Source organism: Lepisosteus platostomus, unplaced genomic scaffold (genome assembly GCF_059453375.1).
Source record: "Lepisosteus platostomus isolate fLepPlt1 unplaced genomic scaffold, fLepPlt1.hap1 Scaffold_61_H1, whole genome shotgun sequence".
NCBI classification, from domain to species: Eukaryota; Metazoa; Chordata; class Actinopteri; order Semionotiformes; family Lepisosteidae; genus Lepisosteus; species Lepisosteus platostomus.
This window is the reverse complement of record NW_028291677.1, coordinates 282,525-424,964: the sequence shown is the minus strand read 5'-3', so window position 1 is coordinate 424,964 and position 142,440 is coordinate 282,525. Positions and strand designations below refer to the sequence as shown.

Below are 142,440 nucleotides of genomic sequence, written 5' to 3'. Positions count from 1 at the left end.
CAGTCACGCGTGTCTGTCTGGTCATATTCATGACCTCGTCCCAAAACCTGACACAGCCTTCTCTTAGAATTGCCACATCCAACTGGCAGTAACGTTTCAACTCTCTCTGTAAGTTAAACACACTTCCCTTGCATTCTTCATACCAAACCAAAAACTCGGCTTTCTCCCTCGGCAGCATGTAGTTAACGCCGTAAAGTTCTGGCGGCGGCATCGGGCTGACATAATTTTGGTTTTCTGAAGTGTTCATCAAGTGTGGAAAATGACCCTTACCCCCGGGGAACCCCATGGCGGCCGACAGTTTGCTTAATTTCATAGGTAGAAAGTTTAAAGAATCGATAAATCTGATGTTCAGAGCTTTTACGGTCATACACATTATCTTACCACCCTGATTAATTAGTTCAACGTCCATCTTTTCATCTTACAACTGTCTGATTACTAGGTAATTGTCATATCCCTTGCCATTGTTCGATATGAATGTATGGTTTTTGAAACGTCTATCGATAAATTTACACACAAAATCCTTTAGACAAGTTTCACCATAAAATTCCCAGCTTCGTTTATTGTTAATATGAAGGGCATGGATGTAATTTGGTATGTGTGTCCCCGTTTCTTGCATGCATTCAAAGTAAAAAAAAATGTACTTGTTTGAAATTTTGGGGTTGTCCAAAGGCAGTATGTAGCACAAATGTGTGTCAGGGGTGTCGATCACGTTGTTACAATGCGAGCACAGTTTCTCTTTACATTTGTGACTAGAGAGGTTATAAACCTCACATTTCTCACAAAAGACCCTGCGCTCACACTTACTAACACCCGTCGCTGCATTCCGAAAGTGTCTCGCCAAACATTGAGAGCTACGACAAAAGACCTTACAGGCCGGGCAATTCTGAATTTCTGCATCAATTTCGCAACACTGGGGATCTAAACAGGTTTTACAAGCTTTAACACAGGCGTGTGCGTTCTTGTGGCTATACGCCGCATGGTAGTTAGTGCAAAAATATGCCGCCCCCACAAAAGCTTTAATATTTAAAACCCCATAAAAATGCTCTTCATGCAGTAGAACAAAAAGTATTTTAGAATTAGGTGGTGTGGGCCCCGTTGTAAAATATTTTCAATCACCCTGGTCGTGGTACAAAATTTTAATGACCACCTTTAAATGTTTTTCAAAAGCGGTAATGTCTGACAAACTCATTTTCTGATTCTCTGAAAAACCCAACTCTTTGTGCATTCGTTTAGCGCCCTGTAACATTTCCCCATTGGTACAACCTTCATTCAACAAACCGTACACACTCCTGGTGAAACACAGATTACCGCCCGTGTAATGTAAGTCGATAAGGTGCGCTTTTTTCTGAGCAATTACCCAGAACGGATTTAAATCTTCGACGGGCACCCCCCTGCATATTCCTAACTATCGTCACCACTAATCGGAGGCTGTCATCGGTGAGAATTTCTGTGTGGCTCTGTAAGAGGTCTGAGATGTGGCTTAAAAAATCAGCAGCATTTAATTCTCCGGGTTGTCTCCTGCGTGAGAACAAGGGTTTGTTAAAACCACCCGCAGTCAAACGCAGCTGTACAAAATCATTCGCCCCGATGTTTGGAGAAAGTTCATCCAATATTCTCTGGACTGCACCATGCACATGTTTAGTCATTTATCCCGGTGGGTCTTCGCCAGTGCACCATGAAATAGCATTATCAGGTAACGAAATCCAGAGGTTAGATCAGCATCTTCTTTAGAAAAAACGTCTAAGAGTCTAGCGGCGTAAACCTGGATCGGTTTTGGAAACACTGAATGTACACTTGCTAAAGCGGCTCTTAGATTCTCTAAACCCCGCTTTTTATCCACCTCATTAGTGCCCACCTTTGATACTAACTGTGCAATATACCGCACTGAGTCTCCCACATCACCAAACACCAAGTCTTTAGGCGTGTTATTATTTCTCTCCGAAGGCTTGACACGTTTGGTTTTGGTCAGTGTCTTAACAGCCGTCTCCGATGCAGTCACCACCTTAGGGTCCGACGTTTCCACCACACTTTTTTCACCGCTCGTCGATACAGCTGCTGTGTGAAAAACGCCACATATGTGGCACATCCTTACACAAAGAGCTGCGGGTGAATGGAACAAGTTACCCGGACATGTTGTTACACCGGTTTCCTTTAAGACTGTGGTGGTGCTACTGGTATGGCGGCATGGTTAACGGCATACAGACCCCTGGCACAGACCACTTGTGTCAGGGGTCTGTATGCCGTTCCCAAAATCCACCTGCTGGATTTTGGCAACTTCAGGACGAGTGGGAATTTTCTCCTATCTGTCAATTCTGTTTTGTTTTGGAGACTCTTGGCTGCCTATGTTGAACAGTGCAGCGTGAAGGAAACATTTTCCAAAACTGTGTCAACTCAAAAGTTGTAAGAAAACCTCTCCAGCTGCTTTAACTCTCTTCATTTTTGTCATTTAATGTGACACTCGATGTATAACTGGAGCCTCACATATGCAAATGGTGAGGCTCCAGATCGACACCCAGTTCGACACCACTTTACAGTATATGACAAAAGCATGGCAGACTGTGCCGGACCGGCAGATAACTTCTGCTTATTTTTACCATATTAAACATTGGAAATCCAACCACTTGCATTTGTGACACTTGATTTTGGCTCCACCTAAGACACTCTTAAATCTTCAAACACTTTTCTCTTCTCCCGCAACACTCTTGTCTGTCGGCACTATGTGGCTGCGTTGCATGACAACCCATCTCACCACGGAAAGGAACCTAACAGCTTTGGTAAGAGAGGAGAAAAGGACCTGGCCTGTACGGGGCTCAAACCCGTGACCTTGGCGTTATTAGCACCACGCTCTAACCAGCTGAGCTAACCGGCCTCACGACATCAATCCTCTCTGTGCTGCAAAAAATCGATCTCAGGGAATTTCTTTTGCCCTCCTTTGAATAGAAAGCCGTGTAATTCAGTGTATGGGCTTTCTCGTGCAGTTTCATGGTTCTTGTAACCCAAATCCTACACTGGCCTGAAGTGCCCCCCCATTTCACAGCATTTTTCAGCTGATTTAAAATGTACCTAAAGGAGAAGCATTATTGAAGACCATCAATTACCAAGAGCTTTTGTCAAAGGTTTTGGTGGTCATTTTTAATGACCACAGAGCGCTGTGACCTCGGTTTTACATCTCATCCAAAAGACAGCGCCCTTTTACAACACAGCATCTCCGTCACTATACTGGGGCATTAGGACCCGCACAGACCTCAGGGTGAGTGCCCCCCCGCCGACACCATTAACACCGCTTCCAGCTGGAAGCTTTGTTTTTCCCTGTAGCTCACCCTCATTCGGGTACTGACCTGGCTCGCACCTACTTAGCTTCAGTGGGTTTGCAGTTGCGAGTTGCAAGGGGATGCAAGTGATGGAGCTGCTCGCTGCAAAAGCCACTGCATTGACCGGGAATCGAACCCGAGCCTCCCACGTGGCAGGCATGAAGTCTACCACTGAACCACCAATGCTCAGTGCCTGAGCCTTCAAAAAAGACGGTTTTTTGGTGCTCTGTGCAAAACGCGTCGACATCTGCTTCCAGCTGCAAAATGTCATTCGCGGACGCTGAAGAACTTATTTCCAAGGCAGCGGGTTTAAGCGATTGGGCGTTTTAAAACCACCAGGAACAGCAAGGAGGCGCGCTTCTTTGCTTGCGCCGGAACACACCGACTGGAGGCGGACAACGTAGTCGGCAGGATTCGAACCTGCGCGGGGAGACCCCAATGGATTTCTAGTCCATCGCCTTAACCACTCGGCCACGACTACAGCAAGCCCCACCGCCGCTGCGTTCTTGCTACAATCTTACCTGGATCGCGAGCCGCCGGCGGAAGCCTATTTCAAAGTCGTTCTCCGTTTCAAAAAAACATTTCCAAAATACAAGCCTTGCAGACAGACACGCCTCAGAGGACTTAAGGGTGGCTTCATGTCGGAATGATAAAGTCTCCCCGTCCGGACATGAAAATGCCACTTTGTTACACACAAAAAAAGAATCAACAACAGAGAAATGCCCGCAAGCATTTGAAAAGCCGCACCACTCCGCACTTGAAATAGCTCTTACATTAGTGGTAGACGCAGGAATCGCCTTTTTATTTACGCTCTTACCAACGCGATGGAAAGCAAAACAAAGCAAAGCAGAGCAAAACAAAACGAACAAACGAAAACCCTCACGTCCCGAACTTGCATATAACGCCGTTACGTGCCCAAGCGGTATTGTACGTCATCCTAGCACTGCACCCCGAGGCGTACGGTATATGGGAACGAGCACACGCCACGAATCGTCTCGAATCGCTCCCTACAGCTGTAAGGCGCCTTAAAGCATGCACCCCCAATATTCTTCTTTGCGCATCTGTGAAAGGTAAACTCTTGAGCAAACTCTGAACCAGCTCTAAGGAAACTAATCCGATTAGACGTTACTTTGACTCATCCTTTAAGGGACCCTTGTTAATTGGAGAAATCAATGATTTCGAATGAATTCTGTATGCGTTAAAAGACAGCTATACACAGAAAACATGCAGGACACTGCTCATGATGTTTCCCGAGCCGAAACACAGTGCGTTTTTCCAAGCCATTTGACAAAGCCCGCCCACTGAAAACTGCAGCAGATCGTGTAAAGGCGTTCAACTTTGTAACTACTGCACGCACAGGAAGCAGAATAAATTCCTCTTTTCAAACTGTCAAAGGTTTGCTGCAGGACATCGCACAATCTCTTTTGAATGGGGACAAACGATTTCTTATGGGGCGCAGTAAGTACAGACGTTTATAAAGCTCCACTCATGCCGACGATGCAGCATGAAGAAGTGCAACCTAACGTTTGACAGACAAAAGCCGGGCGCCGCCACAAGCAATATGAAATCAAACTGACAGCACACGGCGTTTCGCGCTGACTCAAAAGTGATCTCGACAGACGATGTTCTCTGCATAAAGCTGAAAGAGCTAAAGAGCGTTTCTGTTGAGACGTAACCCAGTGGGCAAAAGACGTATAATATACGTCTAATAAACGCATATCTTAGACGTCTAAATGTGGTCTACAATTCGTCTAGAATGAAATTCTAATATACGTCTAAAGTTAAACGTCAATTATACGTCTATATTTAGACGTTCATTATACATAAATGGTTGGAGTTCTATTATACGGATAAATTTAGAGGACTATTATACATATATGGTTGGAGTTCCGGATAACTTTAGAGGTCTATTATACGTATATGGTTAGAGGTCTATTATACGTATAACTTTAGAGGTCTATTATACGTATATGGTTAGAGGTCTATTATACGGATAACATTAGAGGTCTATTATACGTATATGGGTAGAGGTCTATTATACATCAAAGATAGATTTTATAGGTGTAGAAACAAGTAAAACAAGCCAATGATTAGGTTTAGAAATGTATTCTGAAAATACACATTCACACCTGAAACATATGTATTTCAAATTATACATTGTATACAATCAATCAACAATCAACATATGGGCAATAATCATAAAAACACAACTAGTCTTAAACTTCAGCTACAAATTCTGGTAACATGGCAATATACAGTATAGTAATGACAAACACAAAACTAATTACATTAACACACTAACTCAAAACCACATTTTGATTCAAATATACATTTTAAAATGTACAACTTCTATATTTCCAAGAAAAAAAAATATTACAATGGAAGTTAAGACGATTTTTGTCCACTGTTTGCAAACCCTGTCTAATTGTCCTAACAGTTAGAACCAAAAACCTATTATTTTCAGAGTCCAGATCTCCTGGCCCCCTGCCTTGCATATGCATTCTTCAAGTAACACATTGCGTGCTCCTTTATTTCTTTTTCTGTTGATGTAGGGTGGGACTTCAGCACCGCAGCTAGGAGAAAATTATATAATATTACTTCCCAAATAAATGATGATTAATATCTTCTTTAGTATAATCTAAAAAATGAACGGTTTACTAAGCTCAAAGCTGAAATAAATGTATAAAATTTGGCTTGCATCATAGCAGTTGAGCAATAAAGTCTGTCCTAATTAAAGAGTACCCAAAGTTTGAAAGTACAACATAGAATAAGAATAAGAGAAACGGCAAAACGATTTTGTGTCATCTTCCCCATTCACACTATTTTATGTGCCATTTTTTTGCTTATTCACATACTATTTTAATCAAAATAATATTAAGAAAGATCTGTATGTATTCAGATAGTATTATTATTGTTCATACTTACTCGTCAAAAGAGGATATCTGAGATATTTGCGGATATACTTCTACGTTTGAAAAACGTGTCCAAAATGGTGACCAACGAATACTAGCAATGCATTGTGGTATATAACCGGAAAATATGCTGGGTTCGTATAATCAACGTCGAATTGCAACCGTAAAATCGACGACATGAATAAACGCATATATAACGTCGAAAACACATCTAACACAGTGCCTGAGGCTTTTTACTGTATGTATCGTGTGTGCCGCAACTAGGAGTATACGGCACTCTGCACAGTGTACGAAGTAAATTATTTTCGCAGTAATTAATTTATTATATTTACTATATTTATTATACACGTGTAAATTAATTGCTGCGAAAATAATTTACTTCGTACACTGTGCAGAGTGCCGTATACTCCTAGTTGCGGCACACACGATACATACAGTAAAAAGCCTCAGGCACTGTGTTAGATGTGTTTTCGACGTTATATATGCGTTTGTTAATGTCGTCAATTTTACGGTTGCAATTCGACGTTGAGGCGACGTATATATACGTATAGCCGTACGTTCGCCGTAAATATACGTATATTCGACGAATCAATGCCCACTGGGAACAAGCTCGCTTCTTTCTACCATGATGTCACCATGACCAAATCTGTCTTTAAACACCTTGCTCAGTCTCTAACGAGACTGTCAAAAATTGCTTTCGCCGATTGTATTGCAAACCGGCGGAAGCGGGGTATTGGGAAAAGTTTTCAACTAGCAATAATCACGCCTCGGCTAACCCTCACAGGCTACGATACTGCCACTGCGCAAAGCTGACGGTTGCCAGGCAACCGCGGGGATCCTATGGAAATCGTTATCAATCGTCTCATGGCATGTCGTTGCTGTAACGCTTCATATTTGTCGTCTTCTTCTAGCTTGAGGTTTTGAAGAATTTCATGACAGACAAGGGCTCCGTTGGGAACAAAGAAACCCGTTGATTCTTTTCAGCAGCAGAAATACAACCCTTTAAATACAAGATGACAGAACAATGACGAAGGGCATGCCGGGAGGAACTCATGCACTACAGAGGAAAGGGGGCGGGCACGTACAGTTCACATTCAAGCCACAAGTACTCTTCTCGGATGTTGCACAAACAAATCCTAACGTCTTGAAAGCATTGCGGGATGTTTGTGTCCCACTTCCCGTGGCTGCAGGATGACTGACACGAACGGACAAACACAATCTGTGGCGTTTAGCGTGACATAGTCTTGCAGGCATCGTGCTGTCTCACTGCAATACTATACCGCTGGAGGAAACAGTCCATCTGGCCATGAAACTCATTTGAACGTCTAGCTACAGCAACTAACAATATCATGATTTATTCAGGATGTGTGGAATCAGCACGTCCCGGAGACAGCTTCCGAAATCGTGAGCATTCTCTGGTGGTAGGGGCGTTCAAGATGGCGCTCAGGTGGGAGGTAAAGTTTAGTGGTTGAGGATTTTTTTTGAGTTTTTCATGACCTAAATGTTAATTTTTGCTTTTTTTGACTACAGAAAAATAAGGACTTAACACTACTTGTTTAAACTTCAGTTATAATTGAAAGAAAAAAAAACGATTTTTTTTAGGTTTAAGAATTTCGATATGAGTAACACTGGGAAAAGAAAAGAGAGTGCTGGGTCTTCGAAGGAGAAGTCTAAGAAACCTCAATCGTATATGTATAGCACTACAAGAAAATTGATGGCAACTAAAGGGAAAAGTGAAGCAGCTGGAGGGGACGTGGAAAGAGTGCTGGAGATGCGCTCGTACGCGAGCGCTCGCAGCCCAAGTGAGACTCAGCTGCCAGAGGAAGAGCCGGAGTCCCTGCCCAGCACACCTGTGAAAACCCCGGCAGCCAAGAGAGGAAGGGGCGACCTGACGCTGGAGGAGCTCCAGACCAACATCTTCAACATGATGGCACAGAGCATGGGTGAGCTGAAGGAAGTGATTTGATCTAATACAGTCGCAATCGAAAGTCTTAAAAAGTCCATGGACTGTGTGTTTAAAGAGGTTGAAGACTTAAAGTAGGCTGGGCAAACGATTTTTAAATTTTAAAAAAAATAAATAAATAATGAGATATAATGATGTTTTCCTGCTTAACTTAGACATTGCACGACTTTAAAACATATAAAAACAGGTTTCGAGAGTTAAAAACCACTTTTTATGCGCGAAAAATGGGTGATTTTTCTTCCTCGTGATCAGCTCAGAATCTTTGTGTACGCTGTAAGGTTTTTACTTCTTAATTAAACGTTTAAAATACACGAATTTCATAAAGACAACACACGTTTCGAAGAGAAAAAATCCCATTCTTTTCTCTTCCTGGTGTGTGAAACTGATCAGCAGGTCTTTTTTTCCCAATCAGAGGCTCTGAAAATAGCGTACCGCCCACTGCCCTCCGTCAGAGAGGGGCGCGGCACCGAGAGAGGGAGGAGGCGCGGAGCGCAGCAGTACAGAACGAACGTTCTACTGCCTGGAGCGCTTACGGCAGCGATCGCGTCTGCATTTATAACTTAGTTTTTAAAATTAATCAAGCAATATGAACCATCTCTTTTTACTTTTAAGTCACTTAATTATCATTAAACACAGCTTTCTCACCACCTAGACTACTTTTTGATACCATCCTTAGACAAAGCAGAAACGTCTTGTTCTGTCTAATGACATTACAAGTGGAAAGATTACAGATTTTAATCGTCTTTAATTTTGTTACGTTATACATTTTAGAAACGTTTCATCCATACAAACACCACAAAACTATTCTCGATTGTATTTCTGAATGGTATGTTACACTTAGTTCACTGTTTTAAATACATCTAATTAAGAAAGTTAGGTGTTAGCATAAACTATTAGCAATCAATATTAAATTTAGCACTGTAATAATTTGTTGCACTTTCCCCCGCATCTTGTAAAAATATATTTTCATTGTTCAAATATACATTAAATCTGACTATCATATAATAAGTTAAATACAAAACTAAAGAAAAAATAGGGTTAAATATAATTCAAAATATTTTGCTAACAATGTTAACTATTTATAAATAATAAATTGTATTAACTAAAGAGTAGGATGGCACAGTTGTTAGTATGCTTTTTGTTTTGTTTCTTTTTCATAAATACAACAGTAGTACCTGATGTCTCAGTGGCTTTCAAAATTAAATTTTGCATGCAAACCTGTGAACTAGAAAGATAACTAAGATATCCATCCATTTATAATGGTGGCAAAGTGGTTAGCATTGCTATCTTGGAGCACTGGGGTCCCAGGTCCCATCCTGTGTGTGTGGGGTTTGCATGTTCTCTCTGGGTTACATGGTTTTTCTCCATATGTGTGATATGACTCCCTCTTGCACTCCAAAACATACTGGTAAGTTAATTGGTTTATGGGAAAACTGGCCCTGGTGTGTGTGTGTTTGTGTCTGTCTGTCCTGTGATGGACTGGCGCTATGTCCAGGGTGTATTCTGCCTTGTGTCTGTTGCTTACTGGGATAGGCTCCAAATCCTCTGTACTGGATAAAGAGATTAGAAATGGATGGAAGTAAAGGCACTGTGTGGATTGAACTATACACAGTGTTAGAAACCCACTATGAAATGGCAGCATCTCACTGAGAATAAAATATTTTATAGTGCTGGCTTAAGTAAACAGCCTTTCCAACTCTCTTGCACATCAGTATCCATACCTAGTTATTTAAACAAATTGCCTCTAATTATAAACATCTTAATATGCTGGCTCTGTGGATCCGCATCAGCGATGTTTGCCCATTCCTTCAATTCATGTCCATCCAACACACAGTTCAATGCTAGCAACTACACAAAATCTAAAATACAATCCTCATTTCAGTATCTATGTAAACATACAGTCTGTTAACTTCATCATCTTCATCAAAAGTATGCCTAACCCCATTAGGAAGTGTTCTTGTTATCAGTGTATTCCTCAGCTATCCCAAAATTATCTTCTTACCAACATCTCTAGTTTTTTATCCTGCAATAACTCAGCCAACACTTAAATCTCGAAAAGCTGCTTGTGTTCATTTCTTTAAATCACAAATATCATGTGTAAATACTGTCCATATAATAATCTGCATTGTGGAATAATAGTTTATTTTAAAGGGAACTAGAGAAACTAAGAACTAGAGAAATCAAGAAAGGCTTTTTTTTCTAGAATTAATAAATGCACATCCTGTTCACTGGGGAAATTAAATCCACACTGAGCAATCTTCAATATGTTCAGAATATGACAGCGAGAATCCTATCAGGGATGCATTACACCTGTTTTCAAGTCCTTGCATTGGTTACCTATCAGGTTTTGAGTCAACTTCAAAATCCTCATCCTCATTCAGTACCTACAGTATATGGCTTATTATCTGTCTACTCCCCACCTTTGTCCGTCTGACTCTGGTCTTCTAGCTGTCCTCAAGAACATCTACATTCTGTGGGTGACAGGGTCTTCTCTAGCTGCACCCCAGAGCTCTCAATTTGTATTCCCAGTGATATCAGTCACGTACCCTGAGTGCATTTAAATCTAACCTCAGAACCTTTCTTTTCAGAAGACTTAGTGTCTGTATCTGCTTCATTTTCTAATTTTGGTAGCACCTCTAACTGCTTGTCTTTCTTATATGTATTTACTTTGTAATCTGTGGTCCTTTTATCTGTTTTTATATCTACTGTATTGCTTTGAGATGCCACTTTTAAAGGTGATATATAAAATAAAGTTTTTTATTATTGTTATAGAGAAACATGATCAGTTTTCCCTGGTCCAGATACTGTAAAAAGATCTAAAGCATACTAGTTTGTCACTCTTCTCATTCCCTTTGCTAAATAACTTTTCATATTAATCTGATCAATCTAACTGCCTGTTTTCTGTGCTTTCTCTATCCTGCTAGATTTGCAATTATTCTGAACATTTTCTTCTTGAAATAACTCATTTCTAAATACCTTTTTTCACTGTTAACATCTTGCAGCAAAGCTGCGACAAAATATACACTTAGCACAGTTCATCCTGCTACCAACATTGAATAACAAAATCTTAAGATTTCTATATTTATGTCTTTATTTAGTGGTTTCATTAGTGACAAAGGCTAAACTTTCTTGGAAAAATGTCTTTTATGTGTTGCAGAAAAAACTGACTTGCTTTAACAAAGTATGTTTACAAATCCTTTCACCTGGCAATCTACCTGAATGCCCAACTATCTGAGAAGCCCTCCATGAAACCATGGTTGCTATTAATTCATTTAGGGCTTATTGACAGAATTGCTGTTTTTTATGCATGCTAATTTTCTGATTCCTCACTCTGTTTCATGTTTATAGATAAGACTTTATTGATCGTGAAGGGAAATTGATGTACATGATGAACATGTTTGCATGTTCTTTTGTAACATACACCTTTTTGTGATTTTTTTTGTATATCTAAGCAAGTGTTCCTGCATCCCTCTTCTGCACTTTAGTCATGGCTTTTTTTCTGTTTGCTTATTTCAAAGCAACACCTGCTCCATTTCTAAAACTTTTTACTCATGTGCATTTTTGTATTTTTTACACCTCTAGCACTTTAACATCCTGAATTTTCATTTGCCTTAATTTGTAGAATGAACTTGAGTTTTAGCCTAAAGAAGTTTTCATTATCTTTTGTTTCTTGTCCTACAACTGTTATTATTGATCACCGAATTATTGTTCTTGACATGACTTCATTCAGCCTTTCCTGAACGTCTATGACAGGCAGAGAGAGTGCTGTTTCTGGTGCGATCTTTTGGAGCTGACATTTCACTGTTTTAAACGAACAAGAAATTAGATTGCTCATAGATCACTTATCCTATATAAACACAGCGTAATTGCCCTCCGAAAATCCTCTTTTTCTTGTTCGTTTTAGAGACCTTGATCGAAACTGATTTTAGATGTCAGAAAGGATTTCTTTTCTCTGTATTTCCTACATTGCTTTGTCGAGATTTTAACTTTATATTTAGGCTCAGATTTCAACTATAAATCGTACACTAATTAATAGCAGTAAATACTGATGTTTTGCTCCCTCTTACCACAAAAATATATATGTTTTGTAGCTGGGATGAACTTTATTTCGTACGCGTAGCTACTGCGATTTGGACACGAAGCGGTTAAAGATGGCGGCAAATCAGGCACCCAGAGAGGGGGGGGGGGGGGCGTCGTCTCGCCTCCATAACTAAAATGCCAAATAGGAGTGGCTTAAGCGACATACACAGTCGTGTAACTGACAGTTTGAGGTAGCCTATCGTGTAAATTTCGCTTTGTTGCTGAGGTTAAGCTTTCGAAACTCTGCCCCAAAGTCATGTGACTGATTTTTCGCCCTGTTTCGTTGGTTAAACGCAATGATCACAAGCACCACCATGGTAACTGGGATGTGTAGTTTTTAATTCCGTTTGAATTATAACTGTACGTACTGTCTTCGTATTTGGCCAGGGCTTTAAAGAGAGGGCGCGCCAAAAATTTTCGGTGCCGTCGTCTCCGCTTTAAAGGTACCCCCGTCGCGGAAGAATTCGATCTCGGGACGTTTGCCCAGCGTACTTAAAGAGTGAAGTAAAAGTTCTTAAACAAGTAAATACCAAACAAGAAAAGCATATTAAAGAACTTGAATTGAAAGTGAACGATGTAGATAGATACCGTCGATGATGGAATTTAAAATTATTTGGAGTTAAAGAGGAACGTGATAAGGACCTTGTTGCAACAGTGAAGGGTATCTGTAAAAGGACCCTGCCGGACCAGGAGGACGTAATATCGGCCATTGACTTTGTTCACAGGCTCGGGAGAGCGAACATGTCTGGGCAAGTGCGCCCCAGATCGATTATAATACAGTTCACCAAGAGGACGGCGAGGGACATGCTGTGGCGAGCGGCGAGGGGGAATGAGTATTTGAATGGGAACAAACTGAGGTTTGCAGAGGACCTGTCTGCCGCGGACAGGAGTACCAGGAACCAGCTGTGGCCCCAGGTTGAAGCTGCCAGAAGAGAGGGGAGGAGAGCCTACTTTGTGGGAGCGAGGGCCTTTGTGGACGGGAAGGAGATTTGCTCCCAGTGACTGCTCAGTTAATGATTATGTTTGGTTATATTTGTTATACCAGTATATACTAGTGTTTCTTTAGTGTTAGTTTGGAATGGTGTAGTTAAGTGTTAAGGACTGTTATAGTTCTGGTTCTTTGAAAAACTCAATAGTTTAGACAGTCTTAGAGTTAGTTATTTGCTTTTGTGTATGTCTTTTTCATGAATGCCAGAGGTACTCGAAATGTTGTTAAAAGAAAAACTGTGTGCTGAGTTTTATTTTTTACAGGAAACGCATGCATGTTGAAACTAAAGTTTATAAATAATTGAGAAATATTAAAGCAAGGAAAATATGATACGTGTAAAATATACAATTTGATCACATAATTACTTAATTACCTCTGGTAGTTAAATGCTTTTTTCTGCTGCGTTTTTTTTCTCTTGTACATGACTCTGATCCTCTTGTTGTATTTGTATTTGTAAATTCTGTTTAATAAAAAAAAAATTAAAAAAAGCATTCTCTGGTGGTGTCCTGCAGGCTTCCTGTGGGTGTGCGTTGGTGGTATAGTGGTGAGCATAGCTGCCTTCCAAGCAGTTGACCCGGGTTCGATTCCCGGCCAACGCAGTGGCGAATGTTTTCAAATGCTGTCATGAGCCTTGGATTGTGACTAGCAAAGTGAAGCCTTTTGAAAGAGCTAAAGCACTGAAAAACGGAATTGAAGGAGAATCTTACAGGGGATTCTGAGCGGTGTCTGCAAACACGCAGTCCGATACAGGTGCTGAAAGCTTGAGCTACTCTCAATGTCATGCTGCTTTTCCCCGGAGTAAATCTGTTACATTGAAAGAATGCTTCTCGCAGGTTCAAAAAGGGACCCTTGTTAATTGGAGAAATCAATGATTTTGAATGAATTCTGTATGCGTTAAAAGACAGCTATACACAGAAAACATGCAGGACACAGCTCATGATGTTTCCCGAGCTGAAACACAGTGCGTTTTTTCAAGCTATCTGACAAAGCCCGCCCACTGAAAACTGCGGCAGATCGTGTAAAGACGTTCAACTTTGTAACTACTGCACGCACAGGAAGCAGAATAAATTCCTCTTTTCAAACTGTCAAAGGTTTGCTTTACGAACGCCGCAGGACATCGCACAATCTCTTTTGAACAGGGACAAACGATTTCTTATGGGGCGCAGTAAGTACTGTTACTGTCACTGCTCGATACCGACGTTGGCCTACTATACCATGTTCAGCCACTGCTAGAAAATGTACAGCTCTAGCACCGGAGCAAACAACAGGAGGGCCGACGTCGAACAGGCATACGTGTCAGTCATGGAGACCGATGAGAATGGGATTCGAACCCATGCCTGCAGAGCACAATGGATTAGCAGTCCATCACCTTAACCACTCAGCCACCTTGTCGACAAAACTGGGCTGTCCGGACATGGGTTGGCGCGCTCCAGATGATCTTTTTCTTTTTTTCCCCACGTACTCGAGGGTCATTTTCCTGTTCCACATGTGATTTCAACATTTTCCTTGGGAGATGTCAAGCCAGCAAGCCACTGCTGTGGTTCACTGGCCAGTGTGGAGTTCAGTGGCCCTGTTGTACACAGAAAGCACATTGAGCTCCTTGGACATCAAAAGTTCCAGATAAAAGCCATTTGTCATCCTTTCTCTTGGTGTTGATGTTGCTATTGTATGTAAAGGTGGCAACTTGCTCAGCGAGCAGGCGGAGCACACACCGAATGCAGATGTGTCTGAGTGGTGTGTCCAAGTGGCTGCAAAAGGACAGTGCTCCCGGGGCACCGTGGCTTAGTTGGTTAAAGCACCTGCCTAGTAAACAGGAGATCCTGGATTCAAATCCCAGCAGTGCCTTCTTTGTTCTGTCTTCTCAAACAGAACTGGTCCTTCCAGACAACCACCTACGGCTAGACTTGCAAATATTCATTTCCTGTCTTTAACGCGACTTGTTTTTCTTAAAATGGATGCAACTTGCAAAACATGAAATACAAACCTTGCTAATCAGCGCTAGCGGCTGGCAAAAAAAAAAGAAGTCAGCAATGTTTTTTTTCTTTAACCTTAACCCTGCTAATGGAGAAGAGTTAAATGACCGAGTCTATGCAGCTTAAACGGTGCGCAAGTCGGGTTCTTAGCTGAAAGGGTGGTAAATCACGCTCACCCCAGTCCTTAATCTTTTAAAGAGGATACAAAATTGAACCTAGTCGCCACATCACATACATCCTGTTCAATGATAAAAAGGTAACATCTATCCTCGCTCCAGAGTAAATCTCATGTTGAGGGCATCTTTTTTTTTCACTTTACCGTGAGTCGGGCTCGGCTGCACAGAGGAGAGAGCAGAGCAATGAGGTCACGGGGACAGGGGAGTCACACGCTGGCGGTTTGAATACGCGGAAGATCACTGAGGGATCCACAGTATGTGGACCCTCCGTGCGCCATCAGTCCGCACTCCGGACTCTGAATCCTGCCATCCGAGTTACGATCTCGGCGGAACCTGAGGCGCAGTTCCTTCTTAAAACGTAATCTGGTGAGCATTTCTAGAATCGCACTTGTATAGATACAACTATACAAGTACGATTAGTACGAAATCAGTAGGCAACTGCCCTCTTGATTTTGGATTTAATTTCTTTATTACAGGGGCGCTTTTATGAAGACAGAGTCATGTTCAGGTACTTTGCTTGATGGAGGAAGCTCATTTCGGACTCTGTGATCTGCTCACCTGGAAAGGTCTGCTGTACTACTACAAGAGAGAAGTAGAGTCTGGAAGAAGGGACAATTTTATGATGCTTTGGAAGATAATGTTTTTTTTTTCTTATACTGAAAATGAAAAGTAGTTGTTTCTATATGGACTCAGTCTTTGGAATTTGTATATTTATATATTTCAGTGAACCCTCAGCCATTCCTTCTGTATTGTAATTCAATTTCTCTTTTAAAATTCCTTCCCCACTTCTAGGACCTGCAGTTGCTGAACTCCACAATGGCTTCTATTGGAAAGTCTGTGACTGAGACCAAGTAAGTGTTCAATTTTTTATGAAACCATTATTTATTTTGGAGCAATGAGCAATTCTTATATAAATGCAATAAAATCATTATGCTCAAACTATGAGAGAGAATTTTAAGGATAATTTAATAAATCAGTCTTAGCTTGTTTCTATACACAGATGGTATTATTTATTTTCAAAGGAAACCCGCGAGGATTCCCCTGGTGTGCAAGATGTGCCTGAATACTTTTGATCAGCTTCCTGCTCATTTGAAGAGGGCGTTTATGAAGCACGCCACGGCAGAAGAGATCAGGATGGCCTCTCAACAGGCGAGGGAGGACATGATGAATCACCTGAAGAACGGGGTCATCGTGGATTACCACAGAATAGAGATCAAAGGACACTTTGTGGGCTTAAAATACAAAGAAAATCATGTTCTATGGTACAAGATAAATACAAAACTTAAGCTTTTATTTTAATTAGATTTGTTTATAAAGCATAAGCAATAATTTATTACATTAATATATGTGAAAATAACATTTTAGCATCATATTATTACATACAGGTCTCTAGCTTCAACACAGTGATATATATATATATATGCTCAGTGATTTATTGGTACATGCCCAGGTCAATAATCAGAATGAGGATTTATTTCCAGACGGGCTACAGGTAGTGTTGTGAAATACTTCAACACACTGGATCGCAGATTTAGACCCCCTGCACTCTTACTCCTTATAAACCAAAGAAATGAAGATATGTAGCAATCACATTGCAACAGGGCTGACAGTGACTTAATGCTTATACTAGTGGACTTCTGGTACCTTTAGGGTACGGTGTTCCCTGAAGGGCTCTCAAACCCCGCATTTCAGATGCCTAGCTGTTTCGCTGATGTGTTGCACCTCAGAATCACTTTTAAACCTTACCTCTGGTATCTTTAATCCCTATTGCTCAACGCATGGTGAAAGTATTGCATAAATGTGTCTGAAAATGAGCAATGGGCACCTGAGAGACTCATTTGCCTGTTTCACAAATGATCATATTTGACTAGAGATTCTGTTTGGGATCCGGATGTGCATTCTGACAGCAATCTCCTTATCGCGGCTTTGCCCTTCTTGCCTCTTTGGACAATATCTCCATCTTGTGGTCGTTGTTGGTAATGTCTAGACAATATCTCCATCTTGTGGTCGTTGTTGGTAATGTCTAGACAACATCTCCATCTTGTGGTCGTTATTGGTAATGTCTTCTTATGCCCTTTTTTATTTTAATTCTCTATTAGTTGATTCTAGAATCTCTACAATGGAGATGAAAACATCAGTTTTATAGCAGACAATATGACATTATTTATAGTCCAATTAGAAACTTATTACCCTGTTTTTAACATAATAACAAATTAAAATTGATTAAAACTAAGTTTGGAACACCAGGGAACATAACAAATGATTTTTAGGAAAACCATGAGGTTCTCTGTGTCCAATGCCTGCAAGGGGAGAAAGCTAGAATCCTTTGATTTTGAGTTGAACAAGTTCAACTTTTGTCACGTCTGTCCACAGAACATTGTTCCAGGAGTTGCTGTGGAACATCCATGTGGTCTTTAGCAAACTTGAGAGGGGCAGTGGTGGTTTTTTTTGGGGGGAGAGCAGTGGTTTCCTCCGTGGTGACCTCGCATGATCACCACTCCTGTTCAGATTTCTTCTTATGGTGGACTCATGGACACAGACGTAAGACAAAGTCAACCACCTGTTCGCTAGATCCCATACCCACTCAGCTAGTCAAAGATTCCCCCGAAGGACTGGCAGGACCTATAATTAGTATGATGAATGCATCGCTTGCGTCAGGCGTTGTACCTGATCAATTTAAGGTAGCGGTTGTTAGACCGCTCCTTAAGAAGTCAAATTTGGATCCACAAGTTCTTAACAACTACAGGCCTGTCTCAAAGGTCCCATTTCAATCTAAAAGTTTTGAGAGAATAGTTGTTGCCCAACGTCAATCGTATCTGGATTCAAATAATATACTTGAGAAATTTCAGTCTGGTTTCTGAAACAGCATTAACAAGAGCCTTAAATGATATTCTCTTAGCTACTGATGCGCGGAATGCAACAGTGCTAGGTTGCAACAGTGCTAGGAATGCAAACGTTAGGTTGCGCTTCTTCATGCTGCATGGTCGGCAAGAGTGGAGCTTTTTAAACGTCTGTACTTAGTGCGCCTCAAAAGAAATCGTTTGTCCCCGTTCAAAAGAGATTGTGCGATGTCCTGCAGCGTTCGCAAAGCAAACCTTTGACAGTTTGAAAAGAGGAATTTATTCTGCTTCCTGTGCGTGCAGTAGTTACAAAGTTGAACGTCTTTGCACGATCTGCTGCAGTTTTCAGTGGGCGGGCTTTGTCAGATGGCTTGGAAAAACGCACTGTGTTTCGGCTCGGGAAACATCATGAGCAGTTTCCTGCATGTTTTCTGTGTATAGCTGTCTTTTAACGCATACAGAATTCATTCGAAATCATTGATTTCTCCAATTAACAAAGGTCACTTAAAGGATGAGTCAAAGTAACGTCTAATCGGATTAGTTTCCTTAGAGCTGGTTCAGAGTTTGCTCAAGAGTTTACCTTTCACAGATGCGCAAAGAAGAATGTTGGGGGTGCACGCTTCAAGGCGCCTTACAGCTGTAGGGAGTGATTCGAGACGATTCGTGGCGTGTGCTCGTTCCCATATACCGTACGCCCTGGGGTGCAGTGCTAGGATGATGTACAATACCGCTTGGGCACGTAACGGCTTTATATGCAAGTGCGGGACGTGAGGGTTTTCGTTTGTTCATTTTATTTTGCTCTGCTTTGCTTTGTTTTGCTTTCCATCGCGTCGGTAAGAGCGTAAATAAAAAGGCGATTCCTGCGTCTACCACTAATGTAAGAGCTATTTCAAGTGCGCCGTGGTGCGGCTTTTCAAATGCTTAACAGGATGATTTTGCATGCACGCGTGCTTTCATGCAGTCGTGTGTGCAACCATGTCTGCTTACGTGCAAACGGGCGTGGTTTCATGTATGCAAAAAACTTTCCTGGGCTCTTCTGAAGCACATAAAATTATTTGGAGATATACATTTGTCTTATTTTCCTCTTAGGCTCTAGAATTGATAACTTTTTTTTCATTTTTGGCATTTTTCATTTTCCAGAAAGTGGTTGCAAGCCCGATATCATGCGAAGAAACTTCAGGATTCGGGGATCAGTCAATGGATTTTCTTCAAAGTTGGATTTTTGCACTCTGTGGACCAAGAGATGTTGTTCTATAATGTTTTTTTTCAGATTTAAAAATATCATTTTTTCATGGAGCTTTGAAGGGGATGGATTCACCCTCCTTTACCCAGGACAGAGCTCCAGGAGCCTGGGTAGGATTCTAGCTTTCTCCCCTTGCAGGCACCTGGCACAGAAGACATCATTTTTTTCCTTAAAATCTTTTTTTTTTTGTGTTCCTTGTTGTTCCAAACTTAATTTTAATCACTTTTAATTAGAGATTTTATTAAAAATAGTGCAATAAATGACTAATTTCACAAAAAATAATGTAATATAAAACGGATGTTTTCAACTTTATTGTAGTGTTTTAGAAACTACTATGTCTTCAAAAATGGTTATTTTTCACTCCTAGGAATGAAAGCTGTTGTTATATCATGTTTATTTTTTCAAATTTTAAATGATCATTTTTTCATGGAGCTTTGAAGGGGATGGATTCACCCTCCTTTAGCCAGGACAGAGCTCCAGGAGCCTGGGTAGGATTCTAGCTTTCTCCCCTTGCAGGACCTGGCACAGAAGACATCATTTTTTTTCCTTAAAATCTTTTTTTTTTGTGTTCCTTGTTGCTCCAAACTTAATTCTATTCACTTTTAATTAGAGATTATATTAAAAATAGTGCAATAAATGACTAATTTCACTAAAAATACTAAAAGTAATATAAAACGGATGTTTTTAACTTTATTGTAGTGTTTTAGAAACTAATATGTCTTCAAAAATGGTTGTTTTTCACTCCTAGGAATGAAAGCTGTTGTTATATGATGTTTATTTTCAAATTTTGAAAAAGCAAAGGATTCTAGCTTTCTCCCCTTGCAGGCATTGGACACAGAGAACCTCATGGTTTTCCTAAAAATCATTTTTTATGTTCCCTGGTGTTCCAAACTTAGTTTTAATCAATTTTAATTTGTTATGTTACAAACAGGGTAATAAAGTCTTAATTGGACTATAACTAATGTCATATTGTCTGCTACAAAACTGATATTTTCAGCTCTATTGTAGAGATTCTAGAATCAACTAATAAAGAATTGAAATAAAAAAAGGGCATAAGAAGACATTACCAACAACGACCACATGATGGAGATATTGTCTAGACATTACCAACAATGACCACAAGATGGAGATATTGTCCAAAGAGGCAAGAGGGGCAAAGCTGCGATAAGGTAAAATCATTTTTTGAAAGAGATTGTTGTCAGAATGCACATCCGTATCCCAAACAGAATCTCTAGTAAAATATGATCATTTGTGAAACAGGCAAATGAGTGTCCGCTACAATATGATTGCTACATATCTGCATTTGTTGGTATTTAAGGAGTAAGAGTGCAGGTTTAAACCTGCGATCCAGTGTGTTGAAAAATTTCACAACACTACCTCTAGCACATATGGAAATAAATCCTCATAATGATTATTGCCCTGGGCATGTACCAAAAAATCAGTGAGCATATATACAGTGCCTTGCGAAAGTATTCGGCCCCCTTGAACTTTTCAACCTTTTGCCACATTTCAGGCTTCAAACATAAAGATATACATTTTTTATTTTATGTGAAGAATCACCAACAAGTGGGACACAATTGTGAAGTGGAACGAAATCTATTGGATTTTTGAAACTTTTTTAACTAATAAAAAAATGAAAAGTGGGGCGTGCAAAATTATTCGGCCCCCTTGCGTTAATACTTTGTAGAGCCACCTTTTGCTGCGATTACAGCTGCAAGTCGCTTGGGGTATGTCTCTATCAGTTTTGCACATCGAGAGACTGAAATTCTTGCCCATTCTTCCTTGCAAAACAGCTCGAGCTCAGTGAGGTTGGATGGAGAGCGTTTGTGAACAGCAGTTTTCAGCTCTTTCCACAGATTCTCGATTGGATTCAGGTCTGGACTTTGACTTGGCCATTCAAACACCTGGATACGTTTATTTGTGAACCATTCCTTTGTAGATTTTGCTGTATGTTTGGGATCATTGTCTTGTTGGAAGATAAATCTCCGTCCCAGTTTCAGGTCTTTTGCAGACTCCAACAGGTTTTCATCCAGAATGGTCCTGTATTTGGCTGCATCCATCTTCCCCTCAATTTTAACCATCTTCCCTGTCCCTGCTGAAGAAAAGCAGGCCCAAACCATGATGCTGCCACCACCATGTTTGACAGTGGGGATGGTGTGTTGAGGGTGATGAGCTGTGTTGCTTTTACGCCAAACATATCGTTTTGCATTGTGGGCAAAAAGTTCGATTTTGGTTTCATCTGACCAGAGCACCTTCTTCCACATGTTTGGGGTGTCTCCCAGGTGGCTTGTGGCAAACTTTAGACGAGACTTTTTATGGATATCTTTGAGAAATGGCTTTCTTCTTGCCACTCTTCCATAAAGGCCAGATTTGTGCAGTGTAAGACTGATTGTTGTCCTATGGACAGACTCTCCCACCTCAGCTGTAGTTCTCTGCAGTTCATCCAGAGTGATCATGGGCCTCTTGGCTGCATCTCTGATCAGTCTTCTCCTTGTCTGAGCTGAAAGTTTAGAGGGACGGCCAGGTCTTGGTAGATTTGCAGTGGTCTGATACTCCTTCCATTTCAAGATGATCGCTTGCACAGTGCTCCTTGGGATGTTTGAAGCTTGGGAAATCTTTTTGTATCCAAATCCGGCTTTAAACTTCTCCACAACAGTATTACGGACCTGCCTGGTGTGTTCCTTGGTCTTCATGATGCTCTCTGCGCTTTCAACAGAACCTTGAGACTATCACAGAGCAGGTGCATTTATACAGAGACTTGATTACACACAGGTGGATTCTATTTATCACCATCAGTCATTTAGGACAACATTGGATCATTCAGAGATCCTCGCTGAACTTCTGGAGTGAGTTTGCTGCACTGAAAGTAAAGGGGCCGAATAATTTTGCACGCCCCACTTTTCATTTTTTTATTAGTTAAAAAAGTTTCAAAAATCCAATAGATTTCGTTCCACTTCACAATTGTGTCCCACTTGTTGGTGATTCTTCACATAAAATAAAAAATGTATATCTTTATGTTTGAAGCCTGAAATGTGGCAAAAGGTTGAAAAGTTCAAGGGGGCCGAATACTTTCGCAAGGCACTGTATATATATCACTGGGTTGAAGCTAGAAACACAGAATAACTGCAAACACATCCTAAATACAGTGTTCCAGCACCTTTGACCTCATCCAGAACGTATCATTTCTTGAAAGGGATTGCTGTCCGAATGCACATCTGAATCCCAAACAGAATCTCTAGTAAAATACGATCATTTGTGAAACAGGCAAATGACTGTCTCAGGGGCCCATTTCTCATTGTCAGACACATGTATGCAATGCTTTCACTGTGCATTGAGCAATAGGGATCAAAAACACCGCAGGTAAGGTTAGAAGTCATGTTCTATGATCATTTCTTTCAGCATTAGGGACTAAATATACTAAACGTATGATGCTAAAATGTTATTTTTACATATATTAATGTAATAAATGATTGCTTATGCTTTATAAACAAATCTAATTATAATAAAAGCTTAAGTTTTGTATTTATCTTGTACCATAGAACATGATTTTCTTTGTATTTCAAGCCCACAAAGTGTCCAAATGATGCACCTTTGACCTCATCCAGAACGTATCATTTCTTGAAAGGGATTGCTGTCCGAATGCACATCTGAATCCCAAACAGAATCTCTAGTAAAATACGATCATTTGTGAAACAGGCAAATGACTGTCTCAGGGGCCCATTTCTCATTGTCAGACACATGTATGCAATGCTTTCACTGTGCATTGAGCAATAGGGATCAAAAACAGAATGGAAACAGACGAGGATGGGATTTGAACCCATGCGTGCAAAGCACAATGGATTAGCAACCCATCGCCTTAACCACTCGGCCACTTCGTCAACAAAACTGGGCTGTCCCAACTGGGTTGGCGCGCTCCAGATGATCTTTTTCTTTTTTTTCCCTCGTACTCGAGGGTCATTTTCCTGTTCCACATGCGATTTCAACATTTTCCTTGGGAGATGTCAAGCCAGCAAGCCACTGCTGTGGTTCAGTGGCCAGCGTGGAGTTCAGTGGCCCTGTTGTACACAGAAAGCACATTGAGCTCCTTGGACATGAAAAGTTCCAGATAAAAGCCATTTGATATCCTTTCTCTTGGTGTCGATGTTGCTATTGTATGTAAAGGTGGCAACTTGCTTAGCGAGCAGGCGGAGCACACACCGAATGCAGATGTGTCTGAGTGGTGTGTCCAAGTGGCTGCAAAAGGACAGCACTCCCGGGGCGCTGTGGCTTAGTTGGTTAAAGCGCCTGTCTAGTAAACAGGAGACCCTGGGTCTGAATCCCAGTGGATAACCGCCTACGGCTAGACTTAATTAAATGCAAGTATTCATTTCCTGTCTTTAACACGACTTGTTTTTCTTAAAATGGATGCAACTTGCAAAACATGAAATACAAACCTTGCTAATCAGCGCTAGCAGCTGGCAAAAAAAAAAGAAGTCAGCAATGTTTTTTTTCTTTAACCTTAACCCTGCTAATGGAGAAGAGTTAAACGACCGAGTCTATGCAGCTTAAACGGTGCGCACGTCGGGTTCTTAGCTGAAAGGGTGGTAAATCACGCTCACCCCAGTCCTTAATCTTTTAAAGAGGATACAAAATTGAACCTAGTCGCCACATCACATACATCCTGTTCAATGATAAAAAGGTAACATCTATCCTCGCTCCAGAGTAAATCTCACGTTGAGGGGATATTTTTTTTCACTTTACCGTGAATCGGGCTCGGCTGCACAGAGGAGAGAGCAGAGCAATGAGGTCACGGGGACAGGGGAGTCACACGCTGGCTGTTTGAACACGCGGAAGATCACTGAGGGATCCACAGTATATGGACCCTCCGTGAGCAATCAGTCCGCACTCCGGACTCTGAATCCTGCCATCCGAGTTAAGATCTCGGCAGAACCTGAAGCGCAGTTCCTTCTTAAAACGTAATCTGGTGAGCATTTCTAGAATCGTACTTGTATAGATGCAGCCTTTAATGTGTTGCTAGGTTAAAATTGATGACTTCTTGTATTTCAGTAGGCAACTGCCCTCTTGATTTCAGATTGAATTTCTTTATTACAGGGGCGCTTTTATGATGACAGAGTCATGTTCAGGTACTTTGCTTGATGGAGGAAGCTCATTTCGGACTCTGTGATCTGCTCACCTGGAAAGGTCTGCTGTACTACTACAAGAGAGAAGTAGAGTCTGGAAGAAGGGACAATTTTATGATGCTTTGGAAGGTAGTTTTTTTTTCTTTGAAATCGAAATGAATCAGAATATCAAAGCAAAAGACAAACTCTTGGTTTGGTTTAAAGAGATATGGTTTTAAAACAGACAAAATGTAGAAAACAGGTGTTTCTCACTTTTGTAAAAGAATGGACCGGGGGTATTTTACTAGTTGCAGTGCTGAGCTCACCGGGTTGCAGTCCTGCAGTGTTGCACCAGGGTCAGTGGTGCAATGGATAACACATCTGACTACGGATCAGGAGATTGTAGGTTCGACTTCTGCCTGGCTCGGGTCGTTTTTAAACGCATCAGGCTACTCCCTAAGTAGCCTGTGCTACTTACTGTATTGTAATCGTACCCAGTAAGAGATTTCCTTCATGTAAATGAACTGCACCTGACAGCTTTAGAAAAACACCTGGGCTCAGTACGGTGCTGAGAGCTCATCGTTGCTGTTGTTCTAATTAGCACGCACTGCATCGGCTATGAACCCGAACTTTTCAATTATTCCGATCAGTAAGTCAACACGTAGTCCACATGAAAGGTAGAAATATTCTCTTGTCTGTCTCTTGTTTGTATAGAACTGAATGTCCCTGACAATGTACTGTTAGTTTTAATTGAAGAACGGCATTTGTGTTCAAATATACCAGACAAGTTTACGTAACTGCTCATGCGACACTCAGTTGTAATTAGTCAAGAAATAAAGTCGAACAACAGCTGCGGGTTTGATTCTGAACGTATGAGATTGCAGCGCCTTTTACTTCCATTGACAAATGATAGAGATTCGAAGAGAGATCCTTCAGACCAGCAAGCAAACCCACGGCTATTTCGGTTTTCTATCTAGGCAACGTTGGTGTCTGCAATAGCATACATGAAAGCGTGATGCAATTTCTGTGGCTACATTTGTTGCACGTCATGCACAGTAAGAGTGATTCTAACACCAAATAAAAAGTCAACAATTAGCGATCACGCCTTCTCCTCAGTTAACCCACTGAAACCCTTGCTGTTAACAGTTCTTTACTGCGTGCTTTACGAGCACCTACATATCGTGTCGGTTCTTTCAGCTTTATTCATTAGGTTTTCAAAGGCATAAGTAGAGCACCAGAGGTGCGAACGCAGAATGTGTGGTAATCTGAAGAACTGCTTTCCATGGCAGCGGGTCCAAGCGATTTAGCGTTTTTATAGTACCGGGAAAGGAGAAGCGGCACTTTGCCTTTGCCGCGCAGGCACAAGGCGACTTGCGGCAGACGCCGGAGTCGGCAAGTTCCGAACCTGCGCGGGGAGTCCCCAACGCATTTCGAGTCCATCGCCTTAACCACTCGGCCATGACAAAAGCGAGCTCGCTGCCGCCGCATTCCTCCTATAATCTAACACGGAGTGCGAGGTTGCTGCGGAAACCTTTTTAAAGTCGCTCTCCGTTAAAAAAAAAATACCTTACACAAGATTCGTGCCGGCAGACAGACACGCCTCAGAGGGTTTAAGGCTGGCTTCACGTTCAAATGATAAAGTCCCCCAGTCCGGATGTCAAAATGCAACTTTGGCAGACAGAAAAAACATCAACAAACCACAAATGTGGAAAAGGATTTTACAAGCTGCACCACACTGCACTTTCAAAAGCATTTACATTCGTGTTAGACGCAGGAATTGCCTTTGATTTGCGCGCTTACGAACGCCATGGAAAACGAAACAAAACTAAAGCCCTCAGCTCCTGCACTTGATTATAATGCCGTTACGTGTCGAAGCAGGAATTTACGTCATCCTACCACTGCAACACGGGGAATAGAGGGAAATGAGCACAAGCTACGAATTGTCTCTAAACAGTCCCTACAGTTGTAAGACGCCTGGAAGCGTGCACCCCCATCATTAATCTTTGCGCATCTGTGCAAGGTAAACTCTGGAGCAGTCTCTAAAACGGCTCAAAGGAAACACGTGATTGATTCCATGTGCATCTGGGGTTCATTTCTTATTTACATTTAATTCAAGGGAAAGGCTTGGGTCAGTTTCAGACGGCCTCCAACAGCGAGATTCAAGCGCCCCACCTTCAGCCCAATCTGCGCCGCCAGAACGCCAACGGCTCCTCTGGTCTCCGGGGTGCGGTTGTGACTCCGTAACCTAAAGTGTTGGTGGCAGACAAATGGAGACTAACAGGTGATGTCCTAGGACATGACTACGTTGTGACACTCGGTGGGGATGGTGACCATTGCTTGGAAAAGAGTGCGAGGCCCCTTTAGAAAAACATTTTGTTAACAGGCATTCTGCCTCAGCCTAAACACCTATAGCTTGCAAAGCGCATGCTATTAGACAGGCACCTCTGCAAGACCTTAAGAGTCTCTTAAACTAGTGATAGTAAGGTGTTCCCAATGGGCGATGTTTGGCTTTCAAATCATCTGTCTGTGGAAGCGCCGAGATGCAGCTGTTTAAGGCTTAGAAGCAGCTGACTGTTTCACTACCTAGCTGATTACTGTCAGTCAGGGAGCTCAGAGGTGAAAAGCCTGTCTGAGAGACAATTCGCCGTCGATCAGTTCAATATGTTCCGTACCAGCTCGGCGCACCTGAGATCATCTTGGTAGCCGTGTAGCTCAGATGAGTGAGAGCGTGTCTGTGTGTACCACCGTGATTGGATGCCGGTCCTTCTCAGGTCACAGTAAACCTTCTGCTGCCTAACTTTCCTAATTTTGGGGATCCCTTTGAAAAAGCAAAGGAAAAAAAAACTGGCTCTTCATCAGCATGATCGACCCAACCCAGTGTGGCGCAGTGGCCTAATGGATAAGGCACTGGCCTCCTAAGCCAGGGATTGTGGGTTTGAGTCCCATCTGGGGTGCTCCTGTCCCATTTTGAGCGTACAAATGTCCTTTTGATTTGCAAAGCTGCAACCCCACCTTACTCAGTGAGCGTCTCTGCTTTTCTCTCACATACAGTTGGGAGAAAAACTTTTGTAAACAGCCCTTCGGAATGATGTGGATTTCTGCATGAATGGCTCCTAACATGTGATCTTATCTTTATCTAAGTCATAATAATTAATAAAGAGAGTCTGATTTAACAAACAACACACGCCCAACATTTGACATTGCTGTTTCTTTATTGACCAAATGGTTTAAACAATCAAGGTCATTGATGGAAAAAGTACGTGAACCCTTATATTAAGGAGCTAGTGGAACCTCCTTTATGACAAAAACCTCAACCCCCACTTTCTGTAGCGGCTGGTCAGACCTGAGCAGCGGTTAGGAGGTATTTTGGCCTATTCCTCTATGAAAAACTGTTTCAGTTCATGTATATTTTTGGGATGTCTTGCGCTGAACGGCCTGCTTCAGATCACGCCACAGCACTTCAATGGGACTGGGGTCAGGACTCTTACTTGGCCATCCCAAAATACGGAATTTCTTTTGTTTCAGCCACTCTGTTGTTGATGTACTCCTTTGTTTTTGTCATGCTGCATGACCCAGCGTCTTTCGAGTTTTAGATCACAGGCAGACACCCTGACGTTCTGCTGTAGATTTTCCTGATACATCTTGGAATTCATCGGTCCCTCGATGATTGCAAGCATTACAGCCTCCGCCATGCTTCCCAGGTGGGATGAGGTTTTGGAGTTGGTATGCAGTGTTTTGTTATCTCCAAACATAACGCTGTGCACATTTACCAACAAGTTCAACTTTTGTCACGTCTGTCCACAGAACATTGTTCCAGGAGTTGTGGAACATCCATGTGGTCTTTAGCAAACTTGAGAGGGGCAGTGGTGGTTTTTTTGGGGGGGAGAGCAGTGGTTTCCTCCATGGTGACCTCACATGATCACCACTCCTGTTCAGATTTTTTCTTATGGTGGACTCATGAACACAGACGTAAGACAAAGTCAACCACCTGTTCGCTAGATCCCATCCCCACTCAGCTAGTCAAAGATTCCCTCGAAGGACTGGCAGGACCTATAATTAGTATGATGAATGCATCGCTTGCGTCAGGCGTTGTACCTGATCAATTTAAGGTAGCGGTTGTTAGACCGCTCCTTAAGAAGTCAAATTTGGATCCACAAGTTCTTAACAACTACAGGCCTGTCTCAAAGGTCCCATTTCAATCTAAAAGTCTTGGGAGAATAGTTGTTGCCCAACGTCAATCGTATCTGGATTCAAATAATATACTTGAGAAATTTCAGTCTGGTTTCTGAAACTGCATTAACAAGAGTCGTAAATGATATTCTCTTAGCTACTGATGCGGGGAATGCAACAGTGCTTGTGCTTCTAGATCTTAGAGCTGCCTTTGACACGGTTGACCTCTCTGTTTTGTTACACAGGCTTGAGTTTGAGGTTGGCTTATCTGGAACCGTCCTTCAGTGGTTTACTTCACATTTTACTCATCGTTTTCATTATGTTCAAATATCTAATAATTGTACTGCTTCATCAATGTCACCAGTTCAATTTGGGGTACCAGAAGATCAGTGCTGGGACCAATATTGCTCTCTCTCTCTACATGCTGCTGCTAGGTAGGATAATCTGAAAAAATAATATGAACTTTCATTCATATGCTGATGACACTCAAATAAACATTTTGTTTACACCAAACGACAACTCTTCTATTATCAGTTTAGTTAAATGCATTAAGGAAGGAAATACTTGGATGTGTGAAAACTTTTTGTTACTCAACTCTGAGAAAAATGAGGATCTGTTGATCGGAGGCAACAATACTGATAGGACTACTATAACTTCAGCACTTAACTCAGAGGATTTAAACATTTGCCTCAAAGAGACAGCACGTTACCTAGGCGGCATATTAGACACAAGGCTCTTAACAACTTGCATTGTTAAGTGCCTTGGGACAACCTTGTTGTGAAAGGCGCTATATAGAAATACATTGATTTGAATTGAATTGACAATGTAAAATGTTGTGTGTGTTGTTTGTTAAACAAGACTGTCTTTATTTATCAAAAAATAAAAGGAATTTGCTAGGAATGCAAACGTTAGGTTGCGCTTCTTCATGCTGCATCGTCGGCATGAGTGGAGCTTTTTAAACGTCTGTACTTACTGTGCCCCATAAGAAATCGTTTGTCCCCGTTCAAAAGAGATTGTGCGATGTCCTGCAGTGTTCGCAAAGCAAACCTTTGACAGTTTGAAAAGAGGAATTTATTCTGCTTCCTGTGCGTGCAGTAGTTACAAAGTTGAACGTCTTTACACGATTTGCTGCAGTTTTCAGTGGGCGGGCTTTGTCAGATGGCTTGGAAAAACGCACTGTGTTTCGGCTCGGGAAACATCATGAGAAGTGTCCTGCATGTTTTCTGTGTATAGCTGTCTTTTAACGCATACAGAATTCATTCGAAATCATTGATTTCTCCAATTAACAAGGGTCCCTTAAAAGATGAGTCAAAGTAACGTCTAATCAGATTAGTTTCCTTAGAGCTGGTTCAGAGTTTGCTCAAGAGTTTACCTTTCACAGATGCGCAAAGAAGAATGTTGGGGGTGCATGCTTCAAGGTGCCTTACAGCTGTAGGGAGTGATTCGAGATGATTCGTGGCGTGTGCTCGTTCCCATATACCGTACGCCCCGGGGTGCAGTGCTAGGATGACGTAAAATACCGCTTGGGCACGTAACGGCGTTATATGCAAGTGCGGGACGTGAGGGTTTTCGTTTGTTCATTTTGTTTTGCTCTGCTTTGCTTTGTTTCGTGGTCAAGAGGCGTAAGGTAAGTCGTAATCCAGGGAGAACACTGGTGGCAAACAGTCCGAGGTGAGAGGCGAGGTCCAAAGTCGAAAAGGCAGAAGGGGAGTCCAATATCCAGAATAAACGAGGTAATGGAAAAAACGCCAGGTAGAGCTCTCAAGGAGTAGACTCAATACCAGCGGGAAGCAGGTAAAGATGGTAAAAATAGCACTGCGTACCGCACGGTGGAGTGTGTGCAGGTGGGTTAACTCGTGCGGCGGCGTTTGTTAATAATCACCCGCTGCTGGTGCTGTTTAGATTGCTTAAGAGTTGGTCTTAACTGCCTGGCGGTCATGACAAGCTCCTCTTTAAGCTGTGGTTTAGTTTTGCATTCATGTGTTTCTAGAGCAGTTATTTATGGGGGTGGGTGGGTCTTTCACAGAGGCTCAGGACAAATCCCCTGCATGAAAGTCTACTGTGTGCGTTCAAACAGTCACAGGTCAAGAGCCAGGCAGGAGGACAATGGACAGAAGAAGCAACGAACTAAAAATAAAAGAACGAATATGAAAAAGCCACCATCTTTTTCTTTTTGACATTTTCCGACTTTCATGCAAGCCAGGACAAAGTTGCTCGTAGCTACTTGTGGATTCAAATACTCTATCGAGTGCTTTGATGAGTTTTTGCAATTTGATTGTCGTCCTGTCAGCCTGTTTCTGTTTTTTTTTTTCAATCTAGTGATGGAAAGTAAGAGGGAAATGATGGAGCAATCAATAACCGCTCCGGAAAAATGGCAGAAAGAAATGGCCCGTCACTAAGGACATTTGTGAAGCAGAGGAGTGACATCACCACAAAGGCGACTTATTCTGCTGATCGTTTTGGTGAATAATGATTGAGGCGTGTTAAGAGAAAGGTAGCTGCGTCAGCATGCTTAGGCTGCAAAGGATAAAGCAAAGGTTTACTCCATGCTGAAAAGAGAAGAAAAGAAGCACAACGTTTCGGCTGTGGAGCCTTCTGCGCCATCTTCTTTAGCAATGGTGATGATGTTTACATTGGAAAAACTGAGACACGCATACTGGAGGGGCTTGAACCACCAACTTTTCAGCACCACAGAGTCTGACAGTCTTTTGTGCGCCCTACATTTGCAGGTTTATGGTCAAAGAAAACAATCACTTGCGCTTCTTGCAGCCGGCAATCTTTTTCCACTGACAACCAAGAAATGGATTTCATCTTTCACAAGCTGTATGGATTTCTTCAAAAACAAGTTATTCCAGAAAGGAAATGAATTCTTGCATTAAACTGAACCAAGCTGTACATGTTTGTCTGAAATGAGACATGCGGCACAACAAGACACGGAGAGAGGCACCGCTGGTATTCAGACCCAGGATCGCCTGCTTACTAGGCAGGCACTTTAAGCCACTAGGGAACAGCGCCAGCAGAGCACCGTGCTTTTACAGACACTTGGACACATCTGCGTTCGGTGTGCACTTAACCTGCTCTCTGAGCCCGTTGCCTCCGTCCCATTTAATAGCAGAACTGACGCCAAGAGAAATGATGAGAAATGGCATTTATCTGGCACTTCTCATGTCCAAGGAGCTCAATGCCCTTGACACCTCCCCAAGGCGACAGAACTGTGCATTCTTTGGCGACAACATTTTTTCTTTTGTTTTATTTCTATACTTATTGATAGAATAAAAACGATATGTCATGTACTGTAAGGGAAATGTCTGTTTTCATGGGGAAAGCTAGCACCAGCAAATGTTGTGTTTAGAAGAAGTGATTTAACATGACACGTGACCTAATTTACCGGAGCAAAAGCTCACCCAGCAAGCCCTGCTTTACTTCTACAGGAGAGAAGTACTGTAGAGTCTGCAAGATGTTCAGCTGGGTAGCTACGTCAGCATGCCTCGGCTGCAAAGGAACAAGTAATAGGTTTATTGCATGCTGAAAAGAGAAGAACGGAAACACAGCGTTTCGGCCGTGAGGTCTTCTCACACCTGAAGAAGCCTCACACCTGTAAAAGGCTCCATGGTTTTCTTTCTTCTCTTTTCAACATGGAATACACCTATTGTCTGCAAGATGTGACAATTTCACGGTGTTTTGGAAGAAAACCTTTTTTCTTTGAATTCAAAATCAATCAGAATTTCAGCACGACACACCAACACTTTTTCTGTTTTAAGGAGATGATATTTTAAACCTGATAAAAATAGTAGGAAACACAAGTTTCTTGCTGTGAAAATTTAGATGGGGAAGTGTACTACTGGTAGCAGTGTAGAGCTCTCTGTGGTGGAATGCAAACACATGTTCTATGGGCCAGTGGCGTAATGGATTACGCGTCTGACTTTGGATCAGAAGATTGTAGGTTCGAGTCCTGCCTGGTTTGTGAGGCTTTTAAACCTCTCAGGTTCCTCGGTAACAGGTTGCCGTCATGTATATGAACTATAGAAAAGCATCTGCCACAACCCGTAAATTAGCACGCAAGTGCGGGCTAGTTAACACAGAACTGTATGGAGATCATCTCCAGCTCCGAGCTCAATTGCAATGAAAAAACATGCAGAACAGAACTGGAGAGCAGCTGAATTTGTGCTCAGTAGGGTGGGGAGGACTCAGCATTGCTATTGTTCTAATTGGCATGAACTGCAGGGGATCTGAATCAGAACACGTCACTTAGTTCGATCATTGCGTCAATATGTAGGCCACGTTAATATAGAATTATTACTTTGTCTGTCTCGTCTTTGTATATAGGTGAATGTCCCTGACAATTTCATGTTAGTTTTTAAGAACGACATTGGTGCTAATATATACATATATAGCATATAAGGAACACGTAAAAGTTTAGTCCATGCTGAAAAGATAAGAAAACCGCCACAACGTTTCATCTCGGAATAAATCTTTACTTGTTGTTTTGCAGCCTACCCATTCTGACCTAACTCCTCCCTTGAAATTCCCTAACAGATAAGGGTACGTAACGGCTCATGCGATGCTCAGTTGCAATTTGTCCCAAAACAAACAAGAACAGCAGCTGAGGGTTTGAGTTTGAACATGCACTGTATTAAAGCAGCTTTTATTTCCATTGATAAATGCTAGATATTCCTACAGAGATTCTCCAGGTAGTAAGCGATTCCTGTTTCTGTTTCTATTTCTGTTTCATATATATATACAGTATATATACAGTATTGTACTATTATTATATAATTGTTACACTGTGGCTGTGTTGTGTGTGTTAAGCTGCTGTTGCACTGCAATTTCCCTCACGGGATCAATAAAGTATCTATCTATAAGAAGACATTACCAACAACGACCACAAGATGGAGATATTGTCTAGACATTACCAACAACGACCACAAGATGGAGATATTGTCCAAAGAGGCAAGAAGGGCAAAGCCGCGATAAGGTAAAATCATTTTTTGTAAGAGATTGCTGTCAGAATGCACATCCGTATCCCAAACAGAATCTCTAGTAAAATATGATCATTTGTGAAACAGGCAATTGAGTGTCTGCTACAATATGATTGCTACAGATGCAGCCATTCAAAATGCGCGGGCGTACGCTGTACGCAGTCTACCACAAGTTACCGGTAAATACCGCGAGTTACCGGTAAATACCGCTAGCAAAATAATAGTATCCGGAATTTCCGCAAGGTGGCGCTAATAAAGCTCAACTTCTCATGTTTGAGCTGTAGCCATCAAAGTCTTTAATGAAGATATTACTAATAGTATTAATAATAAATGAACTTGGACAAGCTGTAAACTCAAAGTATTGCCCTGGTCCACATTATTTTTTTCATTGACCGTCTTTGTAAAAGTAACACCACAGCATTTCGCAATCACGCATTTTTTTCCAATCATGCAAAGTACAGTAATTTTTGAGAATCGATTCACCATGCCTTTCACATGCTCATAAAAGAGGTTGATTTAGGAACATAAACATATTACCGTATGCAAACTGTACTGTATACAGTTTGTATATGTATATGTATATGTATATGTAATGTCTTAACTGTGCCCGTTTAAGTATTGAATATTTATTTGGAATTTTACCACTGAAGGGAAATCTTAGTGCCTGAGCATAAAAAGAATAGGAGCATACTGCAACACGTGTGAAGGCCATAAACGATATTAATTTTGGAACATAAACATACAGTATATGGCTGGTCTCGGTACTTTAAAGAAAACATACACGAAACATGGTTTCATTATGACCAGAATCGGTCTTGAGATATTTTTAACTTGATTTACAGTATTTGAGAGGTATGTCTTGACACCGATACTACGTAAATACTCCTCACGTATATGTTTCTAGGTTTATATTATGCATTTCATACGGTCAAATTGCTTTTGAGCAACTGATAAGAAGCGCGAAACGGTATGCCCAGGGGGTTTTAGTTTTCGTTTTGTTTTAATGCAGTGCAGTGGATTGATTAGAGATATCAAGTACATACAAGTCATTTTTTAAATGTTGTAGTTCGTCTTGTAAAAATGTTACGAGTACATCATCTGTCAACAATTACACAGGTTCTGTTTCCATATTGCGGTTTTTGGTTACGTAATATTATTTTCTAATTTCACGTTGTGAATATATGATTTGGGCAAACAGAGCCGCAAAGAAGTACATTATGGGTTGTTGTTGTTTTTTTGCAGTTTTATCTAAAATAAGTGATGCTTAAACCTTTGTCTGATTCTTGTGAAACTATCCACACGACAGTTACCTAGGAGTTGACTTCAGTGATGTCACTGATGGGATGTTTCTAAAAATCCATCCTCTGTAAAACATCTTCTCTAGTTGTTCTGCATATGTATTCGCTAATGAAGCTGTGTGTTCTGAGCCTGGTTCTCTACATTTCTGTGTGAACCAGCTTAGAGGGCTAAAGACAGCTTGTGTTTAAATTGAGTGTAAGGTAATTTATGCTTCTAAAGTCATGGTCAGCATTTATTATTGTACTGTGCTGTAAACTTCTTCTGTGCCTAATTACATTATTTTATAGTCGATAATGTTTCTGTAGTGCTTTTTCAGCCCTCAGCATGTGTCTGCGCTGGTGGTGCTGTGGGTTAGGTTCCTGACTCCTATGTCACATGGTCTGTGGTTGAATCTCATGGAACTATGACTTTAATTTTTAACAAACATTTCTTTGAAAAAATGAAACATTTCCCTTGGTCAGAGATTAAATAAAACCTCACTCGCATCAAAACAAATTTATATTTCTAAATATCACAACATGATCGAATTTACGTCTTTTTAATAACAATGAATAGTCACCTATGCGTTACAAAATAAACATTTATATTGATTTGAATCGCGTTTTGATTTAAATCGTAAACGCGTGTTTAAATATATGTGTTTAAAGGCGATATACTGTATAAAAGTGCTGATTCTAATGGAATGTGTTCGGCCGGGGATTCAAAAAAATTATTTTTTTTAATTGCGAATCTAAGGAAAATTGCAGTATAACTTTGTTCATGCACAAACAGTGGCATGTTACATTATAATTTGGGTGTCTCCTCTTGCCAGAAAGCTCTAAATTGCATTTTGAGTGCGGTTTTTGACTTTTTCTAAATTGCAACCCATAAATAAAGCTGATACAGTTTAGACTTACTGTATTCTAAACTGTATTACAACATCACATTGGACAATGCAACGTAAATTGCAAAAATGCACTTGGAATCTGTCCAAGCCCTACTACGAAAATTATTTAAACTGCGACACTTATCATTCATCTTTAAATAAACTTTATTTTATATAGCGTTTTAAGCGAATAGATAATTAGATTGCTCATAAACCTAATCGCTTTTTCTACATAAACACAGCGTGATTGCTCTCTGAAAATGCTTTTTTCTTTATATTTAGGCTCAGATTTCAACTATAGATCGTATTATTATGAACTTTCTTGGAAAAATGTCTTTTATGTAAACCATGTTTGCTATTAATTCATTTAGGGCTAAAATACGTTCATTGTCTTCCAATCGAGTCGAGTTGACATTGGAAGCTTGCCACGCCCGGACTGTTACACCAACGCATTAGCATGTTGAAGCGATTTCATTGAGGAGGCCATCTACTAGTTAACACTGTACTTCCTACTTTGAAAATACCTGTGAAATTGGTTTAATTCGTCACAGCCAGCACTCCGGCAGAGAGGGGGGTTGTACTCGTTAATGTCTGATGACATACAAGTGGAAAGATTACAGATTTTAATCGTTTTTTTTCTGAACCAGGGAAAATCTGATCATGTTTCTCTATAACAATAATAAAAAACTTTATTTTCAATTATTTTACATATCCCGCTTGCACATCGCATGACTTTAATAAATCTATTCTTTATTAATACTAAATAAATAATACTAAAAATACTTCAGCAAAGAGGTCACTTGATTTTTGGAATAATTCCAAATAGCACAATGATCCACTGGCATTCCTGAAGTCTGTTTAGTGCATAATCTTCCAAATACAATCACTAAGCAATTATAAGAATTATACCATCCTATTTCTTTGTGATGTCCTGTAAAAACTAAACCTATTTTTATAAGGCTTTTACTCAAAAGATTTCCAAACACACAAAGCATTTGTGAAGTACTATAGTATTTCTAAAGGTTACTGGTACAACATCAATCATTAAAGCTTAACAATAAAGTTTAGATTGCTGACTATGGACTAACTACATTAACTAACTGCAATGCAACACTATACATTTTACAAGAATATCTGGTTGAATTCTTGCATTTGTAGCCAATTTAATGCGAGAGAAATAAGCCAATTTAATTATTTCACAAAAAATAATGTGATATAAAATGGATGTTTTTAACTTTATTGTAGTGTTTTAGAAACTAATATGTCTTCAAAAATGGTTGTTTTTCACTCCTAGGAATGAAAGCTGTTGTTATATAATGTTTATTTTCAAATTTTGAAAAATCAAAGGATTCTAGCTTTCTCCCCTTGCAGGCATCGGACACAGAGAACCTCATGGTTTTCCTAAAAATCATTTTTTATGTTCCCTGGTGTTCCAAACTTAGTTTTAATCAATTTTAATTTGTTATTATGTTAAAAACAGGGTAATAAATTTCTAATTGGACTATAAATAATGTCATATTGTCTGCTATAAAACTGATGTTTTCAACTCTATTGTAGAGATTCTAGAATCAACTAATAGAGAATTGAAATAAAAAAGGGCATAAGAAAACATTGCCAACAACGACCACAAGATGGAGATATTGTCTAGACATTACCAACAACGACCACAAGATGGAGATATTGTCCAAAGAGGCAAGAAGGGCAAAGCTGCGATAAGGTAAAATCATTTTTTGAAAGAGATTGCTGTCAGAATGCACAACTGAATCCCAAACAGAATCTCTAGTCAAATATGATCATTTGTGAAACAGGCAAATGAGTCTCTCAGGTGCCCATTGCTCATTTTCAGACACATTTATGCAATACTTTCACCATGCGTTGAGCAATAGGGATTAAAGATACCAGAGGTAAGGTTTAAAAGTGATTCTGAGGTGCAACACATCAGCGATACAGCTAGGCATCTGAAATGCGGGGTTTGAGAGCCCTTCAGGGAACACCGTACCCTAAAGGTACCAGAAGTCCACTAGTATAAGCATTAAGTCACTGTCACCCCTGTTACAATGTGATTGCTACATATCTTCATTTCTTTGGTTTTTAAGGAGTAAGAGTGCAGGGGGTCTAAATCTGCGATCCAGTGTGTTGAAGTATTTCACAACACTACCTGTAGCCCGTATGGAAATAAATACTAATTCTGATTATTGCCCTGGGCATGTACCAATAAATCACTGAGCATATATCACTGTGTTGAAGCTAGAGACCTGTATGTAATATTATGGTGCTAAAATGTCATTTTCACATATATTAATGTAATAAATGATTGCTTATGCTTAATAAACAAATCTAATTAAAATAAAAACTTAAGTTTTGTATTTGTTTTGTACCATAGAACATGATTTTCTTTGTATTTCAAGCCCACAAAGTGTCCAAATGATGCACGACATGATATAAGGAAGATTATCACATGAAAAATCGGTATTATCTTTCTCATGAAAATGCATTCCTTTCATTACCTTTTAATTTTTAAAATGAACTCAAGTTGTGTATAATGTAATAATTTAAGTAGAATAGATTCTAATAATATAATGATCCAGTGTGTTGCACTACTTCACTGCTTCACTGTTCTATGCCGTATGGAAATAAATCCTCAGACTGCTTACTGCCCTGGGCTTGTACCAATAAATTACAGGAGCACATCTATATATCACTGCGTTGAAGCAGGAGACAGACAATCACTGCAAACACATCCTAAATACAGTGTTCCAGCACCTTTGACCTCATCCAGAACGTATCATTTCTTGAAAGGGATTGCTGTCTGAATGCACATCTGAATCCCAAACAGAATCTCTAGTAAAATACGATCATTTGTGAAACAGGCAAATGACTGTCTCAGGGGCCCATTACTCATTCTCAAGACACATGTATGCAGTACGTACACCATGCATTGAGCAAAAGGGATCAAAGACACCACAGGTAAGGTTAGAAGTCATTCTGACTATATTCTAAAATATTGGACTCATATTCTTATGATGGCAGACATGATGCTGCGTTTAAAACCGGGGTTAATGGACATTATATGACTGTCAATTCTGTTTTGTTTTGGAGACACTTGGCTGCCTATATGGTACAGTGCAGCGTGAAGGAAACATTTTCCAAAACTGTGTCAGCTCAAAAGTTGTAAGAGAACCTCTCCAGCTGCTTTAACTCTCTTCATTTTTGTCATTTAATTGTCTGTCGGCACGATGTGGCAGCGTTGCATGACAACCCATCTCACCACGGAAAGGAACCTAACAGCTTTGGTAAGAGAGGAGAAAAGGACCTGGCCAGTAAGGGGCTCGAACCCACGACTTTGGCGTTATTAGCACCATGCTCTAACCAACTGAGCTAACCGGCCTCACGACAGTGATCCTCTCTGTGCAGCGCCTTTTACTTCTATTGACAAATGATAGCGATTCGAAGAGAGATCCTTCAGACCAGCAAGCAAACCCACGGCTATTTCGGTTTTCTATCTAGGCAACGTTGGTGTCTGCAATAGCATACATGAAAGCGTGATGCAATTTCTGTGGGTACATTTGTTGCACGTCATGCACAGTAAGAGTGTTTCTAACACCAAATAAAAAGTCAACAATTAACGATCACGCCTTCTCCTCAGTTAACCCACTGAAACCCTTGCTGTTAACAGTTCTTTACTGCGTGCTTTACGAGCACCTACATATCGTGTCGGTTCTTTCAGCTTTATTCATTAGGTTTTCAAAGGCATAAGTAGAGCACCAGAGGTCTGAAGAACTCATTTCCATGGCAGCAGGGCCAAGTGATTTAGCGTATTTATAGTACCAGGAAAGGAGATGCGGCACTTCGCCTTTGCCACAGAGGCACAAGGATACGTGTGGCAAACGCCATAGTCGGCAGGATTCAAACCTGCGCAGGGAGTTCTCAACGGATTTCGAGTCCATCGCCTTAACCACTCGGCCACGACTACAGCGAGCTCACCCCCGCCGCATTCCTCCTATAATCTAACACGGAGTGCGAGGTGGCTGCGGAAACGTTTTCAAAGTCGCTCTCTGTTAAAAAAAAATAAATACCTTTGACAAAATACGTGCCGGCAGACAGACATGCCTCAGAGGGTTTAAGGCTGGCTTCACTTTCAAATGATAAAGTCTCCCCGTCCGGATGTCAAAATGCAACTTTGGCAGACAGAAAAAACATCAACAAACCACAAATGTGGACAAGGATTTTACAAGCTGCACCACACTGCACTTTCCAAAGCATTTACATTCCTGTTAGACGCAGGAATTGCCTTTGATTTGCGCGCTTACGAACGCCATGAAAAACGAAACAAAACTAAAGCCCTCAGCTCCTGCACTTGATTATAATGCCGTTACGTGTCGAAGCAGGAATTTATGTCATCCTACCACTGCAACACGGGGAATAGAGGGAAATGAGCACACGCTACGTACGTCTCAATCACTCCCTAGAGTCGTAAGGCGCATTGAAGGGTGCACCCCCATCATTAATCGTTGCGCCTCTGTGAAAGGAAAGCTCTTGAGCAGTCTTTGAAACAGCTCGGATTAAACACTTGATTGCTTCCATGTGCATCTGGAGCCCATTTCTAATTTTCACTTCACGCCGCCCAAAGCATTTCTAAAACATGAGATTCGCGTTTGGGAATGCGCCCTGCCCTACGAATAAAACAGGTCTACGGGTCAGAAACCTGCTCCACGGAAAACAGTTCTGTTGCGCTTTTGATCAAAGGGAGATTCGCTGTTCTTACTTTTTGATGACATAACACCCAAAGGGGCTTCTTTGGAGCTGGATTCCAACCAGCATCCTAAAGTTTCTTGGCGGTATCCTTTACAGTCCTCTGTTCGGTCGACAAGGGACAGAAGGGGGCAGCTTTCCTCACACACACAGTGCAATGTACTGTAGTGTTCCCGTTCATTGAATTCGCAGTTCTGCATCAGACCTCTAACTCGTTTCCTTAGCTTGGATTTAAGCCACGAAGCAGGCTTCTACTGTATAAGGAATCACAAACTATTTGAGAGGCCATCATCCCAGGGGGAACTGACAAAGTCTATCCCTAAACACCTAGCGCAATCTCTCGAGAGACTGTCAAAAATCGCTTTCTCCATTTCCGTTGCAAGTAAGTGAAAATGCGGTCTCAAACCAGAGCCACTTGGCAGCAGCGGCACGTAAATACTGTTACTGTCACTGCTCGATACTGACGTTAGCCTACTATACCATGTTCAGCCACCGCTAGGAAATGTACGGCTCTAGTACTGGAGCAAACAACAGGAGGGCCAAAGGCACACGGGCACACATGTCAGACATGGAGAGTGACGAGAATGGGACTCAAACCCATGCGTGCAGAGTACAGTGGATTAGCAGTCCATTGCCTTAACCACTCGGCCACCTCATCTAGGAAACTGGGCTGTCCAGACATGGGTTGCCGCGCTCCAGATGATCTTTTTCTTTTTTTTCCCTCGTACTCGAGGGTCATTTTCCTGTTCCACATGCGATTTCAACATTTTCCTTGGGAGATGTCAAGCCAGCAACCCACTACTGTGGTTCAGTGGCCATTGTGGAGTTCAGTGGCCCTGTTGTACACAGAATGCACATTGAGCTCCTTGGACATGAAAAGTTCCAGATAAAAGCCATTTGTCATCCTTTCTCTTGGTGTCGATGTTGCTATTGTATGTAAAGGTGGCAACTTGCTCAGCGAACAGGCGGAGCACACACCGAATGCAGATGTGTCTGAGTGGTGTGTCCAAGTGGCTGCAAAACGACAGCACTCCCAGGGCGCCGTGGCTTAGTTGGTTAAAGCGCCTGTCTAGTAAACAGGAAATCCTGGGTCCGAATCCCAGCGGTGCCTTTTTTGTTCTGTGTTCTTGAACAGAACTGGTCATTATGGACAACCGCCTACAGCTAGACTTAATTAAATGCAAGTATTCATTTCCTGTCTTTAACGCGACTTGTTTTTCTTAAAATGGATGCAACTTGCAAAACATGAAATACAAACCTTGCTAATCAGCGCAATCGGCTGGCAAAAAAAAAGAAGTCAGCAATGTTTTTTTTCTTTAACCTTAACCCTGCTAATGGAGAAGAGTTAAACGACTGAGTCTATGCAGCTTAAACGGTCCGCACGTCGGGTTCTTAGCTGAAAGGGTGGTAAATCCCGCTCACCCCAGTCCTTAATCTTTTAAAAGGATACAAAATTGAACCTAGTCGCCACATCACATACATCCTGTTCAATAATAAAAAGGTAACATCTATCCTCGCTCCAGAGTAAATCTCACGTTGAGGGCACCTTTTTTTTTCACTTTACCGTGAATCGAGCTCGGCTGCACAGAGGAGAGAGCAGAGCAATGAGGTCACGGGGACAGGGGAGTCACACGCTGGCGGTTTGAATACGCGGAAGATCACTGAGGGATCCACAGTATATGGACCCTCCGTGCGCCATCAGTCCGCACTCCGGACTCTGAATCCTGCCATCCGAGTTAAGATCTCGGCGGAACCTGAGGCGCAGTTCCTTCTTAAAACGTAATCTGGTGAGCATTTCTAGAATCGTACTTGTATAGATGCAGCCTTTAATGTGTTGCTAGGTTAAAATTGATGACTTCTTGTATTTCAGTAGGCAACTGCCCTCTTGATTTCAGATTTAATTTCTTTATTACAGGGGCGCTTTTATGAAGACAGAGTCATGTTCAGGTACTTTGCTTGATGGAGGAAGCTCATTTCAGACTCTGTGATCTGCTCACCTGGAAAGGTCTGCTGTACTACTACAAGAGAGAAGTAGAGTCTGGAAGAAGGGACAATTTTATGATTCTTTGGAAGGTAGGTTTTTTTTTCTTTGAAATCGAAATGAATCAGAATATCAGTGCAAAAGACAAACTCTTGGTTTGGTTTAAAGAGATATGGTTTTAAAATAGACAAAATGTAGAAAACAGGTGTTTCTCACTTTTGGAAAAGAATGGACCGGGGGTAATAGTTTACTAGTTGCAGTGCTGAGCTCATCGGGTTGCAGTCCCGCAATGGATAACGCGTTTGACTATGGATCAGGAGATTGTAAGTTTGACTCCTGCCTGGCTCGGGTCGTTTTTAAACGCATCGGGCTACTCCCCTAAGTAGTCTGTGCTACTTACTGCATTGTAATCGTACTCAGTAAGAGATTTCCTTCATGTAAATGAACTGCACCTGACAGCTTTAGAAAATCACCTGGGCTCAGTACGGTGCTGAGAGCTCAGCGTTGCTGTTGTTCTAATTAGCACGCACTGCATCGGCTATGAACCCGAACTTTTCAATTATTCCGATCATTAAGTCAACACGTAGTCCACATGAAAGGTAGAAACATTCTCTTGTCTGTCTCTTGTTTGTATAGAACTGAATGTCCCTGACAATGTACTGTTAGTTTTAATTGAAGAACGGCATTTGTCAAATATATCAGACAAGTTTACGTAACTGCTCATGCGACACTCAGTTGTAATTAGTCAAGAAATAAAGTCGAACAACAGCTGCGGGTTTGATTCTGAACGTATCAGATTGGAGCGCCTTTTACTTCAATTGACAAATGATAGAGATTCGAAGAGAGATCCTTCAGACCAGCAAGCAAACCCACGGCTATTTCGGTTTTCTATCTAGGCAACGTTGGTGTCTGCAATAGCATACATGAAAGCGTGATGCAATTTCTGTGGCTACATTTGTTGCACGTCATGCACAGTAAGAATGTTTCTAACACCAAATACAAAGTCAACAATTAGCGATCACGCCTTCTCCTCAGTTAACCCACTGAAACCCTTGCTGTTAACAGTTCTTTAATGCGTGCTTTACGAGCACCTACATATTGTGTCGGTTCTTTCAGTTTTATTCATTAGGTTTTCAAAGGCATAAGTAGAACACCAGAGGTGCAAACGCAAGATGTGTGGTTATCTGAAGAACTCATTTCCATGGCAGCAGGGCCAAGCGATTTAGCGTTTTTATAGTACCAGGAAAGGAGAAGCGGCACCACGCTTTTGCCGCGCAGGCACAAGGAGACGTGCGGCAGACGCCATAGTCTGCAGGATTCAAACCTACACGGGGAGTCCCCAACGGATTTCGAGTCCATCGCCTTAACCACTCGGCCACGACTACAGCGAGTTCGCCATCGACGCATTCCTCCTTTAATCTAACACGGAGTGCGACGTGGCTGCGGAAACCTTTTCAAAGTCGCTCTCCGTTAAAAAAAAAAAAATACCTTTGACAAAATACGTGCCAGCAGACAGACACGCCTCAGAGGGTTTAAGGCTGGCTTCACGTTCAAATGATAAAGTCTCCCCGTCCGGATGTCAAAATGCAGCTTTGGCAGACAGAACAAACATCAACAAACCACAAATGTGGATAAGGATTTTACAAGCTGCACCACACTGCACTTTCCAAAGCATTTACATTCCTGTTAGACGCAGGAATTGCCTTTGATTTGCGTGCTTACAAACGCCATGGAAAACGAAACAAAACAAAAGCCCTCAGCTCCTGCACTTGATTATAACGCCGTTACGTGTCGAAGCAGAAATTTACGTCATCCTACCACTGCAACACGGGGAATAGAGGGAAATGAGCACACGCTACGAATCGTCTCAATCACTCCCTAGAGTCGTAAGGCGCATTGAAGGGTGCACCCCCATCATTAATCATTGCACCTCTGTGAAAGGAAAGCTCTTGAGCAGTCTTTGAAACAGCTCGGATGAAACACTTGATGGCTTCCATGTGCATCTGGAGCCCATTTCTTATTTTCACTTCACGCCGCCCAAAGCATTTCTAAAACAGGAGATTCGCATTTGGGAATGCGCCCTGCCCTACAAATAAAACAGGTCTACGGGTCTGAAACCTGCTCCACGGAAAACAGTTCTGTTGCGCTTTTGATCAAAGGGAGAGTCGCTGTTCTTACTTTTTGATGACATAACACCCAAAGGGGCTTCTTTGGAGCTGTATTCCAACCAGCATCCTAAAGTTTCTTGGCGGTATCCTTTACAGTCCTCTGTTCGGTCGACAAGGGACAGAAGGGGGCAGCTTTCCTCACACATACAGTCCAATGTACTGTACTGTTCCCGTTCATTGAATTCGCAGTTCTGCATCAGACCTCTAACTCGTTTCCTTAGCTTGGATTTAAGCCACGAAGCAGGCTTCTACTGTATAAACGTCTAGAGGAATCACAAACTATTTGAGAGGCCATCATCCCAGGGGGAACTGACAAAGTCTATCCCTAAACACCTAGTGCAGTCTCTCGAGAGACTGTCAAAAATCGCTTTCTCCGTTTGCGTTGCAAGTAAGTGAAAACGCGGTCTCAACCCAGAGCCACTTGGCAGCAGCGGCATGTAAATACTGTTACTGTGACTGCTCGATACCGACGTTAGCCTACTATAACATGTTCAGCCACCGCTAGAAAATGTACAGCTCTAGTACCGGAGCAAAGAACAGGAGGGCCAACACCGAACGGGCACACGTGTCAGACATGGAGAGCGACAAGGATGGGATTCGACCCCATGCCTTAACCACTCGGCCACCTCGTCAACAAAACTGGGCTGTCCTGACATGGGTTGGCGCACTCCAGTTGATCTTTTTCTTTTTTTTCCCTCATACTCGAGGGTCATTTTCCTGTTCCACATGCGATTTCAACATTTTCCTTGGGAGATGTCAAGCCAGCAAGCCACTGCTGTGGTTCAGTGGCCAGTGTGGAGTTCAGTGGCCCTGCTGTACACAGAAAGCACATTGAGCTCCTTGGACATGAAAAGTCCAATAAAAGCCATTTGTCATCCTTTCTCTTGGTGTCGATGTTGCTATTGTATGTAAAGGTGGCAACTTGCTCAGCGAGCAGGCGGAGCACACACCGAATGCAGATGTGTCTGAGTGGTGTGTCCAAGTGGCTGCAAAAGGACAGCACTTCCGGGGCGCCGTGGCTTAGTTGGTTAAAGCGCCTGTCTAGTAAACAGGAAATCCTGGGTCCGAATCCCAGCGGTGCCTTTTTTTGTTCTGTGTTCTCAAACAGAACTGGTCATTATGGACAACCGCATACGTCTAGACTTAATTAAATGCAAGTATTCATTTCCTGTCTTGAACGACTTGTTTTTCTTAAAATGGATGCAACTTGCAAAACATGAAATACAAACCTCGCTAATCAGCGCTCGCAGCTGGCAAAAAAAAAAGAAGTCAGCAATGTTTTTTTCTTTAACCTTAAGCCTGCTAATGGAGAAGAACCTAGTCGCCATATCACATACATCCGTTTCAACGATAAGAAGGTAACAACTATCCTCACTCCAGAGTAAATCTCACGTTGAGGGCATATTTTTTTCCACTTTACCATGAGTCGGGCTCAGCTGCACAGAGGCGAGAGCAGAGCAATGAGGTCACGGGGACAGGGGAGTCACACGCTGGCGGTTTGAACACGCGGAAGAACACTGAGGGATCCACAGTATGTGGACCCTCCGTGCGCCATCATTCCACACCAGACTCTGAATCCTGCCATCCGAGTTAAGATCTCGGCGGAACCTGAGGCGCAGTTCTTTCTTAAAACGTAATCTGGTGAGCATTTCTAGAATCGTACTTGTATAGATGCAGCCTTTAATGTGTTGCTAGGTTAAAATTTATGACTTCTTGAACTTCAGTAGGCAACTGCCCTCTTGATTTCGGATTTAATTTCTTTATTACAGGGGCGCTTTTATGATGAAAGAGTCATGTTCAGGTACTTTGCTTGATGGAGGAAGCTCATTTTGGACTCTGTGATCTGCTCACCTGGAAAGGTCTGCTGTACTACTACAAGAGAGAAGTAGAGTCTGGAGGAAGGGACAATTTTATGATGCTTTGGAAGGTAATGTTTCTTTTTTCTTTGAAATCGAAATGAATCAGAATATCAGTGCAAAAGACAAACTCTTGGTTTGGTTTAAAGAGATATGGTTTTAAAACAGACAAAATGTAGAAAACAGGTGTTTCTCACTTTTGGAAAAGAATGGACCGGGGGTAATATTTTACTAGTTGCAGTGCTAAGCTCACTGGGTTACAGTCCTGCAGTGTCACACCAGGGCCAGTGGCGCAATGGATAACGCGTCTGACTACGGATCAGGAGATTGCAGGTTCGACTCCTGCTGGCTCGGGTCGTTTTTAAACACATCAGCCTACTCCCTAAGTAGCCTGTGCTACTTACTGCATTGTAATCGTACCCAGTAAGAGATTTCCTTCATGTAAATGAACTGCACCTGACAGCTTTAGAAAAACACCTGGGCTCAGTACGGTGCTGAGAGCTCAAGTTGTGTATAATGTAATAATTTAAGTAGAATAGATTCTAATAATATAATGATCCAGTGTGTTGCACTACTTCACTGCTTCACTGCTCTATGTCGTCTGGAAATAAATCCTCAGACTGCTTACTGCCCTGGGCATGTACCAGTAAATTACAGGAACACATCTATATATCATTGCGTTGAAGCAGGAGACACAATCACTGCAAACACATCCTAAATACAGTGTTCCAGCACCTTTGACCTCATCCAGAACGTATCATTTCTTGAAAGGAATTGCTGTCCGAATGCACATCTGAATCCCAAACAGAATCTCTAGTAAAATACGATCATTTGTGAAACAGGTAAATGTCTCAGGGGCCCATTCCTCATTCTCAAGACACATGTATGCAGTACGTACACCATGCATTGAGCAATAGGTATTAAAGACACCACAGGTAAGGTTAGAAGACATTCTGACTATATTCTAAAATATTGGACTTATATTCTTATGATGGCAGACATGATACTGTGTTTAAAACCGGGGTTAATGGACATTATATGACTGTCAATGCTGTTTTGTTTTGGAGACTCTTGGCTGCCTATGTGGTACAGTGCAGCGTGAAGAAAACATTTTCCAAAACTGTGTCAGCTCAAAAGTTGTAAGAAAACCTCTCCAGCTGCTTTAACTCTCTTCATTTTTGTCATTTAATTGTCTGTCGGCACTATGTGGTAGCGTTGCATCACAACCCATCTCACCACGGAAAGGAACCTAACAGCTTTTGTAAGAGAGGAGAAAAGGACCTGGCCCGTACGGGGCTCGAACCCCAGCCTTGGCGTTATTAGTACCACGCCAAAAAAAAAAAAGCGTCGACATTACCTCTTTCAAAAGGCTTCACTTTCCTAGTCACATTCCATGGCTCATTGAACCCTGGCTGTTTCCTCCAGCGGTATAGTATTGCAGTTAGACAGCACGATGCCTGCAAGACTATGTCGCGCTCTGACGAGACTGTCAAAAATTGCTTTCGCCGATTGTATTGCAAACCGGCGGAAGCGGGGTATTGGGAAAAGTTTTCAACTAGCAATAATCGCGCCTCGGCTAAACCTCACAGGCTACGATACTGCCAATGCGCAAAGCTGACGGTTGCCAGGCAACCGCGGGGATCCTATGGAAATCGTTATCAATCGTCTCATGGCATGTCGTTGCTGTAACGCTTCATATTTGTCGTCTTCTTCTTCTAGCTTGAGGTTTTAAAGAATTTCATGACAGACAAGGGCTCCGTCGGGAACAAAGGGCGTTGTGAGAAAACCGTTGCTTATTTTCAGCAGCAGAAATACAACCCTTTAAATACAAGATGACAGAACAATGACGAAGGGCATGCCGGGAGGAACTCATGCACTACAGAGGAAAGGGGGCGGGCACGTACAGTTCACATTCAAGCCACAAGTACTCTTCTCGGATGTTGCACAAACAAATCCAAACGTCCTGAAAGCATTGCAGCATGTTTGTGTCCCACTTCCCGTGGCTGCAGGACGACTGACACGAAGGGACAAACACAATCTGTGGCGTTTAGCGTGACATAGTCTTGCAGGCATCGTGCTGTCTCACTGCAATACTATACCGCTGGAGGAAACAGCCCGGGTTCGATGAGTCTTGGAATGTGACTAGGAAAGTGAAGCCTTTTGAAAGAGGTAAAGCACTGCACAACGGAATTGAGGGAGAATCTTACAGGGGATTCTGAGCGGTGTCTGCATACACGCAGTCCGATACGGGTGCTGAAAGCTTGAGCTACTCTTAATGTCATGCTGCCTTTCCTCGGAGTAAATCTGTTACATTGAAAGAATGCTTCTCGCAGGTTCAAAAAGGGACCCTTGTTAATTGGAGAAATCAATGATTTCGAATGAATTCTGTATGCGTTAAAAGACAGCTATACACAGAAAACATGCAGGACACTGCTCATGATGTTTCCCGAGCCGAAACACAGTGCGTTTTTCAAAGCCATCTGACAAAGCCCGCCCACTGAAAACTGCAGCAGATCGTGTAAAGACGTTCAACTTTGTAACTACTGCACGCACAGGAAGCAGAATAAATTCCTCTTTTCAAACTGTCAAAGGTTTGCTTTGTGAACGCTGCAGGACATCGCACAATCTCTTTTGAACGGGGACAAACAATTTCTTATGGGGCGCAGTAAGTACAGACGTTTAAAGAGCTCCACTCATGCCGACGATGCAGCATGAAGAAGCGCAACCTAACGTTTGACAGACAAAAGCCGGGCGCCGCTACGAGCAATATGAAATCAAACTGACAGCACACGGCGTTTCGCGCTGACTCAAAAGTGATCTCGACAGACGCTGTTCTCTGCATAACGCTGAAAGAGCTAAAGAGCGTTTCTGTTGAGACGTAACAAGCTTGTTTCTTTCTACCATGATGTTACCATGACAAAATCTGTCTTTAAACACCTTGCTCAAAAATTGCTTTCGCCGATTGTATTGGAAACCGGCGGAAGCGGGGTATTGGGAAAAGTTTTCAACTAGCAATAATCGCGCCTCGGCTAAACCTCACAGGCTACGATACTGCCACTGCGCAAAGCTGACGGTAGCCAGGCAACCGCGGGGATCCTATGGAAATCGTTATCAATCGTCTCATGGCATGTCGTTGCTGTAACGCTTCATATTTGCGGCCGGACACTTCCCGCCCCCCAAAGAAAAGAGCGCCAATCAGACAGGCTGAGACCGAGGACTCGCAGAGCAGAAGGCCACAGTCGCCGTAATAAGAGCGATTGTGAGCGGTTTTGTTTTCTCTCTTTGACCAGCCCAGCTGCGCCCCACCCAAAGGCAGGGAAGCACAAAAATTGTATGGAACTCATTCATGCTCCTCTCCATGGAAATCTTTAGTAAAAGGCAAAAGATTTGTACGAGATGAAGAGAAACCAGAGTGCGTGGCTGGACAGCTGCAGGAGCCCAGGCCGCCTTCAAGTCCTCTGCCCTGCCGGTCGTGGTTGGCAATGCACCTGGCCTTACAAACGAGCCAGTGGGGCCCGTTCAGCTCCGGGCTCATCGCCTGCGGCTCTCTGCTTATCTGGCAGGGGAGATACCTTGATCAGCCTGTAGCTGGAGTAGTTGGATTGTTTTCTTGTTTTGTGGAAGCAGTGTTTGTTTTGCAGTTTGAGATGGCAACCTTTGGATCCCGCAAGAATGCTGTACGTTTTGAGCTTTTGGATGACCTCTTCATGGATCGTATGCAGTTCAGCAGAAAAGTGTTACAGAAGGAACTTGGCTTTGAACCTCGGCACTTGTATTTCATCTTCGCTCTCCCAGGTCAGAAAGCATTTGAGGTTGTTTTTGCTACCTATTCTCTGTTTGAACAATGTGTGGATGTGTTTGAGGCAAAAAGAGGGAAAGTTCCTGCCCTTGAGAAGATCAACTTGCAGCCTCTGACACAGAGAGAGAGGTTGTTATGTTCTCGGAAATGGCAAAGACGGAGGACATTCACACCTGGCTTAAGCAGTACTGCACCATCCACCATGGAACTGAGGTTAGAGATGTTGACGGTATAAAAACAGGAGCAAGGAAATTCGAGGTTCGCTTGCTACCGGACAATGTCAATGGAGGCTTAAGGCACCTGCCCTCTACAATCCAGCTGGGCGCCTGCAATGGCTATGTTTTTTATGTGGGACAACCAAAGGTGTGTCGGCGCTGTGGTGCTGTGGGACACCTGGCATCGTCCTGCACTGTGAAATGCTGCAAGACCTGTGGCAAACAGGGACATTAAGCCTCTGACTGTTCAATGCTGCCAAAGTGCAATTTATGTGGCTCGGAAGGACACGTTTTTAAGAACTGCCCTCACGCCTACGCCTATAAACTCAAAATGAGAAAGGATGAGGCAGTGCTTGTTTCAGCCAAACCGGCCTGAAAAAGCCAAAGCAAACAACAAGTCAAACAAAGAACCCTTGTTGGACAAAGAGTCTCAGCCTCCAGCCAGGATCAGTCCTGCTGTGGCTCCGGGGCCGGTGGAAGAGAAATCCACTACGCCCCCACAACCGCAGACTGCACCAGACAAGCACGAGGGTTTGAAAACCCCAGAGAACAGCGAGGACCCCTCCCCCACTCCTGCTCCTCAGAACGAGGGCCAGTGTGGGGCCCCCCGGTGGAGCGGGTCCAGCGAGGATACCCAGGATTCAGCGGAGCTGCTTTTCTCAGACTCTGCAAGTGCTACAGATGCCCTCCTCTCCTCCATCCAGTCCATCACGGAGGATCTGCAACAGCTGGTGGTTGAGGGGGAAGAGGAGACTGGTGCATCGGCTGCACCCCTTTCCCCTCGGTGCTCCCAGGAGCTGGACTTGAGGAAAAGGAAAAATGACTCTGTTTTCTCCCCGAGCGAGGAGGAAGGAGAGCATGGCGATGGGGACAGCTGGAACCCCTCCACCCCTCCTTCTACCCCCTTCCTTGAAATGGACTCCGTGAACGCTTTTACTGCTGCCACCCTGATGAAGGCTCATTCAGAGGATGGCTGGCAGGAAATTGGTAAGAAGAAAAAGAAAAAGAGAAGGTAACAGGTGAGACCGAAGAGAAATGTGTTTTGTAAAGACTGGTTCCACTTTCTTATGTAATATGGCTCTAAACATAATTTCTCTTAACACCAGAGGTATCAATGACAGAGTTAAATGCCAGTGTGTCTTTGATTACCTCCAGCAGAGAGAGGGAGATGTGTTGATGTTGCAGGAGTGTGCTTTAGCCTATCAAGAGAGGTATAAAAGCTTTGAAGATAGGTGGGATAAAGGGCCTTCTGTTTGGTCAGGGGACAATAACAACAGAGCCTCTGGCGTGGCCATTCTTTTCAAAGGATGGGCTTTCAAATTGAAAAGTATTCAGAGGGTCATAGATGGCAGGTTGCTGTGTGTGGATGTGGAATGGGGGACCGTTAACCTGCCGCTAATCAATGTGTATTGTCCTACTGACGTGGGAGGAAGGGTGGAGCTACTCAAGGCACTCTCTCCCCTATTGTTAAGTAGCACAGACGTGATAGTGGGAGGGGATTTTAATTGTATCTTAGAGCACACAGACAGGCAGTCTAGCTCTCCGATAAAATTGGATTCCAGCTCACTGGCCCTGCAAAACTTAGTTCAAGACTTTAAACTCTCAGACACATATAGATGTATATATCCCACAACAGCAGGATATACATGGTCAGGGAGGAATAGCAGCTCCAGAATTGACTATTGCTTTGTCTCAGAGAGAGTGAAAGTTGTTGGGGTCACTCTTCAGCCTGTCTTCTTCTCAGATCATCAGGCTTTAGGGTGTAGAGTGGAACTCCAGGGCGGGACTGTCTTTGGCCCAGGCCTCTGGAAACTCAACACAAAGCTGCTAGAGAACGAGGGGGTAGTATCCCGCTACAAGGAGAAACTATCACAGTGGCTGTCCTTGCAGTGTCTGTACGGGTCAGTAGGAGAGTGGTGGGAGGAGGTGAAGATGAGGACAAAGGCCTTTTTCATGGCTGAGGGAAGGAAGGCTGCTGCCAGACGGAGAGGAGTGCTAGCCAGGAAACAGAGGCAGCTGCAGCGTCTCTACACGATGCTGCACAGTGGCTTCGATGTGCTCGAGGATATCACCCTTTTAAAAAAGGACATCCGGAGCATAGCCAAGAAAGTAGTCGAGGAGTGCTGTTAAGAAGCAGAGTGCAGTTCTTGGAAGAAAATGAGAAGTGTACTCGCTTCTTTTTCAGGAAAGTGGTAGGCTCCAAGTCTGTCATGGAAAGTGTAGTTGATGAGGAGGGACGAGAGAGAACAGAGCCGAGTGCTATCCTCTCCTGCACCGAGGCCTTCTACTCAAGACTGTACAGCTCTACAGAGGTAAAGGATGAAGAAATTCATTTTTTTACCTCAAAGCTAGAAAACGTTTTGAGTGAAGAAGATAGGGAAGTACTTGAGAGGGATTTGACAGTAGAAGAGCTGAGACAGGCTATGGAGAGCTTACAGAAGGGGAAAACTCCGGGTGCTGACGGGCTCCCTAAAGAATTTTATTGCACCTTTTGGGATCTGCTTCAGGATCCGCTACTGCTCCTATTCGAGGAAAGCTATAAGACAGAATTGCTGCCTGACTCTTTAAGAGAAGGCACTATCTCTCTCTTGTTTAAGAAAGGAGCAAAGAATGACATAAAGAACTGGAGACCCCTCAGCCTGTTAGGCGTGGACACTAAGATCCTGTCCAAAGCCCTTTTCCTGCGCCTACAAAATGTAGTGGCCTCACTGGTAGGGAAAGAACAGACTTGTGGGATAGTAGGACGCCTGATGAGCGACAACCTGGCCTTGTTGAGGGATGTCTGTCTGTACTCAGAGGATCGCTCCCTCCCTCTGTGCGTTTTAGGTGTAGACCTAGAAAAGGCCTTTGACCGCCTAAACCGGCAGTACTTAACATCGGTACTTGAGCACATGAATTTTGGCCCCATCATGAGAAAGTGGATTAACCTGCTGTACACAGGTAGCAACAGCAGAGTAATGGTTAATGGCAATAGATCACACCCCTTTGAAGTCTGTTCAGTAGTGAGGCAGGGCTGCCCATTATCCCCTTTGTTATTCGTTTTGGCTACGGAGCCCTTAGCCTGTGCCTTGCGCCAGGATCAGGCCATTAATGGGATACCAGTGCCTGGAAGTGGGGGAGGAGAGGTAAAGACATCTCTATACATGGATGACGTCACCCTGCTCCTCTCTGACAGTACCTCAATTAGCAGAGCTCTGCAGTGTTGTGAGCGTTTCTCTTTGGCTTCCTCTGCAAAAATTAACAAATCTAAGAATGAGATTTTTTATCAGAACTGGAGGGAGCCAAAAGAAGGACATGATCTCAGGCTGCAAGAGAAGAGAATTAAGGTCCTGGAGAATTAATTCCTGGCTTGGCATCTCCCAAGGAAAATGTTGAAATCGCACGTGGAACAGGAAAATGACCCTCGAGTACGAGGGAAAAAAAAGAAAAAGATCATCTGGAGCGCGCCAACCCATGTCCGGACAGCCCAGATCCCTCGACGAGGTGGCCGAGTGGTTAAGGCGATGGACTGCTAATCCGTTGTGCTCTGCACGCATGGGTTCGAATCCCATCCTCGTCGCGCTCCATGTCTGACACGTGTGCCCGTTCGGCGTTGGCCCTCCTGTCATTTGCTCCGGTTCTAGAGCCGTGCATTTTCTAGCGGTGGCTGAACATGGTATAGTAGGCTAACGTCGGTATCGAGCAGTAACAGTAACGGTATTTACGTGCCGCTGCTGCCAAGTGGCTCTGGGTTGAGACCGCGTTTTCACTTACTTGCAACGCAAACGGAGAAAGCGATTTTTGACGGTCTCTCGAGAGACTGCGCTAGGTGTTTAGGGATAGACTTGTCAGTTCCCCCTGGGATGGTGGCCTCTCAAATAGTTTGTGATTCCTCTAGACGTTTATACAGTAGAAGCCTGCTTCGTGGCTTAAATCCAAGCTAAGGAAACGAGTTAGAGGTTTGATGCAGAACTGCGAATTCAATTAAGGGGAACACTACAGTACATTGCACTGTATGTGTGAGGAAAGCTGCCCCCTTCAGTCCCTTGTCGACCGAACAGAGGACTGTAAAGGATACTGCCAAGAAACTTAAGGATGCTGGTTGGAATCCAGCTCCAAAGAAGCCCCTTTGGGTGTTATGTCATCAAAAAGTAAGAACAGCGAATCTCCCTTTGATCAAAAGCGCAACAGAGCTGTTTTCCGTGGAGCAGGTTTCAGACCCGTAGACCTGTTTTCCCAAACGCGAATCTCCTGTTTTAGAAGTGCTTTGGGCGGTGTAGCGGCGAGGCTTATTAATAAGAAAGAATTAAGTGTTTCTGAGCTTTCCCAAATTAGGCCTCATCTCTCTGTTCATCTCTGTGGTGCAGCCACAGAGAAACTATTCATGCAGGCTGATTTAAGGTTTCCCTTGATAAGGGACAGCTCCCAAAGGGGGATGCACTTAGCTAAGCCTGGCTATCATGATCAATGGTCATCCATTGGCGCCTATCTGTCTAGGGAGTGCCAGATGGACATCTGGACTGCATTCCTAAGTGTCAGGAGTAAGTGACTCATATCTCACCTTGATCAACCAATCAGGGACTGGTAGGGCCGAGTAACCCACGTGGGACTCTGATGCCCATGGAACTTTCAGCCAATCAACGAGCTGAAGTTCCTCCAGGTAAAAACAGGCAACACAGAGAGCCTGAGAGATTCAGTGGGAATTCAGTAGAGATTTCTGTGGAGTTTTCTAAAGGGAATTCAAAGGAGAATTCCAGGGCAGGACAGCCCAGGAGCAGAAGGCTCCCAAGGGCAGGACATTCTCACAGCGCGCCTCCTGACCATCCTGAGACTCAGCCCGGACAACCACGGAACGGCCAGTGTGTCCGAGTGCCAGAACTTTCCTTTGTTCTAAGAGTCTAAAGCGGAGGTTGCCAGAGAGTAACCAGAGGATCCACCCGAGGTTAGCACCAGCAGCAGGCCTCGTGAACAGGTCGGAACTGTGGACAGTTGAATCACTATTCAGAACTAGCTCTTCATCAGGAACGAACCGGTCTTCTTCTTGACTTGCTGGGACCCACAGTCATCTTTTCTCCTGTGCACAAACTTTGCTAGTTAAAGCCAACACTAACTAGCCGGTCAGTGAGCATCAGCAGCGCACCGTCGCAACCCGCACAGCACAGCCTGGCACCTAGACAGAGAGCACGGATTGGACAGCAACAAGCCTGCAACTGTTTCTTTGTGCCCGCAGGAGATCTGAATCCCCAGAGATTGGATGAGTATTCAACTTCACTGCATTACTGCTCGCAAATTCAATTGTTATCCCAACCAGTTGATATCAATTTAATTCCTAAGAGTTATGTACTTGTTTTCAGTATCTAATGTAGAAGTTATTACCAGGTTCATTTATGAAATGGTCTAAATGAATGATATACTGAATGTATGTCCTCTTGATATGTGTAACACTTTGTAACTGACTGAATATATACCTTTTGTATTCTGATAACCCTCTCGATAAGATCTGTTCGTTTTACATGCATATTCTATGTATTGTAACGCCCTCGCCTGGTGGTGAGGAGGAAGCGCCCCTAGGCGCTCGTAGTACTGCTGGGCATGCTAGGAGTGGTAGCCGGAGTGCGGTCTACGCGAGAGAAGCTCGCCCCACACCCAAAGTCCGTCAAGGCCCCCTGCGCCCTGTGGGAGGCCTTGGAGGTAAAGGACGGGGTGCTGCGCCGGGGGTGCCGGGTACCCTCCAGTGGCGAGGTACGGTGGCAGCTGATGGTGCCTTGGTCGCTCCGCGGGGCGGTGCTCCGAGCAGTGCATGGCCAGCCGGGCGTGGGGCACTTTGGCGGTAAAAAAACCCTGTAGCGCCTCCGAGGCCATTTTTATTGGGGTCTTTGCCACCGGGACGTGGAGTGGTACTGCCGAACGTATGCAGTGTGCGTGGCGCAGAAGGGTCCCCCCGAGCGCTCTCGGGCCCCCCTCCAACAACACCAGGTGGGGGCTCCTATGGAGCGGGTGGGGGTGGACGTTTTGGGCCCGTTTCTGCGCACCGAGGCCGGGAACCTCTACGTCTTGGTGGCCATGGATTATTTTATGAAGTGGCCGGAGGCCTACGCCCTCCCGGACCAGAGTGCCCCCACGGTGGCCGATGCACTGCTGGAGGGGATGTTTGCCAGGCTGGGGGTGCCGGAGGAGTTACATAGTGACTAGGGGCGTAACTTCGAGTCCCAGGTCTTCGCCAGAGTGTGCCAGTGCCTGGGGATCACTAAGACGCGGACCACACCTCTGCATCCCCAGAGCAACGGGTTGGTGGCGCGGTTTAATCGTACGCTCACCACCCAGCTGGCCACCCTGGTGTCCCGGCACCAACGGGACTGGGACCGCCACCTCCCCCTTGCACTCTGGGCGTATAGGACCGTGGTCCAGGAATCCACCGGGTGCACCCCAGCCTCACTCATGCTGGGCCGGGAAATGTGAACCCCGGTGGACCTGGTCTTCGGCCCGTCGCCCGGAGACGGGTCGGCACCGCTGGCTGGACCGGACTACGAATGGGACCTGCGGCAGCGGATGCAGCAGGTGCACAGCTTTGCACGGACCCACCTGACACAGGCGGGGGTCCGGCAGAAGCGGCACTACGACCTGCGCTGCAGGGGGCCTGCCTTCCAGCCCGGGGACTCGGTTTGGGTGTACAACCCGCGCCGCCGCAAATGCCTCAGCCCTAAGCTGGCGCCGTCGTGGGAGGGGCCCGCTGAGGTACTCTGGGTGGTGGGCGAGGTCTGCTACCGTGTCCGGTTGCGAACACGGGGGAGAGTGGTGGTCCTGCACCAAGACCGGCTGGCCCCCTACCAGGCCCGGGAGGAGGAGCCGTGTGGGGAGGCTCTAGAGGACCAGCTGGGGCTGGAGCCGGCCGATAGTGGGGCCTCCGTGGGTCGCCAGCCGTCACCGTGGCCAACGGCTTCTCACACAGGGTTCCACAGCAGTTAGCCGAGTACGAGTACAGCCTGAGGGGGGTGTTCGACGTCGGCGAGACGCCAGACGCTTCAGGTTTTTAAGGAGTAAGAGTGCAGGGGGTCTAAACCTGCGATCCAGTGTGTTGAAGTATTTCACAACACTACCCCTAGCACATCTGGAAATAAATCCTCATAATGATTATTGCCCTGGGCATGTACCAAAAAATCACTGAGCATATATATATATATATATCACTGTGTTGAAGCTAGAGACACAGAATAAGTGCAAACACATACAGTGTTCCTGCACCTTTGACCTCATCCAGAATGTATCGTTTTTTGAAAGGGATTGCTGTCAGAATGCACAACTGAATCCCAAACAGAATCTCTAGTCAAATGTGATCATTTGTGAAACAGGCAAATGAGTCTCTCAGGTGCCCATTGCTCATTTTCAGACACAATTATGCAATACTTTCACCATGCGTTGAGCAATAGGGATTAAAGATACCAGAGGTAAGGTTAAAAGTGATTCTGAGGTGCAACACATCAGTGATACAGCTAGGCATCTGAAATGCGGGGTTTGAGAGCCCTTCAGGGAACACCGTACCCTAAAGGTACCAAAAGTCCACTAGTATAAGCATTAAGTCACTGTCACCCCTGTTACAATGTGATTGCTACATATCTTCATTTCTTTGGTTTTTAAGGAGTAAGAGTGCAGGGGGTCTAAATCTGCGATCCAGTGTGTTGAAGTATTTCACAACACTACCTGTAGCCCGTCTGGAAATAAATCCTCATTCTGATTATTGACCTGGGCATGTACCAATAAATCACTGAGCATATATATATATATATCACTGTGTTGAAGCTAGAGACCTTTATGTAATATTATGATGCTAAAATGTCATTTTCACATATATTAATGTAATAATTGATTGCTTATGCTTTATAAACAAATCTAATTAAAATAAAAGCTTACGTTTTGTATTTAACTTGTACCATAGAACATGATTTGCTTTGTATTTCAAGCCCACAAAGTGTCCAACTGACGCACTACATGATATAAGGAAGATTATCACATGCATATCGGTATTATCTTTCTTATGAAAATGCATTCCTTTCATTACCTTTTACTTTTTAAAATGAACTCAAATTGTGTATAATGTAATAATTTAAGTAGAATAGATTCTAATAATATAATGATCCAGTGTGTTGCACTACTTCACTGCTTCACTGCTCTATGCCGTCTGGAAATAAATCCTCAGACTGCTTACTGCCCTGGGCATGTACCAATAAATTACAGGAGCACATCTATATATCACTGCGATGAAGCAGGAGACACACAATCACTGCAAACACATCCTAAATACAGTGTTCCAGCACCTTTGACCTCATCCAGTACGTATCATTTCTTGAAAGGGATTGCTGTCCGAATGCACATCTGAATCCCAAACAGAATCTCTAGTAAAATACGATCATTTGTGAAACAGGTAAATGACGGTCTCAGGGGCCCATTCCTCATTCTCAAGACACATCTATGCAGTACGTACACCATGCATTGAGCAATAGGGATTAAAGACACCACAGGTAAGGTTAGAAGTCATTCCGACTATATTCTAAAATATTGGACTCATATTCTTATGATGGCAGTCACTTATGATAGTGACAGAGACGCTGTGTTGTAAAAGGGCGCTGTCTTTTGGATGAGATGTAAAACAGAGGTCACAGCGAGCTGAAAAACACGTTTTGAAAAGTGTGCTTTTCCTGCCCCAGAAGTTAAATGGGGGTGACCAAAGTTGCCCAAACGTGTTTATTTCTGCTGAAAAACCCGTTTTGACAGCTTCTGCACAGTGGGGTTAAGGGCTGACTCAGTGGGCTCTAATGAGCCAGGCAGCTACATTGGGATTCCAAGGTTTGAAAAAATACGTTTATTTCGAGCTGAAAAACAAGTTTTGAAAAGTGTGCTTTTCCTGCCCCAGAAGTTAAATGGGGGTGACCAAAGTTGCCAAAATATGTTTATTTTTCTGTCACTATGCTGGGGAATTGGGACCCGCACAGACCTCAGGGTGAATGCCCCCCCGCCGGCACCATTAACACCGCTTCCAGCTGGAAGCTTTGTTTTTCCCTGTAGCTCACCCTCATCCGGGTACTGACCTGGCTCACACCTGCTTAGCTTCAGTGGGTTTTCAGTTGCAAGTTGCAAGGGGATGCAAGTGATGGAGCCGCTCGCTGCAAAAGCTACTGCATTGGCCGGGAATCGAACCCGAGCCTCCCGCGTGGCAGGCGAGAATTCTACCACTAAATCACCAATGCTCAGTGCCTGGACCTTCAAAAAAGACGCTTTTTTGGTGCTCTGTGCAAAACGCGTCGACATCTGCTTCCAGCTGCAAAATGCCATTTGCAGACGCTGAAGAATTTATTTCCAAGGCAGCGGGTACAAGCGATTTGGCGTTTTAAAACCACCAGGAACAGCAAAGAGGTGCGCTTCTTTGCTTGCGCCAGAACACAACGACAGGAGGTGGACAACGTAGTCGGCAGGATTCGAACCTGCGCGGGGAGACCCCAATAGATTTCTAGTCCATCGCCTTAAGCACTCGGCCACGACTACAGCAAACCCCGCCACCGCTGCGTTCTTGCTACAATCTTACCTGGATCGCGAGGCGCCGGCGGAAGCCTATTTCAAAGTCGTTCTCCGTTTCAAAAAAACATTTCCAAAATACAAGCCTTGCAGACAGACACGCCTCAGAGGACTTAAGGGTGGCTTCATGTCGGAATGATAAAGTCTCCCCGTCCGGACATGAAAATGCAACTTTGTTACACACAAAAAAAGACTTTCAGAGGCTTCCCGGATGTTTCCACCAGATTAAAATATTCACCGACGCAATGTCCATTCTGGAAGTCTGGTTGAAGCGGTTGAAGCGGTTTAGTCGGGATTTGTTCACCGTCCGTGTAGAGAGCCAGAAAGTTAATGTTGTAGTGTTTAAATTTGAAGGGGTTTTGTGTAAAACTGCCGCTGAATGCCGCTTTGTCCACAAACCCCAAAATTACCACTTTGGGTAACTGTCCGAGAAAGAGGTTTTCTTGGTTACACACATGGCTCCCTGCAGGCAGGCTGAAGACTTTCATCTGTACGCGGTCTATGGGGTATTTAGGTATTTAGTGGTGCGACCGTCAGGAGTGCTTCGGCGTTCACAAACAAAGATGCAGAGAGTACGCTCAGTTTGTGTTCTCCGATGTTGTTCATTAAGCAGAAAGCATCTCTGTTGCGCGTGAGTTTTATTTTCAGGTCTACGCCATTCAGTAGTCCCAGTGGGCAAAAGACGTATAATATACGTCTATTAAACGCATACCTTAGACGTCTAAATGTGGTCTACAATTCGTCTAGAATGAAATTCTAATATACGTCTAAAGTTATACGTCAATTATACGTCTATGTTTAGACGTTCATTATACATAAATGGTTGGAGTTCTATTATACGGATAAATTTAGAGGACTATTATACATATATGGTTGGAGTTCCGGATAACTTTAGAGGTCTATTATACGGATAACTTTAGAGGACTATTATACGTATATGGTTAGAGGTCTATTATACGTATACCTTTAGAGGTCTATTATACGTATAACTTTAGAGGTCTATTATACGTATATGGGTAGAGGTCTGTTATACGGATAACATTAAAGGTCTATTATACGTATATGGGTAGAGGTCTATTATACATCAAAGATAGATTTTATAGGCGTAGAAACAAGTAAACCAAGCCAATGATTAGGTTTAGAAATGTATTCTGAAAATACACATTCACACCTGAAACATATGTATTTCAAATTATACATTGTATACAATCAATCAACAATCAACATATGGGCAATAATCATAAAAAACACAACTAGTCTTAAACTTCAGCTACAAATTCTGGTAACATGGCAATATACAGTATAGTAATGACAAACACAAAACTAATTACATTAACACACTAACTCAAAACCACATTTTGATTCAAATATACATTTTAAAATGTACAACTTCTATATTTCCAAGAAAAAAAATATTACAATGGAAGTTAAGACGATTTTTGTCCACTATTTGCAAACCCTGTCTAATTGTCCTAACAGTTAGAACCAAAAACCTATTATTTTCAGTGTCCAGATCTCCTGGCCCCCCGTCTTTCATATGCATTCTTCAAGTAACACATTGCATGCTCCTTTATTTCTTTTTCTGTTGATGTAGGGTGGGACTTCAGCACCGCAGCTAGGAGAAAATTGTATAATATTACTTCCCAAATAAATGATGATTATCTTCTTTAGTATAATCTAAAAAGTGAACGGTTTACTAAGCTCAAAACTGAAATAAATGTATAAAATTTGGCTTGCATCATAGCAGTTGAGCAATAAAGTCTGTCCTAATTAAAGAGTACCCAAAGTTTGAAAGTACAACATAGAATAAGAATAGAGAAACGGCAAAACAATTTTGTGTCATCTTCCCCATTCACACTATTTTATGTGCCATTTTTTGCTTATTCACGTACTATTTTTATCAAAATAATATTAAGAAAGATCTGTATGTATTCAGATAGTATTATTATTGTTCATACTTACTCGTCAAAAGAGGATTGCTGAGATATTTGCGGATATACTTCTACGTTTGAAAAACGTGTCCAAAATTGTGACCAACGAATACTAGCAATGCATTGTGGTATATAACCGGAAAATATGCTGGGTTCGATATTTTCTCAACGTATGCGTTTATTAATGTTGTCGATATTATGGTTGAAATATAACATTGATAATACATCGCGGCTATGTGCCCCCTGCTATGAGCTGATGTGCAATTTTAACGCATGTAGTTAGTAAGGATCGGTCACTGTTGTATGGTATTATATATAATGACATTATGGAATAGGATGGGGACAGGCCTGGCATCACGGGGGGAGGGGGGAATGTTGCCCCTTCAGTTTTGGGCAAAAAGATTTACCTAACTTAATTTGCGCCCTAAAAAATAGTTGTACTTTGTCAATGGTCAGACAACACTAAATGACACGAACAGTCACTCAGTCTGTTTGATGGGCAGGAGGGCTATCCGTCCAGGAGCTGCACATATCAGTGTCGTTATTGAGTGTCAACATTACGATCCTGTTTGCTCAGGTGGACCGATTCCTTGCAGTAGTTTATCATTATACTTAAAATCGTTATATAACTAGGACTAGTTATAGCAGTCTGTGCTTTCTGTTGGTTTTACAACATTTTTTCTTAACAATTCAGAACGTCCATGTAGCTGCAAAAATGAACGCTTATGGTACTTTTCGCTCCAGGCAATACTCTCCAGTGAGAGTGACGAAAAATGTGAAACTGAACTTCATCGCAAATACCAGATTGCTAGTCGATATCTTCTATCATAAAGCACTAATTAATGGCATAGCTGCGAGATTTCATTTGGGTAGCTGCACCGTACAGCTCCGTTTCAACCGAAATATCACCCCCGCTCAGAATATCAGACGCCCCCCTACAGATTTTTCCCCGGGCACCGCGCACTGATGGGGGACGGGGTTTCCAGGAAATGGTATCAACTTTTCTCAAGAAAATAAAAATAGAAACTCTATAGGCACTCAAACATTTTACTGTTTTTTTTTTCAGGCAGGTGGCAAGACCCCTCCGCAAAACCCTTGTATGCCAAGCTGTGGGCATTGATTCGTCGAATATACGTATATTCACGCCGAAAATACGGCTATACGTATATATACGTCGCCTCGACGTATAATCAACGTCGAATTGCAACCGTAAAATCGACGACATTAATAAATGCATATATAACGTCGAAAACACATCTAACACTAGGAGTATACGGCACTCTGCACAGTGTACGAAGTAAATTATTTTCGCAGTAATTAATTTACACGTGTATAATAAATATAGTAAATATAATTAATTACTGCGAAAATAATTTACTTCGTACACTGTGCAGAGTGCTGTATACTCCTAGTGTTAGATGTGTTTTCGACGTTATATATGCGTTTATTAATGTTTATTTCACAGTGTCGTGCACCTTTTCATTGCTCTCGCTTTCAGAGCCTCCGCACGGCACACGACTCGACATCAGGAAGCACATTGAAGTGAAAGCAGGGAGCGCTGCGACATGCACTGTGCAGATCCCGCCACACTAAGAGGTATATAAGCGTCAAAGGCAAGTCATTCCGAGTTGGTCGTTTGTGTTTTCCGTTCAGACGCGAAATGCTGAAATGATCTCTCGGCTCCTCGGTTGTCATTTCTGCTCCGTAAAGTAATCACAGCACGAGTCGGCTTCCAGCACGGTGGGTCGGGACACAATGCCGGGGGTCGGAGAGCGATGTCTTCCTCGTTAGTACAGGACCTGTCACCTGTCCCCACCTGTCACGCGGGAGACCGGGGTACATCAGGACGCGCATTGAAGTGAAAGCAGGATGCGCTGCGACATGCACTGTGCAGATCCCGCCACACTAAGAGGTGAGTGGGTCTGTTCGATCACAGCACTAGGCGAATCCCCAATCCCCTTTTGTGCGTGGCGACAGAAGAAGTCTGGTCTGTTTCCGCCCGGTTTCGATCCGGGGATCTTTCGCGTGTGAGGCGAACGTGATAACCACTACACTACGGAAACTGTGGTCAGATGTGCCCAGCGGCCCAGCGCTGAGCTTCGCCAATGCGATTCAGCTGCTTCCAGTGCCTTTATTGGGGTGCGCTGATGGACCGTGCTGTCTCTCCAGAGACCAGCACGCCTGTCATGGACGGAGCAGGAAAGATGGCGCCACATTCTACAGCCCTCTCCACGCAATCGACGAAATCGGGCTACTGAAGTGGAGAAAATCGCCTCTCCAGAAAGTGCAAATATCATCTTGGAGAGTATAAATCCTATTGCCGAAGGTCAGCCCTGTCTACCAGAGTGACCCTCCCACCTCCTGCAGCGATGGTCAGCTCGTCTCACACGAGAGAAGTTTCGGCTGGAAACAAGCGCCCCCTCTTCTCGCACGTTTTGCACGTTGAGTAGTTTTAATGCGGCTCCTTCGTACACAGTGCTGATCTTTTGGAAAGCAGGAGGCAAAATTTACACGTTCCCATACCGGGAGTCGAACCCGGGCCGCCTGGGTGAAAACCAGGAATCCTAACCGCTAGACCATATGGGAGTGCACAACCCTTCTGTTCCGGGCATCATGCAAGCAAACTACAGAAATATGAGAAAACACGCAAGAGAGTTGTCACTCAGAGTGTCGAAGGGTCGATGTATACTGGGGCTCAGTTGAAATGCAACGTCAGGACTTTCCCGAATTATGTCACACGAAGAGAGCACAGCCTTTTCCGCCCTGCCACGTGTGTATCGGTAACTCGCCGTGATCGTATAGTGGTCAGTACTTTGTGTTGTGGCCGCAACAACCCCGGTTCGAATCCGGGTCAAGGCAGAATAGGGGTGTCTGCTTTTACTACTTGCACGAATGAAGGCAAAAAAAAGCCAATTGATGTGAACGAACGGCGCTTTACAGAGGAGTACTGCCTGACTGGATCGTTGATGAACGACAGAGACCACTCCGACCTCTTCTCGGGTTTCTTCAATGACTTACTAAGGATCTTCTTCACATTCGCCCATGCAGGGGAAGCCAGTTACACCAAAGCAAACGCAGGAAAGTGCAATTCAAGCAGAGACCAGGAGGGACTTGTTTACACCGAGAGTGGTCGGAGAATGGAACAATGCGCCCAGCCCTGTTGCTGGAGCCGATTCTTGATGAGATCTTGGGCTCACTAAGAAGCCCCCGCTGGATGCTAATCTTTCTGTTGTTGTTGCAGGTCCTGCGCTGCTTTTGAGCCGACAGAGCTCGTCCTGATCTGTCGGCACAGCCCAATTGCAAATGATCGGCTCCGCATACAGAAGGAACGTGCGTTTGGTACAAGAGTGCATGAAGGCACCGGAAATACATTGGGAACAAATGACCGGTCGCTCAATACCTCTGTGAAGTACAGGAGCGTGCAAAACGAGGCTGTTTCCGCCCGGTCTCGAACCGGGGACCTTTCGCGTGTTAGGCGAATGTGATAGCCGCTACACCACGGAAACCTGCAGGGACTGCTGCTGGTGTCTCGCTTGCGTTTCGGGCTGAGAAAGGGACGCGTCACTTTAGGCAGGGGGCGCTGGAGAGAGGAACAAAGGGCGCGATGAAACAAAACACCGAAACCCGGGATCTTTAGATCTTCAGTCTAACGCTCTCCCAGCTGAGCTATTTCGGCGGTGCACAGAGCCCACAGCCACCTGCTCCAGCCTTCCTGTGTTGCGGCATGAGCGCACCAAGAGTAGCGGGAGAGTGTTGCAGGAACGTCACTCAGAAGGAAAGCCACCCAGGTGCGCCCTCTGAGCTCTGTCCAGCGCTTCTTCCTCGCATGGACTCCTGCCTGCGACGGGCAGGAAACAATTAGCAAGAACAGAACAACACCCCATGGGTGTCTCATGACCACACCTTAGGTTGTGACACGTGCAGGTGTGAGGGGTTGCCGGGCTACTTTGGAGCAGAGCTTGGGTGGAGGGAGGGCGGGAAAGCAGACAAAGAGGTGACACCTCAAGGTCTGCACGATCACAGCTCTCCGCCGCCCCAGGCTTCCGCTTGATAAGCTGCTGGACACACCCGCCCCTCCTCACACAGACCGTGGAAAAGCCCCCGAGTCGGAGGGCTCTCTCTTCCTCCCAGGAGCTCTTGGACACGACGCACAGACAGGGTGCGGGGAGCCGCCGCCTGCAAACACGGCTCCAGGCAGGACTCCACTCCGTAGGAGCCGCAGAGCAGAGGAGATGGGGGCAGCTTAGCTCCTGTGCAGAGACCTGAGCTGCTGTTGCTGCAGACGCTGTCTTTTCTGCACTCGGGGTAGGAGTGAATGTTGAGTTGCCCTTAGAAATGAAGCAGAGTACTTCAACGGCACGGGTGTGTGTGTGTGCGTGCGCCCTGGTGATTCTGGGAGACAGATCGAACCTGGGCTAAGAGAGAGGAGGCTTAGCCCTCTTCCATTTGCTACTTCAAAGTTGTACAACCCATTTGTATCTGCTAGGCGGCGCAGTTGTCGTGCACAAAGAACGCTTTGAAAAGCGTCCAAAGCAAGTCATTCCGAGTTGGTCGTTTGTGTTTTCCGTTCAGACGCGAAATGCTGAAATGATCTCTCGGCTCCTCGGTTGTCATTTCTGCTCCGTAAAGGAATCACAGCACGCGTCGCCTTCCAGCACGCTGGGTCGGGACACGATGCCGGGGGTCGGAGCGTGTGATGTCTTCCTCGTTAGTATAGTGGCAAGTATCCCCGCCTGTCACGCGGGAGACCGGGGTTCGATTCCCCGACGGGGAGTAGCTTTTCTTTTACCTCCTTAGAGAAAGGACTGCCTTTCACTTCTCTGTTTTCTAACACAGCGTCGTGCACCTTTTCATTGCTCTCGCTTTCAGAGCCTCCGCACGGCACACGACTCGACATCAGGAAGCATATTGAAGTGAAAGCAGGGAGCGCTGCGACATGCACTGTGCAGATCCCGCCACACTAAGAGGTGAGTGGGTCTGTTCGATGCACAAAGAACGCTTTGATAAGCGTCAAAGGCAAATCATTCCGAGTTGGTCGTTTGTGTTTTCCGTTCAGACGCGAAATGCTGAAATGATCTCTCGGCTCCTCGGTTGTCATTTCTGCCCCGTAAAGGAATCACAGCACGAGTCGGCTTCCAGCACGTTGGGTCGGGACACGATGCCGGGGGTCGGAGAGAGAGATGTCTTCCTCGTTAGTATAGGACCTGTCACGTGGACCTGTCACCTGTCCCCACCTGTCACGCGGGAGACCGGGGTACATCAGGACGCGCATTGAAGTGAAAGCAGGATGCGCTGCGACATGCACTGTGCAGATCCCGCCACACTAAGAGGTGAGTGGGTCTGTTTGATCACAGCGCTAGGCGAATCCCAAATCCCCTTTTGTGCGTGGCGACAGAAGAAGTCTGGTCTGTTTCCGCCCGGTTTCGATCCGGGGACCTTTCGCGTGTGAGGCGAACGTGATAACCACTACACTACGGAAACTGTGGTCAGATGTGCCCAGCGGCCCAGCGCTGAGCTTCGCCAATGCGATTCAGCTGCTTCCAGTGCCTTTATTGGGGAGCGCTGATGGACCGTGCTCTCTCTCCATTGACCAGCACGCCTTATGTTTAGATCCATATTACATAAGAAAGTGGAACCAGTCTTTACAAAACACATTTCTCTTCGGTCTCACCTGTTACCTTCTTCTTTTTCTTTTTCTTCTTACCAATTTCCTGCCAGCCATCCTCTGAATGAGCCTTCATCAGGGTGGCAGCAGTAAAAGCATTCACGGAGTCCATTTCAAGGAAGGGGGTTGTCGTGGAAATTTAACTATCAAGGAAGCCACAAGAGAGAGTTCTCACCTGAGTAAGGTCTTTATTTCAATATTGCAATATTGGGAGCCCTGCTGCCACTTCGCAAAGTGCATCAGAGACTCAATTAGTTACAAGCAGTACAGGGCTTTTATAAGACGTTGCGCTGTAAAAAAAGTTCAGCACTTGGTCCCTTCTAAAACTTCCCCTTTCTCTAAAAGAAAACAAATTACCTCATAGAGCGAGAGAAAAACACTAGATTTGTTATTGAAAGTTTATCAGTTACTTTCAGCTAATTCTAATGACCCAGACAGCATATATTGTTTTGGTACATTGTCTTCTAAACTAACCTAAACAGTGTACTTTGTTGACGAACTGTTTTCTAAAATTCTGCACGTACTGTAGCATAGCAGTTATATCCTTGAAATATTATCTAAAAGCACCAATATATTTTTTTGCAAAGCTCTCTACATTTTTAAGAATCAATTAACTCATTAGATTTCCACTACAATTCCCTCCTTTTTATTCTTGAAAATGATTAAAAGTTAGATTCTTCATATGGACTCCCAGGAGGCTCCCATACTTCAGATTCTTCCGTTTTTATCAGAACATACTGATGCGCAAACATATTCATTATCATATTGCGAAGCATTGGAATAATACAAGTCGAACAGCAACACAAAAACAGGAAGACAAGTATCACAGCTACTATAATTGGTGTTAGTAACTTGAAAAAACACATTCCCCCCGGCCCAAACAGTGATTCTAACCAAGAGAGAAAAGCAGGTGTATCTTTAATGCCTCTTTCTTTGTCCACCTTGTCTCTCAGTTCTTTCAAATGTTGAATAGCAAGCGTAAGATTTCCGTAATCATTTTCATTTGCTGGAATAAATGTGCAACAGGAGTCTCCTATTAAAGCACAGACTCCTCCAGATGCTGCATTTTGTAGATCCAGCACGAACCTGTTCTGAAGTGCCATTAATCTAACTCCCCTTAATTCTTGTTTGATAGCGTCTAAGCCTTCTAACGTGATGTTAATAAACGAGTACATTTCATAGCGAGTAATTTGTAACCAGCGGGCATTAGCTACTGCCTGAATACTCAGTCCTGAGGAAAAAATCATTTCAGCTGCAGTAAATAGTCTATGGTCTTCTGGTACTTTAGAAATATCTGGACCATATCTGTCAGCCCAACTGAGAGCGCGTTTAACCCTTGACTCCCTCTGAAGGGGCTTCATTGAATTTAACAAGTAAGAGTTTACTGGGACAATGAGAATGGAGTGGTGTAGCGTGACTAGAGCACACACTCCTCTCCACTGGGGAGGAAGGCTATCATAAACTTTTGTAGCACATTGCCAATACCAATCCATCAAAACCATAGTTCCATTAGATAAAGTATGGTTAGTAACCGTGGCGCTACAGCCTCCTGTTCTTCCTACTGAGGGGCCACGACCTTTATTCTCATAGCAATAAGAGTGATTAACCTTAGAAGGCAGGTAAACTGCTATTTTAACAGGAGAATCAGTCCAGGTAATGTGATTCTTTAGGTAATCCCACAAAGGAGGACATTCTGCTTTTTTACTGGTAACATTGAAGTGAATAGCAAAATGCACTGCTGGATCACTGGGAGAAACAAAGCCTAATGCTACTGTAGTAGACTTATTTATCTTCAGGCCGGCTGCATATGGATGCCCCTTTGAGTAGGTCAAATACGTTATGGTGAAGGTGGGAAAAGATCTTGGATCTGGCTTTGGAAATCCTGCCACTAGACTTATGCATTCAGAAATGTGACTATCAACTGGTCGGGGGAAAAGTTGCATGGGTGAGGCTGTAGAATGAGGCATTAAAGCACATACATAACAAGATGCATTAAATTTCTTTAACTTAACAGTATAATTTATAAATTTGTACCACAAATTACTCATATCCCCCTCATTATCAGTTTCATTCAGCCAGTTTGTATACAAAGAGGCTTCACGTTTAGATTCTTCCTCTTTCTGGGTGGTGACAGGCTTCCACATAAAAAGGAAAAAGGCTGTGCACATCAGTCCCAAGCAGGTGATCCCCATCTATCCCTGTGGAGACATCACTCCTGCTCTTTGCTCAGTTCGTTTGTGACCTTTTTACAGTGGGAAGCATGAATTCAGGGCACCTGGCACGGCCCCCTCCACCTGAGTGAACACCATTTCTTTTTCCTGTCTTTCACCAGAATCCAGTCTCCTTATTCACGCATTAGTTCTTACAGCACAGGTAAATCCCTGTGGGCTGGAGCCCAGCATTTTTCTTAGGGTTTTTTTTACAAGATTGGTCAACAGCTGGGTAATAACTCTTAGAAAAATCTACACATTGTTCCACTGCCTCAGCTGTGCCGTTTTGCAGAACAATTCTAGCTGAAGTTGTAAAATTTCTCTTTGGTCAGTTCCTGCAAAACATCTTATTAAGAACAAACAAACCATAATAATAATGTGCATCTAGGGGAATCACTCCCAAGGGTAACCCCCCTTAAAACTATATTGTTCTACCCATCAGGTTCTGCCACTAGATAAGAGAACCTTTCCCATGAAATCATTTTTTGACCTTCATGATCCCTTCAGGGCGTACAATTAGCACAGAAGCAGCAGCTTTAGTCCACATGTTTTTCAAGCAGGTTATTAACAGTATGATCATAACGAATAATACCAGACACACAAATATGTATTGAACCAGAGACCCTCTCCAGGTTCCTAGCACAGACTGTAGCCATGCACCAATGCCCCAATTATCTGGATTATAATTATGATATATATTTTTCTTCATCATAGATGTGCTTTGCTAAGTCATTCATTTGCTAATAATTGTCTAGAATACAAGTACTGTTTAGTCTTTGCTCACCTAAACAGCTGTCTATCACCCTAATAGAGAATGGCCTAAAACTGTGATTATAGCGAGGAGCATACAGTTATTTCCATTTTAATATATCTGAGTTACACTCAGACTAAAAGAAGGGCTATTTACCCATGCCAATAAACCTAAATAATCACCTCTATCAAAGGGGATTACTCCCATGAGCATCTTCTATAGCAATACAATCCCAACATGAGCTCTGATTATTATTTGTGGCTGACTGATAAAGTATTGATTCCATATCCCCATTTTATCAAAGTAAAACTCATTACACTTAACAGGTACACTGTCGCCCCCCCTCAGGAAGCTCAACAAACACAGAAACAGTTACAATATAATAATTAATGTTCACTCAGTCTCTGGTGCAGTGGTTCGGTGTCGGCGCAATGCGTAGATCCAGCGATCTCGTCCTGTCACTCAGATGGCAGAGTCGGTAGTCAGTTGCACTTGATATGGTCCTTCCCAGCAGGGTTGCAACATCTGGCAGGGTATATCTTCCTCACCATACCCACTCGCCAGGTATCAGGTCGTGTCTTCCCTCTACTGGAGGTCTCCAAGTGTCCAGCACCTGTTCACCAGCCCCATGCACCACTTCAATTAACAACCTACAATATTACAATAGAGAATTAGCAAATTTAACAATCCATTAGCCAAATTCATCCCTCCAGGAAGTTTTGTTGATTGGCTTGTGATGATATCAAACAGGCTCTATTACACAGTTCTGTTTGATCCAGCCCGCATTCCATGGCGTTCCTTCATTCTGATGTCTAGTCGATCTTTTAGAGTTCTGTTCCTTCATTCCACTGTTCCAGCAGACTGAGGGTGATCTCAGTCCATCTCACCCCGAATAATCCAGCCACAGCCTGTCCCTTGATCATAATACAAGCGGTAGGTCAGTGCCCACTGAGGGCTTATCTCCATCATCAAGTGTTTGGTAGACACAGAGGCAGTGACAGCAACCCACTGGGAAAACAGATGATAAGAGCCAAGGTTTCCCTTTACAATTGTAAATTGTAAACATTTGCTACTGCGTGAAAGGTTTCTCAGGAGCAGGCCTTTTGAGCTGTAGCACCTGCACCTGAACTGTAGTTGAGTTCCTTTGATAAGCATCACATTGAGATACCACATAAGTGGGTACTGCTTCAAACACGGTCCCCACCCAGGTGTCCGACAGAGTGCATTTGTCGAGCTATAAAGGGCATTAGGCTGTGAGGGCATGCAGAGCGTCCAGTGTGCTGGCAGCACCACACTCTTTTCTAACCATGTCCTTTTCTCTGCTTTAGAGGCCTCAGCCTGAATATCCTGTAGCTGTCCCCTTTTCACCAACAGAGGTCTCACAGGGGTCTCAGACTCCTGTTCTACGAGTACTGCTCACCTGACAGCTACATCTGCAAAGTTGTTCCCTCGAGTTACTGGAAACATTTCTTTATTATGTGATTTACACTTTACCACAGCTACTTCAGTCAGCAGCTGCAAAGCTTCTAACAGTTCAGAGACAAACCCAGCATTCTTAACTGGAGTCCCTGCCATGTTGGGGAAATCCCTATTCCTTCACTGCCATCCAAACTTGTGGCATACACCAAATGTATATATACAGTCTATATAAATTGCTACAATTTTCCATTTAGCATATTTACAAGTTTCAATTAAATCTTTTCATTCGGTCTGCTAGTTCTACACCAGATTATTCACAGTTTATACAGCCAGGCAGGTAGCCTGCACAACACATAAACACGGCCCCTTGGCCACCGGGCCACCCACCAGACGATGCCTATCTCCATGCTCCTGCACCAGCACAACAGCTCACGACCCATTTCTTTCACTTACATACAGATTACATACAGATGATCCGTCTGAGGGAATCCAGTCCAGAGCCAGTGCCTGCAAGAAAGCTTGTTTCAAAACATCAAAAACGGTTTCTGCTGCAGGGGTCAAGGCAATTTTGTCTTTAGACTGCACTACCCCCCTTAAACCAGTACGTCACTAGACAAGCTCGTTCTGAGAAGGCATTCACCCTGGCTTTATCATGTAGTTGGTTTTATACTCCTTTTTTTCCTCTCAAGATCCAATACTTGGAGTAGTCCGGCCTTATGGATTCCCTCATTAGGTAAAACAATCACAATATCACATAACTCTATTGAGTTAGTTTACATAAATGCTATTTCATGCAGTTATTCCTTATAAAATGCTGCAGTCTGGGCCTAAAATAGGTCTGGGGTGTCCCCCACCCACATCAGTAGTTGAAACTGTACATCTTTACCCAAGCAGACTGTGACAGCTTATATTTGCTTTAAACACAACCCTTACACTCCTTCTCCTGTAGCCTCCTGTTATCCGTTAGAAAACGTTATATCACATCTTTATGCTGTTTTAGTCTAAAAACAGGACAGCTGTGCTCCTGTGCCCCACAGTTACTGCACACTGTAAGATTATTTCACTTTTATTTAAATCCTGAGATAAATTTAGGAAGGCTACAGAGGGGCTTACTAGATTAAAACTGTTAGTTCACACACGGCTCTCGTTTCAGCTTCTGACAAGTTCTTTAATTGTGAAATCAAGCCTCTTTCTTACAATTTCTCCAAAAAACACATTTTTTTTTTTAGTAACTGCACACCAGCTTATTAGTAGTTCTGTCTTTGAGGTTTTATATCTCGGTATAACATTAAAGTCGCACAATAATTTCGACAAACTGGCGGCTCCCTTTTCTCCTCCTTGGGAGTCTTTTTACCACCCATTTGCAGCGCTCGCAGTTCTGCATGCATGCTTCGCGAGTTATTAAATCACATCTGTCTCTGTTCGTAATATCAGGAAAGCATAGTTGCACATTCTTGGCAACATCAGGTTTTAACCAACTCAAGTAAATTTGTTTTATTACTGTGGAAGTATCTTCATTCACTTCCTTTTCATCGGCTAACCCCGAGTATACTATCCATAAAGCTATAAACCTTTCTGTAAAATCTGAAAACATCCTCACTTCCTTCTGCTGACATGCTGTTAATTTTCTCTAATCAGTTTTCGGTGGGTAATGCTCTTTCAAAAATCTCCACACTAATTCCCACCCTTCTCCCAGATTCTCTCTTAAGGCGTTCTATTTCTTCTTTTGCTTTCTCTTTTTCTACATATACAACTTCGTTTCGTTCAGCCATTGCTTTTAGCTTTTCCATCAGGGATTTTTGCGTCTCATCTATGATATTCTGTTGAATTCTCAAATATTCCTCTAAATATTTTTATCCAAAGGTTCATACACTTTTCTACATTCCTGTTCAGCCTAAATTCCGTCTGACAGTCAATATTTCTTTTAAGTTTCACTTTGGATTAATCAAACTTTTTTTTCCTTCACACCAAACCATTTTCACATCTCCCACGCGCCCCGCGGAATCCCCCAGTCGAGACAAACTGACGAACTATCACAATTCGGGAACACGGACCAGGTTCCAAATCCTGGCTTTAAACACACAGTTGAATCGAGTTACCATTTTCGGCTCTTCCTCGAGTACAGTTCTAGTTGCTACCTTCAGCCGTACTGCAGTCGTGTACCAGGATGCAACACCTGGATTTTTTCGCACGGGCAGGGCGAGATGCTATTCCTTCAGCAATCCCTCCTTTTCTACCCCACCTTCACAAAACAGGCATCTAAAACACATACACCATTAACTCATTTTTCTGTTGTACTCGCTTCAGCTTCAGGAAAACCCTGAACCCACCACAGCAACATGGAGAGGACAAGGGACTTTTTAGAAAAGAGGAGTCCTTACCTCTTTTTAGAAGCGGCCGCCTAACTTTTCCTCCCCATGTCCGTGTGGTTTAATTTAGATGGATACTTCTTCATCATTTGGGTCACGTATCCGCCAATCTGCCTCCTCCTTTTTAGAGGATGTTGAAAACCTTTAGGAACAATATGATCTAGCAACAAGGTTATGTCACTGTAATTAGGCTTAAGACAATCAAGAACAAGGCGCTTGCCTTTCTTCTAAATTCTTTACGATCATCAGGCAATTAAGGAAAAGACTTAACTAATGCAAATAATTCACTAGGAGACCAATGTCAATGTACTGTACATATGGTGGAGTTCTTTCTGGACCTGAAAAAGTGCACATTGGTATTTCACAAACAAGTGGCTCCGGACCGCTTTCTAATTTCGGTGGAGACTTTTTCTTTTTAGTACGCATGGCCATGACTTTAGCTGCAGTTTGCTGTTCTTTAGTTTCAAGACTAGTCTTTTTTTAAGCTTCCCATTATTTCTGTGATTCCTCTTTCCATTAAATAAGTTTTCCAATTCATTTTCTTTCATTTCTTCTCCTTCTCTTCTAAGTTTCCCCTTCTTCAGGAAACTTCTTTTTCCTAATTCAACTTTCCTCTGTCCATTCTGATTCACTTACAAAGATCCTTCATAGTTATGGGCCCCTAATTATCATATATAAATTATGTGCAAGTTCCCTTACACCTATTACCCTAGCTTTACAGTTCATGAACATAATTTTTTTCCCTAACCCAGGCTATAATTGTTTCTCCGAATTTGTCGTACATGTACTTTTGCTGGACTGCTCGGTCCCATTTTCGTCTCTGAATTTTAATTTCCCATTTTTACCGATCGGTGCCTTACTTAGAACCTTATCACATTAACTACTCCGCAGAGCAAAAACCACACGTCTGTGTTAAGATAAGTTCTTTATATGAGTCCCAGACTCATCAAACCCGCGTGAGAACACCCCTGTGGCTCGCTTCTCAAACTATTAATTTTTAAGGATCACTTACTGACGTCAGACAGCTGCCAATTCTCCAGACGCGTCTCTGGAAGGATAAACAGTTTATCCTCCGAGGTTCGTCCAATTTGCTAAAATTGTCCGGGTCCGGATGGAGTTTCAGCAGCCGTTCGCGTTCAGGTTTGTGATCCCGGACGAGCCCCCAAATTGTCATGGAAATTTAACTATCAAGGAAGCCACAAGAGAGAGTTCTCACCTGAGTAAGGTCTTTATTTCAATATTGCAATATTGGGAGCCCTGCTGCCACTTCGCAAAGTGCATCAGAGACTCAATTTGTTACAAGCAGTACAGGGTTTTTATAAGACGTTGCGCTGTAAAAAAGTTCAGCACTTGGTCCCTTCTAAAACTTCCCCTTTCTCTAAGAGAAAACAGATTACATCATAGAGCGAGAGAAGAAAACTAGATTTGTTATTCAAAGCTTATCAGTTACTTTCAGCTAATTCTAATGACCCAGACAGCATATATTATTTTGGTACATTGTCTTCTAAACTAACCTAAACAGTGTACTTTGTTGACGAACTGTTTTCTAAAATTCTGCACGTACTGTAGCATAGCAGTTATATCCTTGAAATATTATCTAAAAGCACCAATATATTTTTTTTAAAGCTCTCTACATTTTTAAGAATCAATTAACTCATTAGATTTCCACTACACTCACATATCCTCATGCTCAACTTTGGCTCAACCACACAAACTATGAAGATAATCATCTGCTTTTGCTCCAAGATTTATGTTACTAGGCTCTCTCCTGGGGATCCTCGTGTTCAAACATTGCCCTTATTGTGGATGATCCATGACAGAATTCAGGGAATTCAGAATTCTGATACCTCAGCTCAGATTCTGACTGGGCAGACTGTCATTGCCTGGTGTGAATGTGTGCATATCTGTTTTTGTGCATGTTCTGTGGCCTGTTGTACAGTACATCACAAATGAAAGGGAAATAGAAAACTAAAATAAGACTCAAGTGTTTTATCTTTCAACAGTGTTTCATTAGTATCTGTGCTAGATCCTGTCATCCACTGCTTACCACAACAGGCTCTAGCACGGGATAGCAGCTAATACATTTAACAATCTCACTGCACAATGTTGTATATTCAAGGGCTGATCTTCTGTACTTTTTCTTTCACTTTTCATTTCCTAGAAACTCAGTCCTGCCAGGAATAATCTGAGAACAAAATCAATCTGAGTGAAAATCGAAGCAGAGGAAGATTGTTTTACAGAGTCAACAAGGTCTAATTCAAGGTCATCAGCACTAACAACATTCTCTCTGGAGACAGGCGATAAGAAAATTGAAAGTGTGTATTGTTACACAACAGCAGAGACTATGAGTTATGCTATCATGAGAGTGGTGATGGATTTTTTTCATTGCTTAGTTTTGCAGGTTCTGTACATTTGAACATTCAAATTGACTAAAGTAAAGGAGTTTTCCCTTTTTACCACATAATTCCCAAAGATCAACACTAATAGAAAGCCTAATTCCAGCCAAGATTCAATTACTGTCTCTCAGGCATCCCAGCAGTGGATTTCATGACTTCAGACAGCCATCTTTATCAGTGGAGAACTCAATGCTCTGAGGTTTACTGGCAGAGTCTCACACTGGGTAATATGTTGGTAAATAATGTCCTATGGAATTCTACTATTGATAAATTCTACTATGGAACTGCGATGTGTCCTGAAAAAATCTTCTATGATAGTGGTACAGTCCATCACACCCCACCTACAGCCTTTAAAAGAGAAAAAAAAAATTCTGATATTATGGTGGAAAAAGAGGGGATTCAGTGGCTGACGAGATTGCTAAACAATATTGCAAAGGAAGAGAGAATTCCAGAAGAATGGACAAAAAGCAGTATGGTTACCATCTACAAGGAGAAAGGAGACCCAATGGAGTGTAAAAACTATAGAGGAATAAAACTTCTGGAACATGGATTGAAAATCCTGGAAAAAATTCTGGACAAGAGACTCAGGAAGATAATCAGGATCCACAACTCACAATTTGGATTCTCAGTGGGGAAAAGCACAACAGATGCCATTTTTGTGATGAGACAGTTACAGGAGAAGACACTAGAGAAAGGGAAAAAGCTGTATGTGGCCTTTCTGGACTTGGAGAAGGCATATGACCGTGTGCCCAGAGAGGTGGTTTATTGGTGCTTGAGGAAGAAAGGAGTACCAGAAAGCATGGTGAAGTTAGTTCAAGCAACCTATAGAGATGCAACTACGAAGATGATAACACAACAGGGAGAGACAAAAGAGTTTGAAATCACAGTTGGAGTACACCAAGGATCAGCACTAAGTCCTTTCCTTTTCATAAACATTATTGACACACTGACAGAGGAGGTAAGAACAGAAGTGCCTTGGGAACTCATCTTTGCTGATGATGTGGCACTGATGGCAGACTCAGAAGTAGAACTACAGGAGAAAGTGTTCAAATGGCAGAGGAGTCTGGAAAAAGGTGGACTGAAAATGAATGCAGAAAAATCTGAAATAATGGTAATGGAGAGAAGAGGAGATACTATGACCAATAATGAGGAGACAAATGGAGGAAAACTGAAACAAGTTGATGACTTTAAATACCTTGGATCAAAACTGGTAAAGGGAGGAGAAACACTGGAGGCAGTAAAACAAAGAGTGAAAGCTGGATGGAACAAGTGGAGAGAGATAACTGGAATAATCTGTGACAGGAAAATTCCCAGAAAGTTAAAGTGCAAAATGTACAAGACTGTGATTAGACCTGTACTACTATATGGAGCTGAATGCTTGGCAGTTGGAAAGAGGGAAGAGAACTTGATGAGAAGAACTGAAATGAGGATGTTGAGATGGATTCTGCAGATTTCAATGAAGGATAAGATCAGAAATGAAGAAATCCGTAGACGATGTAGGGTGGTGAATGTGGTTGAGAAGATGCGAGAGGCGAGGTTACGGTGGTATGGACATATCATGAGGAGGGACGTTGAGGAAGTAACAAAGAGGGTAATGGAATTTGAGGTGGAAGGTAACAGAGGAAGAGGCAGGCCTAGAAAGAGATGGATAGATTGTGTGAGAAAAGATATGGAGGTATGTGAAGTGAGTAAAGAAGATGTGCTCGACAGAGACAAATGGAGAAGAGCAACCAAAGCAGCTGACCCCAGGACAGTCTGGGACTAAGGCTGTGAAAAAGAAGAAGAAGAAGAAGAAAAAGATGGTGGAAAAAGAGCCCTGGAATCTTTGTAGAAGGACAGAAGACGGAAAGAACGGGCAGTGTAACCATGGCGAAGAGAAGGGAAATATTGGAGAGAGCTTTTTTCATACACTTTTTATGACTGTTTTTGTGGCTGTTTTTCCAGCCCAAAAATGATCAACAAATATGGGCAGGCGTCCTGTGCCAAATCCAATCTACCTTTCTTCCAAGCATACAGGAATGTCAGTGAATTAAATATTGACATTTGAAAATACCCAAAAATATGCAATCACACATATGCAGTTTGAGCAAACATAAGACAATACCCAAGTACCACAAACTACCAGGCATCATTAGCAGTTCAGGTGGGGAGCTGTGTCAGCATGCGTAGGCTGCAAAGGAACAAGTAATAGGTCTATTCCATGCTTAAAAGAGAAGAAAGAAAACACAACATTTCAGCTGTGGAGCCCTCACACCTGAAGAAGGCTCCACGGCCGAAACGTTGTGTTTTCTTTCTTCTCTTTTCATCTAGTGTCATTAGCCAGTTCCTGTCAAAATAAAATAGAAATGGATAACATTCTAGAGAGAGTTTGAAATACCAAGGTACAATTTAAACCATATTTCTTCCACTACAACCACAATATTTTGGAGAGATCGCTGAGCCTAACTGTTCTGGCATGCCCGTTAGCCTCCGTCCTGCTTCAGCAATGAATGCAACGGGGCACATTCTGAGGGAGATGCGGTCAATCAGGTTGCAGGAAAACCACGCTATGCTTTTTTTTGAGATCCTGAAAAGGACAGAGGGGCCATGTATATGTGTGCAGCTGGATATGTAATTGCAGGTAGCGTAGCAAATTCTGCTGAAGCCCCACTGCCTGGTGTGGACGGTAGCTGTGCATGTTGCAGCAGAATTGTGCATGTGAGATCAAGGGGGCATGTCATGTGTTTGAGCACTTCACTCCCTTCCGGAAGCACGTGATTCCCTGAGTCCCAAAAATTTGTAAGTTCTTTGGATGACCTGTGGACCGATCTTTCACGATGAAGAATTCCTTAAGAAGAATAGATCTCGGCCCACCATCCCAATGCCTCCATCTCAAAACAGCAACCTCCCACTGCCCTTAGTCTGCAAGGCAGTCCTTTCAAGTGCGATGATGACGCCGGGACCTTCGTTGCCTATTGTACGAGGTGAACTTTTGTGCTCATCAATTCAACGCTCTTTCCATCAACTCATCTTGTCTTTTGACGCTTCGTGTTTTGTGCTCCTTTGACTATCGGCATATCGGGTGACTGCAAACACTGAAGTTCTTGCTTACGGAGTGTGGAACAGTGTTTTCAAGTGATCGCTGTTCTGTCATGTTGACGCCGAGTGAATCTTTCTTTGGCAACATGGGCAGGCTGACAGAAGCGCGAGCTAAAGTAATGGCAAATTTCTTGACTTATTTCTGAATGTGAATGTTCTTTAGAAAAGGGATGCGGCATTGCTTCTCCCCCGTGTAAAGGTCACGCATTCCAGACGTGGTTATGAGCGAACAGTTGCCGCAAGTGTTTGAAAAGAACAAGAGAGGAAGCAGCCCTGCCCCGTGTGAGAATCAAACTCAGGACCTTCAGACGATGAGACTGACGCGCTACCAACTACGCCTACGAGGCCAGCTGCAGTACACAGCCGGAAAGTTTGCCTCATATGGATTTCAGTCGCCCGTTCCCTAATCTTTAGACGCCCTCTGCTGGATGTTGCATTTGCCTTTTGATCTCACCGATACTTTTTTGGTCTGTTTCTGTTGCGAGTCCGTTTTTCAGATCTCACCTAGCACAAGTCTCTCTGGCTGAAGTGGCCTCTCTGCTTCAGCATCGTGCCCTCACTCAGCCATTAAAAACGTCACTCGGACTTCTGACATGCTGACATGAAATGTCAAGAGAGAGTGGCGGAGACGCTTAAGGCAGAGAGAAGATGAAGAGGGGGCGTGGCTGCGAAATGATTGACAGCTGCATGACGCTTTCCATACAAGGCGTGACCACAGGCTAAAGGACACCTTTCGGCACATCAAGCTCTAAGCACACACCTGGAGGACGTGGGAAATGATCCCGCTACCTCTCGCGTGCAAAGCAAGCGCTGTACCATGCAAGCTAACCCCCCTTGCTGGGGTTATGCCTAGTGCCGCTTGTTCCCCTCTTACCAGTTGCAGTTCACTGCCCTTCGTCTGCAAGGCAGTCGTGTAATTGCAGCTTTCTTGACTTATTGATGAAGGTCTGACTGGACGAGCGAATGATGCCTCTCCCCCGTCCTCAAGCTCGTTGACAGAATAAAATGGCAAGTGCCGCCGTGGCTCATTGGTTTAGGGATATGATTCTCGCTTAGGGTGTGGGAGGTCCTGGGTTCAACTCGCGGATGAGCCCTTGTGTGCTCTTTTTGTCCTCGTCCACAAGACTGGGAATTGATATCCACATCACCTTGCAGCATCTGCTTATGGCAAACGATGGAATGTGACTAATGACTGAACGAGCCTGGTGAATACTCATCACGTGGCACAATGAGAGCGTGCAGTCAGCTGTCCAAGGCAGCAACCTCATTGCTCGTTCAAAAGAACACGTAGTGAAAACTCATCACCACTATGTCGTAAATGAGCACCGCGATCGCTTGTTGTCATGCGTCCTTACTTGGGAAATGCAGAAGCAAAAACTGCCCTCTCTCAGCCACCGAAACGTGTGCGGCTCGCCTTGCACTCTCTGCGCCTCGCATATTTATGGAGCTGTCTGCTCTTCTTTCTGTTGAAGTACGCAAGTTACGGGGCGTACTGCACACTATGATGTGCTCAATGACAGCTTTCAAGATTTGAAAACTATGAGCTTGATGGCTCAAGTCGAACGAATGTGGTTGTTACGCAATTGATGATGAAACGCACGTATTCTAACGATTCGTGAGAGTATGTTCTAAAGGTCCCTGGCTCGATCCCGGGTTTCGGTTTTTTGTTTCATCGCGCCCTTTGTTCCTCTCTCCAGCGCCCCCTGCCTAAAGTGACGCTTCCCTTTTTCAGCCCGAAACGCAAGCGATACACCAGCAACAAACCCTACAGGTTTCCGTAGTGTAGTGGTTATCACGTTTGCCTAACATGCGAAAGGTCCCAGGTTCGAGACCGGGTGAAAACAGCCTCTTCTTGCACGCTCCTGCACTTCACAGAGGTCTTGAACCACCAGTCATTTGATCCCAATGTATTTCCGGTGCCTTCATGCACTCTTGTACCAAACGCACATTCCTTCTGTACCTGGAGCCAAACATTTGCAATTGGGCTATCCCGACAGACCAAGACGAGCTCTGTCGGCTCAAAAGCAGCGCAACACCTGCGAGAACAACAGAAAGATTAGTATCCAGCGGGGGCCTCTTAGTAAGCCCAAGATCTAATCAAGAATCGACTCCAGCAACAGGGCTGGGTGCATTGTTCCATATTCCGACCACTCTTGGTGTAAACAGGTCCCTCCTGGTCTCTGCTTGAAATGCACTTTCCTGCGTTTGCTTTGGTGTAACTGGCTTCCCCTGCATGGGCGAATGTGAAGAAGATCCTTAGTAAGTCATTGAAGAAACCCGAGAAGAGGTCGGAGTGGCCTCTGTCGTTCATCAACGATCCAGTCAGGCAGTACTCCTCTGTAAAGCGCCGTTCGTTCACATCAATTGGCTTTTTTTTGCCTTCATTCGTGCAAGTAGTAAAAGCAGACGCCCCTATTCTGCCGTGACCCGGATTCGAACCGGGGTTGTTGCGGCCACAACACAAAGTACTGACCACTATACGATCACGGCGAGTTACCGATACACACGTGGCAGGGCGGAAAAGCCTGTGCTCTCTTCGTGTGACATAATTCGGAAAAGTCCTGACGTTGCATTTCAACTGAGTCCCAGTATACATCGACCCTTCGACACTCTGAGTGACAACTCTCTTGCGTGTTTTCTCATATTTATGTAGTTTGCTTGCATGATGCCCGGAACAGAAGGGTTGTGCACTCCCATATGGTCTAGCGGCTAGGATTCCTGGTTTTCACCCAGGCGGCCCGGGTTCGACTCCCGGTATGGGAACGTGTCAATTTTGCCTCCTGCTTTCCAAAAGATCAGCACTGTGTACGAAGGAGCCGCATTAAAACTACTCAACGTGCAAAACGTGCGAGAAGAGGGGGCGCTTGTTTCCAGCCGAAACTTCTCGCGTGTGAGACGAGCTGACCATCGCTGCAGGAGGTGGGAGGGTTACTCTGGTAGACAGGGCTGACCTTCGGCAATAGGATTTATACTCTCCAAGATGATATTTGCACTTTCTGGAGAGGCGATTTTCTCCACTTCAGTAGCCCGATTTCGTCGATTGAGTGGAGAGGGCTGTAGAATGTGGCGCCGTCTTTCCTGCTCCGTCCATGACAGGCGTGCTGGTCTCTGGAGAGAGAGCATGGTCCATCAGCGCACCCCAATAAAGGCACTGGAAGCAGCTGAGTCGCATTGGCGAAGCTCAGCACTGGGCCGCTGGGCACATCTTACCACCGTTTCCGTAGTGTAGTGGTTATCATGTTTGCCTCACACGCGAAAGGTCCCCGGTTCGAAACCAGGCGGAAACAGACCAGACTTCTTCTGTCGCCACGCACAAGAGGGGATTGGGGATTCGCCTAGCGCTGTGATCGAACAGAACCACTCACCTCTTAGTGTGGCGGGATCTGCACAGTGCATGTCGCAGCGCATCCTGCTTTAACTTCACTGCGCGTCCTGATGTACCCCGGTCTCCCGCGTGACAGGTGGGGACAGGTGGCAGGTCCTATACTACCGAGGAAGACATCGCTCTCTCCGACCCCCGGCATCGTGTCCTGACCCACCGTGCTGGAAGCCGACTCGTGCTGTGATTCCTTTACGGAGCAGAAATGACAACTGAGGAGCCGAGAGATCATTTCAGCATTTCGCGTCTGAACGGAAAACACAAACGACCAACTCGGAATGACTTGCCTTTGACGCTTATCAAAGCGTTCTTTGTGCATCGAACAGACCCACTCACCTCTTAGTGTGGCGGGATCTGCACAGTGCATGTCGCAGCGCTCCCTGCTTTCACTTCAATGTGCTTCCTGATGTCGAGTCGTGTGCCGTGCGGAGGCTCTGAAAGCGAGAGCAATGAAAAGGCGCACGACGCTGTGTTAGAAAACAGAGAAGTGAAAGGCAGTCCTTTCTCTAAGGAGGTAAAAGAAAAGCTACTCCCCGTCGGGGAATCGAACCCCGGTCTCCCGCGTGACAGGCGGGGATACTTGCCACTATACTAACGAGGAAGACATCACACTCTCCGACCCCCGGCATCGTGTCCCGACCCACCGTGCTGGAAGCCGACGCGTGCTGTGATTCCTTTACGGAGCAGAAATGACAACCGAGGAGCCGAGAGATCATTTCAGCATTTCGCGTCTGAACGGAAAACACAAACGACCAACTCGGAATGACTTGCCTTTGACGCTTTTCAAAGCGTTCTTTGTGCACGATGACTGCGCCGCCTAGCAGATACAAATGGGTTGTACAACTTTGAACTAACAAATGGAAGAGGGCTAAGCCCCCTCTCTTTTAGCCCAGGTTCGATCTGTCTCCCAGACTCACCAGGCGCACGCACACACACACACCCGTGCCGTTGAAGTGCTCTGCTTCATTTCTAAGGGCAACTCAACATTCACTCCTACCCCGAGTGCAGAAAAGACAGCGTCTGCAGCAACAGCAGCTCAGGTCTCTGCCCATCTCCTCTTTTCTGCGGCTCCTGCGGAGTGGAGTCCTGCCTGGAGCTGTGTTTGCAGGCGGCAGCTCCCCGCGCCCTGTCTGTGCGTCGTGAAATTAATTAATAACGTTAATAAATTTATAAAGTAAATTTATAAAGTTATAAATTAGAAATTAATAACGATATAATTATATTCATGTACCGCAACACAAGAATAGTACACACTGTACATTGTCTGTCGATAATGTTTCTGTAGTGCTTTTTCAGCACTCAGCACGTGACTGTGCTGTTGGCGCTGTGGGTTAGGTTCCTGACTTCCATATCGCACGGTCTCTGATTGAATCCCATAGAACTATGACTTCATTTTTTAACAAACATTTCTTTGAAAAAATGAAACGTTTCCCTTGGTCAGAGATTAAATAAAACCTCACTTTTTTTGAGGTTTTACTGTGCAGAGTGAGGTTTTAGCTCACTTTTTTTGAGCAGAAGGTTTACTGTGACTTGAGAAGGGCCGGCATCCAATCACGGTGGTACACACACACGCTCTCACTCATATGAGCTACACGGCTACCAAGATGATCTCGGGTGCGCCGAGCTGGTACGGAACATATTGAACTGATCGACGGCGAATTGTCTCTTAGACAGGCTTTTCACCTCTAAGCTCCCTGACTGACAGTGATCAGCTAGGTAGTGAAACAGTCAGCTGCTTCTAAGCCATAAACAGCTGCATCTCGGCGCTTCCACGGAGAGATGATTTGAAAGCCGAACATCGCCCATTGGGAATACCTTACTATCACTAGTTTAAGAGACTCTTAAGATCTTGCAGAGGTGCCTGTCTAATAGCATGCGCTTTGCAAGCTATAGGTGTTTAGGCTGAGGCAGAATGCCTGTTAACAAAATGTTTTTCTAAAGGTGTGTCTAAGTGGCTGCAAAAGGACAACACTCCTGGGGCGCCGTGGCTCAGCTCCTGCACTTGATTATAATGCCGTTACGTGTCGAAGCAGTAATTTACGTCATCCTACCACTGCAACACAGGGAATAGAGAGAAATGAGCACACGCTACGAATCGTCTCAATCACTCCCTACAGTCGTAAGGCGCATTGAAGGGTGCACCCCCATCATTAATCGTTGCGCCTCTGTGAAAGGAAGGCTCTTGGGCAGTCTTTGAAACAGCTCGGATGAAACACTTGATTGCTTCCATGTGCATCTGGAGCCCACTTCTTATTTTCACTTCACGCCGCCCAAAGCATTTCTAAAACAGGAGATTCGCGTTTGGGAATGCGCCCTGCCCTACAAATAAAACAGGTCTACGGGTCTGAAACGTGCTCCACAGAAAACAGCTCTGTTGCGCTTTTGATCAAAGGGAGATTCACTGTTCATACTTTTTGATGACATAACACCCAAAGGGGCTTCTTTGGAGCTGGATTCCAACCAGCATCCTTAAGTTTCTTGGCGGTATCCTTTACAGTCCTCTGTTCGGTCGACAAGGGACAGAAGGGGGCAGCTTTCCTCACAAATACAGTGCAATGTACTGTACTGTTCCCGTTCATTGAATTCGCAGTTCTGCATCAGACCTCTAACTCGTTACATTAGCTTGGATTTAAGCCACGAAGCAGGCTTCTACTGTATAAACTTCTAGAGGAATCACAAACTATTTGAGAGGCCACCATCCCAGGGGGACCTGACAAAGTCTATCCCTAAACACCTAGCGCAGTCTCTCGAGAGACTGTCAAAAATCGCTTTCTCCGTTTGCGTTGCAAGTAAGTGAAAATGCGGTCTCAACCCAGAGCCACTTGGCAGCAGCGGCATGTAAATACTGTTACTGTCACTGCTCGATACCGACGTTAGCCTACTATACCATGTTCAGCCACCGCTAGAAAATGTACGGCTCTAGTACCGGAGCAAAGAACGGGAGGGCCAACACTGAACGGGCACACGTGTCAGACATGGAGAGCAACAAGGATGGGATTTGACCCCATGTGTGCAGAGCACAATGGATTAACAGTCCATCGCCTTAACCACTCGGCCACCTCATCAACAAAACTGGGCTGTCCTGACATGGGTTGGCGCACTCCAGTTGATCTTTTTCTTTTTTTTTCCCTCATACTCGAGGGTCATTTTCCTGTTCCACATGCGATTTCAACATTTTCCTTGGGAGATGTCAAGCCAGCAAGCCACTGCTGTGGTTCAGTGGCCAGTGTGGAGTTCAGTGGCCCTGTTGTACACAGAAAGCACTTTGAGCTCCTTGGACATGAAAAGTTCCAGATAAAAGCCATTTGTCATCCTTTCTCTTGGTGTCGATGTTGCTAATTCAGTGTACGGGCTTTCTCGTGCAGTTTCATGGTTCTTGTAACCCAAATCCTACACTAGCGTGAAGTGACCCCCCATTTCACAGCATTTTTCAGCTGATTTAAATTGTACCTAAAGGAGAAGCATTATTGAAGACCATCAATTACCAAGAGCTTTTGTCAAAAGTTTTGGTGGTAATTTTTAATGACCACAGAGCGCTGTGACCTCGGTTTTACATCTCACCAAAGAGACAGCGCCCTTTTACAACACAGCGTCTCCGTCACTATGCTGGGGCATTGGGACGCGCACAGACCTCAGGGTGAGCGCCCCCCCACCGGCACCATTAACACCGCTTCCAGCTGGAAACTTTGTCTTTCCCTGTAGCTCACCCTCATCCGGGTACTGACCTGGCTAACACCTGCTTTGCTTCAGTGGGTTTTCAGTTGCGAGTTGCAAGGGGATGCAAGTGATGGAGCCGCTCGCTGCAAAAGCTACTGCATTGGCCGGGAATCGAACCCAAGCCTCCCACGTGGCAGGCGAGAATTCTACCACTAAATCACCAATGCTCAGTGCCTGGACCTTCAAAAAAGACGCTTTTTTGGTGCTCTGTGCAAAACGCGTCGACATCTGCTTCCAGCTGCAAAATGCCATTTGCAGACGCTGAAGAATTTATTTCCAAGGCAGCGGGTACAAGCGATTTGGCGTTTTAAAACAACCAGGAACAGCAAAGAGGTGCGCTTCTTTGCTTGCGCCAGAATACAACGACAGGAGGTGCGAGTTGCAAGGGGATGCAAGTGATGGAGCCGCTCGCTGCAAAAGCCACTGCTTTGGCTGGGAATCGAACCAGAGCCTCCCGCGTGGGAAGCGAGAATTCTACCACTGAACCAACAATGCTCAGTACCCCTGCCTTGAAAAAAGACGCTTTTTTGGTGCTCTGTTAAAAAAGCGTCGACATTACCTCTTTCAAAAGGCTTCACTTTCCTAGTAACATTCCAAGGCTCATTGAACCCGGGCTGTTTCCTCTAGCGGTATAGTATTGCAGTTAGACAGCACGATGCCTGCAAGACTATGTCACGCTCTGACGAGACTGTCAAAAATTGCTTTCGCCGATTGTATTGCAAACCGGCGGAAGCGGGGTATTGGGAAAAGTTTTCAACTAGCAATAATCGCGCCTCGGCTAAACCTCACAGGCTACGATACTGCCAATGCGCAAAGCTGACGGTTGCCAGGCAACCGCGGGGATCCTATGGAAATCGTTATCAATCGTCTCATGGCATGTTTTGCTGTAACGCTTCATATTTGTCGTCTTCTTCTTCTAGCTTGAGGTTTTAAAGAATTTCATGACAGACAAGGGCTCCGTCGGGAACAAAGGGCGTTGTGAGAAAACCGTTGCTTATTTTCAGCAGCAGAAATACAACCCTTTAAATACAAGATGACAGAACAATGACGAAGGGCATGCCGGGAGGAACTCATGCACTACAGAGGAAAGGGGGCGGGCACGTACAGTTCACATTCAAGCCACAAGTACTCTTCTCGGATGTTGCACAAACAAATCCAAACGTCCTGAAAGCATTGCAGCATGTTTGTGTCCCACTTCCCGTGGCTGCAGGACGACTGACACGAAGGGACAAACACAATCTGTGGCGTTTAGCGTGACATAGTCTTGCAGGCATCGTGCTGTCTCACTGCAATACTATACCGCTGGAGGAAACAGCCCGGGTTCGATGAGTCTTGGAATGTGACTAGGAAAGTGAAGCCTTTTGAAAGAGGTAAAGCACTGCACAACGGAATTGAGGGAGAATCTTACAGGGGATTCTGAGCGGTGTCTGCATACACGCAGTCCGATACGGGTGCTGAAAGCTTGAGCTACTCTCAATGTCATGCTGCCTTTCCTCGGAGTAAATCTTTTACATTGAAAGAATGCTTCTCGCAGGTTCAAAAAGGGACCCTTGTTAATTGGAGAAATCAATGATTTCGAATGAATTCTGTATGCGTTAAAAGACAGCTATACACAGAAAACATGCAGGACACTGCTCATGATGTTTCCCGAGCCGAAACACAGTGCGTTTTTCAAAGCCATCTGACAAAGCCCGCCCACTGAAAACTGCAGCAGATCGTGTAAAGACGTTCAACTTTGTAACTACTGCACGCACAGGAAGCAGAATAAATTCCTCTTTTCAAACTGTCAAAGGTTTGCTTTGTGAACGCAGCAGGACATCGCACAATCTCTTTTGAACGGGGACAAACAATTTCTTATGGGGCGCAGTAAGTACAGACGTTTAAAGAGCTCCACTCATGCCGACGATGCAGCATGAAGAAGCGCAACCTAACGTTTGACAGACAAAAGCCGGGCGCCGCTACGAGCAATATGAAATCAAACTGACAGCACACGGCGTTTCGCGCTGACTCAAAAGTGATCTCGACAGACGCTGTTCTCTGCATAACGCTGAAAGAGCTAAAGAGCGTTTCTGTTGAGACGTAACAAGCTTGTTTCTTTCTACCATGATGTTACCATGACAAAATCTGTCTTTAAACACCTTGCTCAAAAATTGCTTTCGCCGATTGTATTGGAAACCGGCGGAAGCGGGGTATTGGGAAAAGTTTTCAACTAGCAATAATCGCGCCTCGGCTAAACCTCACAGGCTACGATACTGCCACTGCGCAAAGCTGACGGTAGCCAGGCAACCGCGGGGATCCTATGGAAATCGTTATCAATCGTCTCATGGCATGTCGTTGCTGTAACGCTTCATATTTGCGGCCGGACACTTCCCGCCCCCCAAAGAAAAGAGCGCCAATCAGACAGGCGGAGACCGAGGACTCGCAGAGCAGAAGGCCACAGTCGCCGTAATAAGAGCGATTGTGAGCGGTTTTGTTTTCTCTCTTTGACCAGCCCAGCTGCGCCCCACCCAAAGGCAGGGAAGCACAAAAATTGTATGGAACTCATTCATGCTCCTCTCCATGGAAATCTTTAGTAAAAGGCAAAAGATTTGTACGAGATGAAGAGAAACCAGAGTGCGTGGCTGGACAGCTGCAGGAGCCCAGGCCGCCTTCAAGTCCTCTCCCCTGCCGGTCGTGGTTGGCAATGCACCTGGCCTTACAAACGAGCCAGTGGGGCCCGTTCAGCTCCGGGCTCATCGCCTGCGGCTCTCGGCTTACCTGGCAGGGGAGATACCTTGATCAGCCTGTAGTTGGAGTAGTTGGATTGTTTTCTTGTTTTGTGGAAGCAGTGTTTGTTTTGCAGTTTGAGATGGCAACCTTTGGATCCCGCAAGAATGCTGTACGTTTTGAGCTTTTGGATGACCTCTTCATGGATCGTATGCAGTTCAGCAGAAAAGTGTTACAGAAGGAACTTGGCTTTGAACCTCGGCACTTGTATTTCATCTTCGCTCTCCCAGGTCAGAAAGCATTTGAGGTTGTTTTTGCTACCTATTCTCTGTTTGAACAATGTGTGGATGTGTTTGAGGCAAAAAGAGGGAAAGTTCCTGCCCTTGAGAAGATCAACTTGCAGCCTCTGACACAGAGAGAGAGGTTGTTATGTTCTCGGAAATGGCAAAGACGGAGGACATTCACACCTGGCTTAAGCAGTACTGCACCGTCCACCATGGAACTGAGGTTAGAGATGTTGACGGTATAAAAACAGGAACAAGGAAATTCGAGGTTCGCTTGCTACCGGACAATGTAAATGGAGGCTTAAGGCACCTGCCCTCTACAATCCGGCTGGGCGCCTGCAATGGCTATGTTTTTTATGTGGGACAACCAAAGGTGTGTCGGCGCTGTGGTGCTGTGGGACACCTGGCATCGTCCTGCACTGTGAAATGCTGCAAGACCTGTGGCAAACAGGGACATTAAGCCTCTGACTGTTCAATGCTGCCAAAGTGCAATTTATGTGGCTCGGAAGGACACGTTTTTAAGAACTGCCCTCACGCCTACGCCTATAAACTCAAAATGAGAAAGGATGAGGCAGTGCTTGTTTCAGCCAAACCGGCCTGAAAAAGCCAAAGCAAACAACAAGTCAAACAAAGAACCCTTGTTGGACAAAGAGTCTCAGCCTCCAGCCAGGATCAGTCCTGCTGTGGCTCCGGGGCCGGTGGAAGAGAAATCCACTACGCCCCCACAACCGCAGACTGCACCAGACAAGCACGAGGGTTTGAAAACCCCAGAGAACAGCGAGGACCCCTCCCCCACTCCTGCTCCTCAGAACGAGGGCCAGTGTGGGGCCCCCCGGTGGAGCGGGTCCAGCGAGGATACCCAGGATTCAGCGGAGCTGCTTTTCTCAGACTCTGCAAGTGCTACAGATGCCCTCCTCTCCTCCATCCAGTCCATCACGGAGGATCTGCAACAGCTGGTGGGTGAGGGGGAAGAGGAGACTGGTGCATCGGCTGCACCCCTTTCCCCTCGGTGCTCCCAGGAGCTGGACTTGAGGAAAAGGAAAAATGACTCTGTTTTCTCCCCGAGCGAGGAGGAAGGAGAGCATGGCGATGGGGACAGCTGGAACCCCTCCACCCCTCCTTCTACCCCCTTCCTTGAAATGGACTCCGTGAACGCTTTTACTGCTGCCACCCTGATGAAGGCTCATTCAGAGGATGGCTGGCAGGAAATTGGTAAGAAGAAAAAGAAAAAGAAGAAGGTAACAGTTGAGACCGAAGAGAAATGTGTTTTGTAAAGACTGGTTCCACTTTCTTATGTAATATGGCTCTAAACATAATTTCTCTTAACACCAGAGGTATCAATGACAGAGTTAAATGCCAGTGTGTCTTTGATTACCTCCAGCAGAGAGAGGGAGATGTGTTGATGTTGCAGGAGTGTGCTTTAGCCTATCAAGAGAGGTATAAAAGCTTTGAAGATAGGTGGGATAAAGGGCCTTCTGTTTGGTCAGGGGACAATAACAACAGAGCCTCTGGCGTGGCCATTCTTTTCAAAGGATGGGCTTTCAAATTGAAAAGTATTCAGAGGGTCATAGATGGCAGGTTGCTGTGTGTGGATGTGGAATGGGGGACCGTTAACCTGCGGCTAATCAATGTGTATTGTCCTACTGACGTGGGAGGAAGGGTGGAGCTACTCAAGGCACTCTCTCCCCTATTGTTAAGTAGCACAGATGTGATAGTGGGAGGGGATTTTAATTGTATCTTAGAGCACACAGACAGGCAGTCTAGCTCTCCGATAAAATTGGATTCCAGCTCACTGGCCCTGCAAAACTTAGTTCAAGACTTTAAACTCTCAGACACATATAGATGTATATATCCCACAACAGCAGGATATACATGGTCAGGGAGGAATAGCAGCTCCAGAATTGACTATTGCTTTGTCTCAGAGAGAGTGAAAGTTGTTGGGGTCACTCTTCAGCCTGTCTTCTTCTCAGATCATCAGGCTTTAGGGTGTAGAGTGGAACTCCAGGGCGGGACTGTCTTTGGCCCAGGCCTCTGGAAACTCAACACAAAGCTGCTAGAGAACGAGGGGGTAGTATCCCGCTACAAGGAGAAACTATCACAGTGGCTGTCCTTGCAGTGTCTGTACGGGTCAGTAGGAGAGTGGTGGGAGGAGGTGAAGATGAGGACAAAGGCCTTTTTCATGGCTGAGGGAAGGAAGGCTGCTGCCAGACGGAGAGGAGTGCTAGCCAGGAAACAGAGGCAGCTGCAGCGTCTCTACACGATGCTGCACAGTGGCTTCGATGTGCTCGAGGATATCACCCTTTTAAAAAAGGACATCCGGAGCATAGCCAAGAAAGTAGTCGAGGAGTGCTGTTAAGAAGCAGAGTGCAGTTCTTGGAAGAAAATAAGAAGTGTACTCGCTTCTTTTTCAGGAAAGTGGTAGGCTCCAAGTCTGTCATGGAAAGTGTAGTTGATGAGGAGGGACAAGAGAGAACAGAGCTGAGTGCTATCCTCTCCTGCACCGAGGCCTTCTACTCAAGACTGTACAGCTCTACAGAGGTAAAGGATGAAGAAATTCATTTTTTTACCTCAAAGCTAGAAAACGTTTTGAGTGAAGAAGATAGGGAAGTACTTAAGAGGGATTTGACAGTAGAAGAGCTGAGACAGGCTATGGAGAGCTTACAGAAGGGGAAAACTCCGGGTGCTGACGGGCTCCCTAAAGAATTTTATTGCACCTTTTGGGATCTGCTTCAGGATCCGCTACTGCTCCTATTCGAGGAAAGCTATAAGACAGAATTGCTGCCTGACTCCTTAAGAGAAGGCACTATCTCTCTCTTGTTTAAGAAAGGAGCAAAGAATGACATAAAGAACTGGAGACCCCTCAGCCTGTTAGGCGTGGACACTAAGATCCTGTCCAAAGCCCTTTTCCTGCGCCTACAAAATGTAGTGGCCTCACTGGTAGGGAAAGAACAGACTTGTGGGATAGTAGGACGCCTGATGAGCGACAACCTGGCCTTGTTGAGGGATGTCTGTCTGTACTCAGAGGATCGCTCCCTCCCTCTGTGCGTTTTAGGTGTAGACCTAGAAAAGGCCTTTGACCGCCTAAACCGGCAGTACTTAACATCGGTACTTGAGCACATGAATTTTGGCCCCATCATGAGAAAGTGGATTAACCTGCTGTACACAGGTAGCAACAGCAGAGTAATGGTTAATGGCAATAGATCACACCCCTTTGAAGTCTGTTCAGTAGTGAGGCAGGGCTGCCCATTATCCCCTTTGTTATTCGTTTTGGCTACGGAGCCCTTAGCCTGTGCCTTGAGCCAGGATCAGGCCATTAATGGGATACCAGTGCCTGGAAGTGGGGGAGGAGAGGTAAAGACATCTCTATACATGGATGACGTCACCCTGCTCCTCTCTGACAGTACCTCAATTAGCAGAGCTCTGCAGTGTTGTGAGCGTTTCTCTTTGGCTTCCTCTGCAAAAATTAACAAATCTAAGAATGAGATTTTTTATCAGAACTGGAGGGAGCCAAAAGAAGGACATGATCTCATGCTGCAAGAGAAGAGAATTAAGGTCCTGGAGAATTAATTGCTGGCTTGGCATCTCCCAAGGAAAATGTTGAAATCGCACGTGGAACAGGAAAATGACCCTCGAGTACGAGGGAAAAAAAAGAAAAAGATCATCTGGAGCGCGCCAACCCATGTCCGGACAGCCCAGATCCCTCGACGAGGTGGCCGAGTGGTTAAGGCGATGGACTGCTAATCCGTTGTGCTCTGCACGCATGGGTTCGAATCCCATCCTCGTCGCGCTCCATGTCTGACACGTGTGCCCGTTCGGCGTTGGCCCTCCTGTCATTTGCTCCGGTTCTAGAGCCGTGCATTTTCTAGCGGTGGCTGAACATGGTATAGTAGGCTAACGTCGGTATCGAGCAGTAACAGTAACGGTATTTACGTGCCGCTGCTGCCAAGTGGCTCTGGGTTGAGACCGCGTTTTCACTTACTTGCAACGCAAACGGAGAAAGCGATTTTTGACAGTCTCTCGAGAGACTGCGCTAGGTGTTTAGGGATAGACTTGTCAGTTCCCCCTGGGATGGTGGCCTCTCAAATAGTTTGTGATTCCTCTAGACGTTTATACAGTAGAAGCCTGCTTCGTGGCTTAAATCCAAGCTAAGGAAACGAGTTAGAGGTTTGATGCAGAACTGCGAATTCAATTAAGGGGAACACTACTGTACATTGCACTGTATGTGTGAGGAAAGCTGCCCCCTTCAGTCCCTTGTCGACCGAACAGAGGACTGTAAAGGATACCGCCAAGAAACTTAAGGATGCTGGTTGGAATCCAGCTCCAAAGAAGCCCCTTTGGGTGTTATGTCATCAAAAAGTAAGAACAGCGAATCTCCCTTTGATCAAAAGCGCAACAGAGCTGTTTTCCGTGGAGCAGGTTTCAGACCCGTAGACCTGTTTTCCCAAACGCGAATCTCCTGTTTTAGAAGTGCTTTGGGCGGTGTAGCGGCGAGGCTTATTAATAAGAAAGAATTAAGTGTTTCTGAGCTTTCCCAAATTAGGCCTCATCTCTCTGTTCATCTCTGTGGTGCAGCCACAGAGAAACTATTCATGCAGGCTGATTTAAGGTTTCCCTTGATAAGGGACAGCTCCCAAAGGGGGATGCACTTAGCTAAGCCTGGCTATCATGATCAATGGTCATCCATTGGCGCTTATCTGTCTAGGGAGTGCCAGATGGACATCTGGACTGCATTCCTAAGTGTCAGGAGTAAGTGACTCATATCTCACCTTGATCAACCAATCAGGGACTGGTAGGGCCGAGTAACCCACGTGGGACTCTGATGCCCATGGAACTTTCAGCCAATCAACGAGCTGAAGTTCCTCCAGGTAAAAACAGGCAACACAGAGAGCCTGAGAGATTCAGTGGGAATTCAGTAGAGATTTCTGTGGAGTTTTCTAAAGGGAATTCAAAGGAGAATTCCAGGGCAGGACAGCCCAGGAGCAGAAGGCTCCCAAGGGCAGGACATTCTCACAGCGCGCCTCCTGACCATCCTGAGACTCAGCCCGGACAACCACGGAACGGCCAGTGTGTCCGAGTGCCAGAACTTTCCTTTGTTCTAAGAGTCTAAAGCGGAGGTTGCCAGAGAGTAACCAGAGGATCCACCCGAGGTTAGCACCAGCAGCAGGCCTCGTGAACAGGTCGGAACTGTGGACAGTTGAATCACTATTCAGAACTAGCTCTTCATCAGGAACGAACCGGTCTTCTTCTTGACTTGCTGGGACCCACAGTCATCTTTTCTCCTGTGCACAAACTTTGCTAGTTAAAGCCAACACTAACTAGCCGGTCAGTGAGCATCAGCAGCGCACCGTCGCAACCCGCACAGCACAGCCTGGCACCTAGACAGAGAGCACGGATTGGACAGCAACAAGCCTGCAACTGTTTCTTTGTGCCCGCAGGAGATCTGAATCCCCAGAGATTGGATGAGTATTCAACTTCACTGCATTACTGCTCGCGAATTCAATTGTTATCCCAACCAGTTGATATCAATTCAATTCCTAAGAGTTATGTACTTGTTTTCAGTATCTAATGTAGAAGTTATTACCAGGTTCATTTATGAAATGGTCTAAATGAATGATATACTGAATGTATGTCCTCTTGATATGTGTAACACTTTGTAACTGACTGAATATATACCTTTTGTATTCTGATAACCCTCTCGATAAGATCTGTTCGTTTTACATGCATATTCTATGTATTGTAACGCCCTCGCCTGGTGGTGAGGAGGAAGCGCCCCTAGGCGCTCGTAGTACCGCTGGGCATGCTGGGAGTGGTAGCCGGAGTGCGGTCTACGCGAGAGAAGCTCGCCCCACACCCAAAGTCCGTCAAGGCCCCCTGCGCCCTGTGGGAGGCCTTGGAGGTAAAGGACGGGGTGCTGCGCCGGGGGTGGCGGGTACCCTCCAGTGGCGAGGTACGGTGGCAGCTGATGGTGCCTTGGTCGCTCCGCGGGGCGGTGCTCCGAGCAGTGCATGGCCAGCCGGGCGTGGGGCACTTTGGCGGTAAAAAAACCCTGTAGCGCCTCCGAGGCCATTTTTATTGGGGTCTTTGCCACCGGGACGTGGAGTGGTACTGCCGAACGTATGCAGTGTGCGTGGCGCAGAAGGGTCCCCCCGAGCGCTCTCGGGCCCCCCTCCAACAACACCAGGTGGGGGCTCCTATGGAGCGGGTGGGGGTGGACGTTTTGGGCCCGTTTCTGCGCACCGAGGCCGGGAACCTCTACGTCTTGGTGGCCATGGATTATTTTATGAAGTGGCCGGAGGCCTACGCCCTCCCGGACCAGAGTGCCCCCACGGTGGCCGATGCACTGCTGGAGGGGATGTTTGCCAGGCTGGGGGTGCCGGAGGAGTTACATAGTGACTAGGGGCGTAACTTCGAGTCCCAGGTCTTTGCCAGAGTGTGCCAGCGCCTGGGGATCACTAAGACGCGGACCACACCTCTGCATCCCCAGAGCAACGGGTTGGTGGCGCGGTTTAATCGTACGCTCACCACCCAGCTGGCCACCCTGGTGTCCCGGCACCAACGGGACTGGGACCGCCACCTCCCCCTTGCACTCTGGGCGTATAGGACCGTGGTCCAGGAATCCACCGGGTGCACCCCAGCCTCACTCATGCTGGGCCGGGAAATGTGAACCCCGGTGGACCTGGTCTTCGGCCCGTCGCCCGGAGACGGGTCGGCACCGCTGGCTGGACCGGACTACGAATGGGACCTGCGGCAGCGGATGCAGCAGGTGCACAGCTTTGCACGGACCCACCTGACACAGGCGGGGGTCCGGCAGAAGCGGCACTACGACCTGCGCTGCAGGGGGCCTGCCTTCCAGCCCGGGGACTCGGTTTGGGTGTACAACCCGCGCCGCCGCAAATGCCTCAGCCCTAAGCTGGCGCCGTCGTGGGAGGGGCCCGCTGAGGTACTCTGGGTGGTGGGCGAGGTCTGCTACCGTGTCCGGTTGCGAACACGGGGGAGAGTGGTGGTCCTGCACCAAGACCGGCTGGCCCCCTACCAGGCCCGGGAGGAGGAGCCGTGTGGGGAGGCTCTAGAGGACCAGCCGGGGCTGGAGCCGGCCGATAGTGGGGCGTCTGTGGGTCGCCAGCCGTCACCGTGGCCAACGGCTTCTCACGCAGGGTTCCACAGCAGTTAGCCGAGTACGAGTACAGCCTGAGGGGGGTGTTCGACGTCGGCGAGACGCCAGACGCTTCAGGTTTTTAAGGAGTAAGAGTGCAGGGGGTCTAAACCTGCGATCCAGTGTGTTGAAGTATTTCACAACACTACCCCTAGCACATCTGGAAATAAATCCTCATAATGATTATTGCCCTGGGCATGTACCAAAAAATCACTGAGCATATATATATATATCACTGTGTTGAAGCTAGAGACACAGAATAAGTGCAAACACATACAGTGTTCCTGCACCTTTGACCTCATCCAGAATGTATCGTTTTTTGAAAGGGATTGCTGTCAGAATGCACAACTGAATCCCAAACAGAATCTCTAGTCAAATATGATCATTTGTGAAACAGGCAAATGAGTCTCTCAGGTGCCCATTGCTCATTTTCAGACACAATTATGCAATACTTTCACCATGCGTTGAGCAATAGGGATTAAAGATACCAGAGGTAAGGTTAAAAGTGATTCTGAGGTGCAACACATCAGTGATACAGCTAGGCATCTGAAATGCGGGGTTTGAGAGCCCTTCAGGGAACACCGTACCCTAAAGGTACCAAAAGTCCACTAGTATAAGCATTAAGCCACTGTCACCCCTGTTACAATGTGATTGCTACATATCTTCATTTCTTTGGTTTTTAAGGAGTAAGAGTGCAGGGGGTCTAAATCTGCGATCCAGTGTGTTGAAGTATTTCACAACACTACCTGTAGCCCGTCTGGAAATAAATCCTCATTCTGATTATTGACCTGGGCATGTACCAATAAATCACTGAGCATATATATATATATATCACTGTGTTGAAGCTAGAGACCTTTATGTAATATTATGATGCTAAAATGTCATTTTCACATATATTAATGTAATAAATGATTGCTTATGCTTTATAAACAAATCTAATTAAAATAAAAGCTTACGTTTTGTATTTAACTTGTACCATAGAACATGATTTGCTTTGTATTTCAAGCCCACAAAGTGTCCAACTGACGCACTACATGATATAAGGAAGATTATCACATGCATATCGGTATTATCTTTCTTATGAAAATGCATTCCTTTCATTACCTTTTACTTTTTAAAATGAACTCAAATTGTGTATAATGTAATAATTTAAGTAGAATAGATTCTAATAATATAATGATCCAGTGTGTTGCACTACTTCACTGCTTCACTGCTCTATGCCGTCTGGAAATAAATCCTCAGACTGCTTACTGCCCTGGGCATGTACCAATAAATTACAGGAGCACATCTATATATCACTGCGATGAAGCAGGAGACACACAATCACTGCAAACACATCCTAAATACAGTGTTCCAGCACCTTTGACCTCATCCAGTACGTATCATTTCTTGAAAGGGATTGCTGTCCGAATGCACATCTGAATCCCAAACAGAATCTCTAGTAAAATACGATCATTTGTGAAACAGGTAAATGACGGTCTCAGGGGCCCATTCCTCATTCTCAAGACACATCTATGCAGTACGTACACCATGCATTGAGCAATAGGGATTAAAGACACCACAGGTAAGGTTAGAAGTCATTCTGACTATATTCTAAAATATTGGACTCATATTCTTATGATGGCAGTCACTTATGATAGTGACAGAGACGCTGTGTTGTAAAAGGGCGCTGTCTTTTGGATGAGATGTAAAACAGAGGTCACAGCAAGCTGAAAAACACGTTTTGAAAAGTGTGCTTTTCCTGCCCCAGAAGTTAAATGGGGGTGACCAAAGTTGCCCAAACGTGTTTATTTCTGCTGAAAAACCCGTTTTGACAGCTTCTGCACAGTGGGGTTAAGGGCTGACTCAGTGGGCTCTAATGAGCCAGGCAGCTACATTGGGATTCCAAGGTTTGAAAAAATACGTTTATTTCGAGCTGAAAAACAAGTTTTGAAAAGTGTGCTTTTCCTGCCCCAGAAGTTAAATGGGGGTGACCAAAGTTGCCAAAATATGTTTATTTCTCTGTCACTATGCTGGGGAATTGGGACCCGCACAGACCTCAGGGTGAATGCCCCCCCGCCGGCACCATTAACACCGCTTCCAGCTGGAAGCTTTGTCTTTCCCTGTAGCTCACCCTCATCCGGGTACTGACCTGGCTCACACCTGCTTAGCTTCAGTGGGTTTTCAGTTGCAAGTTGCAAGGGGATGCAAGTGATGGAGCCGCTCGCTGCAAAAGCTACTGCATTGGCCGGGAATCGAACCCGAGCCTCCCGCGTGGCAGGCGAGAATTCTACCACTAAATCACCAATGCTCAGTGCCTGGACCTTCAAAAAAGACGCTTTTTTGGTGCTCTGTGCAAAACGCGTCGACATCTGCTTCCAGCTGCAAAATGCCATTTGCAGACGCTGAAGAATTTATTTCCAAGGCAGCGGGTACAAGCGATTTGGCGTTTTAAAACCACCAGGAACAGCAAAGAGGTGCGCTTCTTTGCTTGCGCCAGAACACAACGACAGGAGGTGGACAACGTAGTCGGCAGGATTCGAACCTGCGCGGGGAGACCCCAATAGATTTCTAGTCCATCGCCTTAAGCACTCGGCCACGACTACAGCAAACCCCGCCGCCGCTGCGTTCTTGCTACAATCTTACCTGGATCGCGAGGCGCCGGCGGAAGCCTATTTCAAAGTCGTTCTCCGTTTCAAAAAAACATTTCCAAAATACAAGCCTTGCAGACAGACACGCCTCAGAGGACTTAAGGGTGGCTTCATGTCGGAATGATAAAGTCTCCCCGTCCGGACATGAAAATGCAACTTTGTTACACACAAAAAAAGACTTTCAGAGGCTTCCCGGATGTTTCCACCAGATTAAAATATTCACCGACGCAATGTCCATTCTGGAAGTCTGGTTGAAGCGGTTGAAGCGGTTTAGTCGGGATTTGTTCACCGTCCGTGTAGAGAGCCAGAAAGTTAATGTTGTAGTGTTTAAATTTGAAGGGGTTTTGTGTAAAACTGCCGCTGAATGCCGCTTTGTCCACAAACCCCAAAATTACCACTTTGGGTAACTGTCCGAGAAAGAGGTTTTCTTGGTTACACACATGGCTCCCTGCAGGCAGGCTGAAGACTTTCATCTGTACGCGGTCTATGGGGTATTTAGGTATTTAGTGGTGCGACCGTCAGGAGTGCTTCGGCGTTCACAAACAAAGATGCAGAGAGTACGCTCAGTTTGTGTTCTCCGATGTTGTTCATTAAGCAGAAAGCATCTCTGTTGCGCGTGAGTTTTATTTTCAGGTCTACGCCATTCAGTAGTCCCAGTGGGCAAAAGACGTATAATATACGTCTATTAAACGCATACCTTAGACGTCTAAATGTGGTCTACAATTCGTCTAGAATGAAATTCTAATATACGTCTAAAGTTATACGTCAATTATACGTCTATGTTTAGACGTTCATTATACATAAATGGTTGGAGTTCTATTATACGGATAAATTTAGAGGACTATTATACATATATGGTTGGAGTTCCGGATAACTTTAGAGGTCTATTATACGGATAACTTTAGAGGACTATTATACGTATATGGTTAGAGGTCTATTATACGTATACCTTTAGAGGTCTATTATACGTATAACTTTAGAGGTCTATTATACGTATATGGGTAGAGGTCTGTTATACGGATAACATTAAAGGTCTATTATACGTATATGGGTAGAGGTCTATTATACATCAAAGATAGATTTTATAGGCGTAGAAACAAGTAAACCAAGCCAATGATTAGGTTTAGAAATGTATTCTGAAAATACACATTCACACCTGAAACATATGTATTTCAAATTATACATTGTATACAATCAATCAACAATCAACATATGGGCAATAATCATAAAAAACACAACTAGTCTTAAACTTCAGCTACAAATTCTGGTAACATGGCAATATACAGTATAGTAATGACAAACACAAAACTAATTACATTAACACACTAACTCAAAACCACATTTTGATTCAAATATACATTTTAAAATGTACAACTTCTATATTTCCAAGAAAAAAAAATATTACAATGGAAGTTAAGACGATTTTTGTCCACTATTTGCAAACCCTGTCTAATTGTCCTAACAGTTAGAACCAAAAACCTATTATTTTCAGTGTCCAGATCTCCTGGCCCCCTGTCTTTCATATGCATTCTTCAAGTAACACATTGCATGCTCCTTTATTTCTTTTTCTGTTGATGTAGGGTGGGACTTCAGCACCGCAGCTAGGAGAAAATTGTATAATATTACTTCCCAAATAAATGATGATTATCTTCTTTAGTATAATCTAAAAAGTGAACGGTTTACTAAGCTCAAAACTGAAATAAATGTATAAAATTTGGCTTGCATCATAGCAGTTGAGCAATAAAGTCTGTCCTAATTAAAGAGTACCCAAAGTTTGAAAGTACAACATAGAATAAGAATAGAGAAACGGCAAAACAATTTTGTGTCATCTTCCCCATTCACACTATTTTATGTGCCATTTTTTGCTTATTCACGTACTATTTTAATCAAAATAATATTAAGAAAGATCTGTATGTATTCAGATAGTATTATTATTGTTCATACTTACTCGTCAAAAGAGGATTGCTGAGATATTTGCGGATATACTTCTACGTTTGAAAAACGTGTCCAAAATTGTGACCAACGAATACTAGCAATGCATTGTGGTATATATGCGGAAAATATGCTGGGTTCGATATTTTCTCAACGTATGCGTTTATTAATGTTGTCGATATTATGGTTGAAATATAACATTGATAATACATCGCGGCTATGTGCCCCCTGCTATGAGCTGATGTGCAATTTTAACGCATGTAGTTAGTAAGGATCGGTCACTGTTGTATGGTATTATATATAATGACATTATGGAATAGGATGGGGACAGGCCTGGCATCACGGGGGGAGGGGGGAATGTTGCCCCTTCAGTTTTTGGCAAAAAGATTTACCTAACTTAATTTGCGCCCTAAAAAATAGTTGTACTTTGTCAATGGTCAGACAACACTAAATGACACGAACAGTCACTCAGTCTGTTTGATGGGCAGGAGGGCTATCCGTCCAGGAGCTGCACATATCAGTGTCGTTATTGAGTGTCAACATTACGATCCTGTTTGCTCAGGTGGACCGATTCCTTGCAGTAGTTTATCATTATACTTAAAATCGTTATATAACTAGGACTAGTTATAGCAGTCTGTGCTTTCTGTTGGTTTTACAACATTTTTTCTTAACGATTCAGAACGTCCATGTAGCTGCAAAAATGAACGCTTATGGTACTTTTCGCTCCAGGCAATACTCTCCAGTGAGAGTGACGAAAAATGTGAAACTGAACTTCATCGCAAATACCAGATTGCTAGTCGATATCTTCTATCATAAAGCACTAATTAATGGCATAGCTGCGAGATTTCATTTGGGTAGCTGCACCGTACAGCTCCGTTTCAACCGAAATATCACCCCCGCTCAGAATATCAGACGCCCCCCTACAGATTTTTCCCCGGGCACCGCGCACTGATGGGGGACGGGGTTTCCAGGAAATGGTATCAACTTTTCTCAAGAAAATAAAAATAGAAACTCTATAGGCACTCAAACATTTTACTGTTTTTTTTTTCAGGCAGGTGGCAAGACCCCTCCACAAAACCCTTGTATGCCAAGCTGTGGGCATTGATTCGTCGAATATACGTATATTCACGCCGAAAATACGGCTATACGTATATATACGTCGCCTCGACGTATAATCAACGTCGAATTGCAACCGTAAAATCGACGACATTAATAAATGCATATATAACGTCGAAAACACATCTAACACTAGGAGTATACGGCACTCTGCACAGTGTACGAAGTAAATTATTTTCGCAGTAATTAATTTACACGTGTATAATAAATATAGTAAATATAATTAATTACTGCGAAAATAATTTACTTCGTACACTGTGCAGAGTGCCGTATACTCCTAGTGTTAGATGTGTTTTCGACGTTATATATGCGTTTATTAATGTTTATTTCACAGTGTCGTGCACCTTTTCATTGCTCTCGCTTTCAGAGCCTCCGCACGGCACACGACTCGACATCAGGAAGCACATTGAAGTGAAAGCAGGGAGCGCTGCGACATGCACTGTGCAGATCCCGCCACACTAAGAGGTATATAAGCGTCAAAGGCAAGTCATTCCGAGTTGGTCGTTTGTGTTTTCCGTTCAGACGCGAAATGCTGAAATGATCTCTCGGCTCCTCGGTTGTCATTTCTGCTCCGTAAAGTAATCACAGCACGAGTCGGCTTCCAGCACGGTGGGTCGGGACACAATGCCGGGGGTCGGAGAGCGATGTCTTCCTCGTTAGTACAGGACCTGTCACCTGTCCCCACCTGTCACGCGGGAGACCGGGGTACATCAGGACGCGCATTGAAGTGAAAGCAGGATGCGCTGCGACATGCACTGTGCAGATCCCGCCACACTAAGAGGTGAGTGGGTCTGTTCGATCACAGCACTAGGCGAATCCCCAATCCCCTTTTGTGCGTGGCGACAGAAGAAGTCTGGTCTGTTTCCGCCCAGTTTCGATCCGGGGATCTTTCGCGTGTTAGGCAAACGTGATAGCCGCTACACCACGGAAACCTGCAGGGACTGCTGCTGCTTGCGTTTCGGGCTGAGAAAGGGACGCGTCACTTTAGGCAGGGGGCGCTGGAGAGAGGAACAAAGGGCGCGATGAAACAAAACACCGAAACCCGGGATCTTTAGATCTTCAGTCTAACGCTCTCCCAGCTGAGCTATTTCGGCGGTGCACAGAGCCCACAGCCACCTGCTCCAGCCTTCCTGTGTTGCGGCATGAGCGCACCAAGAGTAGCGGGAGAGTGTTGCAGGAACGTCACTCAGAAGGAAAGCCACCCAGGTGCGTCCTCTGAGCTCTGTCCAGCGCATCTTCCTCGCATGGACTCCTGCCTGCGACGGGCAGGAAACAATTAGCAAGAACAGAACAACACCCCATGGGTGTCTCATGACCACACCTTAGGTTGTGACACGTGCAGGTGTGAGGGGTTGCCGGGCTACTTTGGAGCAGAGCTTGGGCGGAGGGAGGGCGGGAAAGCAGACAAAGAGGTGACACCTCAAGGTCTGCACGATCACAGCTCTCCGCCGCCCCAGGCTTCCGCTCGATAAGCTGCTGGACACACCCGCCCCTCCTCACACAGACCGTGGAAAAGCCCCCGAGTCGGAGGGCTCTCTCTTCCTCCCAGGAGCTCTTGGACACGACGCACAGACAGGGTGCGGGGAGCCGCCGCCTGCAAACACGGCTCCAGGCAGGACTCCACTCAGTAGGAGCCGCAGAGCAGAGGAGATGGGGGCAGCTTAGCTCCTGTGCAGAGACCTGAGCTGCTGTTGCTGCAGACGCTGTCTTTTCTGCACTCGGGGTAGGAGTGAATGTTGAGTTGCCCTTAGAAATGAAGCAGAGTACTTCAACGGCATGGGTGTGTGTGTGTGCGTGCGCCCTGGTGATTCTGGGAGACAGATCGAACCTGGGCTAAAAGAGAGGAGGCTTAGCCCTCTTCCATTTGCTACTTCAAAGTTGTACAACCCATTTGTATCTGCTAGGCGGCGCAGTTGTCGTGCACAAAGAACGCTTTGAAAAGCGTCCAAAGCAAGTCATTCCGAGTTGGTCGTTTGTGTTTTCCGTTCAGACGCGAAATGCTGAAATGATCTCTCGGCTCCTCGGTTGTCATTTCTGCTCCGTAAAGGAATCACAGCACGCGTCGGATTCCAGCACGCTGGGTCGGGACACGATGCCGGGGGTCGGAGCGTGTGATGTCTTCCTCGTTAGTATAGTGGCAAGTATCCCCGCCTGTCACGCGGGAGACCGGGGTTCGATTCCCCGACGGGGAGTAGCTTTTCTTTTACCTCCTTAGAGAAAGGACTGCCTTTCACTTCTCTGTTTTCTAACACAGCGTCGTGCACCTTTTCATTGCTCTCGCTTTCAGAGCCTCCGCACGGCACACGACTCGACATCAGGAAGCACATTGAAGTGAAAGCAGGGAGCGCTGCGACATGCACTGTGCAGATCCCGCCACACTAAGAGGTGAGTGGGTCTGTTCGATGCACAAAGAACGCTTTGATAAGCGTCAAAGGCAAATCATTCCGAGTTGGTCGTTTGTGTTTTCCGTTCAGACGCGAAATGCTGAAATGATCTCTCGGCTCCTCGGTTGTCATTTCTGCTCCGTAAAGGAATCACAGCACGAGTCGGCTTCCAGCACGGTGGGTCGGGACACGATGCCGGGGGTCGGAGAGAGTGATGTCTTCCTCGTTAGTATAGGACCTGTCACCTGTCCCCACCTGTCACGCGGGAGACCGGGGTACATCAGGACGCGCATTGAAGTGAAAGCAGGATGCGCTGCGACATGCACTGTGCAGATCCCGCCACACTAAGAGGTGAGTGGGTCTGTTCGATCACTAGGCGAATCCCCAATCCCCAATCCCATTTTGTGCGTGGCGACAGAAGAAGTCTGGTCTGTTTCCGCTCGGTTTCGATCCGGGGACCTTTCGCGTGTGAGGCGAACGTGATAACCACTACACTACGGAAACTGTGGTCAGATGTGCCCAGCGGCCCAGCGCTGAGCTTCGCCAATGCGATTCAGCTGCTTCCAGTGCCTTTATTGGGGTGCGCTGATGGACCGTGCTCTCTCTCCAGAGACCAGCACGCCTGTCATGGACGGAGCAGGAAAGACGGCGCCACATTCTACAGCCCTCTCCACGCAATCGACGAAATCGGGCTACTGAAGTGGAGAAAATCGCCTCTCCAGAAAGTGCAAATATCATCTTGGAGAGTATAAATCCTATTGCCGAAGGTCAGCCCTGTCTACCAGAGTGACCCTCCCACCTCCTGCAGCGATGGTCAGCTCGTCTCACACGCGAGAAGTTTCGGCTGGAAACAAGCGCCCCCTCTTCTCGCACGTTTTGCACGTTGAGTAGTTTTAATGTGGCTCCTTCGTACACACTGCTGATCTTTTGGAAAGCAGGAGGCAAAATTGACACGTTTCCATAACGGGAGTCGAACCCGGGCCGCCTGGGTGAAAACCAGGAATCCTAACCGCTAGACCATATGGGAGTGCACAACCCTGCTGTTCCGGGCATCATGCAAGCAAACTACATAAATATGAGAAAACACGCAAGAGAGTTGTCACTCAGAGTGTCGAAGGGTCGATGTATACTGGGACTCAGTTGAAATGCAACGTCAGGACTTTTCCGAATTATGTCACACGAAGAGAGCACAGCCTTTTCCGCCCTGCCACGTGTGTATCGGTAACTCGCCGTGATTGTATAGTGGTCAGTACTTTGCGTTGTGGCCGCAACAACCCTGGTTCAAATCCGGGTCACGGCAGAATAGGGGCGTCTGCTTTTACTACTTGCATGAATGAAGGCAAAAAAAAGCCAATCGATGTGAACAAACGGCGCTTTACAGAGGAGTACTGCCTGACTGGATCGTTGATGAACGACAGAGGCCACTCCGACCTCTTCTCGGGTTTCTTCAATGACTTACTAAGGATCTTCTTCACATTCGCCCATGCATGGGAAGCCAGTTACACCAAAGCAAACGCAGGAAAGTGCATTTCATGCAGAGACCAGGAGGGACCTGTTTACACCAAGAGTGGTCGGAGTATGGAACAATGCGCCAAGCCCTGTTTCTGGAGTCGATTCTTGATTAGATCTTGGGCTCACTAAGAGGCCCCCGCTGGGTACTAATCTTTCTGTTGTTCTCGCAGGTGTTGCGCTGCTTTTGAGCCGACAGAGCTCGTCTTGGTCTGTCGGGACAGCCCAATTGCAAATGATCGGCTCCAGGTACAGAAAAAACGTGCGTTTGGTACAAGAGTGCATGAAGGCACCGGAAATACATTGGGAACAAATGACTGGTGGTTCAAGACCTCTGTGAAGTGCAGGAGCGTGCAAGAAGAGGCTGTTTGCACCCAGTCTCGAACCAGGGACCTTTCGCGTGTTAGGCGAACGTGATAGCCGCTACACTACAGAAACCTGTAGGGACTGCTGCTGGTGTCTCGCTTGCGTTTCGGGCTGAGAAAGGGACGCGTCACTTTAGGCAGAGGGCGCTGGAGAGAGGAACAAAGAGCGCGATGAAACAAAATGCCGAAACCCGGGATCGAGCCAGGGACCTTTAGAACATACTCTCACGAATCGTTAGAATACGTGCGTTTGATCATCAATTGCGTAACAACCACATTCGTTCGACTTGAGCCATCAAGCTCATAGTTTTCAAATCTTGAAAGCTGTCATTGAGCACATCATAGTCTGCAGTACGCCCCATAACTTGCGTACTTCAACAGAAAGAAGAGCAGACAGCTCCATAAATATGCGAGGCGCAGAGAGTGCAAGGCGAGCCGCACACGTTTCGGTGGCTGAGAGAGGGCAGTTTTTGCTTCTGCATTTCCCAGGTAAGGACGCATGACAACAACCGATCGCGGTGCTCATTTACGACATAGTGGTGATGAGTTTTCAGTACGTGTTCTTTTGAACGAGCAATGAGGTTGCTGCCTTGGACAGCTGACTGCACGCTCTCATTGTGCCACGTGATGAGTATTCACCAGGCTCGTTCAGTCATTAGTCACATTCCATCGTTTGCCATAAGCAGATGCTGCAAGGTGATGTGGATATCAGTTCCCAGTCTTGTGGACGAGGACAGAAAGAACACACAAGGGCTCATCCGCGATTTGAACCCAGGACCTCCCACACCCTAAGCGAGAATCATACCCCTAAACCAATGAGCCACGGCAGCACTTTCCATTTTATTCTGTCAGCGAGCTTGAGGACGGGGGAGAGGCGTCATTCGCTCGTCCAGTCAGACCTTCATCAATAAGTCAAGAAAGCCGCAATTACACGACTGCCTTGCAGACGAAGGGCAGTGAACTGCACCCGGTAAGAGGGGAACAAGCGGCACTAGGCGACACCGAGGCATGAGCCCCAGCGAGGGGGGTTAGCTTGCATGGTACAGCGCTCGCTTTGCATGCGAGAGGTAGCGGGATCATTTCCCACGTCCTCCAGGTGTGTGCTTAGAGCTTGATGTGCCGAAAGGTGTCCTTTAGCCTGTGGTCACGGAGAGCGTCATGCATCTGTCAATCATTTCGCAGCCACGCCCCCTCTTCATCTTCTCTCTGCCTTAAGCGTCTCCGCCACTCTCTCTTGACATTTCATGTCAGCATGTCAGAAGTCCGAGTGACGTTTTTAAAGGCTGAGTGAGGGCACGATGCTGAAGCAGAGAGGCCACTTCAGTCAGAGAGACTTGTGCTAGGTGAGATCTGAAAAACAGACTTGCAACAGAAACAGACCAAAAAAGTATCGGTGAGATCAAAAGGCAAATGCAACATCCAGCAGAGGGCGTCTAAAGATTAGGGAACGGGCGACTGAAATCCATGAGGCAAACTTTCCGGCTGTGTACTGCAGCTGGCCTCGTTGGCGTAGTTGGTAGCACGTCAGTCTCATCATCTGAAGGTCCTGAGTTTGATCCTCACACGGGGCAGGGCTGCTTCCTCTCTTGCTCTTTTCAAACACTTGCGGCAACTGTTCGCTCATAACCACGTCTGGAATGCGTGACCTTTACACGGGGGAGAAGCAACGCCGCATCCCTTTTCTAAAGAACATTCACATTCAGAAATAAGTCAAGAAATTTGCCATTACTTTCGCTCGCGCTGCTGTCAGCCTGCCCATGTTGCCAAAGAAAGATTCACTCGGCGTCAACATGACAGAACAGCGATCACTTGAAAACACTATTCCACACTCCGTAAGCAAGAACTTCAGTGTTTGCAGTCACCCGATATGCCGATAGTCAAAGGAGCACAAAACACGAAGCGTCAAAAGACAAGATGAGTTGATGGAAAGAGCGTTGAATTGATGAGCACAAAAGTTCAGCTCGTACAATAGGCAACGAAGGTCCCGGCGTCATCATCGCACTTGAAAGGACTGCCTTGCAGACTAAGGGCAGTGGGAGGTTGCTGTTTTGAGATGGAGGCATTGGGATGGTGGGCCGAGATCTATTCTTCTTAAGGAATTCTTCATCGTGAAAGATCGGTCCACAGGTCATCCAAAGAACTTACAAATATTTTTGGACTCAGGGAATCACGTGCTTCCGGAAGGGAGTGAAGTGCTCAAACACATGACATGCCCCCTTGATCTCACATGCACAATTCTGCTGCAACATGCACAGCTACCGTCCATACCAGGCAGTGGGGCTTCAGCAGAATTTGCTACGCCACCTGCAATTACATATCCAGCTGCACACATATACATGGCCCCTCTGTCCTTTTCAGGATCTCAAAAAAAAGCATAGCGTGGTTTTCCTGCAACCTGATTGACCGCATCTCCCTCAGAATGTGCCCCGTTGCATTCATTGCTGAAGCAGGACGGAGGCTAACGGGCATGCCAGAACAGTTAGGCTCAGCGATCTCTCCAAAATATTGTGGTTGTAGTGGAAGAAATATGGTTTAAATTGTACCTTGGTATTTCAAACTCTCTCTAGAATGTTATCCATTTCTATTTTATTTTGACAGGAACTGGCTAATGACACTAGATGAAAAGAGAAGAAAGAAAACACAACGTTTCGGCCGTGGAGCCTTCTTCAGGTGTGAGGGCTCCACGGCTGAAATGTTGTGTTTTCTTTCTTCTCTTTTAAGCATGGAATAGACCTATTACTTGTTCCTTTGCAGCCTACGCATGCTGACACAGCTCCCCACCTGAACTGCTAATGATGCCTGGTAGTTTGTGGTACTTGGGTATTGTCTTATGTTTGCTCAAACTGCATATGTGTGATTGCATATTTTTGGGTATTTTCATATGTCAATATTTAATTCACTGACATTCCTGTATGCTTGGAAGAAAGGTAGATTGGATTTGGCACAGGACGCCTGCCCATATTTGTTGATCATTGTTGGGCTGGAAAAACAATGATAAAAAGTGTATGAAAAAAGCTCTCTCCAATATTTCCCTTCTCTTCGCCATGGTTACACTGCCCGTTCTTTCCGTCTTTTGTCCTTCTACAAAGATTCCAGGGCTCTTTTTCCACCATAATATCAGAATATTTTTTTCTCTTTTAAAGGCTGTAGGTGGGGTGTGATGGACTGTACCACTATCATAGAAGATTTTTTCAGGACACATCGCAGTTCCATAGTAGAATTTATCAATAGTAGAATTCCATAGGACATTATTTACCAACATATTACCCAGTGTGAGACTCTGCCAGTAAACCTCAGAGCATTGAGTTCTCCACTGATAAAGATGGCTGTCTGAAGTCATGAAATCCACTGCTGGGATGCCTGAGAGACAGTAATTGAATCTTGGCTGGAATTAGGCTTTCTATTAGTGTTGATCTTTGGGAATTATGTGGTAAAAAGGGAAAACTCCTTTACTTTAGTCACTTTGAATGTTCAAATGTACAGAACCTGCAAAACTAAGCAATGAAAAAAATCCATCACCACTCTCATGATAGCATAACTCATAGTCTCTGCTGTTATGTAACAATACACACTTTCAATTTTCTTATCGCCTGTCTCCAGAGAGAATGTTGTTAGTGCTGATGACCTTGAATAAGACCTTGTTGACTCTGTAAAACAATCTTCCTCTGCTTAGATTTTCACTCAGATTGATTTTGTTCTCAGATTATTCCTGGCAGGACTGAGTTTCTAGGAAATGAAAAGTGAAAGAAAAAGTACAGAAGATCAGCCCTTGAATATACAACATTGTGCAGTGAGATTGTTAAATGTATTAGCTGCTATCCTGTGCTAGAGCCTGTCGTGGTAAGCAGTGGATGACAGGATCTAGCACAGATACTAATGAAACACTGTTAATGAAAGATAAAACACTTGAGTCTTATTTTAGTTTTCCATTTCCCTTTCATTTGTGATGTACTGTACAACAGGCCACAGAACATGCACAAAAACAGATATGCACACATTCACACCAGGCAATGACAGTCTGCCCAGTCAGAATCTGAGCTGAGGTATCAGAATTCTGAATTCCCTGAATTCTGTCATGGATCATCCACAATAAGGGCAATGTTTGAACACGAGGATCCCCAGGAGAGAGCCTAGTAACATAAATCTTGGAGCAAAAGCAGATGATTAACTTCATAGTTTGTGTGGTTGAGCCAAAGTTGAGCATGAGGATATGTGAGTCACCATTCTTAGAAATGGATCCAACTTCAGACAGGCGTCAAAAGTAAGAGTATACAGTGCTGGGGCAATGACACTTCAATGATCAGAAGGATAACAAGAGTTTTAATGCATTGAAATTGATTTTCTGGTGATGCACACTGTCATGGAACTATTAATTTTTTAAGGATCACTTACTGACGTCAGACAGCTGCCAATTCTCCAGACTGGAAGGATGAACAGTTTATCCCCCTAGGTACCATATTTCCATATTTCGAAGCATTGGAATAATACATGTCATACAGCAACATAAAAACAGGAAGACAAGTATCACAGCCCCTATAATCGGTGTTAGTAACTTAAAAGAAAAACATTCCCCCTGGCCCAAACAGTGATTCTAACCAGGAGAGAAAAGCCGGTGTATCTTTTATGCCTCTCTCTTTATTCACCTTGTCTTTTAGTTCTTTTAAATGCTGAATAGCGAGCGTAAGATTTCCGTAATCATAGTCATTAGCTGGAATATATGTACAACAGGAGTCTCCTACTAAAGCATAGACTCCTCCAGATGCTGCATTTTGAAGGTCCAGCACGAACCTGTTCTGAAGTGCCATTAATCTAACTCCCCTTAATTCTTGTTTGATAGCGTCTAAGCCTTCTAACATGATATTAATAAAAGAGTACATTTCATAAAAAGTCGCATGGGTGAGGCTGTAGAATGAGGCATTAAAGCACATATATAACAAGATGCATTAAATTTCTTTAACTTTACAGTATGATTTATAAATTTATACCACAAATTACTCATATCCCCCTCATTATCAGTTTCATTCAGCCAGTTTGTATACAAAGAGGCTTCGTGTTTAGATTCTTCCTCTTTTGGGGTGGTGACAGGCTTCTACATAAAAAGGAAAAAGGCTGTGCACATCAGTCCCAAGCAGGTTATCCCCATCTGTCCTTGTGGAGACATCACTCCTGCGCTTTGTTCAGTTCGTTTGTGACCTTTTTACAGTGGGAAGCATGAATCCAGGGCACCATTTCTGTGACCTTCACAGCAGTGGCAGTGGTCAGCAGCACCTGGTACAGCCCCCTCCACCTGAGTGAACACCATTTCTTTTTCCTGAAGTCTTTCACCAGAATCCAGTCTCCTTATTCACTCATTAGTTCTTACAGCACAGGTAAATCCCTGTGGGCTGGAGCCCAGCATAATCCTAGGCTTTTTTGGTCAACATTGGTCAACAGATTGGTCAACAACTGGGTAATAACTCTTAGAAAAATCTACACATTGTTCCCCTGCCTCAGCTGTGACGTTTTGTAGAACAATACTAGCTGAAGTTGTAAAATTTCTCTTTGTTCCGTTCCTGCAAAACATCTTATTATGAACAAACAAACCACAATAATCATTTGCATCTAGGGGAATCACTCCCAAGGGTAACCCCCCTTAAAGCTATATTGTTCTACCCATCAGGTTCTGCCACTAGATAAGAGAATCTTTCCCATGAAATCATTTTTTGACCTTCATGATCCCTTCAGGGCGTACAATTAGCACAGAAGCAGCAGCTTTAGTCCACATGTTTTTCAAACAGGATATTAACGATATGATCATAACGAATAATACCAGACCCACAAATATGTATTGAACCAGAGACCCTCTCCATGTTCCTAGCACAGACTGTAGCCATGCACCAATACCCCAATCATCTGGATTGCAGGATTTACGAAGAAAATTATTTTCGCAGTAATTAATTTATTATATTTACTATATTTATTATACAAGTGTAAATTAATTACTGCGAAAATAATTTACTTCGTACACTGTGCAGAGTGCCGTATACTCCTAGTTGCGGCACACACGATACATACAGTAAAAAGCCTCAGGCACTGTGTTAGATGTGTTTTCGACGTTATATATGCGTTTATTAATGTCGTCGATTTTACGGTTGCAATTCGACGTTGATTATACGTCGAGGCGACGTATATATACGTATAGCCGTATTTTCGCCGTGAATATACGTATATGCGACGAATCAATGCCCACTGGGTAAACTCTTGAGCAAACTCTGAACCAGCTCTAAGGAAACTAATCCGATTAGACGTTACTTTGAATCATCTTTTTACGCTCAGTGCTGGATTGCTCAAACTCCAGCTAGGGTTAGGGTTAGCATTCCCACGCTACTTAGACACTTTGTTTACGCTCAGTGCTGGATTTTGGGAACTTCAGGACGAGTGGGAATTTTCTCCTATCTGTCAATTCTGTTTTGTTTTGGAGACTCTTGGGTGCCTATGTTGTACAGTGCAGCGTGAAGGAAACATTTTCCAAAACTGTGTCAGCTCAAAAGTTGTAAGAAAACCTCTCCAGCTGCTTTAACTCTCTTCATTTTTGTCATTTAATGTGACACTCGATGTATAACTGGAGCCTCACATATGCAAATGGTGAGGCTCCAGTTCGACACCACTTTACAGTATCTGACAAAAGCATGGCAGACTGTGCCATGACCGGCAGATAACTTCTGCTTATTTTTACCATATTAAACATTGGAAATCCTCCCAGTTGCATTTGTGACACTTGATTTTGACTCCACCTAAGACACTCTTAAATCTTCAAACACTTTTCTCTTCTCCCGCAACACTCTTGTCTGTCGGCACTATGTGGCAGCGTTGCATGACAACCCATCTCACCACGGAAAGGAACCTAACAGCTTTGGTAAGAGAGGAGAAAAGAACATGGCCCGTACGGGGACCGAACCCATGACCTTGGCGTTATTAGCACCACGCTCTAACCAACTGAGCTAACCGGCCTCACGACAGTGGTCCTCTCTGTGCTGCAAAAAATCGAACTCAGGGAATTTCTTTTGCCCTCCTTTGAATAGAAAGCCGTGTAATTCAGTGTACGGGCTTTCTCGTGCAGTTTCATGGTTCTTGTAACCCAAATCCTACACTGGCCTGAAGTGTCCCCCCATTTCACAGCATTTTTCAGCTGATTTAAAATGTACCTAAAGGAGAAGCATTATTGAAGACCATCAATTACCAAGAGCTTTTGTCAAAGGTTTTGGTGGTCATTTTTAATGACCACAGAGCACTATGACCTCGGTTTTACATCTCAGCCGAAAGACAGCGCCCTTTTACAACACAGCGTCTCCGTCACTATGCTGGGACATTGGGACCCGCACAGACCTCAGGGTGAGCGCCCCCCCGCCGGCACCATTAACACCGCTTCCAGCTGGAAGCTTTGTTTTTCCCTGTAGCTTACCCTCATCCGGGTACTGACCTGGCTCACACCTGCTTAGCTTCAGTGGGTTTTCAGTTGCGAGTTGCAAGGGGATGCAAGTGATGGAGCCGCTCGCTGCAAAAGCCACTGCATTGGCCGGGAATCAAACCCAAGCCTCCCGCGTGGCAGGCAAGAATTCTACCACTGAAACACCAATGCTCAGTGTCTGGGCCTTCAAAAAAGACGCTTTTTTGGTGCTCTGTGCAAAAAGCGTCGACATATGCTTCCAGCTGCAAAATGCCATTCGCGGATGCTGAAGAATTTATTTCAAGGCAGCGGGTACAAGCGATTGGGCGTTTTAAAACCACCAGGAACAGCAAAGAGGCGCGCTTCTTTGCTTGCGCCGGAACACACCGACTGGAGGCGGACAACGTAGTCGGCAGGATTCGAACATGCGCGGGGAGACCCCAATGGATTTCCTAGTCCATCGCCTTAACCACTCGGCCACGACTACAGCAAGCCCTGCTGCCGCTGCGTTCTTGCTACAATCTTACCTGGATCGCAAGGCGCCGGCGGAAGCCTATTTCAAAGTCGTTCTCCGTTTCAATAAAACATTTCCAAAATACAAGCCTTGCAGACAGACACGCCTCAGAGGACTTAAGGGTGGCTTCATGTCGGAATGATAAAGTCTCCCCGTCCGGACATGAAAATGCCACTTTGTTACACACAAAAAAAGAATCAACAACAGAGAAATGCCCACAAGCATTTGAAAAGCCGCACCACGTCGCACTTGAAATAGCTCTTACATTAGTGGTAGACGCAGGAATCGCCTTTTTATTTACGCTCTTACCAACGCGATGGAAAGCAAAACAAAGCAAAGCAGAGCAAAACAAAACGAACAAACGAAAACCCTCACGTCCCGCACTTGCATATAACGCCGTTACGTGCCCAAGCGGTATTGTATGTCATCCTAGCACTGCACGCCGGTGCGTATGGTATATGGGAACGAGCACACGCCACGAATCGTCTCGAATCACTCCCGACAGCTGTAAGGTGCCTTGAAGCGTGCACCCCCAACATTCTTCTTTGCGCATCTGTGATAGGTAAACTCTTGAGCAAACTCTGAACCAGCTCTAAGGAAACTAATCCGATTAGATGTTACTTTGACTCATCATTTAAGGGACCCTTGTTAATTGGAGAAATCAATGATTTCGAATGAATTCTGTATGCGTTAAAAGACAGCTATACACAGAAAACATGCAGGACACTGCTCATGATATTTCCCGAGCCGAAACACAGTGCGTTTTTCCAAGCCATCTGACCAAGCCTGCCCCCTGAAAACTGCAGGAGATCGTGTAAAGACGTTCAAGTTTGTAACTACTGCACGCACAGGAAGCAGAATAAATTCCTCTATTCAAACTGTCAAAGGTTTGCTTTGCGAACGCTGCAGGACATCGCACAATCTCTTTTGAACAGGGACAAACGATTTCTTATGGGGCGCAGTAAGTACAGACGTTTAAAAAGCTCCACTCATGCCAATGATGCAGCATGAAGAAGCGCAACCTAAAGTTTGCATTCCTAGCACTGTTGCAACCTAGCACTGTTGCATTCCCCGCATCAGTAGCTAAGAGAATATAATTTACGACTCTTGTTAATGCAGTTTCAGAAACCAGACTGAAATTTCTCAAGTATATTATTTGAATCCATTTGATGTTGGGCAACAACTATTCTTTCAAGACTTTTAGATTGAAATGGGACCTTTGAGACAGGCCTGTAGTTGTTAAGAACTTGTGGATCCAAATTTGACTTCTTAAGGAGCGGTCTAAGAACCACTACCTTAAATTGATCATGTACGACGCCTGACGCAAGCGATGCATTCATCATACTAATTATAGGTCCTGCCAGTCCTTCGAGGGAATCTTTGACTAGCTGAGTGGGGATGGGATCTAGCAAACAGGTGGTTTACTTTGTCTTACGTCTGTGTTCATGAGTCCACCATAAGAAGAAATCTGAACAGGAGTGGTGATCATGCGAGGTCACCACGGAGGAAACCACTGCTCTCCCCCAAAAAAAAACCACCACTGCCCCTCTCAAGTTTGCTAAAGACGACATGGATGTTCCACAACTCATGGAACAATGTTCTGTGGACAGACGTGACAAAAGTTGAACTTGTTGGTAAATATGCACAGTGTTATGTTTGGAGATAACAAAACACCGCATACCAACTCCAAAACCTCATCCCACCTGGGAAGCATGGCGGAGGCTGTACGGCTTGCAATCATCGAGGGACCGATGAATTCCGAGATGTATCAGGAAATTCTACAGCAGAATGTCAGGGTGTCTGCCTGTGATCTAAAACTCAAAAGACGCTGGGTCTTGCAACATGACAAAAACAAAGGAGTACATCAACAACAGAGTGGCTGAAACAGAAGAAATTCCGTATGTTGGGATGGCCAAGTAAGAGTCCTGACACACACGCTTTCACTCATATGAGCTACACGGCTACCAAGATGATCTCAGGTGCGCCGAGCTGGTACGGAACATATTGAACTGATCGACGGCGAATTGTCTCTCAGACAGGCTTTTCACCTCTAAGCTCCCTGACTGACAGTGATCAGCTAGGTAGTAAAACAGTCAGCTGCTTCTAAGCCTTAAACAGCTGCATCTCGGCGCTTCCACGGAGAGATGATTTGAAAGCCGAACATCGCCCATTGGGAACACCTTACTATCACTAGTTTAAGAGACTCTTAAGGTCTTGCAGAGGTGCCTGTCTAATAGCATGCGCTTTGCAAGCTATAGGTGTTTAGGCTGAGGCAGAATGCCTGTTAACAAAATGTTTTTCTAAAGGGGCCTCGCACTCTTTTCCAAGCAATGGTCACCATCCCCACCGAGTGTCACAATGTAGTCATGTCCTAGGACATCACCTGTTAGTCTCCATTTGTCTGCCACCAACACTTTAGGTTACGGGGCCACAACCGCACCCCGGAGACCAGAGGAGCCGTTGGCGTTCTGGCGGCGCAGATTGGGCTGAAGGTGGGGCGCTTGAATCTCGCTGTTGGAGGCCGTCTGAAACTGACCCAAGCCTTTCCCTTGAATTAAATGTAAATAAGAAATGAACCCCAGATGCACATGGAATCAATCACGTGTTTCCTTTGAGCCGTTTCAGAGACTGCTCCAGAGTTTACCTTGCACAGATGCGCAAAGATTAATGATGGGGGTGCACGCTTCCAGGCGTCTTACAACTGTAGGGACTGATTAGAGACAATTCGTAGCTTGTGCTCATTTCCCTCTATTCCCCGTGTTGCAGTGGTAGGATGACTTAAATTCCTGCTTCGACACGTAACGGGATTATAATCAAGTGCAGGAGCTGAGGGCTTTAGTTTTGTTTCGTTTTCCATGGCGTTCGTAAGCGCGCAAATCAAAGGCAATTCCTGCGTCTAACACGAATGCTTTTGAAAGTGCAGTGTGGTGCAGCTTGTAAAATCCTTGTCCACATTTTTGGTTCGTTGATGTTTTTTCTGTCTGCCAAAGTTGCATTTTGACATCCGGACTGGGGGACTTTATCATTTGAACGTGAAGCCAGCCTTAAACCCTCTGAGGCGTGTCTGTCTGCCGGCACGAATCTTGTGAAAGGTATTTTTTTTAACGGAGAGCAACTTTAAAAAGGTTTCCGCAGCCACCTCGCAGTCCGTGTTTGATTATAGGAGGAATGCGGCGGCGGGGAGCCCGCATTTGTCGTGCTCGAGTGGTTAAGGCGATGGGCTCGAAATGCGTTGGGGCTTCCCCGCGCAGGTTCGAAACCTGCCGACTCCGGCGTCTGCCGCACGTCACCTTGTGCCTGCGCGGCAGAGGCGGAGTGCCGCTTCTCCTTTCCTGGTACTATAAAAACGCTAAATCGCTTGGCCCCGCTGCCATGGAAAGCAATTCTTCAGATAACCACACATTTTGCGTTCGCACCTCTGGTGCTCTACTTATGCCTTTGAAAACCTAATGAATAAAGCTGTAAGAACCGACACGATGTGTAGGTGCTCTTAAAGCACGCAGTAAAGAACTGTTAACAGCAAGGGTTTCAGTGGGTTAACTGAGGAGAAGGCGTGATCGCTAATTGTTGACTTTTTATTTGGTGTTAGAAACACTCTTACTGTGCATGACGTGCAACAAATGTAACCACAGAAATTGCATCACGCTTTCATGTATGCTATTGCACACACCAACGTTGCCTAGATAGAAAACCGAAATAGCCGTGGGTTTGCTTGCTGGTCTGAAGGATCTCTCTTCGAATCTCTATCATTTGTCAATGGAAGTAAAAGGCGCTGCAATCTGATACGTTCAGAATCAAACCCGCAGCTGTTGTTCGACTTTATTTCTTGACTAATTACAACTGAGTGTCGCATGAGCAGTTACATAAACTTGTCTGGTATATTTGAACACAAATGCCGTTCTTCAATTAAAACTAACAGTACATTGTCAGGGACATTCAGTTCTATACAAACAAGAGACAGACGAGAATATTTCTACCGTTCATGTGGACTACGTGTTGACTTACTGATCGGAATAATTGAAAGGTTCGGGCTCATAGCCGATGCAGTGCGTGCTAATTAGAACAGCAACGCTGAGCTCTCAGCACCGTACTGAGCCCAGGTGTTTTTCTAAAGCTGTCAGGTGCAGTTCATTTACATGAAGGAAATCTCTTACTGGGTACGATTACAATGCAGTAAGTAGCATAGACTACTTAGGGAGTAGCGCGATGCGTTTAAAAACGACCCGAGCCAGGCAGGAGTCGAACCTGCAATCTCTTGATCCGTAGTCAGACGCGTTATCCATTGCGCCACTGGCCCTGGTGTGACACTGCAGGACTGTAACCCAGTGAGATCAGCACTGCAACTAGTAAAATATTACCCCCGGTCCATTCTTTTCCAAAAGTGAGAAACACCTGTTTTCTACATTTTGTCTGTTTTAAAACCATATCTCATTAAACCAAACCAAGAGTTTGTCTTTTGCACTGATATTCTGATTCATTTCGATTTCAAAGAAAAAAAAAACATTATCTTCCAAAGCATCATAAAATTGTCCATTCTTCCAGACTCTACTTCTCTCTTGTAGTAGTACAGCAGACCTTTCCAGGTGAGCAGATCACAGAGTCCGAAATATGCTTCCTCCATCAAGCAAAGTACCTGAACATGACTCTGTCTTCATAAAAGCGCCCCTGTAATAAAGAAATTAAATCTGAAATCAAGAGGGAAGTTTCCTACTGAAGTTCAAGAAGTCATCAATTTTAACCTAGCAACACATTAAAGGCTGCATCTATACAAGTACGATTCTAGAAATGCTCACCAGATTACGTTTTAAGAAGGAACTGCGCCTCAGGTTCCGCCGAGATCTTAACTTGGATGGCAGGATTCAGAGTCCGGAGTGCGGACTGATGGCGCACGGAGGGTCCACATACTGTGGATCCCTCAGTTTTCTTCCGCGTGTTTAAACCGCCAGCGTGTGACTCCCCTGTCCCCGTGACCTCATTGCTCTGCTCTCGCCTCTGTGCAGCTGAGCCCAACTCATGGTAAAGTGGAAAACAATATGCCCTCAAAGTGGGATTTACTCTGGATCGAGGATAGATGTCACCTTTTTATCGTTGAACAGGATGTATGTGATGTGGCGACTAGGTTCAATTTTGTATCCTTTTAAAAGATTAAGGACTGGGGTGAGCGTGATTTACAACCCTTTCAGCTAAGAACCCGACATGAGCACCGTTTAAGCTGCATAGACTCGGTCGTTTAACTCTTCTCCATTAGCAGGGTTAAGGTTAAAGAAAAAAAACATTGCTGACTTCTTTTTTTTTGCCAGCCGCTAGCGCTGATTAGCAATGTTTGTATTTCATGTTTTGCAAGTTGCATCCATTTTAAGAAAAACAAGTCGCGTTAAAGACAGGAAATGAATACTTGCATTTAATTAAGTCTAGCTGTAGGCGGTTGTCTGTAAGGACCAGTTCTGTTCAAGAAGACAGAACAAAGAAGGCACCACTGGGATTCGGACTCAGGATCTCCTGTTTAAGAGACAGGTGCTTTAAGCAACTAAGCCACGGCACCCCGGGAGCGCTGTCCTTTTGCAGCCACTTGGACACACCACTCAGACACATCTGCATTCGGTGTGTGCTCCGCCTGCTCGCTGAGCAAGTTGCCACCTTTACATACAATAGCAACATCGACACCAAGAGAAAGGATGACAAATGGCTTTTATCTGGAACTTTTCACGTCCAAGGAGCTCAATGTGCTTTCTGTGTACAACAGGGCCTCTGAACTCCACACTGGCCACTGAACCACAGCAGTGGCGTGCTGGCTTGACATCTCCCAAGGAAAATGTTGAAATCGCATGTGGAACAGGAAAATGACCCTCGAGTATGAGGGAAAAAAATGAAAAAGATCATCTGGAGCGCGCTAGCTCATGTCCGGACAGTCCAGTTTCCCCGACGAGGCGATGGCGATGGAGTGCTAATCCATTGTGCTCTGCACGCATGGGTTCAAATCCCATCCTAGTCGCTCTCCATGTCTGACACGTGTGCCTGTTCGACATTGGCCCTCCTGTCGTTTGCTCCGGTACTAGAGCCGAACATTTTCTAGCGGTGGCTGAACATGGTATAGTAGGTTAACGTCGGTATCGAGCAGTAACAGTAACAGTATTTACGTGCCGCTGCTGCCAAGTGGCTCTGGGTTGAGACTGCGTTTTCACTTACTTGCAACGCAAAAGGAGAAAGCGATTTTTGACAGTCTCTCGAGAGACTGCGCTAGGTGTTTAGGCATAGACTTTGTCAGTTCCCCCTGGGATGATGGCCTCTCAAATAGCTTGTGATTCCTCTAGACGTTTATACAGTAGAAGCCTGCTTCGTGGCTTAAATCCAAGCTAAGGAAACGAGTTAGAGGTCTGTTACGACCCCAAGTGTCTAGGGGTAAAGGGGTGTATCATTTAGGATAATTCTTTTGGAAGCAGGGGGATTCTGGTGAGGGACTAGTAAGCGTGATAAGGGTAAGGAACTAGAGTGGTGCCAAAGAAAAGAAAATAAACAAAATGGAGCTGGCTAGGACAGTGAGGGAAAGCTAATCTGACTACAAAAGAAAACCCGAAACACACGGTCTTCGGCGTCTTCAACACCCTAGCTAACCTGCACTGACTACCCAAAACCATACAAGACAAATGGCACTCACCCGTACTAAACTAGTGTACTAATACAAAGTCAACTAAGTGTGTAAGTGTACCCAACAACCTAAACTAACCTTATATACAAAAGTTCACACAAAAACACAAGTGAACCAGGAATACAAATAAGGGAAAACAAGAGTAATAAACAGGAGCAGGGTACAAAAGAACACAAAAGTTGAACATGTAACACTGGGGCAAGGGAATGACAAAACAAGGAAGAACACACAAACAAATGAAAGAACAAAGAAACTAATGTAAACCAACAAAACAACAAAGCCGAAGCTATACCAAAATACACAAACACAAAGCAAAACAAACCAACAAACGAAGCCGAAGCAATAACAAGAAGCAAAGCGAAGCAAAGCGAAAACCAAAACCAAACGGGACCGAAGTCAAACGAAAGGCCTCTTCTTTCTGAAAGCCTCCATGTTATATAGTGAATAAGATGTGTTCTGATTGGCTGAGGGCTGTTTGATGATGACATCATATTGAAACTGTGGTGTGATGGTTGACATTGTTTGACATAACAGAAAAAACACACACAGAACACACACTGGGACGTAACACCCCCACCCATAAAAACAAACATCTAATGTTTGGACAATGAAGACAAAACCAATCAAACAATATGCTATACTCTACCCCCAGCCAGGTCATTTCCAAGAATAAGAGTTACTCCATTAACAGGTAGCGAAGGACATACCCCAACTCTAACAAATCCAGTAACTAAACCACATTGTAGATGTACACAGTGTAAAGGCACTTTCATAAAACCCATTTCGATGCCTTGAACTAATACACTCGAACCACAGAAAGATTTATCAGACAAAGGCAGTGCATCCACAACAATAAATGACTGGGCTGCTCCACTATCTCTAAATATTTGAATTGTTTTCTGGTCTTCTGGTTTACCTTGTAGCGGCGAGGCTTATTAATAAGAAATAATTAAGTGTTTCTGAGCTTTCCCAAATTATTTCTCTGTTCATCTCTGTGGTGCAGCCACAGAGAAACTATTCATGCAAGCTGATATAAGGTTTGATTAGGACAGCTCCCAAAGGGGGATGCACTTAGCTAAGCCTGGCTATCATGATCAATGGTCATCCATTGGTGCCTATCTGTCTAGGGAGTGCCAGTTGGACATCTGGACTGCATTCCTAAGTGTCAGGAGTAAGTGACTCATATCTCACCTTGATCAACCAATCAGGGACTGGTAGGGCCGAGTAACCCACATGGGACTCTGATGCCCATGGAACTTTCAACCAATCAATGAGCTGAAGTTCCTCCAGGTAAAAACAGGCAACACAGAGAGCCTGAGAGATTCAACAAGATTCGGCTTCAGTAAGATTCAGTAAGATTCTGGAGAGGATTCTGTGGACTGTTCTAAAGGGAATTCAAAGGAGAATTCCAGGGCAGGACGGCCCAGGAGCAGAAGGATCCCAAGGGCAGGACATTCTCGCAGCGCGCCTCCTGACCATCCTGAGACTCAGCCCGGACAACCACGGAACGGCCAGTGTGTCCGAGTGCCAGAACTTTCCTTTGTTCTAAGAGTCTAGAGCGGAGGTTGCCAGAGACTAACCAGAGGATCCACTCGAGGTTAGCACCAGCAGCAAGCCTCGTGAACAGGTCGGAACTGTGGACAGCTGAATCACTATTCAGAACTAGCTCTTCATCAGGAACGAACAGGTCCTCTTCCTGACTTGCTGGGACCCACAGTCATCTTTTCTCCTGTGCACAAACTTTGCTAGTTAAAGCCAACAGTGAGCATCAGCAGCGCATCGTTGCAAGCCGCACATCACAGCCTGGCACCGAGCCAGAGAGCGCGGATTTGACAGCAACAGCCTGCAACTGTTTCTTTGTGCCCGCAGGAGATCTGAATCCCCAGAAATTGGATGAGTATTCAACTTCAATGCATTACAGCTCGAGAATTCAATTGTTATCCCAACCAGTTGATATCAATTTATTTCCTAAGAGTTATGTACTTGTTTTGAGTATCTAATGTAGAAGTTGTAACCAAGTTCAATTACGAAACGGTATAAATGAATGATATACTGAACGTATGTCCTCTTGATATGTGTAACACTTAGTAACTGACTGAATATATACCTTTTGTATTCTGATAACCCTCTCGATAAGATCTGTTAGGTTTACATGCATATTCTATGTATTAATAAATGTATCCTCGTGTATTAGTACCTGTGTGTGTGCGTTGTTTGAGTTATGTCGCATGGTTGGATTCTAAAGCCATCAAAAGAATCAACTTTGTGATTTACTGCTACAATTAATAATTGTCTCAGTAAATGCCCAAACCCTACAGAACTGGTGCCTTCAGAGAGCCACTATGATTACATATTTGGCGTCCCTGAGCCGGTTTTCTTACAACCTGTTAGCGAAATGAATCCTTCCATAATAAATGGTTCATAACTAGGGTCAGGGAGACTGTTTTCACTAGACAAAGGAATAGCAGAACGGGAGACAGTCTTAACAAACCCAGCACTCTTAGGATGTTGCTGTTGCTGCTGCTTATGTTTTAGGGCCAAACAATCTGCAATTATATGACCTCTCTTGTGACAATAAAAACATTCACGCTCCTCTTTAAGACGTGAGGAACTAGTTTTTACTGGGGGAGACTGAGACTGGGAACTTAGAGTAGACAAAGTCTTCTCCGCACGCACAGACATGAAAACATTCTTATGAGTGAGCACGAACTCATCTGCCAAAACAGCGGCTTGCGATAAAGTAGTTACTTTTTGCTCATTCAAATACACAACAATGCGTTCAGGCAAACAGTTCTTAAATTCCTCTAAGAGCATTAACTCACGCAATGAGTTAAAGTCACTCACTTTACTGGCTACAACCCATTTATCAAAGAGAGTGCCCTTCTCTCTAGCAAATTCAACAAATGTCTGGTCTGACACTTTACGATGATTTCTGAAGCGTTGTCTATATGCCTCAGGAACTAATTCATAAGCCCGTAAGATAGCAGCTTTCACAGTATTGTAATTCAAACTTTCTTCTAAAGAAAGTGTAGAACAAACTTCCTGAGCTTTGCCCACTAATCTACACTGCAAAAGCAGTGACCAAACCTCCTTAGGCCAACGAAGTGATGTGGCAATTCGCTCGAATGCACCAAAGTACGAATCAACTTCCGTCTCCCTAAACAGAGGTACTAAAGCAATGTGCTTACTTACATCAAAGGTGGTAGAGAGTGGATCTTGCAAAGGAGACATGCTAGAGGCCTCGGAGTGGGTCGGCTGCACAGCAGGAGCATTCTTTCGTGCTTCTAGCTCAAGCTGTCGGAGCTTAACCTCTTTCTCCGCCTTGATCTCCATCTTACGAATTGCAAGGCGCAATTCAAATTCTGCCTGGCGTACTTGGGCTTTTTCCTCCATGTGCAAGCGGGCCAAATGAACTTTCAGGCGAGTATCGCTTTTTGACCCGGTGGAGACCGGAGAGAACGGTTCAAAGGGAGGCAAGGTGGCCTTGACCTCAGCCTCCACTAAGTCTTCAGCCACCCCCTGCACCTCGTCCTGTTCTTCCACCACCATAGCAGGTTTAGCACCAGCCCCAGGAGAACCGGCGTACCTGCTCGTTAATGCAATGACCTCTAACTCTACCAATCTATCCATCACAGGTCTCTTGACGTCCCTTTTAAGAGCTTGCGTCGAAACCTGAATCTGGAAGTAATCAGCAATTTGGAGCAATTCGTCCTTCCTACACTTATCCAGCTGCTCAAAGGAAGGTTCCTCCACAAACTTTCGCAAATCAAAAGTAGCCATAACTACAGTACCTTGCCAAAACACAATCCACAAATCAAAATCCTGTACCAACACCAAAATTCTGCAACACAAAAAAAAATCCTTAGGACGGGAATTTGATATCCCGGACGAGCCCCCAATAATGTTACGACCCCAAGTGTCTAGGGGAAAAGGGGTGTAACATTTAGGATAATTCTTTTGGAAGCAGATGGGTTTTGGTGAGGGACTAGGAAGCGTGATAAGGGTAAGGAACTAGAGTTTTGCCAAAGAAAAGAAAATAACAAACAAAATGGAGCTGGCTAGGACAGTGAGGGAAAGCTAATCTGACTACAAAAGAAAAACCAGAAACACACGGTCTTCTGCGTCTTCAACACCCTAGTTAACCTGCACTGACTACCCAAAACCATACAAGACAAATGGCACTCACCCGTACTAAACTAGTGTACTAATACAAAATTAACTAAGTGTGTAAGTGTACCCAACAACCTAAACTAACCTTATATACAAAAGTTCACACAAAAATACAAGTGAACCAGGAATACAAATAAGGAAAAACAAGAGTAATCAACAGGACAGGGTACAAAAGAACACATAAGTTGAACATGTAACACCTGGGCAAGGTAAAGACAAATCATGGATGAACACACAAACAAACGAAAGTACAAAGAAACTAACGTAAAACCAACAAAACAACAAAGCCGAAGCTATACGAAAATACACAAACACAAAGCAATACAAACCAACAAACGAAGCCGAAGCAATAACAAGAAGCGAAGCGAAGCGAAGCGAAGCGAAAACCAAAACCAAACAGGACCAAAGTCAAACAAAAGGCCTTTTCTTTCTGAAAGCCTCCATGTTATATAGTGAATAAAATATGTTCTGATTGGCTGAAGGCTGATTGATGATGACATCATATTGAAACAGTGGTGTGATGGTTGGCCAATGGGGAAGGGAGAACAATCAAGGGTCAGCAGTGTGGACATAACAGAAAAACACACAGAACACACACTGGGACGTAACAGTGCCGGCGGGGGGGCGCTCACCCTGAGGTCTGTGCAGGTCCCAATGCCCCAGCATAGTGACGGAGAAGCTGTGTTATAAAAGGGTGCTGTCCTTTGGATGAGATGTAAAACCGAGGTCACAGCGCTCTGTGGTCATTAAAAATGACCACCAAAACCTTTGACAAAAGCTCTTGGTAATTGATGGTCTTCAATAATGCTCCTCCTTTAGGTACATTTTAAATCAGCTGAAGAATGCTGTGAAATGGGGGGGCACTTCAGGCCAGTGTAGGATTTGGGTTACAAGAACCATGAAACTGCATGAGAAAGCCCGTACACTGAATTACACAGCTTTCTATTCAAAGGAGGACAAAAGAAATTCCCTGAGTTCGATTTTTTGCAGCACAGAGAGGACCACTGTTGTGAGGCCGGTTAGCTCAGTGGGTTAAAGCGTGGTGCTAGTGACGCCAAGGTTGTGGGTTCGAGCCCTGTACGGGCCAGGTCCATTTCTCCTCTCTTACCAAAGCTGTTAGGTTCCTTTCCGTGGTGAGATGGGTTGTCATGCAACACTGCCACATAGTGCCGACAGACAATTAAATGACAAAAATGAAGAGAGTTAAAGCAGCTGGAGAGGTTCTCTTACAACTTTTGAGCTGACACAGTTTTGGAAAATGTTTCCTTCACGCTGCACTGTACCACATAGGCAGCCAAGAGTCTCCAAAACAAAACAGAATTGACAGTCATATAATGTCCATTAACCCCGGTTTTAAACGCAGCATCATGTCAGCCATCATAAGAATATGAGTCCAATATTTTAGAATATAGTCAGAATGACTTCTAACCTTACCTGTGGTGTCTTTAATCCCTATTGCTCAATGCATGGTGTACGTACTGCATACATGTGTCTTGAGAATGAGGAATGGGCCCCTGAGACAGTCATTTACCTGTTTCACAAATGATCGTATTTTACTAGAGATTCTGTTTGGGATTCAGATGTGCATTCGGACAGCAATCCCTTTCAAGAAATGATACGTTCTGGATGAGGTCAGTGGTGCTGGAACACTGTAGTTAGGATGTGTTTGCAGTGATTGTGTGTCCCCTGCTTCAACGCAGTGATATATAGATGTGCTCCTGTAATTTATTGGTACATGCCCAGGGCAGTAAGCAGTCTGAGGATTTATTTCCAGACGGCATAGAGCAGTGAAGCAGTGAAGTAGTGCAACACACTGGATCATTATATTATTAGAATCTATTCTACTTAAATTATTACATTATACACAATTTGAGTTCATTTTAAAAAGTAAAAGGTAATGAAAGGAATGCATTTTCATAAGAAAGATAATACCGATATGCATGTGATAATCTTCCTTATATCATGTAGTGCGTCATTTGGACACTTTGTGGGCTTGAAATACAAAGAAAATCATGTTCTATGATACAAGATAAATACAAAACTTAAGCTTTTATTTTAATTAGATTTGTTTATAAAGCATAAGCAATCATTTATTACATTAATATATCTGAAAATAACATTTTAGCATCATATTATTACATACAGGTCTCTAGCTTCAACACAGTGCTATATATATATATATGCTCAGTGATTTATTGGTACATGCCCAGGGCAACAATCAGAATGAGGATTGATTTCCAGACGGCCTACAGGTAGTGTTGTGAAATACTTCAACACACTGGATCGCAGATTTAGACCCCCTGCACTCTTACTCCTTAAAAACCAAGGAAATGAAGATATGTAGCAATCACATTGTAACAGGGGTGACAGTGACTTAATGCTTATACTAGTGGACTTCTGGTACCTTTAGGGTACGGTGTTCCCTGAAGGGCTCTCAAACCCCGCATTTCAGATGCCTAGCTGTATCGCTGATGTGTTGCACCTCAGAATCACTTTTAAACCTTACCTCTGGTATCTTTAATCCCTATTGCTCAACGCATGGTGAAAGTATTGCATAAATGTGTCTGAAAATGAGCAATGGGCACCTGAGAGACTCATTTGCCTGTTTCACAAATGATCATATTTGACTAGAGATTCTGTTTGGGATTCAGTTGTGCATTCTGACAGCAATCCCTTTCAAAAAACGATACATTCTGGATGAGGTCAAAGGTGCAGGAACACTGTATTTAGGATGTGTTTGCTCTTATTCTGTGTCTCTAGCTTCAACACAGTGATATATATATATATGCTCACTGATTTTTTGGTACATGCCCAGGGCAATAATCATTATGAGGATTTATTTCCAAATGTGCTAGGGTTAGTGTTGTGAAATACTTCAACACACTGGATCGCAGGTTTAAACCCCCTGCACTCTTACTCCTTAAAAACCAACAAATGCAGATATGTAGCAATCATATTGTCGCAGACACTCATTTGCCTGTTTCACAAATGATCATATTTTACTAGAGATTATGTTTGGGATACGGGTGTGCATTCTGACAGCAATCTCTTTCAAAAAATGATTTTACCTTATCGCGGCATTGCCATTCTTGCCTCTTTGGACAATATCTCCATCTTGTGGTCGTTGTTGGTAATGTCTAGACAATATCTCCATCCTGTGGTCGTTGTTGGTAATGTCTTCTTATGCCCTTTTTTTATTTCAATTCTCTATTAGTTGATTCTAGAATCTCTACAATAGAGCTGAAAATATCAGTTTTGTAGCAGACAATATGACATTAGTTATAGTCCAAATAAGACTTTATTACCCTGTTTGTAACATAACAAATTAAAATTGATTAAAACTAAGTTTGGAACACCAGGGAACATAAAAAATGATTTTTAGGAAAACCATGAGGTTCTCTGTGTCCGATGCCTGCAAGGGGAGAAAGCTAGAATCCTTTGATTTTTTCAAAATTTGAAAATAAACATCATTTAACAACAGCTTTCATTCCTAGGAGTGAAAAACAACCATTTTTGAAGACATATTAGTTTCTAAAACACTACAATAAAGTTAAAAACATCCGTTTTATGTTACATTATTTTGTGTGAAATTTGTCATTTTTTGCACTATTTTTAATAAAATCTCTAATTAAAAGTGATTAAAATTAAGTTTGGAACAACAAGGAACACAAAAAAAAAAAGATTTTAAGGAAAAAAATGATGTCTTCTGTGCCAGGTGCCTGCAAGGGGAGAAAGCTAGAATCCTACCCAGGCTCCTGGAGCTCTGTCCTGGCTAAAGGAGGGTGAATCCATCCCCTTCAAAGCTCCATGAAAAAATGATATTTTTAAATTTGAAAAAAAACATTATAGAACAACATCTCTTGGTCCACAGAGTGCAAAAATCCAACTTTGAAGAAAATCCATTGACTGATCCCCGAATTCTGAAGTTTCTTCGCATGATATAGGGCTTGCAACCACTTTCTGGAAAATGATAAAAATGCCAAAAATGAAAAAAAAGTTATCAATTCTAGAGCCTAAGAGGAAAACAAGACAAATGTATATCTCCAAAAAATGTTATGTGCTTCAGAAGAGCCCAGGAAAGTTTTTTGCATACATGAAACCACGCCCGTTTGCACGTAAGCAGACATGGTTGCACACACGACTGCAAGAAAGCACGCGTGCATGCGAAGTCATCCTGTTGAGCATTTGAGAAGCCGCACCACGCCGCACTTGAAATAGCTCTTACATTAGTGGTAGACGCAGGAATCGCCTTTTTATTTACGCTCTTACCAACGCGATGGAAAGCAAAACAAAGCAAAGCAGAGCAAAACAAAACGAACAAACGAAAACCCTCACGTCCAGCACTTGCATATAACGCCGTTACGTGCACCCCCAACATTCTTCTTTGCGCATCTGTGAAAGGTAAACTCTTGAGCAAACTCTGAACCAGCTCTAAGGAAACTAATCCGATTAGACGTTACTTTGACTCATCTTTTTACGCTCAGTGCTGGATTACTCAAACTCCAGCTAGGGTTAGGGTTAGCATTCCCACGCTACTTAGACACTTTGTTTACGCTCAGTGCTGGATTTTGGGAACTTCAGGACGAGTGGGAATTTTCTCCTATCTGTCCATTCTGTTTTGTTTTGGAGAGTCTTGGCTGCCTATGTTGTACAGTGCAGCGTGAAGGAAACATTTTCCAAAACTGTGTCGGCTCAAAAGTTGTAAGAAAACCTCTCCAGCTGCTTTAACTCTCTTCATTTTTGTCATTTAATGTGACACTCGATGTATAACTGGAGCCTCACATATGCAAATGGTGAGGCTCCAGTTCGATACCCAGTTCAACACCACTTTACAGTAAATGACAAAAGCATGGCAGACTGTGCCGGACCGGCAGATAACTCTTGTCTGTCGGCACTATGTGGCAGCGTTGCACGACAACTCATCTCACCACGGAAAGGAACCTAACAGCTTTGGTAAAAGAGGAGGAAAGGACCTGGCCCGTACGAGGCTCAAACCCACGACCGTGGCGTTATTAGCACCACGATCTAACCAACTGAGCTAACCGGCCTCACAACAGTGGTCCTCTCTGTGCTGCAAAAAATCGAACTCAGGGAATTTCTTTTGTCCTCCTTTGAATAGAAAGCCGTGTAATTCAGTGTACGGGCTTTCTCGTGCAGTTTCATGGTTCTTGTAACCCAAATCCTACACTGGCCTGAAGTGCCCCCCCATTTCACAGCATTTTTCAGCTGATTTAAAATGTACCTAAAGGAGAAGCATTATTGAAGACCATCAATTACCAAGAGCTTTTGTCAAAGGTTTTGGTGGTCATTTTTAATGACCACAGTGCGCTGTGACCTCGGTTTTACATCTCATCCAAAAGACAGCACCCTTTTACAACACAGCTTCTCCGTCACTATATTGGGACATTGGGACCCGCACAGACCTCAGGGTGAGCACCCCCCCACTGGCACCATTAACACCGCTTCCAGCTGGAAGCTTTGTTTTTCCCTGTAGCTCACCCTCATCCAGGTACTGACCTGGCTAACACCTGCTTAGCTTCAGTGGGTTTTCAGTTGCAAGTTGCAAGGGGATGCAAGTGATGGAGCCGCTCGCTGCAATAGCCACTGCATTGGCCGGGAATCGAACCCCAGCCTCCCGCATAGCGGGCGAGAATTCTACCACTGAACCACCAATGCCCAATGCCAGTACCTTCAAAAAAGACGCTTTTTTGGTGCTCTGTTCAAAAAGCATCGACATCTGCTTCCAGCTGCAAAATGCCATCCCCGGAAGCTGAAGAATTTATTTATTTAGACACCGCTCAGAATCCCCTGTAAGATTATCCCTCAATTCCGTTGTGCAGTGCTTTACCTCGTTCAAAAGGCATCTCTTTCCTAGTCACATTCCAAGGCTCATCGAACCCGTGCTGTTTCCTCCAGCGGTATAGTATTGCAGTAAGACAGCACGATGCCTGCAAGACTATGTCACGCTAAACGCCACAGATAGTGTTTGTCCGTTCGTGTCAGTCCTGCAGCCATGGGAAGTGGGACACAAACATGCTGCAATGCTTTCAGGACGTTAGGATTTGTTTATGCAACATCCGAGAAGAGTACTTGTGGCTTGAATGTGAACTGTACGTGCCCGCCCCCTTTCCTCTGCAGTGCATGAGTTCCTCCTGGCATGCCCTTCGTCATTGTTCTGTCATCTTGTATTTAAAGGGTTGTATTTCTGCTGCTGAAAATAAGCAACGGTTTTCTCACAACGCCCTTTGTTCCTGACGGAGCCCTTGTCTGTCATGAAATTCTTCAAAACCTCAAGCTAGAAGAAGAAGAAGACGACAAATATGAAGCATTATAGCAACGACATGCCATGAGACGATCGATAACGATTTCCATAGGATCCCCGCGGTTGCCTGGCAACCGTCAGCTTTGCGCATTGGCAGTATCATAGCCTGTGAGGTTTAGCCGAGGCGCGATTTTTGCTAGTTGAAAACTTTTCCCAATACCCCGCTTCCGCCGGTTTGCAATACAATCGGCGAAATCAATTTTTGACAGTCTCGTCAGAGACTGAGCAAGGTGTTTAAAGACAGATTTTGTCATAGTGACATAATGGTAGAAAGAAACGAGCTTCCCAGTGGGCAAAAGCCGTATAATATACGTCTATTAAACGCATACCTTAGACATCTAAATGTGGTCTGCAATTCATCTAGAATGAAATTCTAATATACGTCTACTGTTATACGTCAATTATACGTCTATGATTAGATGTTCATTATACGTAAATGGTTGGAGTTCTATTATACGGATAAATTCAGAGGACTATTATACATATATGGTAGGTGTTACAGATAACTTTAGAGGACTATTATACGTATATGGGTAGAGGTCTATTATACATCAAAGATAGGTTTTACAGGTGTAGAAACTAGTAAATCAAGCCAATGATTAGGTTTAGAAATTTATTCTGAAAATACACATTCACACCTGAAACATATGTATTTCAAATTATACATTGTATACAATCAATCAACAATCAACATATGGGCAATAATCATAAAAAACACAACTAGTCTTAAACTTCAGCTTCAAATTCTGGTAACATGGCAATATACAGTATAGTAACGACAAACACAAACTAATTACATTAACACACTAACTCAAAACCACATTTTGATTCAAATATACATTTTAAAATGTACAACTTCTATATTTCCAAGAAAAAAAAATATTACAATGGAAGTTAAGACGATTTTTGTCCACTATTTGCAAACCCTGTCTAATTGTCCTAACAGTTAGAACCAAAAACCTATTATTTTCAGTGTCCAGATCTCCTGGCCCCCTGCCTTGCATATGCATTCTTCAAGTAACACATGGCGTGCTCCTTTATTTCTTTTTCTGTTGATGTAGGGTGGGACTTCAGCACCGCAGCTAGGAGAAAATTATATAATATTACTTCCCAAATAAATGATGATTAATATCTTCTTTAGTATAATCTAAAAAATGAATGGTTTACTGAGCTCAAAGCTGAAATAAATGTATAAAATTTGGCTTGCATCATAGCAGTTGAGCAATAAAGTCTGTCCTAATTAAAGAGTACCCAAAGTTTGAAAGTACAACATAGAATAAGAAAAGAGAAACGGCAAAACGATTTTGTGTCATCTTCCCCATTCACACTATTTTTATGTGCCATTTTTTGCTTATTCACGTACTATTTTAATCAAAATAATATTAAGAAAGATCTGTATGTATTCAGATAGTATTATTATTGTTCATACTTGCTCGTCAAAAGAGGATTGCTGAGATATTTGCGGATATACTTCTACGTTTGAAAAACGTGACCAACGAATACTAGCAATGCATTGTGGTATATAACCGGAAAATATGCTGGGTTGAATATTTTCTCAATGTATGCGTTTATTAATGTTGTCGATATTATGGTTGAAATTTAACATTGATAATACATTGCGGCTATGTGCCCCCTGCTATGAGGTATGCTATGTGCCCCCTGCTATCCTCTAAATCTGCAAATGAAGATGAGTCGATAAACCACTCGTTTTTCGTATAACTAGACATATATTCATTTGTTACCGATTTCATTCATTGAGCACGGATACAATAGAGGTACAGCCATTCACTGTTTGACATGTCTGCACTGGTACAGAACCGAGCAATCAGAAAACGGGTGAAACTGTCTTTAGACTCAGCATACAGTACCGAGGCCCCCCATGACCAAATAAAGGCTAACCTCGATAATCAGCCTAAAGAACGCAGACTACAGCAAAACGACTGACTTTGAAAAGGGAATGAACGTCCAGAAAGAGTAGTGGAACTAGCTTGAGATGCTTCTCCGGACCCCTAACTAAAAGCCAGCGAGAACCAGCAGCGGCGTCCACTCCTGTCGAACCGGGATCCTTCCGCAGCCACGCAGCTCGTGGTGTCCTAACCCTCCCGTATCTGATTTTGGACCAAGCACATCAGGGGAGAGCGCGAACGCAGTCCCCCACTACCAGAAATTATGCAGTCGAGATTCCCACATTTGGGGAATTCGCAGGGGTCAGCACAGCCGGAGTGCAATGGCCAAGCCTCGCCCTGGGTGAACCTCCTTCTTGATCAAGGTATCTCCCCTGCCAGGTAAGTATGAGTTAAACAGGCCCCTGCAAGCGGCCCGCACCCACAGCACAAATCGCGCAGTCTAGGCCACCTCCTCGCCCCGCACGCCACCGCCTCCTGCTGGGCCCACTCTTTCACACACTCACACGCCACACTAACACTCAAAAGTGTGGGCAAAACGAGAAAACGAGCGCGCCGTTTCCTACACATCTGCAGTCGCCGTTGCGCATTCGCAGCATGTCCCGGGATGCAATTCGGCCTCATTTGCATAACTCCAGACCGGCAGATCGCCACGCAAGCTCGCGACGTGCGCCTGCCACACACCGAACAAACCTTTTCAGCAATTTCCAAAAAACGGGCCTGCTCGCCTGCCCACAAGGCTCCGTCTCTTACCTGCTCTCCAGAGCCTGCTGCCTTCTGTGCTTTTCTCTCGGCACCGCTGCAGTGCACACAACTCCTGCAGCGGGAGGGGGGGAGAAAGTTCCCGCGCTCCGCCGCAGGGAAGGCTCGCTCCGTGCGCACACGTCCTTTCGATGCCAGTCCAACAAGTGCTCCGCATTAGCTGCGTCGGGGCTCCGGCGTGTCGCACCTCACCTCACCTCGCACTGCCCCCTCCTTGAATGTCTGCCGCTGGGCATGCCCCGCTCTCCTCCGCCTTATCTTATCGCGTGTGAGCACCGACAATGGCCACAATGCCGGGGAATGGCACCTGTAAAGTGTTAATTGGGGCACAGGAACAGCCCGTCTCGTCTCGGGGGGGCCGCCTTCAGAGACAATACAGCAAACACAGCGGGGCGGGGGAAGAAGACGACACCACACATGCGGGTACATTCAGCTCCGGCGGGATCGAGACATTTGTCGGTCTTTTCAAGTGCCGAGAGCCGAGCAATCCTTCACTTGTATCGTTTCTCCCCGGTGACTAGATCTGGCCCTGCGACTCTCGACTGGGCTCACCCCCGGGGCAGCCCAGCAGGTGTGAGCCTGGCCGGCACCCGGATGGGAGATTCCACCCCGGAAAAGCTCCGGTTGCTGCTGCTCCTGCAAGAGGTGTGACTGGGACCAGTAGGGAGCGCTCACCCTGCGGGCTGTGTGGCTCTCTTACGCCCCAGCCTCCTGATGGCAACACTCTGCTGCACAAACAGGCGCCGTCCTTCGGGATAATTGAAAAGTTCGGGTCATAGCCGATGCAGTGCGTGCTAATTAGAACAGCAACGCTGAGCTCTCAGCACCGTACTGAGCCCAGGTGTTTTTCTAAAGCTGTCAGGTGCAGTTCATTTACAGTACGCCCCGTGTCTCAACGGTAGGACGGAGTCAAATACTGCCTCGACACGCAACAGCATTATAATAAACCGCAGGACTTGAGGGCTGTTCTCTTTCAATGTTCCAAGGCATTCGTAAGAGCGTAGGTCAAGGGCCATTCGTGCATCTCCTGTAACTCGAGTAAAAATGCTATTCAAAGTGCAGTGACTGAAATCGTCGTCCACATGTCTCCGTTGTTGATTTTTTTCTGTCTAAGAAAGTTCTATTTTCATGTCCGAACGGGGAGACTTTATCATTCCAACTTGAAGCCACCCTTAAGTACTCTGAGGTGTGTGTCTGCTTACACGTATGGCGTAAAAGGTTTCTTAAACGGAGAGCGAACTTGAAAAAAGTTGCCGCCGCCTCGCACTCCCTGTTCGATTGTAGCAAGAAGCCAACAGCTGGCGTATTTACTGTAATCGTGGCCGAGTGGTTAAGGCAACAAACTTGAAATCTGTTTGGGTCTCCCTGCGCAGGTTCAAATCCTGCCGACTACGGTGTCCTTTGCATTTGCTCTCGTGCGTGCATGAAAAAGGACCAGCGCTGTTTTGTTTTCGCTGGGACCTTTAACACTCTAAATCGCCTAGACCCACTGCCTTGGAAATCGATTGTTCAGCACCCACGAGTGACGCTTTGCAGCTGGACGCAGATAACGATGCTTTTCTGCAACGAGCTTTCCAGCTGAATTTTCTCGGCAGCTCCATACTGAACCTGTTCTCCATTGCAACATAGCGGAGGCTCGTCACGTCTATAGCAAGGCTGTGTAGGACCGCATACGCCACAGTGACTTGTACACAGACCACATGAAAGGCAAGCAAAATACACTTTTAAAATTCCAAAGACTCACAAGGTCAGAGGAACAGCGATGACCTGAACAGATCTGTTACAGAAGTCTAGGTTGACCTTTTTAGAGCTGTAATTGCATTTTTGTTTAATAGAAGATCAAATCTACTCGCATGTACCAGCACCTTACAGTTTATTGATGTTAATTCTATTTAAGTAATAAGATTGCTAACGATGTTGGACTTTAGCCAGTGTTTTTTAGAACAAATTGCTTACTCTTCTGTAAGGAATACGCAGTACGTGCCTTTGTCAGTCATTGCTCACCATACCTGTAACTTTCTTATCTAACTCACTTCCTCAAATGGTGAAGGTCCACAAACATAAATGAAAAAAAAACCCTTGTTGTAGATGAGGTGCACAAAAAAGCAGCCCCTGATAGTGTATAACACATTTATACTATTGCAGAGACACATGTAACATATATATATACTGTATATATATATGAAACAGAAATACAAACAGAAACAGGAATCGCTTACTCACCTGGAGAATCTCTGTAGGAATATCTAGCATTTATCAATGGAAATAAAAGCTGCTTTAATACAGTGCATGTTCAAACTCAAAACCTCAGCTGCTGTTCTTGTTTGTTTTGGGACAAATTGCAACTGAGCATCGCATGAGCCGGTACGTACCCTTATCTGTTAGGGAATTTCAAGGGAGGAGTTAGATCAGAATGGGTAGGCTGCAAAACAACAAGTAAAGATTTATTCCAAGATGAAACGTTGTGGCGGTTTTCTTATCTTTTCAGCATGGACTAAACTTTTACGTGTTCCTTATATGCTATATATGTATATATTAGAACCAATGTCGTTCTTAAAAACTAACATGAAATTGTCAGGGACATTCAGCTATATACAAAGACGAGACAGACAAAGTAATAATTCTATATTAACGTGGCCTACATATTGACGCAATGATCGAACTAACTGACATGTTCTGATTCAGATCCCCTGCAGTTCATGCCAATTAGAACAATAGCAATGCTGAGTCCTCCCCACCCTACTGAGCACAAATTCAGCTGCTCTCCAGTTCTGTTCTGCATGTTTTTTCATTGCAATTGAGCTCGGAGCTGGAGATGATCTCCATACAGTTCTGTGTTAACTAGCCCGCACTTGCGTGCTAATTTACGGGTTGTGGCAAATGCTTTTCTATAGTTCATATACATGACGGCAACCTGTTACCGAGGAACCTGAGAGGTTTAAAAGCCTCACGAGCCAGGAAGGACTCGAACCTACAATCTTCTGATGCGAAGTCAGACGCGTTATCCATTACGCCACTGGCCCATAGAACATGCGCTTACACTCCACCACAGAGAGCTCTACACTGCTACCAGTAGTACACTTCCCCATCTAAATTTTCACAGCAAGAAACTTGTGTTTCCTACTATTTTTATCAGGTTTAAAATATCATCTCCTTAAAACAGAAAAAGTGTTGATGTGTCGTGCTGAAATTCCGATTGATTTTGAATTCAAAGAAAAAAGGTTTTCTTCCAAAACACCGTGAAATTCTAACATCTTGCAGACAATAGGTGTATTCCATGTTGAAAAGAGAAGAAAGAAAACCATGGAACCTTTTACAGGTGTGAGGCTTCTTCAGGTGTGAGAAGACCTCATGGCCGAAACGTTGTGTTTCCTTTCTTCTCTTTTCAGCATGCAATAAACCTATTACTTGTTCCTTTGCAGCCGAGGCATGGTGACGTAGCTACCCAGCTGAACATCTTGCAGACTCTACAGTACTTCTCTCCTGTAGAAGTAAAGCAGGGCTTGCTGGGTGAGCTTTTGCTCCGGTAAATTAGGTCACGTGTCATGTTAAATCACTTCTTCTAAACACAACATTTGCTGGTGCTAGCTTTCCCCATGAAAAGAGACATTTCCCTTACAGTACATGACATATCGTTTTTTTTTTCTATCAATAAGTATAGAAATAAAACAAAAGAAAAAATGTTGTCGCCAAAGAATGCAGCTCTGTCGCCTTGGGGAGGTGTCAAGGGCATTGAGCTCCATGAGAAGTGTCAAATAAATGCCATTTCTCATCATTTCTCTTGGCGTCAGTTCTGCTATTAAATGGGAAAGAGACAACGGGCTCAGAGATTATGTTAAGTGCACACCGAGCGCAGATGTGTCCAAGTGTCTGTAAAAGTGCGGTGCTCCCTAGTGGCTTAAAGTGCCTGCCTAGTAAGCAGGCGATCCTGGGTCTGAATACCAGCTGTGCCTCTCTCCGTGTCTTGTTGTGCCAAATGTATCATTTCAGACAAACATGTACAGCTTTGTTCAGTTTAATGCAAGAATGCATTTCCTTTCTGGAATAACTTGTTTCTGAAGAAATCCATACATTTTGTGAAAGATGAAATCAATTTCTTGGTTGTCAGTGAAAAAATATTGCTGGCTACAAGAAGCGCAAACGATTGTTTTCTTTGACCATAAACCTGCAAATGTAGGGAGCACAAGCGGCCGTCAGTCTCTGTGGAGCAATCGGTTAGTGCATTTGGCTGTTAACTGAAAGGTTGGTGGTTCAAGCCCCTCTGGTATGGGTGTCTCAGTTTTTCCAATGTAAACATCATCACCATCGCTAAAGAAGATGGCGCAGAAGGCTCCACAGCCAAAACGTTGTGCTTCTTTTTTTCTCTTTTCAGCATGGAGTAAACCTTTGCTTTATCCTTTGCAGCCTAAGCATGCTGATGCAGCTACCTTTCTCTTAACGCGCCTCAATCATTATTCACCAAAAAGATCAGCAGAATAAGTCGCCTTTGTGGTGATGTCACTCCTCTGCTTCACAAATGTCCTTAGTGACGGGCCATTTCTTTCTGCCATTTTTTTTCCGGAGCGGTTATTGATTGCTCCATCATTTCCCTCTTACTTTCCATCACTAGATTGAAAAAAAAAACAGAAACAGGCTGACAGGACGACAATCAAATTGCAAAAACTCATCAAAGCACTCGATAGAGTATTGGAATCCACAAGTAGCTACGAGCAACTTTGTCTTGGCTTGCATGAATGTCGGAAAATGTCAAAAAGAAAAAGATGGTGGCTTTTTCATATTCGTTCTTTTATTTTTAGCTCGTTGGCTCTTCTGTCCATTGTCCTCCTGCCTGGCTCTTGACCTGTGACTGTTTGAACGCACACAGTAGACTTTCATGCGGGGGATTTGTCCTGAGCCTCTGTGAAAGACCCACCCACCCCCATAAATAACTGCTCTAGAAACACATGAATGCAAAACTAAACCACAGCTTAAAGAGGAGCTTGTCATGACCGCCAGGCAGTTAAGACCAACTCTTAAGCGATCTAATCAGCACCAGCAGTGGGTGATTATTAACAAACCCTGCCGCACGAGTTAACCCACCTGCACACACTCCACCGTGCGGTACACAGTGCTATTTTTACCATCTTTACCTGCTTCCCGCTGCTCGGTATTGAGTCTATGCCTTGAGAGCTCTACCTGGCGTTTTTTCCATTACCTCGTTTATTCTGGATATTGGACTCCCCTTCTGCCTTTTTGACTTTGGACCTCGCCTCTCACCTCGGACTGTTTGCCACCAGTGTTCTCCCTGGATTACGACTTACCTTACGCCTCTTGACCACGAAACAAAGCAAAGCAGAGCAAAACAAAACGGAAAAACGAAAACCCTCACATCCCGCACTTGCATATAACGCCGTTACGTGCCCAAGCGGTATTGTACGTCATCCTAGCACTGCACCCCGGGGCGTACGGTATATGGGAACGAGCACACGCCACGAATCGTCTCGAATCACTCCCTACAGCTGTAAGGTGCCTTGAAGCGTGCACCCCCAACTTTCTTCTTTGCCCATCTGTGAAAGGTAAACTCTTGAGCAAACTCTGAACCAGCTCTAAGGAAACTAACCCAATTTAGACGTTACTTTGACTCATCTTTTTACGCTCAGTGCTGGATTGCTCAAACTCCAGCTAGGGTTAGGGTTAGCATTCCCACGCTACTTAGACACTTTGTTTACGCTCAGTGCTGGATTATGGGAACTTCAGGACGAGTGGGTATTTTCTCCTATCTGTCAATTCTGTTTTGTTTTGGAGACTCTTGGCTGCCTATGTTGTACAGTGCAGCGTGAAGGAAACATTTTCCAAAACTGTGTCAGCTCAAAAGTTGTAAGAAAACCTCTCCAGCTACTTTAACTCTCTTCATTTTTGTCATTTAATGTGACACTCGATGTATAACTGTATAACATCAGTTATTCTGTGCGATTGATTCTCATTTTATTCTAAACTCGCCCGCCCAGGGACGCCATTAAATGTAGAGGTTTGATGGGTTTACTGAGACAATTATTAATTGTAGCAATAAACACGAGGTTGTTCGTTGGGGCTTTTAGAAAATCAATTGTCAGATCAACTAACAACGCACACACATATGCAAATGGTGAGACTCCAGTTCGACACCCAGTTCGACACCACTTTACAGTATCTGACAAAAGGATGGCAGACTGTGCCAGACCGGCAGATAACTTCCGCTTATTTTTACCATATTAAACATTGGAAATCCAACCACCTGCATTTGTGACACTTGATTTTGGCTCCACCTACAGTAAGACACTCTTAAATCTTCAAACACTTTTCTCTTCTCCCGCAACACTCTTGTCTGTCGGCACTATGTGGCAGCGTTGCATGACAACCCCTCTCACCACGGAAAGGAACCTAACAGCTTTGGTAAGAGAGGAGAAAAGGACCTGGCCCGTACGGGGCTCAAACCCGTGACCTTGGTGTTATTAGCATCACGCTCTAACCAACTGAGCTAACTGGCCTCACGACAGTGCTCCTCTCTGTGCTGCAAAAAATCGAACTCAGGGAATTTCTTTTTTCCTCCTTTGAATAGAAAGCCGTGTAATTCAGTGTACGGGCTTTCTCGTGCAGTTTCATGGTTCTTGTAACCCAAATCCTACACTGGCCTGAAGTGCCCCCCCATTTCACAGCATTTTTCAGCTGATTTAAAATGTACCTAAAGGAGAAGCATTATTGAAGACCATCAATTACCAAGAGCTTTTGTCAAAGGTTTTGGTGGTCATTTTGAATGACCACAGAGCGCTGTGACCTCGGTTTTACATCTCAACCAAAAGACAGCGCCCTTTTACAACACAGCATCTCCGTCACTATACTGGGGCATTGGGACCGGCACAGACCTCAGGGTGAGCGCCCCCCCGCCGGCACCATTAACACCGCTTGCAGCTGGAAGCTTTGTTTTTCCCTGTAGCTCACCCTCATCCGGGTACTGACCTGGCTCACACCTGCTTAGCTTCAGTGGGTTTTCAGTTGCGAGTTGCAAGGGAATGCAAGTGATGGAGCCGCTCCCTGCAAAAGCCACTGCATTGGCCGGGAATCGAACCCAAGCCTCCCACATGGCAGGCGAGAATTCTACCACTGAACCACCAATGCTCAGTGCCTGGACCTTCAAAAAAGACGCTTTTTTGGTGCTCTGTGGAAAACGCGTCGACATCTGCTTCCAGCTGCAAAATGCCATTCGCGGACGCTGAAGAACTTATTTCCAAGGCAGTGGGTACAAGCGATTGGGCGTTTTAAAACCACCAGGAACAGCAAAGAGGCGCGCTTCTTTGCTTGCGCCGAAACACACCGACTGGAGGCAGACAACGTAGTCGGCAGGATTCGAACCTGCGCGGGGAGACCCCAATGGATTTCTAGTCCATCGCCTTAACTACTCGGCCACGACTACAGCAAGCCCCACCGCCGCTGCGTTCTTGCTACAATCTTACCTGGATCGCGAGGCGCCG

General features: G+C 44.6%; 35 non-coding genes across 35 annotated transcripts; 10 read left to right on the top strand and 25 right to left on the bottom strand.

Annotated features, from left to right (window-relative positions):
- Positions 1–2,795: 2,795 nt before the first annotated feature.
- On the bottom strand, positions 2,796–2,869 carry trnai-aau (transfer RNA isoleucine (anticodon AAU)). Its single transcript has one exon. It is a non-coding gene; the product is annotated as a tRNA-Ile (tRNA).
- An 841-nt stretch (positions 2,870–3,710) lies between these two features.
- On the bottom strand, positions 3,711–3,792 carry trnas-aga (transfer RNA serine (anticodon AGA)). The gene has a single exon. It is a non-coding gene; the product is annotated as a tRNA-Ser (tRNA).
- Positions 3,793–6,892: 3,100 nt separating this feature from the next.
- Positions 6,893–7,034, bottom strand: LOC148632511 (U4 spliceosomal RNA). Its single transcript, XR_015934352.1, has one exon. It is a non-coding gene; the product is annotated as a U4 spliceosomal RNA (small nuclear RNA).
- A 6,747-nt stretch (positions 7,035–13,781) lies between these two features.
- Positions 13,782–13,853, top strand: trnag-ucc (transfer RNA glycine (anticodon UCC)). Its single transcript has one exon. It is a non-coding gene; the product is annotated as a tRNA-Gly (tRNA).
- An 18,793-nt stretch (positions 13,854–32,646) lies between these two features.
- On the top strand, positions 32,647–32,719 carry trnaq-uug (transfer RNA glutamine (anticodon UUG)). Its single transcript has one exon. It is a non-coding gene; the product is annotated as a tRNA-Gln (tRNA).
- Positions 32,720–39,789: 7,070 nt separating this feature from the next.
- trnas-cga (transfer RNA serine (anticodon CGA)) lies at positions 39,790–39,871 on the bottom strand. The gene has a single exon. It is a non-coding gene; the product is annotated as a tRNA-Ser (tRNA).
- Positions 39,872–43,934: 4,063 nt separating this feature from the next.
- On the bottom strand, positions 43,935–44,016 carry trnas-cga (transfer RNA serine (anticodon CGA)). Its single transcript has one exon. It is a non-coding gene; the product is annotated as a tRNA-Ser (tRNA).
- A 4,113-nt stretch (positions 44,017–48,129) lies between these two features.
- On the bottom strand, positions 48,130–48,271 carry LOC148632506 (U4 spliceosomal RNA). Its single transcript, XR_015934356.1, has one exon. It is a non-coding gene; the product is annotated as a U4 spliceosomal RNA (small nuclear RNA).
- A 1,308-nt stretch (positions 48,272–49,579) lies between these two features.
- LOC148632505 (U4 spliceosomal RNA) lies at positions 49,580–49,724 on the bottom strand. The gene has a single exon (XR_015934308.1). It is a non-coding gene; the product is annotated as a U4 spliceosomal RNA (small nuclear RNA).
- A 230-nt stretch (positions 49,725–49,954) lies between these two features.
- Positions 49,955–50,071, bottom strand: LOC148632504 (U5 spliceosomal RNA). Its single transcript, XR_015934334.1, has one exon. It is a non-coding gene; the product is annotated as a U5 spliceosomal RNA (small nuclear RNA).
- A 4,075-nt stretch (positions 50,072–54,146) lies between these two features.
- Positions 54,147–54,228, top strand: trnas-gcu (transfer RNA serine (anticodon GCU)). The gene has a single exon. It is a non-coding gene; the product is annotated as a tRNA-Ser (tRNA).
- A 5,591-nt stretch (positions 54,229–59,819) lies between these two features.
- On the bottom strand, positions 59,820–59,890 carry trnag-gcc (transfer RNA glycine (anticodon GCC)). Its single transcript has one exon. It is a non-coding gene; the product is annotated as a tRNA-Gly (tRNA).
- Positions 59,891–64,660: 4,770 nt separating this feature from the next.
- Positions 64,661–64,732, bottom strand: trnae-uuc (transfer RNA glutamic acid (anticodon UUC)). Its single transcript has one exon. It is a non-coding gene; the product is annotated as a tRNA-Glu (tRNA).
- An 847-nt stretch (positions 64,733–65,579) lies between these two features.
- On the bottom strand, positions 65,580–65,652 carry trnav-aac (transfer RNA valine (anticodon AAC)). Its single transcript has one exon. It is a non-coding gene; the product is annotated as a tRNA-Val (tRNA).
- Positions 65,653–66,848: 1,196 nt separating this feature from the next.
- On the top strand, positions 66,849–66,920 carry trnad-guc (transfer RNA aspartic acid (anticodon GUC)). The gene has a single exon. It is a non-coding gene; the product is annotated as a tRNA-Asp (tRNA).
- Positions 66,921–67,554: 634 nt separating this feature from the next.
- On the bottom strand, positions 67,555–67,627 carry trnav-cac (transfer RNA valine (anticodon CAC)). The gene has a single exon. It is a non-coding gene; the product is annotated as a tRNA-Val (tRNA).
- Positions 67,628–82,452: 14,825 nt separating this feature from the next.
- Positions 82,453–82,524, bottom strand: trnah-gug (transfer RNA histidin (anticodon GUG)). The gene has a single exon. It is a non-coding gene; the product is annotated as a tRNA-His (tRNA).
- Positions 82,525–82,725: 201 nt separating this feature from the next.
- Positions 82,726–82,797, top strand: trnae-uuc (transfer RNA glutamic acid (anticodon UUC)). The gene has a single exon. It is a non-coding gene; the product is annotated as a tRNA-Glu (tRNA).
- Positions 82,798–83,942: 1,145 nt separating this feature from the next.
- trnad-guc (transfer RNA aspartic acid (anticodon GUC)) lies at positions 83,943–84,014 on the bottom strand. Its single transcript has one exon. It is a non-coding gene; the product is annotated as a tRNA-Asp (tRNA).
- Positions 84,015–86,396: 2,382 nt separating this feature from the next.
- On the bottom strand, positions 86,397–86,478 carry trnan-guu (transfer RNA asparagine (anticodon GUU)). Its single transcript has one exon. It is a non-coding gene; the product is annotated as a tRNA-Asn (tRNA).
- Positions 86,479–87,806: 1,328 nt separating this feature from the next.
- On the bottom strand, positions 87,807–87,948 carry LOC148632493 (U4 spliceosomal RNA). The gene has a single exon (XR_015934355.1). It is a non-coding gene; the product is annotated as a U4 spliceosomal RNA (small nuclear RNA).
- Positions 87,949–89,255: 1,307 nt separating this feature from the next.
- LOC148632492 (U4 spliceosomal RNA) lies at positions 89,256–89,400 on the bottom strand. Its single transcript, XR_015934307.1, has one exon. It is a non-coding gene; the product is annotated as a U4 spliceosomal RNA (small nuclear RNA).
- Positions 89,401–89,630: 230 nt separating this feature from the next.
- LOC148632491 (U5 spliceosomal RNA) lies at positions 89,631–89,747 on the bottom strand. The gene has a single exon (XR_015934333.1). It is a non-coding gene; the product is annotated as a U5 spliceosomal RNA (small nuclear RNA).
- A 4,076-nt stretch (positions 89,748–93,823) lies between these two features.
- On the top strand, positions 93,824–93,905 carry trnas-gcu (transfer RNA serine (anticodon GCU)). The gene has a single exon. It is a non-coding gene; the product is annotated as a tRNA-Ser (tRNA).
- A 5,587-nt stretch (positions 93,906–99,492) lies between these two features.
- On the bottom strand, positions 99,493–99,563 carry trnag-gcc (transfer RNA glycine (anticodon GCC)). Its single transcript has one exon. It is a non-coding gene; the product is annotated as a tRNA-Gly (tRNA).
- Positions 99,564–105,071: 5,508 nt separating this feature from the next.
- Positions 105,072–105,143, top strand: trnad-guc (transfer RNA aspartic acid (anticodon GUC)). The gene has a single exon. It is a non-coding gene; the product is annotated as a tRNA-Asp (tRNA).
- Positions 105,144–106,290: 1,147 nt separating this feature from the next.
- Positions 106,291–106,362, bottom strand: trnae-uuc (transfer RNA glutamic acid (anticodon UUC)). Its single transcript has one exon. It is a non-coding gene; the product is annotated as a tRNA-Glu (tRNA).
- A 201-nt stretch (positions 106,363–106,563) lies between these two features.
- trnah-gug (transfer RNA histidin (anticodon GUG)) lies at positions 106,564–106,635 on the top strand. The gene has a single exon. It is a non-coding gene; the product is annotated as a tRNA-His (tRNA).
- An 8,404-nt stretch (positions 106,636–115,039) lies between these two features.
- On the bottom strand, positions 115,040–115,122 carry trnap-agg (transfer RNA proline (anticodon AGG)). Its single transcript has one exon. It is a non-coding gene; the product is annotated as a tRNA-Pro (tRNA).
- Positions 115,123–119,373: 4,251 nt separating this feature from the next.
- trnar-acg (transfer RNA arginine (anticodon ACG)) lies at positions 119,374–119,446 on the bottom strand. Its single transcript has one exon. It is a non-coding gene; the product is annotated as a tRNA-Arg (tRNA).
- A 12,920-nt stretch (positions 119,447–132,366) lies between these two features.
- LOC148632483 (U4 spliceosomal RNA) lies at positions 132,367–132,508 on the top strand. Its single transcript, XR_015934309.1, has one exon. It is a non-coding gene; the product is annotated as a U4 spliceosomal RNA (small nuclear RNA).
- A 1,908-nt stretch (positions 132,509–134,416) lies between these two features.
- LOC148632482 (U1 spliceosomal RNA) lies at positions 134,417–134,580 on the bottom strand. The gene has a single exon (XR_015934305.1). It is a non-coding gene; the product is annotated as a U1 spliceosomal RNA (small nuclear RNA).
- Positions 134,581–136,265: 1,685 nt separating this feature from the next.
- Positions 136,266–136,347, top strand: trnas-uga (transfer RNA serine (anticodon UGA)). Its single transcript has one exon. It is a non-coding gene; the product is annotated as a tRNA-Ser (tRNA).
- Positions 136,348–137,903: 1,556 nt separating this feature from the next.
- Positions 137,904–137,976, bottom strand: trnar-ucg (transfer RNA arginine (anticodon UCG)). The gene has a single exon. It is a non-coding gene; the product is annotated as a tRNA-Arg (tRNA).
- A 4,324-nt stretch (positions 137,977–142,300) lies between these two features.
- On the bottom strand, positions 142,301–142,382 carry trnas-aga (transfer RNA serine (anticodon AGA)). The gene has a single exon. It is a non-coding gene; the product is annotated as a tRNA-Ser (tRNA).
- Positions 142,383–142,440: the final 58 nt, after the last annotated feature.